Consider the following 121,896-nt stretch of genomic DNA (forward strand, 5'->3'; position numbering starts at 1 on the left):
TTTGAATCAAATCTTATTAAAGTGATGCAGAAATAAGAACTGCAGAGGATATTTAACAGACCTGACGAGTGAAGTTACAGTGTTGGAATTAATAACCAGATTCAAAGAAATATATAGTGCTTTATCAGGATCAAAAATTGCATTAGCCAGGACCAAACCATTTTCCTTTCCAGAACCCTTCTCAGATGGCAGTGTCATGCTGAGCTGATTTTCCTTGGCACATCAATTTCCATTTTGGTGAAAAGAAGTTTAGTGGCTGCACCTTAGATCCATCAGACCATTGAAAATGAATGCTATTTTGAAAAAATCCACCTGACTATGTCTGGTTTGTAACACATCAGGAAAGGAAAAATTAACAATAGCAAAATTACATTTCCATTAGCCTTGGTAACGGAAATGCAACACTATCTTGAACACTTCTAATGTATTAAATAGATAATAAATGAGCACTGAGCAGTGCTTGTCACCAGGAGAGCAAAGTGCTTGCAAGGAAACACCAGAAAAAGAGATTTTTCCTGATCTTTCCCCATCAGCCGACTTCTCAACAGTGCTCTGTGATTGTGATGGGGATGTGGTGCTTTTGTAAATGTTTATTTCAGATGACATATGTGAGTTCCTGACCAGCTGTATACAGGACTTGGCAAAGGAGTCAGAGGGGTGATTTCTTTACATTTAGAAGTACCTTCAGGAAATTAATTTGCTCTTCTTCACTTCCTGTTCTAAAATAACAAGCTGCTTTAAAAAATTGTTGGTGTGGAGCTGGATTGTGTTCCCCCAGAAAAAAAAAAAAACTTTCTAAGAACAGGTCCCTTGTATAAAGGCATCCTTTAATTTAATGTATTTCCCATTTGCCATTGAGTTTCCTACTCCTCTGGCAGGTAGGCTGTGGTGTGTCCAGGATCAATCAGCAATGTGCCTGCCCAGTCCTGGGCTTTTGCTTGGCCTAAAACAGCACTGTGCCTTGTCCCCCTGCATTTACACCCTCACTGAGCAAAGCTGACACTGAATGCAGGAATAAATACAGAAAATACACTCTATGAGGAAGGAAATGTCATATTAGATCCATATTATGCCTGGCTTTTGGTAGGAAGGAATCATGAAAAATGGCCTGAGAACTAAGGAAAGAATGACAGTGAAGGAGAGGGAAGTGAGTGGGAACTTGGGAGTGGGAAAAGGGTAAAAAAACCAGTGAAGTAATTGGAAGATGTGCGATGGAGGGCTTGCACTCAAGGCTAGGCAAAATTACACCATGTTTTTTGAATGGCCAATGATTTCCTTTCTGCTCTCTGTGGTGATTTTACAAGTACTGTTACTACCTTGTCCAACTGTAAAAAGCTCAAAATGAAACCCTTAAAAGGTTTTTTGAATGAAACCCTAAAAACCGTTTACAAGGTAGTATCTAAGACATTTTGGGAGCTTTTAAATTGAAGAACTCTACATTAAATCTAGGTTATTAGTAATAATTACATGTTAAAATCTTGCAAGCCTCTTGTTTCTTCATTCTCATTGCCAAAGCTTTTTATGTCACAAGGTTTTTATTAATTTAATTGTAGCCTTATGGCAAACTTGTTCTGCGTTTTATCTAGCTTTGGTTTCTGGAACAATAGCTTATCCTTTAACTATGTAGCTTTCACATCCCACTGTAGTGTGAGGGAAAGATGAAGATGCTGAGCTGATCTACAATAATTATATTGTTCCATTGTAAAGAATCACAAAGCACTCTCCTTGACTTCCTAAACAAAGACCTACATGTAATTAAGCATTATAAGACCTATTAAAACAGTCAACCTGAAATCTGGTATCTCCACAAAAATACCTATCTTTGACCTCCATAGATGCTTTCTATGCAAATTAATAAATTTTCTTTCTAAAATATTGTCCTCCTTTAAGCTTTCCATGACCAGCTAGAATGGTGACTTTCCAGTCAAATTCACTTTAGCCTTTTCCCTCTACAGCTCGCTGCAATTCAAAACTACCTCTTCCATTACCCACTTTCACCAGGCTCTGAAATTTGGTCTATATTCAATGTCCCCCCTTGGAGATATCTAATCATGGGCTTAACTGAGAAAAACCAAAACTCCTCTTCCCTGTCAAATCCTCAAACTCTCATTATCTACAACTGCTGCCACTGCCACTGTTCTTGTATTGCTTTGGACACTGCATACTTTATTTTCCTTGTTTCTCCAAACACGGAGACCACATTCAAATCTAGCAAGAACTCTTTCTAGAGCAATCACCGTTGGTGCTTTGCACATTGCCATTCAGACCCGCCTCACCTCCCATAACAGCCATGCCTACAGTAATACATTTGCTTCCCTTGTCTGTATTACTTTCAAACTACAAAAAAGTAAGACAAAAGCCTTGTGTTTCTGAGGCAGCAGCCCAGCTCTCCCACCCTGCTGGAAGTCTTCACAAGTTCCCCTTTCCTGCTACTGAGCTTGAGATGTTACACTGAGGCTTTGCACAGTTTTACCTTGTCCTACTTTACTGGTTTTATCTCAGAACCTGTCACCATTATGGCTTTCATTATCATGCTACCAGCACTGAAGGCTTCCTTCGCTGTTCCATTCACAAAAGACTGTAATCTTTGCACACCTCTCCTTGTACCTGCTGTGCTCAACCCAGAGCGATCCTGCTCAAAACCCTCCTCAAGACATCACTGCCTTCTGCAGCCTACATGTGTAGCCTTCAAGAAATTGGTCATCCATTGATAGCCAATACACACTGAAGCTGATATTCTTGGGGTCTTCTTATATTATACTTATAGATTCAGACTTAGTTGCCCTGGCAGCACACATATGCTTATGTGCTTTATGTAACCACAGCATTGTGATTATTCAGCTCACCACTGTGCTCATCTTTCATCTGGTTCTTTATCCTTACAACTTGTTTTGAATTCCATTTTAAAATTTTTGGACGCAGGCAATGTCTTCACATGTATCCATAGACTTTCCAATTCTGGGGGATCTTGTTTCCAGTTGAAGTAAGACTTTGGATGCCATCATGTCTCATATTATATTAAGAAACAATAGTAACAGTGATTATGTTCCAGAATAAGAAAATAAATAAAAGGATAAGTAGCAAACAGGACGGAAGTCTGAAGTGTGCTCCTGTATAAACAGAAATAAAGTCAAGTCCTAGTTTTCTTATTAATAGTTAGTAAAAATATTCCAGGATAAGTGATATCCCACAGCTGCTTTCTTAGTGGTGGTCAAAGTACCTAAAACAGAGAGACGGACATATAACTCTACAGTAGTCATAAGGCTAGGCATATTTTAGTAGTGAATTTTCAAGTGAATTTTTCCAGTCATGATCATCTTTTCATACTCTTCATGATAGTTCAGATAATGTTAGGAAGCTGAACCAAATAATACTGAAGCTATGCTATCTTATGCTTAAAGGTATAGCATTTTATGTGCTTTTATAAAACAAAACTGCTCTGACTAGGTTCTGTGTAGATTTGTTCATGGGAGAAGACAACTTCCATACAAAGAAATATGCAGCCCTGTGTGCTGCTTGAGAGGGCACATGTTGTGAGCCAGTGGGACATTCTGTGGCACTGAGGGACAGCCTCAAGCAAAGAGAATCTCTTGCAGTTTTGTCTGCTCCATGTCAAACAAGCTAAATGCTCTCAGTCTCTCCTCATGCAGCTTCCCCTCAAGGCCCTTCACCATCCTCATTGCCCTCCTTTGGACTGTCTCTAACAGATCAATGTCTTTTTCATGTTGTGATGCCCAAAACTGCACACAGGACTCAAGGTGAGGCCTCGCCTGTGCAGAGCAGGCTGCAGAGTATTCTTAAGACTAATCCTCATGCTTTTTCTCCCAATAAGTTTGCATGTAAATGGTGAAGTAAACAGGATTTCCAACCACAGACTGTGACTAAGCAAAGCACAGTTTATAGGGAAATGTCTCTTTCATTATGGAAACTGATATAGTTGAGAAAAATTAGCTGGACAAGCTTGCCAGTAAGTTCTTTTTCATGTGATGAAGGGTTAGAGGATTCGGGGAGACTTAAAAGGAGAACTAGCCCAGCAAACAGCTTTGGAGAGGGTTTAGTCAGGCGCGAAAACTCTAGCGATGTTATGAAAAGGAGCTTCTGTTCGTTCTTCCTGTCCACACAATGAACTCCTATACCTCCCCAATCTCTCTAGAATGGAGATGCTGTTTTGTGAACTTTCTAACTATAGCCCAGTGATAATTTCTGATGGTAGTTGCTCAGCTTGCTAAGGTTTGACCTTTTCTCGCAGATAAAAGCAGTAACCAATGTAATTTTAAAATCCTATGGTCATTGACTTTAATGATACAACATACATCAGAAAATAACATCCTAACTAACCAAATATCTAGAGAATGCAGTTATTTAGGACAACTAAAATTATATCTTGAAGGCAGTCCAGTGTAAGCATTCTTTATTTTTTAAAAAATTGTCTTAGTGGGCTTTGTTCTGAAATGTGTAATTCATTCAACCATGTCCTATCACTTGTTATTGTAGGCAAAATTATTAGCCTAGGGACAATAACCTTTTTACAAGACTGTGCATACTGAGTGGAAATTTATTGCTCAATAATAATGAGAGGTAAGCAACTATTTTATAATTTTACCTTTAAAAGCCCCTTACTTAGTATTTGCTGACATTGTATTATATCCCATAAATGTATTGCATATATTTGTAATAAAAGCAAAATTTAAGGAATATAGTGAATTGCTGGTATCCATGTTAAGAAGTAGCTTTCTTCAGCATCATCAGAAAAAGTAGTAGTCATGCCAGTATCCCCTTTTATACAGATGCGTGAGGTAGAATTCACTTAAGTGACAAGTGACAGCAACTCTGGCGACTCAGCTGGAATGCAGTAGTGGCATTCCTTTGGATGCAGTGAATGAAGAGAAGGACAGAGCCCAGTAAGCGAATCCAGCTCTAAGAGCTCCACCTGGGCCACCTCCTCCTGCTGTACCAGTGTGGGCAAAGGCACTTGTTTCCACACACAAGTCTTGCCTAGCAATTCACATCTGCCTCTGCTGAGGGATGCTCTTTCTTCCCAAAAAGTTCCTACAGTTCTAAACACAGGTAAGATCATGCTACTTATTCCTGGTTGTGATACGATACATACAGGAAGAGGTCCCAGCTGAAACCTGCCTCTATCGTGCAAAAATAGCAAATGTGGTTGCCTTTTCTAGACTGAGAATCTCACAGCCTAACTAGCAATATAGGATACATTTACATCTCCCCAAAGAAATCCCTTTGCTCCTTGTGTCAGAGCCTATTTCACTGCAGCTGTGAAGGATTACAGGCTCAGCTGATTAAAAAACTTTCCCACAAGTCCAAACTACTTGAAGAGCTCAATGTCCTTACTGCACAGCAGGACTAGTAACCAACCTCGAGAGGAGTGCAGGAGCTGCTGCATGTTTCCCAGGAGCTGTACAAAAGGAAACTCCATGTTTTACTCCTGTGCAGGTGTAGATATAATTCAGATAGGAAGATTTCTCTCCAGAGATACCCTTATTCAAACATAGATTATTTAGCTGCATGTTGACTAATCCTGCTGATGTTGCCTCAACAAAAGCACAGCAGAACCTGGAAGAAAGATGATGCTTTCTTTTTTCTGTTTCTGGTGGACAACACCAAATTACCCTGTCAAGTATTTAGTTCTGATGTTTGATTGGTTTTTGGATTTTGTAGCTGAATTGTGCAGATTAACCCTGCAAAATGCATGAGATTACTCTGAGATCCATAAACAAGGTGTCTGGCTTGGTTGAGATGTTTTATTTACCCCACACATCCCCCTTAGAGAAAGTAGCAGAAGCTAATGAAGAGATGTGTAGGTTTGGATCTCTTTGTGTGACTCATATATAATGGGAAGAAAAAGGGGAAAGAACAAGCCTGTGGAAGCTGCCAAGGTTGCTAAATTGGGCAGTGGCCAAGGCAACGTGAGGCAGCTGACTTGCAGAGCTGCTGTATGCACCCTGCTCAAATCTGTGTTGGGTGGAGGCAACAGGCATGTTGTTCTATTCTTCCTGCTTCCCAGCCGTGACAGTGGGTAAATCACTTAGCCATGTGCCTTCCAACCCATTTTTTATTATTTCTTTGGATCTGGCAATGTTTCTCACCCTGCCTTTGTGCAGTGCCTCTCTTTGTAAGGGGCTCTCTCCTTTTAGCTGTCCCTGGACATAGAATATTTTTAATACAAATCATAAGGACAGATTGGGGGGGGGGAGGGTTTACACATAATAGGAGAAAAAATGGCAGACAGTAAAAACTAAAAGTAAAGCAGAAGACTGCCCATCATTCTTTCTATGTATTTCATTTTAGACTAGGAATTGTAATTTATAATAAAGCAGTAAATTTGTCTGAATTCTGGTGGGTTTGTTTCACTACCTATCCACACTTTTGAAATGGGTTCAGTAAAAAGAGAAACAGAGAAGACAATAATCTATACAAGTCTTAGAAATAGGAGCACAGGGGAGCAGTTTGAAGCTCTACTTCCAGCTGTGCAAAAATGTGGTTTCTGCTACTGCTTTAAATTGGTCGTGGTTGCAGAGCTCAATTCACAGACTGGACCTGAATGCCAGTCCTAAGTCCTGATTTTCTAAACAATTTTAGTTTAACTCTGTTTCCTCTGCTCTTTTCACCTTTCTACCACCAGAAGTAAGCCTTACTGTCTTCTGTTGTCCTCCCTTCCCAACCATCTAGGGCCATCTTTCCTTCTGCCCAAAACTGTTTTGTCAGTGCTTTCCAAATTTCTTTGGAAGATCTCTTTCCCAATTTTGCCAAACACCTGTCTTAGCAACAGCTCTCATCCCTTGTGTCTCCTCCACTCTTATCTCATAATCAACATTACTCACTGGATTGTGCCAAATATGGATTTGAGCTCTTGGCAGGATCTCTCCTTACATGTTTGTTTGAGGAGTGTAATATGTACTTGACAGCTTGAAAAATAAAGCAGGTAGATAAAGCATAAAATAAAGCATATAAATGCTTTAGATAAAATATATAATATGGTTATATTAATCAATTAAGGCATTATTTTTAGAGAACAGAGGATTGGAAATTTCTCCAAAGCTCTGTGGATTTTACAGGCCACTCACCCATAAATCTCTTACAAAATCTCACAAGGATCTCACTCTGTGTCTGGGGCAGGGCTGAGGGGATAGCCCACAGGAAACCTGCAGTTAGCACAAGAGAGCTACGGCTCTGGGTGAGAGGAGGCAGTCTGTCCCATTTTAGTGAATTAATTTCAAAAGAAGAAACTCTTGAAAACTGCTTTTTGGACAGCCAAGGTCATGGGATTTCCTCCAGGTAGTGACCCAGCAAGGCACGGTGCCTCCAGTAAAGGGTCTCATTGCTGGAAGTCACTCGCAGGTATAATCAAAAAGCTTTAGCAAATCTAGAATAGGATCTATGTTGCTGACAGATCTACTCTGGCAGAAAAAAAAAAGCACTGACCTTGTAAAAGAAGTCTTGTTTTTTCCACAAGTATGAAGATGGACCTTTGCTGAACACAGGAGCAAAGAAAAGGATGACATGCTGGATGGCAGCAGGGAATGTACCCATTCTGATAAAGTAGCTAAAAAATGTTTTAAATCTTGGCAGCAAAGAGGTGTAGAGTTTAATTAACAAACCCCAACCTATTCTCTTGAGGCATGGTGAATTTGATATTAAAAAGGGAAAAGCTCTCTAGCTTCTGTTGCACTTTCTTGCCATACCAGAGAATGCTTTGCTATTTCAAGTCCCTGTTTTGGCTAAAAGGCTGAAAGCCTCAGTGGTATGTTCAAGGAAGCTGCAAGACTAAAAGATCAGTTGCAGCATCAACATTTTGGTCCAAAACCTAATCTTTACCCTTTTTCTCTGCAACATCTGTGTGCCAATTGCAGAGATATTCACTTATCTCTGCTAGCCTTGCTCAAACACTTTCAGATTTTATAAAGTTCTGGGTTTTAATTTCTGCCAATTTTTGGATAAACTCTGATAAATCCAAACTGATTTCAAATTACAAAAATGATTCAAACTTTGAAAGTACTCTAAAATGCACTGTAACAAATAATAAAATTTCCTCTACTGATGCCCTAAGCCCCCAGGGTCTGTGCAATAACCACCCCTTTTTTCAATCTGCTTCATCCTTCAATGAAGCAGAATAATTTAATATTCTTAATATAGAGAATTTTGTTTCTTACTAGTCCCTACAAGTTGGAGTTCTCAATACATAGACCCTAGACACTGACAAATTGAACATTCGTTCAAAAGCAGAGCAATGGAATGACCAAGGGAAATCATGACACTCATCAGTTCCTGTGGCAGCTCTGCTGCTCTCTGCACTCAGCAAAGCAGACAGGGGGTCAGATCTGAAGACATCATTCTGTGAGACAGACTGAAATGTGCAGGGAAGCTGAAGACATTGAAGCACCGTGAGCTCTTCCTTTGGACACCACACTGTAAAGGGAAAATAATTGAATTAGTCTGAGGCTTGGCTGATGTTGACATTTTCAGTGAGAGAAGCCAACTTACAAGTGTCTGCAACCTTCAGTCCTTGCTGACATAAAGTAATAGCTTGTCCCTTGCAGTATTTTAGTCACTTAACATTCCAGATACGCTGTTTGAAGTACCTTGAGATCAAAACCACTCCCTAGACAAGCACAGGCTCCTAGCATAGACAGATACTGTTTACTAGTGAAGTCCTTTCTTGCAGTCTCACTTTAAAATGAGATGTCTGTTGGTAAAAATCCACCAGACAGACAGCTTTATAGACTGCAGCTCTTAGCCATATGACAAAAATATTGCAGACTGCAGGACCCCAGTCATCCTCCTTTCCACAGTATCCAAACAAGTGCTTACCAGGAAGGAGCTACCTCACAGGAGAAAAGTTCACTCCTTGTAACCCTCATCCAATTTACAATTTATTTTTTAAAGGTGCTAATTAGAATTCTAAAGTAAGCAATAATTTACCTTGAGACTGGAATTGGAGGACAAAAATGTTGAAGAGAGCACCAATATAGTATTTAAGTATTTATCTTACCTAACTTGAAATATCCTCACCATAGAGATGAGTTACTTGGCCAGAAGCCCCACACAGAATAGGGACTAAGCAGAACTCCCTAGAAGGATTTGTGTCAGGTAAATTGGACCTTACATGCCTTGTTTACATGCAGATACTTACATTGCAAGAACCTGAATTTGAACTGATAAATCCCATTCCAAATGACACTTAGATAGATAGAATTTTTTTTTAGTTTTGCTGGTCTACATCAAATTCAAAGTTATGATTACAAAGGAATAAAATAAATAGTATACTGCAATTAAACTGTGCTTTTGAGAGATGCTATCCACTTGAAGTATTAAGCTGCCACTTCAAAATGGATAATAATAAAAAGCAAAAAGGAATATATTTTGCAGATTGAGTGCCCAGTGTTCAGAACCTTAAACTGATATTAATATTACTTATCATTCTAATTTTACCTGCAGAGCACAAGTAATGTTCCTGCAACTTCATAGACAAATAAAGGTGACAGGCCTTGACTTCAGACCTTAAAATATTAATGAGTCTAAACATGGAAAGTGATGATAACAAATGAAGGATAAAGTGGGGCATGGAAGAAATAGGTCACAACAGTGCAACAACACAAGAGAAGCACTTTGACTTTTCTTCCTATCACTGTCTTCACACATATAAAGTAGCTGGAGGAGGCAAAGCAGAAGTAAAGAGGTGTAGCCACCCCAAAGACCTTGTTCAGGAAGAAAGAATGTCAGAATTGTGACCATCAGTTTCAGGAGTTCACCAGTCTCACCTCAAACCACTGTACCAAATTACTTTCTGAAGAGCTCACAACAGCGAAACAAGTAAAACTCTGAAAGCATATTAAAGTAAACAGTTTACTGTTCCTCTTCTTATTGAAAGACGTTAGAGCAACTCAAATAGAATTTCAATCAATCATTCCCATCCTGATGGACAAATTTCAGTCCAGTGTAATTGGAAATGGCAGTTGAAAAGTCTTGATAAAAGGGATTTAGATGAGAATGCTAACTAAGAGCAGTCAAAACTGGCATGTCTAATGCAAGATTGGTTTTCCTTTTATCCCCGCAGTAATTTTCTAACTCAACTATTGAATTTCTCATAATATCCTGAGGGATGCTGTGAAACCTGCTATTCAGCTGCTCTAAAGGAATCCTTATTGTCTGAAACAAGGAGACACATTCAGTTCATGAACCCAAACCAAGTTTCTTTTTTTTGCTTCCAAGATTTTTTGGACAATGTCTTCCTCATATAATTTCAAATTACAGATCCATTTCACCTCAGGCTTACAACAATGGTTTCAGGATGTTCTGGGAGATGATGATTGATTAGGTGCCTGACAGAACACATGCTGAATTAAGCAGGACCATCTAACCCCTCCCCAGTTAATTACCGTGTCTTCTGGGATGATTTGTTGTTGACTCCCCTCACACAGCACAAGAATCCTCTCCTCAAGTCTTTAGGTTCACCAGCATTTGTGACCCTTCTATACTGACACCCCTTGAAATGACCTAGGGCCATTCTGAAGGAATCACACATATGACCTTCAGTGAGGGGTGACGGCACAGGATTACAGATACAGCTTCAATCAAAGGATGCACAGCAGCCTGTGTGATAAGCCAGAGTATTTTTCTACAGCTTTATTAGCCAGACAACCACAGGAAGCAGCAAAGAGGGCAATAGCTGTGTATGAATTGACCGTGTGCTGATCAACAGCAGCTGAACATGAGCCAGGGTGTGCCCAGGCAGCCAAGAAGGCCAATGGCATCCTGGCCTGTATCAGCAACAGTGTGGCCAGCAGGACCAGGGCAGCGATTGCACCCCTGTACTCAGCACTGGTGAGGCTGCACCTCAAATCCTGTATCCAGTTCTGGGCCCCTCACTGCAGGAAGGGCTTTGAGGTGCTGGAGCGAGTCCAGAGAAGAGCAGTGCAGCTGGTGAGGAGTCTGGAGCACCAGTCCTGTGAGGAGCAGCTGAGGGAGCTGGGGGTGTTTATGCTGGAGAAAAGGAAGCTCAAGGGAGACCTTTTAACTCTCTACAACAGCCTGGTTGTAGCCAGGTGGGGGTCAGTCTTTTCTCTCAGGCAGCCTGGGACAGGACAAGAGGACATGGCCCCAAGCTGCACCAGGGAAGGTTTAGTTTGGAAACCAGGAAGAATTTATTCATGGAAAGTGTTATTAAGCATTGCAGTGGACTTCCCAGGGAGGTGGTGGAGTCCCACCCCTGAAGATGTCCAAGAGATAACCAGATGTCGCACTCAGTGCCATGGTCTATTTTACACGGTGTTGTTCGGTCACAGGTTGGACTCAAGGATCTTTGAGATCTTTTCTGACCTAAATGATCTTGTGATTCTGTGATATGTGCGAACTGGGGATATAATGTAGTGAGAAGAGAGGTGACAGGAGAGATGGAACCCATGTGATTAAGGTATAAAGCATGTGTATATATTATGTTTCCATATATCATGTGGAAAACTGAAAAAAAACTGATTTCTGTGAGGTAGCAGAAACAATGTCTGCATTTTTAAGGAGCTAGTGAACAGCAACAATACATTACTCTATAGAATGAAACTTTACAGCATAAAATAGAAAGATGGTACAGTTAGGAATTCTATTTCTTTATATCGTATATGTTAAAATAAAAACTAATCAATGAAATCTGAAACCAAGCAGCCCACATTGCACTGTATTTCTTGTTGCTAGGCATTATTTGTTCATACTGTGATGTGAGGTGTTTTGCTTCTAGTGTCAAAAAAGGTGTTAAGATTCTCCCACCTTGTAAACGTTTAGTCAGGCAGTAGAACAGATAAGCAAGTGCTGAAAAGAAGACTGACTAGATTCATCTTCCTTTTAAATTCTAGGAGAATACTGTAATCCAATCCTGTGAAATGGACTGCTCCCTGTGATCCTGTTCATGCCTTTAATCTACTGTCTTTTTTCTCAAGCTATCAGGCTGAGAAAACTATTCACTTAACCTTGTTTTGAGCACAGTCGTTTGGATTTCACTGTAGTAGGTTGTTGTGGTTTAATCCCAGCCAGCAATAGCTGCTCGCTCATTCCCCCTTGGTGGGATGAGGAGAAAACGGGAAAGGTTAAAGTGAGAAAACTCATGGGCTGAGACAAAGACAGTTTAATAGGTAAAAGTAAAGCCACACGTGTAAGCAAAACAAATCAAGGAATTCATTCACCAATCCCGATGGGCAGGCAGGTGTTCAGACATCTCCAGGAAAGCAGGGCACCATCACATGTAATGTGACATGGGCAGACAACACCATCACTCCAAAGGTCCACCCCTTCCTTCTTCTTCTCCCACATTTATATGCTGAGCATGGCATCAGATAGTGTGGGATAACCTTCTGGTCAGTTGTGGGCAACTCTTCTGGCTGTGTCCCCTCCCAACTCCCTGTGCACCCCCTCCTTGCTGGTGGGGTGGCGTGAGGAGCAGAAAAGGCCTTGACTCTGTCCAAGAACTGCTCAGCAATAACTAAAACGTCCCTGTTATTAACACTGTTTCCAGCACAAATCCAAAACACAGCCCCATACCAGCTGAAGAAAATAACTCTATCCCAGTCAAACCCAGCAAGCATGTACTTCAGCAGGTCATTTAGTTCCAACCTGAATGTGCCAAGAAATGGAGTAGATACCCTTTCCCTGAAAGTTGTTCCCAAATTATTCATTCAGACTGCTTACAAAACTGAGCAGAGAGTGAGGGTGACTCACTCTAGGTTCCAGCTACCTGTTCCTTCTGCCTTCTCTTTCTCCTCAGTAGAAGATCTTTCAATACCTAATCTATCCCCTTATATAATTACACTGTAATCCTCTTAATTTGAGTGTCTTTTGGATAGGCTAAATTCATCAAGCTCTGTGTGAATAACATTAAAGGCTTTTCCAATAGTTGCAAAATAATTTTCATGTGATCTCCAGCCTGTCAATATCCTTTACAAAATGTGGACATTGCAAATAGAATTCAAATAATCTAAATTTAGTTGTCTAAAACACAGGTGTCTTGTCTAACGTAATAGTTCTGGGTCTCTATCCAGTCAACAAAGTGAAACAGACAGTGCCAGGAGACAATTATTCCCACGACTCTCAGGCATCTAGGAAGGCTGGATGCCTTCTGAAGGTGTCTAATTAGATGCACAGGTTGTCTGAACAGCTAGTTTCCACTATATTTCTTCCTGTTAAATCATGTGTGCTAGTTGAGATGTGTAGCAACACAGAACTGTACAAATTCTCATATCAAGCAGAGAAGATATCCCTGCCCACTCCTTCTACTACTAATGCACCCATCAACAGAAGTAGATTTTTCCACTTGGAATTTATACTCAATTTGTCCTTTGCTACAAGCACAAAATCCATTTTTAGAGTCAAGTTTACAGCACACGTTCAGACATTCTGTAAATAAGCTTATGTACTCCCAGCTTCTGGAAGTGGGTGTTGGTTTTCATTGCTGTGTATGAAAATTCATGCTGTGTAAAGAAGATCAGTTTCTCAGACAACTCCATCAAGACTCCCTTACCACTGTGTCCTTCTTATTGTCATACATGTTTGCTAGCTCTTCATGCTGAAATGCAATATATACAAGGATGCAGGGTGCTACCAGTAACATTCACACTGATGTCCCTGCTTTGGAAAGATTACAAAATAAAACAGTTCATCAATTCATCATTCATCATTCATGGTGTAATATCCCATACTGCTTCAGTTATGAGATGTTTAGAAAGAAAGAAAGAAACAACCTCACCTCACAACCTTGTGCTACACACATTCAGGTCTTTGAAAGGGATAATTTTTCCAAATCTATAAGAGAGGATTTAAATGAGAGGAGGATGCAGTAGTCTCAGATCAGTTGGAATGATGACCATGGTAGGATGGCTTTCCTTAATCCAAAGTTTCATACAGGAAGATCACACTTGTTATGGTCTTGTCCAGACAAAACCTCTGCTAAGATAACTCCAGCTTCTTTCACATAATCCCAGCAGTTTAAGCAGAAAATACCAGAAGCTGCTGCTGTTAAAAATATGCTCTGTACAAATAAAGTGGCTTGCAGAACTGTGGATCCTTTTAAATAATACAGAGGACTAATATTAATCTGGCTGCAACTCCTCACAGATAAACCTGGAAAAGCTCCCACATTACCACTCCAAAGTGAAGCTCATTTTGATATGGAAAAAATGTAACAAAAGTGTACATACATGCCACTTCTTAAGTCAGCATTCTCAGATACCTGTGTTGAACATCACCATGCTCAATGGTGACATTGTCAAAGCTCGAAAGAACACTACGGAAGTACTTTACATGATTTTTAAAAGCAGTCTCCTCCTCACTGATAGGATGAAAATTATTTAGTTGAACCATCTCTGCCAGAACAAGAGAAAGATTGCTATGTATCTTATTTTTATTTACTAGACAGAGGATAGTTTTGTAATGTAACTTCTTGATGGCAGCCCTTTTTCACATGTTATCGAATCACCTTTAAGAAAACAGCTTATCTTTCAAAATCAAATTTGCCACTGGGGGAATGTTTTGCTGTTGATTAGAAAATTATTTCTGGAGAATAGAATTGAAACTGAATGTAAGTGGAAAAAAATTCAATTCCTGTGTCTTTTTTAATGGGGCCAGAAATACTTTTGTTTACATTAACCGCCAAATTGAGAACAGGAATGCCTAGATGTCTGAGCTAAAAGGTTTAATCCACAGTTTAATATTGGGTTCAGTTGTACTTTTGTACTCGGGAGCAGAACTGACATTGCACTTCATGAAGATGTCTAATGTGACAAGCACAAAGTGACTCTGGAAATATGCAACATTATTTTAGACCCTAGTACCAGGAGCCTCTGCTCCCTGCAGCCACTCCCATGCCAGAGATGGCTGAAAGGATGTGTGCAGTCAACACCCATTCCCCTGCAAATTCTACATTTCTAATTGCACAGCAGATCAATCTGGTTTGGAATAAACTGGTGGATTTTGGTTTAAAGTGAATTTGGCTGAAAAAGAGCAATCTTTTTCTGTAGAAATTAAAGTATTTCTTACAGATTCTAAGTGGCTCTATGTGTCCTGCCCAAAGTATAATGGACAAATGAATTAATCACAGCTTTTGTTGTGGCATGTAAGTAAAATTACCACTAACTGCCAAATCTTTGAGTGCCATAAGTGGAAACAACCCTACTGGCTACCATTTAATCTACCCTGTGATTCTGCATCCCTGTCTGTGCATGGCAGTAGTTGCTCTTTTTGATGTTGGTCCTCATGACCATGGCAGAACTAACAAATAATATGGGGAAAGGGCCCTTTAAAGAATGCTTTTTTTGTCCCAAAGCAGGGTGATTTTACCCAGTGTGTTGGGTTGACCCCGGATGGGTACCAGTTGCTCACCAGGTGCTCTGGTGAGCACTTCTCTCCTGAGGTGGACAGGAGACAGAAAATATAACAAAAGATGGGTCATGATATGGGAAGGGAGAGATCACTCACCAGTTTCTGTCACAGGTAACACAGACTTAGGGAAATTAATTTAATTTATTGTAAGTCTTATCAGAGTAGGGTAATGAGAAATAAAACCAAATCTTAAAAAACACTTTCCATTCCCTACCTTCCCCCTCTTCTTCCCAGGCTCAATTTTGTTCCTGATTTCTCTTCCTCCTCTTTCCCAGTGGTGCAAGGGGACAGGGAATGGGGGCTCTGGTCAGTTTATCACTCCTCAAGGGGAAGACTCCTCACATTTCTTCCCCTGCTCCAGCATGGGGTCTCTCCCTTGGGAGACAATCCTCCATGAACTTTTCCAATGTGGCTGCTTCCTAGAGGCTGCAGTCCTTCATGAATTTCAGTGAGGGTCCCCCAGGGGGACCCTCACAAGTCCTGACAGCAAACCTGCTCCAGGATGTGCTCCTCTCTCCATGAACCACAGATCCTGCCAGGAGCCTGCTCCTAGGAAGGGCTCCCCATGGATCACAGCCTCTTTTGTGCATCCACCTGCTCCAGTGTGGGTCCCCTCCATGGGCTGCAGGGGAATCTCAGCTCTGGCATCAGTAGCACCTCTTCCTCCTCTTTCACTGACCTTGGGGTCTGCAGGGTTTTTGCCCTCAAGTATGCTCACTCCTATCTCTGGCTGCAATTCTGCAGAAGTTTTTTTTGACCCTTATCAAATACCTTATTCAAGAGGTGCTACCTCTTGATGGGCTTGGCCTTGGTCAGCAGTGGGTCCATATCAGAGCTGGCTGTTGTTGGCTCTGTTGGACAGGGGGAAAGGTTTCTAGCATCTTCTCACAGCAGACACCCCTGCAGCAGTACCACTACCAAAACCTTACCATGTAAACCAGATACACCCAGAGTGCCCACTGGGAGCCTTGTCTGGGAGTGCAGCTTGTATGAGCTGAAGCTGTTCCATGAAGCATGCTTACTAACTAAACAAGAGAGATGGCCCTCCCGAGGGTGCTCAGTTCCCTTGTGGCCGGCTGTGTCTGGCTCTGTAGGTGTAGCCTGGAGGACCTGAAAAGCAAAATTTCTCCCTGATGAGCAAAGCTGGATGAAAGAACAAGTACATAACCTGTAGCATGGGTTGACACTTGCTCTCTTAGAAATTTGGGTTCTAATTTTACTTCCATTAGAATCTGCTCAGACTTAACAGAGGACATGATTTTAATTAAGCCATTTATTAATGTTATTGATTTTGAAGTTCTTAGTTGTTTGAAAGTACTGTCTTAGTTGGTTCACAAATAATGGAGACATACAGTGTGAGCATTAACTTTTATTTTGAACTTTTATATTACGTACAGAGACCTTCAGGTTATGTAGATGTGTACCTATGGGGATGCTGAATAACGTTATCAGACAATAGCCTATCCCTCCTGTTCTGGTTTTAGTGGCTTTAGACTGGTTTTAGTGGCTTCAGCATGTATTTCTTAAAAATTAAATTATGTTTTTATTTTAAAGAGACAACAAAGAAATAGCAGTGTGTCCTGGTTTTAGTTAAGGTAGAGTTAATTTTCTTCAGAGTAGCTGGAATGGGGCTGTGTTTTGGATTTGTGCTGGAAATGCTGGTAATAACAGGGATGCTTTAGTCATTGCAGAGCAGTGCTTGGACAGAGTCAAGGCCTTTTCTGCTCCTCACGCCACCCCACCAGTGAGGAGGCTGGGAGTACACAAGGATTCAGGAGGGGACACAGCCAGGACAGGTGATGCCAGCTACCACAGAGACATCCCATACCATATGGCATCATGCCCAGCATGTAAAGCTGGGGGAAGAAGAAGGAAGGGAAGAGACCTTTGGAGTGATGGCAATTGTTTTTCTAAGTCACCATTACACATGATGGGGCCCTGCTCTCCTGGGGATGGCTGAACATCTGCCTGCCTACAGGAACTGATGGATGAATTATTTGGGTTGCTTTGCTTGCATGTGAGGCTTTTGCTTTACCTGTTGAACTGTCTCTATCTCAACCCACAAGTTTTCTCACTTTTAGCCTTCCAATTCTCCTCCCCATCCCACTGGGGAAAAGTAAGTGAGTGAGTGGATGTGGAGCTTTGTTGCCAGCTGGAGTTAAACCACAACACAGTGGCAAAGAAAATATCCCTAGGGAAGCATGTGCATGAAGTTCCAGATGGAATTGAGAAAGGCAAAATGCAGCTGTCACAGTCTCACACAAAGGGACCTGATACGGTGAAATATTTCTCATCTTGGTAGCTATTGCCAGACTTCATTTTGTTCCTCTACACAATTTGTTTCTCCTAGAAAGCCCTGGCATGCAGCAGAGCAGCTATTGTGCCAACACAGGACAGAAAGACAGTGTTCATCTCAAGAGGTAGAAGATGAGATCTAAAATATATGCATATATTTATTTAGGCAGGATGTAAAGAGGCAAACCACAAATTACTAATTTTCCTTGCAAACACTTCCTTAGGGACCCAAAGCTGGCTGAGGCACGCCTCTGACCTGTATTACATGCTTTTACAAACAGGCTGGTAAGTATCAGCCATAGACACTTCAGCTCTTCTTGCTAGAGCTCCACACCAAGACCTTGTTATTCATGCTATTCAACAGCTAATAAATGCCCTTCCTGCTCCCAAATTGTCTTTACTCAGTTAGTTACCTTCATTATGAAAAGCTAAGCATGGTATTTTTTTCATGTTAAATCTATGCATTCACTTGTCAGGTGAGTCAACAACAAAAGAAGGTTATGCATGTACAATAATTGGTTTTTGCAGGTGAGTCATACCCTTGATTTTCTTCTGAATGTAGATTTTACTTCAAATATTTTGCTCAGGTTCCTTTATGCTTTTTTTCTGCTACCTGCTGTAAGAGTTAAAAACTCAAATTTCCTTTGATTTCAGCTGTAAACAGACAGGTTAGAATAAAGGAAAGCATTGGAAGACACCAAATGAGCCAGCTTTCTGTCACTCTTTTCAGGCTGATTACAAGTCTCACACTGTGTTATGCGCCCTTGGAGTATTTTACAAAAGATTTAAAATCCATTGAAAAGGTAAATGAAATTCATCCTGAAAAAAAAAAATAAAAAGAAAGGAACATTTTTTTTTGACAGCCTTTGTTCTACCCAGATAAGGTACTGCTTTGGTAACATTTACAGTCTCCATGCACAGAGAAGCATGCTGGCATTCCAAATGGCTTTAATACAGTATCACTGTACTTGGGAGACATCCTAGCCCGCACCAGGCTTTGCCATGTTGGAGTCACACTCCCCTCCAAATGGTTGTTGCTGCTTAGTGATAAAAAAAAGCTGTTTTTTCAGTCTTCTCATAAAGCTTGTATATTACTGTATGAAAAGTCTCAAAATATAGGACTATAACCATCTTTCATTTACCAGAGTTTAAGACTAAAAAATAACAAGAATGCTACAAAATCTGTTAATACAATTTTAATCTCTGGTTTCTTTTAATCTTCTACACATCTGAGGTAGAATTGCTTCTCCTGAAGAATAAAGCATTCAAGTACATATTTTGTGTTTTCCCTGCTGTGTTAATGAAACCAGGCAGGTTCTAAGGAAATTGAATTAGTCTCATCTTTAAATATTCATTAATTTAAACAGGAGGACTGGAAAATTGGTCACTAGCTATTCAGTAAATAGCACTCTCAAATTGGCTGTCCCTATAATTGATATTTTTTTTTAATAACATTGATTTCTTTGTGCAGTGAAAGAACATATTGATACAAGCACATGCAGGACCATTAGCATGATTATTGTTCAGCTGTTTTCTGTAGGGCTCCTGCTTAAAAAAAGGATAGATTTAAATGACCTTGTACATATTTTGAGAAGATATTAAATAATATTCTCTATCGAACTAGTAGCAAACGTCAGGGAGCCCACAGCCATAAACACTGTAAATTTTAAAACACAAACAATGTAAGCACTGTGGGAAAACATACACTAAATCCTATTCTGATGAAGCAAACTCTAGAATGTATGATTCTTGACTATGTACCTTATGCTCTTAGTTAGATGCTTTTTAAAATATGACTTTTATTGAGTAGACCTGTATCACAGACCAGATGTATTTCTGTCCCAGAGTTCCTGAACAGAAGTTTATGAACATGCCCACAGAGTCTGCAATGGCCAGGGTGTAGCCAGGCTGCCACACATCTACTGCTCAAGTGACAAGCATTTGCAGAGTAGGTCTGAGGTCTCCTCCATGTGTTTGGCTTACTGAGGAAGCACTGACCATCTGTCCAAAAAATGAGCTGTATTCTCTGGCTCCTCACCTTTCAATCACCAGAGAGCTGAGCTGTGTATGCGTAAGGGACACCTATGAGAATTTGAGGGGGATTGGAGTGGTGCCTGTCCAATTTTTTACTTAGCTGGGTCTTTGTTGGTCACTGGCTGCTTTCATACAATGATGAATGGTACTGTCCAGTATGTTAAAGGGAAATTTCAGAAGACAAATGAGAAAGACAAATGTAAGTTACAAAAATAATCCTATTTCCTAACCCTTACACGAACACACTTCTTTACTAGTGAAAAGAAAGAAAATAGGAACATATACATTCCATTATTATGTTTTCTGTTCTATATATTGTACATATTATGGTCAGCTGCATCTAACCACAACAGCTTCTTCAAGTTCCTGCACTGGAATGTGAACCTTCTTTAATGGCAACTTTGGACAACTTGGGAATGGAGGGGTAAAGTTGAAGCTGAAAAGAAGGTGGGGATTTTGGATGGTTTAGGTTTTGTCTCTGCTTATCATCATCCAACTCTATTGTGGCTGGCAATAACTTAAAATAATTTTCCCCATGGTCAGTATATTTTGCCCATGATGGAAAACAGTGAGCAATTTCCCTGTCCTTATCTCAACCCATGAGCATTATTTTCCCTCCTATCTTGTTGAGGCCTGGGGAGTGAGAGAGAGGCTGGTTCGGTATCTAGCAGCTTGCCAAGGTCAACCCATCAGATAGGAGTGTGGAGAAAATACAGGATCTTCACTCAGCTAGATATTTTCTATAGGGGATAAAAACATACCCTAAAAACTCCACCTCTTTTTAACTAACTCTCCTAATCCCTTGCCTCTCCTCTCCTACGTGTTTGTTTATGTTTATGGAGGCAGTGGTGTCATGAATATTCATTTCCTTCTTGTGCTTAGGGTTCTCTTAATGAAGACATGTAGCCTGGTAATGCTTTGAGATGCCACCATCTGCCTCACTAAAGAATATTGCTGCAAAGCAATGTGGAACCTGAAGGTAAAACAAAGCTTCCCAGGTTTCTCCTGGAAACAGGCAAACCAAGGAGACAATTTGTTTCCACAAGCAAAAGGCAATTATCCAGGTCTGGAACTCAGGTAAATGTAGTGGGTTATGGTATTTTGTTCAGTGGGTGAAAACACTTAACAGAAACTCCGTCCTTGCTGCCAGGTGCTTTCCATGTGATAGGCTGCCCACATGGCAATAGGTAAAAGGCCAGTGCTTTACTAGTCTGTGAAGATTTAGAATGCTGCATTTTTGCAATATCTAGCACAAGTAGAGACTAAATGATTACTTTCCTCTTTGGAACTGTCCAAGTATCATTTGAAGCATTTGCAGACTCCTACAATGTTTTTTCATTCAATTTGTCTTCTTTCGGTTAACAGTGTGAGTCTGTTTAATATTTCTTTGCAAGTTATATTTTTAGCCATCTCAGCACTCTTGTTGCTCCCCATCATCCTCAAAGCTGAGTACAAAACCTTGGCTTGAGACCTCTAGGTTATCCTTTCAGCATTATTCAGTGTTATTAAGGTTCAGTTACTGTAGCTCTACAAATCTGTTGATATGACCTATCACTAAATTACCTGTGCTCACCGTTTCCTTCATGCTTATATGGAGGCAGAGCTGCGTATTTTTGCTTGTCCTCATATCATAGTTTCATGGAATAATTCCATTTAGAGGGGACCTGGGGGCTGTTCAGCCTCTGCAAAGAGCCTGTCGATCTCTTGCTCACTTGTCCTGACAATGTGCAGCTGCTCACCTCCTCTGCAACTCCTTTGCCTGCTAAAGCTCCCACTGCCTGTCCTGCCACAAGGACACCATCACTGTCCCCAGCCTGAGCCCCAGGGCAGTAACCAGGTACTGCCTGGTGCTGTGCCTGAGACTTGGCAGAGCATCCTTGGTTCTGTGGCATCCTCCCACACAACTCTACCTGCAATGAGGTCTCCAGTTGCTGAGGGCCAGGCTTCCTCCCATGTAGGAGACCATGTCCCATGGTGCCCCACCACTGTCTCAGGATTATGTATTAAAACCTTTCTGGTTTTGGCTATATATACACACCATTCATATGTTTTGGTTCTTCCAGTTGTCTGAAGAAGGCTTTTTCTACTTCTGCCTGACCAGGTGGTCTGTAGCAGACACCCATCACAATGTCACCCATGATGATCTGCTTTCTAACTCTGACCCATAAGCTTTCAGCTGGCTCATCACTCTCCCCAAGGCAGCTGCGCCCTATTTGCTCTCTTATGTAAAGGCAACTCCCAGTTGTTCTGATTTCCCAGAAAATGAATGAGGTCTTGCCCTACCATGCTGTCATGGAGACTGGCCTTATTTGTGTGCATGCCATTAGGATGACCCCATTTCTTCTTTCTGCCTTTTGTTGGATGTAAGATCTCTCATCTGTATCACCCCGCATTCTTTCCTTGCCAATCACTTCCTCACTTTATTGTAAATCGTCATCACCTCTCTCCTCCATCACTTCTACTGTACAACTTCTCTTCTCCATGTTGGTCAGCACATCAGCAAAGGCATTTTTCCCCTGTTTGGTCAGAGGAATCAAATCCCTTCCCAGAAGTTCTCAATCATCAGAAAGGCTTCCAAGGTCTTGAAGACAAATCTTTGTTGTTGCCACCAACTATGCAATCCCTTGTGGACGTATAGGATTTCTCCACTCTGCCTCAAGACCCTCCTCTCACTGATGGTACCATGGTGATGGTACTCACTGATTGTCCTCACATGGTGATGGTACTCACTGATGGTCCTCACATGGTGATGGTACTCACTGATGGTTCTCACATGGTGATGGTACTCACTGATGGTCCTCTCACTGATGCTTTGGCCTCTGTGCCTTTGGCTACCACCCTTGGATCCATGTAGTCAGGCTTGATATGCTTCATGTCTCCCCTGACCTCCCCTAGGGGAAAGTCCCAAAGCTGACAAGACTTGGGAGCCTCTCCACAACACCCCAGATCAAAAAGTCCTCAGCAAACCTCCTGTAATTAACTTGCAGCTTTATCTCCAGGGAGCTCCCAGGAGTCTTCCTAAGATGCCAGGATTTCACAGATCTCGAAGCTGAAGGCAGCACCTGCTGTTGGCTGTCTGTGTTACCTTTGCTCAGGTATCTCCTACTCTAGCTCCCTGGCAGTGTTGTGCACAAGGGTGAAAGCAGGAGATTTGCACATCTGAGGTCTTTGAGGCAGTAAGAGCACACTGGGTAGGAGGGTCTGCGTCCTCACAGCAAGGCTCAGGCTTGGCTCTGCAGCAGAGACCATCTTTGCCCCAGATGAGAGGAAGAGCCAGGCCCCATAAGAAAGGAGAAGAGTTGAGGGGTTTTGTGAGCCTTTTCTTTCATTTTTCATGACCTTTTTTGAATAAAAAGTTATGGGTTTTTTTTCCCAGTACCATTTTGTTTTGAATGGTTGACAATCTTTGTTGGTACTTGCCTAAAGGAAAAGGATACCCTGATGGGGAGGGGAAATGTTTCAACAATAAGCTCATGTGCCATCATGTCCAATATGCTTTTCATCTTGTACAAGTGTAGGTGAAAAACTCCTGCCTTTGAGGCCTGACTGAAATTAGAAAGGAAAACCATAAAACTGTGAACACTGTAACCTCCTTCCATGATAGAATTGAAAGAACAGAAGAAGAACAGATGCATAACACAGTTCAAAGTTTTGAAAAGAGGTAAACAAACTGGAAAAGTGTGGAGGAGATAATTCTGGAATTTACTGCATTTAAGTACAGGCTCTATTTGGGACGTATTGGTACACCACTGATCTCAGAAGCCCTGTTTAATGAAATGAAACACAGCCAGCCAAGTGCTCGGCTTAGCCTCTTCTCAAAACACCAGGAAACAAACAAACAAACAAAAAAGCAAGCAAAAGCATCTCAAGCAAACAAAAATTCAATCAGTGGCTTTCCTACAGCCCAGAAAAAAAGTTTTTAAAAGATAATGATTCTGAAAACCTGGATGCAGAAAGCCCTGGGCTGGCTGCTGGTCTGTGAGGTAGTTATGATAGTATTGCCTGATTTAGACATAAAGAATGGAAGAGATAACCTTATTTTTACATTGAAAAAATAATATCAGATGTGACTAACTGGAGACTAGAGGCAGGGAAGTGCTTAGAGGCACAGTAATTGTTCTTGTCTGATCAGAAGGATCAAAAAAGAATCCCTTAGAGAGAAAAATGAAAAAATTAGATTCTTGTGGCATATTGATTGTAAGACTGTTTTTTTCTGGACATGCCTGGACAATATGCTGAATATGTTTAAACACAATCTTGTTACCAAGGACCTGAAGGATTTGTTCTCTTAACTACACATCTTGTTCTATATAATGGTCACGTTTCCATTTGTCTGCTCAACAGCAGCACTTAAAAGATACAGCTTTTCTATTCTTTAGTGGATGTGCTATCTGCCTGTGGAATATCTGGATATTTATATCTGAATATCTGAATATATCTGAATATGTTTCACCTAGTGAAAGGTGATATATAAAATATTTGTAAAAGGTGAAAAATAAAATATATAAAATATAAAATAGTGAAATAGTTTTTCACCTACAATTTGTACTATATCTGAATAGGAATTACAGTGTTATGGATCTGAGTGAATGATTGCTAACAACGATTTTCACTTGAATAATTTTGTTTCAAGACCACATTGACTCTTTGTTTAATGGCTGAGGACACATAAAGACCCACTCACTCAGACACCGAGTCTCCTGTGGCATGAAGTACAGACTACTGAGGTGAAGGAGAGAGACACCTTTGGGAAGCCCAGCACAGCTGCCTGGGCTAGCACCAGCCTGGCCTCTTCATCCTCTGAAACCTGTCACAAATCAGGACTTTGTGCCTGGGAATGAGCTGCTGCTGGAAGCTGGGGCTCTGGGTGAGCTCGTCTCATGAGGAAAAAGAGAAGGTGCTGCTGTCCACTTCATCTTTCCCTCTGTCTGCACATGCCAGCATTTATGAAACAGGACTGTTTTTATCCCTCCTTCCATAAAATGCAATACAAAGTGAATAAACTTACAGTTTTGTGATGGAGCATTGTTCAAAATGCCCTTGGGAAATTCATCATAAAGGAACTTCTTTAGTATTATACAGCCTCATTCAGGAAAAGCCTTTGGGAGGGACAGTTCCTGGTGTACACACAGGAGACATTCAGAGCAGAAGGTGTCCTGTGCCCAGGAAGAATAGCTGGGATTCCCTTCTTTAATGTTTATCTCGAGATTTGCTATTTTTTCAGCTACAATGATATTTCACCAGAGGGGCATAAAAACTGGTAAAATGTCCCAGTAAAATGGATGAAGTCAATGTCAGGCTGAAAAATTCCCAGTCCTTCATCTTGAAGTGGAAGAGTGATATCACTCAGTAAGGGAAGAGAGATTTGAAAATGCTTTGTCTCTACGAGCACTCCTGCTCTGTCAGGGCTCTTCTATCACCTCGAGAAAGGCATGCCGAATATGTACCTACATGAAGCACTCATTTCAACAGAGCATTTCTCTCTCACAATGGTTTTCAAAACTTCTATTGTGCAGGCAGCTGCTTTGAGTGGCGGAACCTGTCTGAACCTTGCTCAGGATCCCCTCTTCTCCATTTGCCTTCACAGCTGCACAGATGTTTTCAGAGGCAAACCCTGATCCTGGAGAGTAGAACAGGGCACTCCAGAGTGGGACCATCCCAGGCACAGGTTGGTTTTGCTCTGGGCCTTTTTGGAGAAGAGTGAATGTTTCACATAGGCTGTGCCTTCTGACCCTCCTGCTGCTCCTCTAGCTGAACTCTCCCTTTTTAATGGATGCACAGCCAGCTCACCCCATGCTGAGAGAGCTGACAGAAACAGATGAGTTTCCTTCTTTGCTTCTTGATTTAACTTCACCATGGTGCCTGAGTTAGATACACAAACTTGGTCTTCTCCTCGGGGTCCTCTTAACATACTAGTTATTGTACTAGTTACTAGTTACTCAATGCTGAAGATATTTCTGTCCCCATTGCAGGCTTCTCTAGAGGCTATTTTGTTAATATAATATGGCCAGTGCCAGATCTTTTCACTCCTCTCTGCTGTTGCTTTTATTACCCATTTCTGCGAGCTAAGGACAGCAAAGCCAGTGCCACTCTCTGTCCTTTTGCTCTTCAGGCATTGCAGTCAGCCCAAGCAGGACATAAGATGTATTTTTGTCTGCTAGGCACTCCATCTTTTCTGGCATTCATATATCACTACACTATTCCTCAGCCTAACAGGTTTTGTAAGCTGATGTACTACAAATACTAGTGGATCCCAGAAAAGAGAACAGAGAAGGGAGGGAGGGAGGAAGGCAGGCAGGAAGGCAAGGAAGGAAGGCAAGGAGGGAAGGGAAGGGAAGGGAAGGGAAGGGAAGGGAAGGGAAGGGAAGGGAAGGGAAGGGAAGGGAAGGGAAGGGAAGGGAAGGGAAGGGAAGGGAAGGGAAGGGAAGGGAAGGGAAGGGAAGGGAAGGGAAGGGAAGGGAAGGGAAGGGAAGGGAAGGGAAGGGAAGGGAAGGGAAGGGAAGGGAAGGGAAGGGAAGGGAAGGGAAGGGAAGGGAAGGGAAGGGAAGGAAGGAAGGATTTGAAGTTTTAAGCTTTTCTAATGCCCCTCTAGAAGTAAAAACATTTGAAAGAAAAAGACCAGCTGAACTTTCATATAATTACAAGATTGTGGTATCAGAAGAAGAATAATTTATCCTTTGGCTGATCTGAATAAAGGAGAAAACCATGTTATCCCATTTCACAGATGAAGAACAGAAACATAAAAACCTAAACTCTTCCTGTCCCAGTTGGAGCTTCCAACTGGGGCAGCTGTGTTAGGAGTAGCAGTGTTCCCTTTGGCACTCATGGACCAAAACAGGCACCTCAGAGAAGAGTTTCCTAAAGCAGCAGTCACACTACTTACACAAATACGCTCAACACTGACAACTCACTGTTTTCACAGTCACACATAAGAATTCCAAAACCACAAACTGTCTCAAATCAGAAGACTTTAAAAAAAAATGCACTCAGGGGTTCTTCCATTTTCTGCAGGTGTTAGGTTGAGGTGGGCCACAGATTTTCTTAACCATAAGACTCAAAAAGAATTTTTTCAACTGTAATATTCTGGAGTAACCTGACATTTATTGATGTTAAGGTTTTTAGGAAAAAATTATACACCTCTCACAAGCTTCACATAAGAATAAAGATGGAGACCTGGCAACTTTATATCTCACCTCTCCAAATGATAGATTTGAAATGCCAGTTTTCCAGCAGGGCTTCCCTTGCCTGACTGACAGTGTTTCTGTTGTTGTTTCACGTAGCCAGCCTGACCAGTGAAGAGGTACTGCATGGCTGGCTGGCTGGTGTCAGATGCTCCCCCTGCCACGTGCTCCTGCCAAGGCTCCACACACAATCCGCTCTACTGAAAAGCCAGCTCATTTCCATTTGCAGCCAGCTCTATTCATATTCCTCTCAGAGTAAGTGACAATAAATATTATAAAATCACACAAATCCAGATGGTGTGGGTTGGAGTTGCCAGCTGTTCTACCACTTGTGAATTGCCTCTCTTGTCCTGAAGCTTGGCTTCCAGAGAAAGCATCTCATCACTTTCCTATGGTCTCAGTGCATTTCTTTACAAGCCATCGCCATCCTGAGATATTTTCATCTTTCACTGTAGATATATATAAAGGAGAGAGAGGCAAAGCAAATTTGAGACAGAAAATCAAAGAATCCTTTACCTCAGAAATTGAGGATTATTTTTCAAATAATGACCTTAACCTCTCAACAGCTTCCCAGTTTTCAGCCATCAAAAGAAATCACTTCAAGGGTTCAGTTGATTTTCACTAATTCTCTCTCACAGGAGACTTACATCTGAAAGAGAAGCAAAGGTTCTCTTATCTTGGCCATAGTTATCTTTGCAAAATCAGGAGGAAAACAGTGCCATATGAACACAGAAATCGAAATGCTGACAAGACCTGTGTGAACAGCACTGTGTAAATCCTAAACATTGTGACAACTACCTTGTTTTTCTGCTCTGAGTTTTCCCATGAGTTTTGACTCTTTGAGCCTGGGGTGGAACTGCAGGCCCAATTCAGTCTGCAGGTGAGCGAAGCCACCATCCAAATGATTGCCAGGGCTGAGAGAAAGGCCGTAACACAGCTATGGTTAACGGGACTGGCACTAACATAGATGGGAACATACACGACTGCCACTGGTTTCAACCTCATATTGGGCTGTCTTCTGAGAATTTTTGTTGAAAAGGAATGCAGACAAGAGTGAGTGGAAGGCAAGGGAAATGGGACAAACAAATGGGACAAAGTCAAGCAGCAAGGACAAGGAAAACTCAACTTTTCCCAGTAAGAATAGGGAAAGAGAAAGCCTGAGGCCAGAAGTGCAAGTAATTCCACTAGCCATGGGCCATGATGTAAGTCAGCAGGCTCTTGGGCTGTGGAGCCAGAAGAGAGCAAGTACCAGCAGTGACGCAGATGCTCACAGCCACTGCTCTGGCTGGTGCCATGGTCTGGGGCTGTGGCAGTGGGACAAGGGTGTTTGAGAAGGAAAAAATGTTCTCAGGGGCTCTCCAGGCTGGTGTCTGAGGCATCAGAGTGTTTTACAAGCAGGCTATCTCATTACATTTACAGCAAACACTATTCAATTGCTTTGTTTAATTTCCTCTTTCCCTTGTCTAGTCTCCAAATAACAAAAAAAATTAACAATAATGAAGAGGCAGGTCCAGACAAGACATGAGTGAGGAGCATGGCTGGGCACAGGCAAAGCCCAGGAATCTCTGCCTGAGCTCAATCCCAGCTCCAGTGGAGGTGCCCACTGAGGGGTCTCCTGGTTTTCTCGCACAGCTCTTTTTGCAATGGTGTGATCCCACGTTACAGCGCTGCAATGGGCCAGGGCTGCATTGAACACAGGCAACCAAACCCCACATGGAATACTGCAGAGACTGTTGGTGCATTCAGGACCAAAAAAATGAAGATTCGTAATGATAGTTGTTCCACTAGGGTTTACAAGTTTCCACCCTTGCAGAAATCCTGCTCAAGGTAGGCTCAGGATTTTTGAATAAAGCCTTTAGTTCAAGTTACAGGAAGGCCAAATTATATTTGTAGATCCATAAATGCATCAGATATTGAATGTAACATAAGCCTCTTTTGAAACACTCATCATTTCTACTTATCTCCATGCCAGTGACATCCAGTCAGTTCTGGATGAGAAAGAGAGTAGGAGAGAAGGGGAGTCTAGTCTATACAGACCCCATCTCACAATGGCATGAAAGCTCCTCTTCTCATTCTCGAGCCATTACTTAAAAAATATCCTTGGGTCAGAAACTCTCTATTTCAATACACTCCTTTCTGTGTCTGCTCTCTCATCCCTCTGTACAGAACCTTGTAATGTTTCATTAATTCCCAGCCGCCTCTTGATGCTGGAATTTTACCATCAGAGACTGCCCACAAGTGGGATTTCAGGGATGCTGGAAATATTTCACTTAATAGATAAGACAATTTAGGGTTAGGCAACCACCAAACTGGTGTTATCTGGTCACAAATTTCACATTTGATATTTTTAAAACTCTATATTTTAATTTTATACCAAAGGATTGTCAGCAAAATCCCATTTTACCTTTGCTCTCAGTCTGTTTATACCAAAACACTGGGATTTGTATAATTTCCCAAATTATTTCTGAAAAAAAGTGTATGATGCTCACTGGGATTTACTCAGGTGCCAATTGGAGAATAGTCTCTGACACAGCTTTCATCCTACATCTAATTTCAACAAACATATCCCAGAGGAGACAGATTCTCTCCAGCAAAGATCCTTGAACTACAGTGTGACTTTTACTATATAAATTTATCCTTCTTCTGAGTTTCTATTAAAAGATCTTTGCAAAGTTCTTTCCAAACTATGCCTTGAATTTACCTGGTAGGAGCCCTATTATCTCAGTAGCAGTGCAGCAAACGAGTCAGCAGAGAATGTGCCACTGGGTATGTTACTCAATCATCCACATCTGCCGTGTTTGGGGACACATCTGAAACAGGCAGCAGCCTTCCCAGCCGTGCCCCAGGGAGGCACTTAGGCTAACAGGGTGTGACTCAGCAACATTTCTTCATTACCTGATTGTTGCAGGAGACTTCAAGATTGAAATGTTGTCAGCAGCATTTTATCCAAAGTGGTGAAAAGCTTCTAAAAAGCACTTTTGGGATGTATTCTTGCCAGCTTTATAGCACTGGGCCTCTGTTACCATAAACAAACTCTGATACCTGAGTGTGGCCTTCTGGGAAATTTCATAAAAAGCCACAGGAAGGCTCATTTTTGCAACCTCCTGCGCCTCTGTCCTTAGAAGCAATGGTAGTCTCTGGTAGGCTGGGCCTGGGCTGGGCTCTCTGTTTCCCAAGGGACTGTGGCCTTCTCTTGCTGCTCCTCAGTGTTGGCAAGGCTGGCACAGGGGTCGTGGGTGAACGGAGCTTGGCACCAGCATGGTCTAAAGGTGGGATAACAGCAAGGGCCTTGAAAATATGGACAATGATTGAGCAAAGAGTCCCAAAACACGTAACAATGCACAGATAGGCTACTACCTATCGTTTAGACAGCTGGGAGAAGCTGCTTCTGCTTTGGAAAAGGGAGCAGGAGCTGAGCAAGGAAAGAACAGCAAGAAACTGCAATGTAGTTGTAGTGTCCTCTCCAGGACCAGGCAGTGTGTAGCCTTGGGAGGAGGTCAAGTGCTGGGAATTTCCTCAAAATTCAACTTTATAAAAGGGTCAAATTAGAGGAGGAGGAAGAAAAAACAGATGTTTACTGTAGATAGAGCTTTCCTCATTGCAGTGCCTGAGGCCATGCAGGACAATGCCCCCAGTGCCAGTTGCACAGGTCACCTCCATGGTGCTGGGCACTCACAGATCCGGGCAGGATCACTGACAAGGTATGGTGCTGACTGAGGAGGAGTAAGAAGCAGCCACCAGAGGTGTGTGTGGGGGTGCTGTTAATGTGTGCCAGCATAACAAAGGGGTTATTTTGACATTTTAAACTGGAAAAAAAAAAAAAAAAAAAGGTTCCATTATCACAATGTCCTTACCATAAAAGAGAAAAGGAGAAAAATAGAAACTTATTTTAAGTAGACTTAAAATACAGGGGTCCATAATAATCTTTTAAAATCTGACTGAAGAACTAGACTGCTTCTGAGCTTCCTCTTGATGCAGAAAAACCCTTCACTGACTTCCTAAGAGCACCTGTTATTAAGTATCAGCATTAGGTGCCTTATAGTTTTGAACAATTCTACCACATTTCTGCATTTTCAGTTAACTAAGTACTACAGATCTGCCTACAATGTACTGAGGGTCCCTTGTAGGACTGAAGATGCCAAGTCCTAGTTCTCAGAAGTAATTCAAGGCTCTAATTTCAGCTGCCAGTTTGGATGCTGAGAATTCAAGGCTTCCTTGTGTAAGCTTTCAGAGGAAATCGGAGAAATGAAAATGTGAGGTTTTTTTTTCCTAAAATTTGTAACAGCTGTCACAAAATGTTTATAACCATACATAGTGCTCAATAAATGTCTAAACCTGGAAGGAACTATGCATGAATTATGTCTGATTTATACATTAAATAAAAATAGAAAGAGCCAGTTGAATTTTAAACATTCCCCCCACATTCAGTAAGACTAGAAATTACAATGTCTATAGAATATTTCCTGCAAAAATGTCTAATGCATTGCATATACAATATAAAAAAAATATTTTAAAAGCATTCTGTGAGTTTATCAGAAGGTAAATACTTGGGCATAATTAAACCTTCTTAAACTGGCTTTTCATAGTGAAAAATAGTTTTATTTTTAACCTCACCCTGTAAAGTGCAGTCCAAGATTAAACATAAGGAAAGATCTGAGCTGCCATTAACTGTTGCAAGTTATTGCTCTTGGACAGGTCAATAAACTGACAGGGCACATAACAGCCTTCAGGAATCAGACCCCAGGGGTGAGGCAGGACAATCCCCACCCCAGCCCTGGATCCTGACCAGATCCCTCTGAGAAGGTCAAATCTTCAGCTCATCTCCTTTTGGGGCAATGAAGCGTGTTGGATTTCAGCATCTTTGCAGAGGCGGGAGCAGGGCCATGCCTCTGGCTCCAGGCTCGGCTGGAATGGCTGCCTGTGCCAGCCAGGAGTGACAGCCTTCCAAGGGGCAGACAAAGCAGGGCACACCAGCGTTTCTAAACATCCAATCTACCTGCCCCCACTGAAGACAGACATATTTTAAAGAACAGGTTTCATGGAGCTGAAGCTCCAGTTCCCTTATAGGTACAGATGAGTCAATAAAGTCATGCTAAAGTTTTGCCAACAATGTAATGCAACTCTGAAGATATGTGAATGTAACGTCTAAAAAGCAATACCATTATGTGTCTTTATTTAGTTGAAAAATACTTTGGTAGATACTTTTATTGCTTCTTTGGAGGATTATTTTTAAACTGCAGATACTCTCCAGTCATACTTATTTACTGATTTAACTTTGCAGGGATAATACTTGGCCTGATTAACCCCAGAGAATGAAGATATTTAATATATTTTCTTCCAGTTTATTACCCATCCCTGGCAAACAAAGCAAAATATATCAATTAAAATGTAATTTTAAGAAGAGTATTCCCAGGTTTGATTAGCTAAATCACATTTTTGCAATTAATGTGGCCTTTATAGATGTTTTAGACCTTTCTCAAGATCATCAAAATAAAAACATTCTCATCCCAGTTTTATGGCATAGCTCTGTTAGAAAAGTATTTCAGTGGAACAATTTCAAAACAAAACTTTGCGGTTTAGCTCCCTAAACCACAGAGGTAGTTGCCATTTTTTCTGGCTGTCTCCACCACCACTCTGTGCATAATAAAAATGCTTCCCAGCTCACCTTGCACAGACACAAGCGCTGCCACTTCGGTCCCTCCTTGTGTGCTCTCCCCTCCACTGCAGAACTGAGCCCTGTGTGTCACCATCACCCCAGCAGCTGGAAATTCTTCGTCCCCCCAAATAAAGCAAAGGATGTGAATGGATGCCCTGAGAGATACAGGTGGGAGGGACAGCTGAAGGCCCTGACAGGCTGTGTGGCTGAGCTCCATGCCAGCTGCCTGCCCTTGGGCCGGGGGAGGCAGTGGGTAAGGCACAGGGTGCTGAGCTCATCAACCCTTGTTGCACCTTCTCCAGAAGCTGCTCAGGCTTAATTTAACTAAGGGCCAGCTAAATTTGGGGTATCAGTTTAGACCCTTACTCTTGGAATGAGCACCAACAAAACTTCACAAGTGCCTCTGGCAGTCAGGAGGGTCTGTACTCACACAAGAGCAGCATTTTTATAGCAGACATGCTCAAAGTCTGGAGTTGCAGGTGCTTCAGCCAGCAACATCAGTAAGTGTTTCCACAGAGGTCCTGGCCCTTTTTAGTGCAGTTTACGCTCCCAGGGCACAGGAGGGTGAAAGCCAGTCTTTGCCAAGGGGCAGATGAGCCACAGCAGTTGCCTCAGAGAGCTATAACTGGGTTTTCTGGGGAGACCAACACACTGACAACCAATGATATTGGCTACAAGTTGAGTGCCATCCCTGGGTGACCTGACAACATGGAAGTAGGTTAACAGAGCCATCTTAACACCAAGCTTGATTTGAGACATGCGCCACATGGGAAGTCCTCCTTCAGTCTGAGGAGAGCCTGTTTCTTCTCTTTAAGAAGAAACATGTGAGATTAGGAAACCTTTTCCAAATCTGAAGAACTTTATACATCTGCAGTCACACCATGTCACACCACAGCTTACTACAAAACCAGAACTGAAGCCATCCAATGCTACAGCTTCAGCACAGGATAAATAAAACCAGCAAGTTAAATGTTTCCCTGCTACATAAGCAGCAATAGCCTGGTTTTGACACTGCTCCAGATAGTTTATGCCTGCATGATTATAGTGGATATTTTACTCTTTAATGTTAACCGTGATTTGATAGTATACATTTTTCTTAATTTGCAAAAACTAACCATGGACTTTTAGAAAAGCTGACTCTGGGTCTTCCCTCATTCCTCTATTATCCATGGTCATTTTGTCACTGACTACAAAAAAAGGAGGACCAGAACCTTTAATTCCCTACTTTTAAGTGTTACTATATTTACACAAGACTTTACAAATAAGCACCAAACAGCAATTGCACACTATTAGAGCTACATAATATCTGTATATGTTGCTAAAACAATGCTTGCTGCTAAATGAAGAAGCTTTATTAGTTCAGAGTTTTTGGATGCTGTTATTAAAAATATATTTACCTGAAAGGAAATCCAAGTATTTCATTTTACAAATTATTTAAAATATAGCAGTAAGCAAATTAAACTATTGCTTTTTATGTTTATACAATTGTTTTTGGCATAACACTGCCATACAGACACAGAATTATAAAATATCTCTTTATAGTGCATTACAAATCCAGAAACTGGTTACCACTCCTACCACATACACATGGTATTGGTACTACCAAACATGCATGGCATTCTGTAATTAAACACTGCAAAGGAATACAAAGAAGAGAGCAGGAACATCCATAAAAAACTGACATAGAGCTGTTCCATTTTGCAAGTAAAAATTGTTGGGCTTTGGGGCTTTTTCTTTTTACTGCACTTTTTTCTTAGAATACATTTCAACAATGAAGTCTATGATATTTTCAAATTTTATCAGTGCAAAACTACACTTAATCACCTGTTGCCAAAATCAAACTGTGTAAAAGGCAAACAACCGTGGAATACCTTAAAACACAGAAAAAAAAAAGAGCAACTAATAATTAGCAAACATGCTTCAGCAGGTCCCAAAAATATAAGTGCCATAACCTTTTTCACTGCAAAACAATAATTTTCACATGGCTAGCCACAGTAGTAAGTACATTCAGTATATTTCACAATAAATTTTAGTTGATGAATACACCACTGAACTTGTAAGCATTGTAGAATTAAAGAGCCACATTTCTAAGAAGAAACGAGGTCTCTATTGAATTGATCTCTATAGCTTTTGAACTACATTTTAGGAGTGCTTTACATACAGCATGTAATAAACCTATTCTTTAAAGTAAATTCTTGCTTTCACCAAAGGTCTTAACTAAGTGTACTTAAGAACAAAGGCTGAAAAGGGAACACAGCTTTCAAGAAAAGAAATAGCTCATAGCCAATACTGAGCACAAAGATACTACAGAGACACTCCCCTTGGAGAACTGCATCTAAACATATGTAAATAGTGAAACTATGGTGTTGACCATAATGTGAATTGGGGTGGGGTTGTATATGCTTAGGCCTTTTTTGACCCATTTTCAGACTCTGACAGCCATAAAAAATACTTTTTGACCAGTTACTCCAATTACAATTGGAACCGTGAACACGTATCAAAACAAATTACCAAAATGTGGAATGATTTCCATCTTCTACATGATCACAATGTTAGACTCATTGATGCTGGTTGCTCCAAATCCAGAGGTAGCTCACTCATACGTGGGCTAAGAATAGGTTTTCCATTGACTGATTTTGCTTTTACACAGGTAAGAAAAAATAAATCAACCCTGTTCTGCAGTTGGAATCTGACTTTTAACACTTAATCTACACTTTTAGCACTAGTCTACAAAAGGGTTTATGTACAAATATGTATTCAGAATGAGTAAGTAAGGTAGCATTGTCATCAATTTAGGACAAGTTTCTGCCTAAGCAGACATCTTCTGCCTAAAAACAAGAAACATGGGATATTTTCTGCCTAAACAGGTATTTTGTCAGTAGAATATCCCATGGCATTTAAAAACTGATTTGAAGTGGATTACTCTTCATCTTACAGTTCTTTTAGTACTGTGTTCACATGCAGTAGCAATTCTTTAATAAACAGATCTGAGACATAAAAGATCACCTTCTCCACACAAAACATTATTAAAACATGGAACTCACAGCCACAAGGGATTGAAGAGGCTGAAAGAAACCACAAGTTCAAAACCAAAAAATTCCTGGAGATAAATGGGGTCACTGTATAATTTGTTTCGCAGCATCTTTTTGGTGGCCACCACTGGAGGCAGGACACAAGGCTAGAAACATCTTTGGTTCTGATCCCCACTGGCAATTCTGAGGACAACATACATCATCAGCATGATATTGTCACACTTTTATTAATGGCAAAACTTGCTTCACATACTTGCATCTTATTCATAAATACAGCTTTTGTCAAGGAAATTCAGTATGATATGTTTCCTGCAAAAGTGTGGTGTAAAAAATTACATTTTCACCTAAACATATATAACTATAAATTGTGATCAGTACCATCACAACAGTCAGAAGAAGAAAGGGGTAAAATAACCTCTCAGTTAAACAGATAGACATAAATTTTATTCAAAAACAAACAAGAGCTGTTTTCTGTTTAAATACAGTAAATGTCACTTGTCTTACCTCACTGATCATCCATCAATATTGTACAAAGCTTTTAAGGTCTGTAAACCTTCTGTTTATAGTACAAATATATGCAACTGCAGATTATTAGAATTATCCTGGAATAGTTCAGGAAGGCTTACACTAGGTTACATGAAATGTTAACAATGATTATATAAATACCTAATATATTTGAGTGCTGCAGTCTTAGAGCGGGAAACTGAGGAGCTGACCTAAGCCAGGGAACAGCTCTCAAAGGATTATTGCACTTATTTTTAGCATCCTTCAAGATTTTATTTGAGCAACATGAACACAAAGACCTCACACCTGCTCCTAGATATGTGGACACATGAAACTGCTCTTCTACTCTGAATGGTCTGTGCTGCCTCCAAGGACACATGAAACTGCTCTTCTACTCTGAATGGTCTGCCCAAGCCTCCAGTCTCTACACCAACACAGTATCAGGTACCGAGGCACACTTGCGTCTGGCATAGCAGGGCACAGAGCTGTAACTAACCTTAAAGTGCTGCATTTTTGCATGATTTGTATGATCACCTCGTGTGTACTCATCTGTGTGCTCAGTAACATTGTTCCAAGTTGCACATTCATATCCCCTCGCCATAAGATCCTTAAAATCAAATTCACAGGCGTGTCCACACTACTCCCACTTAACAGTACCAGAGGCTACTCAGATGTACTTACTGGGGAAGAACCTTCTTATGGAAGGCTCTGTTCAATTAACATATGAACAGCTCAGATTCTAGTCTAACACTGGGCCAAAATACACTATTGTAATAAGTACACAGAAATCCCTGAATACTTTAGCATATAGCAAAACAAAAAGAAATTTAACAGTAAGCAAATTACTTTCTTTGCATACCCTCAGTTACTGAAGCAATGGTTAACCAACTATGTACTGGCATCTATGAGAATACAATCATTTCAACACACATATATACTGTATGTATACTGTAAACCTGAAAACCAATACTTAGAAACTTCCAAGCACAGGGTGCTTCTGGTTGCTAAGGCCATGATTCTGTAACAAAAATGCATACAGTGGACCCACTTGATCCTCACAAATCACAATGGGATGTTACACTGTATGATTGCCCTGCAATAAATCCTTCTTTTAGGTACTTGCAAAATCAGAAAAAACAATTCCCTAAGAAAAGAATGATAAATTGTCACATTTTACATAGAGCAGAATTTGTTAGTTAAAGCTGAAGTGTCCCATGGGAGGAATTCTATTGATAAAGTTGTAAAAAAAGGATTAGAGAGTGCAGGAGCCCACCTGACACAAAAATCCTCATTTACACAGTCCCCATAGGTCTTTGTAGGCAACTGATATGCCACTACTCTTCTATGAAAACTGAGAGAAATATATTGAGTGGCAGATTAAAAAAAAAATTGCAAAGTTAATACATGTATAAGTACCAAAGTTCTTGATAATATTTTCAGATACCTTAGCCCCTTAATGCAGACAGCCCAGTAAGAATGTTTAAATGAGAGATATGTCATGATAATGGAATACTGCAGAGTAATCTTCTGGATGCACATCCCAAGAACTTTGTTTAACATCATGGTAAGATTACTCTTTTTTTTATTCAGTAGACAAAAGATTTCCTGAGGTCACTGATATTCAAATTACACTATAAATATCATAACACCTCTGTCATTCCTTATTTCACTTCAATACTCCGCATTTTCTGTAAAGTGTTTAAAATTTATACTAAAGTACATAAATTGAAGGTTTTGTATAGCTTCTTATGCTGTACTTATGTTCCTTATACACAAGGTAACAATTTTCCCTGTGGTACTCAAAAAATAACTATGTAAGAACAACTCTATGAAGTTTGCACAGTCAGGCACTCAAGACTGAAAAAGTCATAGGCAGAAAATGAAGTGTCCTCCCTTTGCATACGTGGAGGGGCAGAGTCCTTAACTGTATAGACCAGTTTTATCACAGCACTTCCTCCCCCTTCTGTTCTGAAGGTCAGAGGCAAACACGAACAAGGGGATCCCAGTTCATGTCCAGGGAATTGTGAAAAGCTTCTCAGGATCTTTCCGGCCTTAAAAAGGTGGTGGCTGGAATTCTTAGGGGCATTTCTGCTCAGACAGACTTAATGCCTATTTGAATGATCCGGGTTACCCTAAAGAAAAATCCATGTATATGAGTTCCTTCCCTCACAAGTCAGCACAGAAGAAATACATCTTCCTTTTTCTCTGCTTCTTTAGGATGGAAAGAGCCTCATCTTTTTCCATAGGTACCAAGATCCCTAACTGCCACTTTATTTGATCCCAAGAACCAGTGCTACCTGGACAAAAAAATGGATGATGCATTGCCATGATGGGCATTAGCAAAACAAAATACAAGACATTTTGTCTATGCTCTGAAACCCCTGAAAACTTCATCTTTTAGAGTTATAAGACTTGAACAAAGTCCTGTAGCATTTTGACGCTCAAACTGTAGTCAGCCTCTTGCCTTGTAATCAGCAATACATTAAAGGCAGTGGATAATATGTACACCTTTAAACAGAAAATACATACAGAAGTTTTAAAGTATTTTAGAACTGTAGGAATCGTGAATTGTACCTGCATTGTTTTTTAATTCATATTCTGCACGACTAACTTGCCGGGTACTACCATTTGACTTGAACACCAGAAAATCAGAAGCAGCTACTCAGGGAGAGCAGACAGTTCTTTGGTAGAAGCTGGAAACATCTTAATAGTGAAAATTCCTACTTGTTGGGCTCCAGCCCGGCCAACAGACTGGCCTGCCTTAAGTTTATGTTGCTTATCAAAGAAACATAAAACTGTGAGAGACTTATGACAGAGAGCAAAGAGAGGAAACAGGTATTTGGAAAGAAGCATCAGGACTGCCTTTGTCTCTGAGACCAGCAAGAGGTGACTGCATTGTGCAAATTCTACCCAAAACTGGCCAGGAAACATCAAAGTTCAAGTAAGACCCAACTTGCCATGCCTGGTGACCTTTTCTCTGATGGCTTTGCTGATAAAGCAGTGCTTTGTGGTAAAGACACTGTTTTTCAGCTGTCCAGCGGCTTTTCAGGTGCTGAACCCAGCTGGGGGAGTCGTCTTACTAGAGCTGAGTAATAGAGAGCTTTCAAACTGAGACCGAATTTGAGAGATTAAAGAGATCCCTCCCCCCAGATTAGTTGTAACAAATGAGTCAAGAGAAGGAAGAATTTAACAGGGACTAAAAGAAGTCTAAAGTGCAGCTTCCCTTGTATCCAAAAGGTGTGGCTACAGTTCTTTTTAAGTTAAAATTTTTATTCAATGTACAGTGATTCCCAGCTGTATAGAACATGATATATGCTATCCATTGTTAAGTGCCTCCAACAAAGATGCTAATCTAAGCTAAAAGATACTGTGCAAATAACACTATTAATCATGACCATAGTTCCTAAAAAAATAACCACTAGGGTAAAAAACTGTGGTTTTGAAATAATTTCTAGTAATTTCCTAAATGGAAAACAAAGCAAACTTAAAGGAAACTTAAAAATTCTGATGTTCCAAGGCTTTTTAGTTGTTACAGTTTATTTACTTTTTCAATACTGGATGAATTTTAAAAAAGTAGATAAGCTTTACTGTGCAATCTGTCTGGAAAAGATAAGGAATTTCTTAGCTTTCAATATGCACAATTGTTTTAAAGAGACACACCTGGCTGACTGCTGATAAACTGAGGTTGAAAAAAAATCATTAACCTAAAAGAAGCCTAATCTGATGCATTTGCAACAAGCATAGTCTTGTTAACTAACATTAGATGGAAATTTCAACAAAAATTAAGAAGCAATGAATAATTTGCTTCATTCAAAATGAAACAAAGATTTTTTAAATCTCAAGACTCATGGTTTGAGGTCATCCTTAGTTTTTGTGGTGGTCCCCCCTGAAAGTGTATCCTTATCAAGGTTATCTTGTAGATCTGCTGATGGGTCATTTGAAGAATTCTCAGTGTTACATAAATCTTCCTCTATAACGCCTGGGTGATTTCCACAGTCATTGTTCAGATTTTCATCATCTTTTTTGGAATAAGAAGCATCCTCCTTTCTGTCTGGATTATCATGAAGTTCTTCTGATTTTGAAAGCTGACTGGTATCAGTGTCACTGTTCTTTTCGCTGTTGTTCTGCCTAACAGCATCACAGTTCACTTCTTGTTCATCCTGTTCAATTTCTTCCCCATTTTTTGTGAATTCTACCTTTCTTTCTTCAGTTATTTTACCAAATGAGCTTCCACTTGCCGATGTATTCTTAGGCTCTTTCAGTTTCTTATGCTTAGAAATATGACTATTGGGAATAGAAACTGGAGATGCTGGCTTTTTATTTGCTTTGCTTCCCTCTGACTTCTGTTTTCTTGGGGGTCCCCAGATAAAATGCTCTGAGGGTGTATAATGTTGCTGGGCAAATCTCAGCAGTTTCCTCCTTTCCCTTCGGTCTCTGATAGTATACACAAAATATTCTAGAGCACTTTGCTTAATGTTGGGAATGGTATCTTCCACAAGAGCTTCATGCAGAATAAATTTTACCAGAGGAGATTTGAAACTCTCATATCCAAGTTCACCAAGACTTTTCAGAATTCGAGTGATTCTCAAGTAGTTATGTTGAGACCTTTGAAAGAAATGGGTAAAAAAAATTCTATTGAATCAGAAAAAAAACCCACTTTACAAATACAGAACTGGAATTGCAATTCCTCAGTCCTTTTTATCACTTCAGGTATGTACTTCAGACCTCCTATATTTTCTCAAAGCTGCTGAAGCTTACTAGCACCTTCTTTGCTAGGATGTTGTGAGTGAAAATTAGTGTTTGTAAAAAGCACTGGGGGAGAGAGCTGAGAGAAAATAAAATCAAACATACTGATTTTGATTCCTTCTGCTGTATGAGAAGGGCAACAAAGCTGGTGAAGGGTCTGGAACCCCTAAATCCTATGAGGAGCAACTAAAGGTAATGGGGTTGTTTATTCTGGAGCAACAAAGGCTCAGGGAGACCTTATTGCTCTCTACAACTGCCTGAAGGGAGTCAGTGGCAAGGGGGGGTTGGTTTCTTGTCTAAGGCAACAAGTGACAGGACAAGGGAAAATAGCCTCATGTTGCACCAAGTGGAGGTTCAGGTTGGATACTAGGAAAAATTTCTTCCCTGAAAGAGTGGTTATACATTGGAACAGGCTGCCCAGGAAGCCATCACCATCCCTGGAAGTGTTCAAAAGATGACTAGATGTGGCACTTAGTGCTATGGTTTAGTTGATATGGTGGTGCTTGGTCAAAGATTGGACTCAATTATCTCAGAGTTTTTTTTCCAACCTTAACGTTGTATGCTGTTCTCCTTCTGGGGAGAAAACCCAGTCACTTTGTAAACGAAAGGGTTTGTAGTGTATTTATAGTGTAGCTACAGAAGAGGGTTCATTGCACTTCACTCAAGTTACATAAAAGCTGGGTCTCCAGTCTAGACTAGCACCTGCACTACTGATACAGGCAGTGCTGGGGAAAAACAGGCACCTCTGGAGACTAAGTCCCACTGTTGTAGGAAATATCAAAGAGAAAATGAACTAATTGTCTTCTGCAAGTGCTTGTGAAAAGGTCTTTCCCTTGTGAAGCACACCTTACTATGCAGAAAAACTTTTAAGTTTGAATTTTAGATGGATAAAATTAGGTAAATAGAGTCCCAAATCCTGATTTAAAACTGTAGCTCCTCACTGGAAAGAACAGGAGAAGCATGCAGTAACGTTTGGGCTTCCTGAAAACCTGTTTTATCTGTGGCCTGAGTCTGAGCCCACACCCATACTGGCTCATATAACGTTTATGTAAAATTATTAACAAATTATTCCCACTATTCACCTGGAATCCATCAGCAATTGTACCTACAAGCTTTTACCATGACGGGAGAACAAAATGCTGCAAGAAAACATCCTGCAGCTCTAAGGTCAGAGATATTAGGAAAGTAAACAAAATTTGAAAAGAGGTTTTGGTACAATTAATCTATACGAGACAAAATTCAGTGCAAACTTAGAATCCACACAATACCAGTGTAAAGCAACTGATATAATTTGCTGAACATTGGGCCAAGGCTTGACATAACATGCTTAAACCTTTCCAGATCAGCATTTCAATTAAAAATATTTAAATACAAAGTATTTCATGTTTTGAGGAGTGAGGGAATTCTTGTTACTTAACTTTCATACAGGTGTGGAGAATTTAAACTTTCTCAAAAAGAAATGTAAATACAAAGATAAGCCACTTGGTTTTTCTTGAGTGAGAAGCAGCACTTTTGGATTGGGTGAAAACAAATTCAGTAGCATGACAAATTAGTTTGGAGCTGGGATCTTCTTCAGCACCATCTAAAGTTGTACTTTCAAGGAATTCAATGATGTCAGTCCAACTGGCAATGGGTGAGAAGAATAATCAAAAAAAAGGGGAAGGCAGAACATACAGATAGAAGCACAAACCAGGCATCAACTATTTATTTTTCCCTTTTTTTTCCTGGCAGTCTTTGGAAAAAATATCTTTGCTTTCTCTAGAAAACAAAAGGATAAAGAGATTCTATGGTAATTCTAGCAAGTGACGTGCATGTCATTACTTACTCATTCAAATGCTGAAATCTTTCTTGCCAGTTAGCAGCTCGTGCTACATTTCCAGTTTTATCAATTAGTTTTATTCCAAAAAACTCCAACATCATTTTGTAAGCCAAAAGGAATCTTCTAATTGCTTCTTTTGTTTTCTTGAATTCCTAATGGACAAAGAATATGTCCGAAATTCTTAATGGCACTAAAACAAGTGCTTCTGCATCATGTAAGACAACTCTTCATAACAAAAAGCAGTTATGTATTAAAATTACTGTGATGGCTTTTATGGAGCTCAATTTGTATTACCTCAATCTCATACGTAGTTAATTCTTTAGCATAGAAGTTCAGACCTTGTTCCCTTAGTGGAAAAAGCCTGTTAAAAGAAGAAGTGCATTATGGCTCAGTATAAGAAAGATGAATCAAATTAATGCTTTAAAACAGAAATAAGTAATAATTGACCAACCACTGTATGTAAGTGTGGTTATGTTCCAGTTTTTCATAGTCTCCTTTCCATTTATTTAGGACTTCTTCAATATAAACCCCTGAATAAAAATAATTTGAAAAACTGTTAGGTAGTCACCAAAACCAGCACTCGGCTACATATAGAACATGCATGTTAAAATAATGATAGAACACATATTTTAATTGTCTTTCATATACTATGTGAAATAAGGTCTATTGCAGCCATAAATAAATTAATGTTAATTCAAAACTAATTTAGTTACTAAAACTTAATTAAAAAATAAGGTACTTATAAAATGTCAATATAAACAAAACCAACTGATTTATACTGGGTTACCAACAAGTGAAGGTATGCGACAGCAACCTATGTAAAATATATCCAAGAGTTCTCATGTCATGGATCCCTTTATCACACTGGGAATTAACAAACTTCTCCCATAAAACACTACACTGTGAATCATCTCTCATTGATTTTATACGATAAAACTCTGCATCTATCTATCTATCTATCTATCTATCTATCTATCTTTCATAGAACAAAGCCTCAGCTCTTTAGGAAATCTCCCATACCAGGAATCTCTCCAGCTGCAAATACCATTATGATTGGGAAAGCTTTCTCAATTAATAGTGGCCAAGCACAACACTGAGACTGTGCTCATGAAATTCAGTCACGGGCCAGGGCACTTTTCCAGGTACTGCACAGATATACAAAGTACATAAAAGGATGATCCTTGTTCCCAAAGATGTACAATATCTTTCCATGAATGAGCACTGTGTTCATCTGTTTCTTTTCTGAAACCAACAACAGTTTCAGTACTGCTGCACAGCATCTCCCAAAGCCAAATAGCATAGGAGCAACCTAAAAACCCAAAGCCCCATGTATATAGTCTCCTACAAAACACTTAAGATGCCTCTTTGCCCAGTAAAAATTTCCATTTGGGTCTCAATGACAAAAGAGGACACATTTCATACTTTTATTTAAGAAGTGAAGAAAGCAGCTAGTCTAAGTGGCTGGTAAGTACATGGGGTTTCTAGTGTAGGAAAAGCTGGAAAAGGACCTTGGAAAGAGGACCTTCACCATCACTGCATTGTATCCAACCTATATTTCAAGTATTGGAAAACTTGCTGCTCAGAACCAGGGCAGAGAGACAAACAGGCCAGCTCTGATCCAGAACCACAAGCTAAATCTGTAGGTCATGGGACTAAACTTCAAATCTAGTATTGCACTAGAAATGTCTTGGGCTTTTCTAAACAACATTCTCCAGTATTTCAGTTCTTAACCTGGTAGCTAAGACTCCCTCCAAACACTCTCACAGGCCCACAAACTTGGGTCAAGGTGGTGTTACTCTTTTCTATTCTCAATACAAACTTCTGCATAGCCAGAGTTCACAGCCAACAACGCGTCAGCCTCCACGGCTTATCAGCTACCTTTGACATTACTGTGCTTTTCTCCTAGAACACTAAGAGAAATGTTATTCTTTACAAATTTTGGGAGGGAAGCCCTCCTGTAGCTTTCATGACTATCACTTCTTTTAACTAATCCTCTCGAACTGCTTCTTCATTTTGGACTTCAAAGGAGTTCTTCCCCACAACCTTTTCTGTCTTTTAGTTTCAGAGCCATATGGTCCCCAGGTTCACACAGACCTCACTGCCCTTTACCTTTCTTTCTCTATCTGCTCTCTGTGTAACGTCTCCCAAATCTACTACTTCTTTACTGGCAATTCCCAGACCCACCTCTTCTTGCAGTCAAGCTAAAACTGACTGAAAGCATCTATCTGCCTATGGGTATCTAGATAAAGCGCAAGCTGGTTAAAGCAGAAGTCTTATCTTTCTTTCACAACCTGAGTTATCTTCTCACTTGCTAAGGGTATTACCACTATCTTGTCTATAAACAGTTCTCATCTTCAACTTTCCTGTGTGTTCATTTTTACAACCTTCCCAGCTTCCTATCTGAACTCTCACACTTTGCATCTCAACTTTTTTTTTTTCCTGACCTTGAAAAGTGCTTTCTTGTCATGCTTACACCTACCCTGAATGCTGCTGAATGCAGCTACCCTGAATGCTGGGGAGATAATCTTTCTAGACTGTTACTTTTTTATACTGACCCTTTTTTTTTTTTTTGCTTTGCATTCTTCCATCGTGAAACCTTGCTCTGTAACATCAAACAAAAACTATACACCTTCACTTCCAAAGCCTTTGTGACGTGTCCCTCACTACCTTATCAGAACCCATTTGCTGCTATGAGACTGATCCTGCTTCCAACAGGATCCTGCCTCAGAGGCAGCCTACACATCTCACTCCTTCCGCACTCCAACGTGCACTTCACTATTTCCTACCAAGCTGCTCTCATACTGAGAGGAACCTATGGCAAATACCTTCAAAGCAACCTTGCCATCCTTCTTTTAAAACTCAGAAAATCTCATTTTTTGCCTTCAGTTTGCCTTTTTTGCTAATGGCTAAGCTCTCATGTGCTGAGATTCCTGTCTATCACCCTAACCAAGACTGCTTTATTGCCACCTCCTGCTTCCTCATCTGTCTGCTATCCTATTGTCACTCATACGTCAACTGCAAACTCTCTAGAGTAGGGCTTGTCATCTTTCAGCTTCTCCTGTGTTTGTGCAGAATGCTGCATATGAGGTTCCTGCTCCACTACCAGAACCACTAGGGACATTGAGAAATGGCTTTATTATTGGTATAACAATAATCTCACACAAGATTAAAGCACATTTTTTTCCCCTTACACAGTTCTGGGGATATCACTCATAGATCGCTGCCACTCCTATTCAAACAGCACGTTGGTGCAATATAGTGGAAGCCCACCACTTTAATAAAAGTACTTTAATAAAAGTATCCCAAAGTGGTACTAACAACACCTTGTACTACTTCATGCTGATAATGTCTAAGAAGCACCACCTTCCTAGAGTGAAAGCTAACTCTGTTTTAAGCACAAACTGCTCTCATGTTATCAGTGTACTTACTCCAACATGGGAAGTTCACGTTCTACAATATATTACTATACAACTTTAATTTGCCTCAATTGTCACCACTGTTTCAATTTGATACTATCATTAGTGAGCATTCTTCTGTTATCACCATTATTGTTGCAGATAACTCACCATCAGGTTTAAATGGGATTTTATTTTTGTAAAACCGGAGATTGCACAAGTCATTTTGATAACGGAGATCTTTAAAGTTCTGCTAAAAGAAAGGAAATAGGACATTATCAGCCTACAAAAACCTACAAAGACTATTCAGAAAGTGATACTGGGCTCTTTGAATAATTTAAGGACAAAAAAATTTCAGAGTTTTAGGAACCACGGTGCTCTACTCATGCACTTAAAGATTCAGTTTAAGGATCTGAAAATTCTTTCTGGCTGGTACCTTCTCCTACTGAGGCAGCAGCAAGCATAGCAGCACCCTCCCCCTTCAGTCTCAAGGAACTTGAGAGACAAATAATCAGTCAGGCAAACTCTATGATCTACCATCTTTGATATCCAAGGCACAAGCCTTTTCCGGGGCTCCTACCACAGCTCCCAGGCTTACACATATCATGTGCTTGCATGCTTGCCCGGGATGAAAAGACATTACTTCTCTTCCACTCGCATATGTTGTGCCTCAGCTTTTTGGTTTGTGCATCAGCTTTTTGGTTCTCATTTCTTGTACTTACTGGACAACACAAAGGTTTAAGAATTTTTTTTACTGAAAAGGCAATTTTGAATCACAAAACATTCTTACTGGATACTGGTGTCGGTACTTGTATAAATCTCTTGCTGCGTAGAAGCTTCTCTTTGGCTTGGCTGTCAGCTCAGTTCCATCACCACTCTGAAACAGTTAGAAAGAAGATAATCATCATACACAAACCCCCTAAATAGCATACTTGTATAATATTAAAATAATTACTTTTCATTATGAATTTCAGCAATGTAAACAAATGTAAGTGCATGTATTTGTCTACTGTTTGGTCAAACACTGAAAATTTCCCTGCTCAATGCTTACACAACACACTTTAAACCTAAGTTAAAAAAATACTCTAAAATACAAAAGCAAGACTATGATTTGTCCTTCCAACTAGGCTGAATTTGAACTAAACAGTCTGATTGTCATTTCCAAATGCAAGACACCACCAATATAGAGGAGGAAATCATATTATTGGCCAAAAAAAAAAAAAAAAAAAGAAAAAAAAGAGTTGTGTACATAGACTTAATTGCTACTATTGCACCCTGTGGAAAATAGTTTCTAAAAAAATTCATTCTATTCCTTGCAATACATGTGTAATAGGTTAAAGTCAAGCTTAAAAGAGGAAGTTCTCTGGGACTGCGCTGGGCATTTGCCGTTCTTATTGCCCATCCCATGGCTTATCAACTGTACACTAATGACAAACAAGCAGCTATGTTTCTTCCTCCAGCTTTGACCATACCTGCAGGCAAAACACACTTGGCTTGAACAAGACACACCCCTTGACACTTGGTTTGCCGGCACTAGTATCACCATGTAACAAGCAGAAAAGGGAAAGACACTTAGGCTTCCTTAATTTTGTTTGATCTCAGAACCAAAACACGATATATCTAGCAACCTAAAAAAAGACCCAGCTGCTCCACCCTACATGGTATTCTAACTCAAATAAAATTATTGTCAAAAGAACACTTTATTTCTTTAAGCTCGGCATTTACAAAGCTTCCTGAAGAAGAGAAACTCGCTCTGAAAATTCGTCACACCCACCGAGGAGTCACAATTCCATTGCCACATAGGATCAAATATTCAGATTTTTATCCTCTTTAATGAAGAGGCCCCGCTAAATGCTCCATTTAATTTAAAACACAGCCTTCCCTGGAAACAGCAGCAGCGGGAATGTCAACGACACCAAGGCCTCGATTTTCTCCCGATAATGACAGGGGAGAGATAAAAACCTAAGGCGGGGAGAGATAAAAACCTAAGGTGGGCTCGTCCTTAGTGGACACGCAGTGCTGGGTTATCCAGCTCCGGGCGCTGGCAGGTGCCGCCGGCAGCAGCCCGGGCCCGCGAGTGCCGCAGAGCAGCGGGAGCGGGGCTGCCCGGACCGCGGCTCAGCCCGGCTCGGCTCAGCCCGGCTCGGTTCAGCCCGGCTCGGCTCCGCCCGTCCCCGCTCGGCCGCCGGGCCCGCGGGCAGGGCAGGGCAGGGCAGGGCAGGGCGAGGCGGGGCCGCGTCCGGCGCTGCCGGTACCTGCTCGGGGCTGGCGGCGTCCGCCTCTGCCCGCTCTGCGTCCTCCTGCGCTGGCGGGGCCGGCGGCGGCTCCCCGGGCCGGCAGTCGGCGGCGGGCGGCTCTTCCCCGCCTCCCGCGGCGGCGCACACCCCCTCCTGCCGCCGCGGCTCCGCCGCCTCGGGCTCCGAGTCGGTCTCCCAGGTGGAGTCGCAGTCCTCCACCGTGGTGGGCTCCTTGAAGCTGACCCCGCTCAGCAGGCTGCCCATCGGCCCGGAGGCCGCGGAGGCCGAGGGCTGCGAGCGGCCGCGGGCTGCCTACGGCTGCGGCATGGCGAGGCGGGGCGGCGGCGGCCGGGGCTGCTCCCCCGCCCGGCCCCAGCCCACGGACACGCGCGGGGCGGAGCTGCAGGCTCCGGGATTTCCACAAGATACGCGCGCCCAGCCCTGGCAGCGGGCATCGGGCATCGGGCAACACCCGGCCGCCGGCACCGCGGGGTCGGGCGGGGCGACTCAGGGCCTGCCCGCCGCCGCCCCGGCAGCGGGCAGGCCGTGCTCGAGGGGAGAGTGGGAGTTTCCCCTCCGAGGAGGTGCGCCCCGCGGGCATTTCGCTTCCCGGAGAGACCGCGCTGTCCCCTGAAGGCTCATGAGAAGAGCAAGTGGGTGCGGGTCTTCCTCGAGATGAGTGGGGATGGCGGCTGCCCAGAGCAGTGGTTTGGGGAGGAGATGCTTTGAGTGACAGACGTGGTCGTGGCACCTGCAGTGTGCAAGCTCCGGCTGCCCATTAGACATGGGAGCGGTTGCGGTGAGCTAGACCCCAAAGAGTGTACAGGTACTAGAGAAGACAGGAACGGAGGGGGCAATACTGTGGTAACCAGCCAGTTTTGGCTGCTTCCGGAATTCCTGCGAGTTTGGGGATGAAACTGACATGATGTTCAAGGACCAGTTTGAAGGGGCAGTGACAGTGAATATTGTATTTGGCTAGTACATGCCCTTTGGACAGAGTTTGAAGCCACGAGTGAAGACCTGAGGAGTTTACAGCTTAGCACATTGTTCCAGTGCCTGCTCTCACTCTCATGTCGGAAAACATGTCCTAATTTCTAACCAGGGTTGGTAGGCTTTAGTTCACACTCAGGGATTTCTGCCTTAAAGACAATTTTGTGATGTCTGGGAACCACTCCTAAAGATCTGGATTATCATCCAGTCATCTCAGTCCTCTTCTCGGTAAACCAAAGAGGTTGAGCTTCAGCCTCTCACCATAAATTCCCTTTCACATTCCCTCACTCAAAGTTGTACCTTTTTTCATCTACTGTGTGTTGAATATTTTAGCATCTGTTTCAAGTGCAGGAACCAACATTTTAACTGGATGTCAGGGTCATCAGTATAGAGGTGATTTCATCTATATATTCTTGTTTTCCTATCCACTCTCTATAAACTGAAGGATCATTTTAAGTCAAGTTGCCACAGTGTCATGCTTAGATGCACTCATGTCACTCCTGTACATAACCCTCCTTCAGGTTCATTTGAAGCATGTTAGCTGCACCCACTGACACCAAACACAAGAAATTACTGGGAATGCCCTGGCTTGTCAGACCTTGTACCTTGCAAGTGTATTTGCAGTAGCAGCTCACCTAGATACAGTCACAGCTGCATGGCTGACCCATGAGCCTGCAATACAGCTCAGTCTACCCCTGCTGCCTCCCACCATCACCTGCCTTGACCAAGACATTTCTCCCCTTCCTGTGCTCTTCATGAAGATCAGTGAAGCCCACTCAACCTTTCCAATACCCCTTAGTCACCATCATGCCAGCTGCTTCCCTCCTTGGGATCCAGCTACGCCCACTCCCAAGATCAAAGCTAGTGGCCCAAGCCAAGACATCCCCTCCGCCCCAACCCTGTAGGTTTTCAAGGTCTACTGGAACTTTTTTGATATGTGATATTAAGGAATATCACAACTGAAGATATTCAGATATTTCCTGAAGCATACAGGAGGATATTTCTGAAGATATACTGAAGATATTTTCTGTAGCATACAGGAAAGTTCAGTCTCATTTTTGCCAGTGGTCATCACTTTAATAAAGAATAAAAAATCCCCATGAAGCAGGAAGAAGAAAGGTTATAAGAGGGCAAGCAGTAAGACTAGATGCTAGGGCTGCAGTTGAGGGAACAGAGTCTTGTATAGCACTGATGCTTATGTATCACATTTTTTTAAGAACTCCCTCTTCTTTGACCTCATTTGGGGGAAAGAATTTCTTTCATGCTTCCACAGTATCTCGTCCCATGTTGTTAGCATAGTTTGAAGGAACTGACTTATGAAATTCTGACCTCTGGAACACATTTTTCTTGACTACCTGCTGACCAGCTACTTCCACTGGACAACATCTACTGGCCCAGTACAGACGAGATCTCCGCTTCCTCTCCCCTGCTACAGCATTTATCAGTGTTCCCTCACTGGCATTGTGTTTATGCTATGGACTGTGGAGCTTCAAAAGCATGCCTTGCATGTGCATCAAAAATCAGGGGAAGGTTTTGATGTCATCTCAGTTTGCATGGCAGTTAATCCCACAAACTAAAGATCTTCCTGCAAGAAAGCTCAATTTCTTGTGCAAATAACTGCACCTTATTATAGAAAGCTCAGTTTTATTTGAAGAGCAAGGCTGTCAGCCAAGTCTCAAAGCTGTCGACCAAATCTCTTAACAGAATTTTAGGTGAATTTTTAAAAGATCTGGATCTCAGAGCACTGAAAAGAACTAGGAGTCAAATGAGCTGGTGGGAGAGCTCACCAAGCCACTCCCCATCATTTACCATCAGTCCTGGTTAACTGGGAAGGTCCAAGATGACTGGAGGTTAATCAGTATGACACCCACCTACAAGATGGGTATCTTGGGGTGATTTTATGATGAGTAGTCTATTCTCTTATCATCTTCTGTATGCCCAGAAATAGTTGCTGTAGCTTTAAGGTGGGGAGGGGGGCAGGCGGGAGCCTCGAGACTCTTCCACAGGCATCCCTGGTGCCATGCAGACTGCATCCTCTTTTTTTTTACTTAGCTAGCTTGGTTTTTGTTAGCTTAGGCAAGAAGGATTTTTAACTTTCCCTGGCCCTGGAGAGGGTGCTGCAGCAATCCTTGGGTGGCTTTTTTTTCCAAAGTGAACTGTACAGTTTGGTTTTGGTCTGAGATCTGAGAGAACAACCAGCGGGAGAAGAATTGGCTGGGCCTGCTCCATCTCAGTCCCAGACCTCGGAAAAGCCGAGCCAGTGAGAAAAAGGACGCCAAATCCACCTCCTTCACCTGCTGTGAAGAGGAGACCAACATCAGAGATTCACCAGGTTCCCATCTGTTTTGCTGGAGCTGCTGTGTGAACCTTTTGTTTTGTTTTGTTTTTTTACTTGAGACAGGAACTGGTGCCATTTTTTCTCCCCACCAGGTTGCCAGTCACAGTGGGTTTTTTTTTTTTTTGTTTGTTTGTTTGTTTGTTTGTTTGTTTCCCTGGCATTTTGGGTTTTTTGTTCTGGTGGTGCTTCTGGTTGTGAACTAGAGGCAGTTGGGATTAATGAAAAGGCTCTAGCACCTTAAATAGCTTTGTAGGGTGGTATTTCAGAGCTGGAACAGATTCCCACAAGACATATATTTAGAAAAAAATAAATTCCATTACCTCACAGTCAGAACTGGTAGTCATTTTTGCAAAGGTAGTGAATTTATGGCACTTGAGCTCACTAAAGTATTCCTGTATAATGGAAGATGACTAAGTGCTAAGGCCAGGAGGACCTGTTTCAATCAAGTAGTTTGACTGTCACATAACACAGGTGAAAAATAACAGAAGATCTAGGGGACTGCAAACCACTGTGCATCAAATACAGACTTTCATAATGCTTATAAAAATAAGCACATCTGATTATATACATTTATATACATCTTAAACAGCATAGATTAGTCAAAGTTGTGGTTTTTTTTCTTTGATGAGGACATGGTTTTATGAGGACTTCAAAGTAGAAACCACATTGCTTTCTCAAAGCTAATGCTGTGTGTGATAACTGTTAAAAATTATTTTAAGTGCGGTAATTGTAATACTTTATCATAATCTTGGGAGGATGCTTGGAATAGGATACCAGAGAGCTCAATTAACAACTGTGGAGAGACTTACCAACCTAATATTAAAGTGATATAAAGCTGGGAGGGATTATGCATCCGTAGAGGATATAGTAGACTACAAAACTGTTTTGATAAATGACAGAGGAGGGTAGAATAAATAACATTGGTAAAATGAAATTTAGTTGAGCTAATGTAAAATGATTCACAGTGGATATTTAAACATACAAAGGTAGGTTTAGGAAATGCAGAAAGGCATTGATATGACAGAAATGTCAGAGAGCTACAGTATTATTTGCATACATCCAGACAAGGGTCTAAATATATTTGGACACCAACACGGGGAAAGTGTTCAAAGTCATACAGGTATGACAATGTTTTGTATGAAGTAGCTGTAGCTCACTGGTATTTTAATGGCGTTTGTTACCTCATTTGCTTATTTTTTGACTATGGTGAATGTTAATTATCTTCTTTAGTCCAGTAATGCCCCAGACTGCTAAATGCCAAGCTTGATGTAGTAGCTATAGAAGGTGAATCTAATTTATAAAGTTCTCCATAATATCCCTCTAGTGAGTGTCATTGGAAATGATTAACTAACTGTAAACTCAGAAGTCAGGTTGCATATTTGCCTAAATTTGTTTCTGTTAAAATCTGAAATTAATTTACAGCGAAGAAAAGACTTCACATAAATCATGCTAGACATGACAGATCAGTGTATTAAGCTCAGTAAAGCCAGTGGAAGTTCTCTCATTTTTGCTGGGTTATGGCTACAAACCTGAAGACCTTAACTGAAGCCCTGTTTACTGGAGTGTCTTGCACTACAAGTCTGTAAAAGGTCACTTCAGAACAAATTAACAGAAGAGTGTTTTACTTTAAGATGATCTGTCTAGGTGTCAGAGAGGCAGTCTCAATGTAGTACTTAAACCTCTAAGATTCTGCTTGTCTTTCAGATAGAGTTTGAACAGCCAGTTTCTTGAGAGGAAACTGATCCAATTCTAGGATGCAACATGGTCTAAATAAATTGCTGTGCAGAGACCCTTGATTTATAGCTGGAATCCTACATCTCCCTTGTGATGGACTGGAACCAGCTATCCAGGTTGGCATCACCAGCTCTTCTGTAGTGGGCTTGTCTACGGTGCATCAGCAGGTCAGCTGCCTGACATCACTGATAAGAAATGACACTCATTTGCCAGAAGTTCACACAGGATTAGGTGATGCCATTAAGTTTTGCTGAAGGGCTCCTGGACTGCACCATGCAAGGTAGTAATTTTGGCAGTGGAAGCCAGTAAGAAATTCTTCTCCCTGAAAGACAAACTGAGAGTGTGATGCAGAAGCCCAAATGCAGGTGTCCAAGTGCATTTGGAGATCCCTTGGTGTATCCATCTTCTGCTGCAGAAGGGTGCTGGTGCTCCATAGGCTCAGGAGGTCCTGTGGTGTAGCTGCCAACCCCATAAAGACATTTTGGCTACTCTAGGTTGTCTCCAAGGAAATGATGCACCTACTACGCGTATGCTTATCATATATAGGCATAGGCCAGCTATATCTGTATGTGACTGGCTGGTTGGCTGAATCACTTTGAAAGCTGCTGGCCTGTATCGACCAGAGCTGCATTTATCTATTGGACTATTACACTCCTTGTTACCTTTTGGCATCTCTGTGTAAACACATACATTTAGGTGTTTACAGACTTGATCCTGCCCCTAATGTCCCTGAGCATCCATATTTCTGTTGGGAAGGTGTGCTACAGACTCCTTCTGACAACTGATGTGTAAACGGACATTTCTGACCTGACAGCACAAAGTATCTCCTGTTTTGAACATCCAGAATTGCTAAATAAGGCACCTGTGCCAGATGTAGGACATGACTTACTGTACTCAGAGCAGGCACAACCCCCCAGAGCTGTGTGATTTTCTCCTCTGGGTCATTAAACAGAGACAGAGACATTATTCTGACATTCTTCTGAAGCCTGAGAAGGCTTCTCATTTGGGGAATTTATGTCCTGAGGTGTCTAACCTGGAGATGCTGAGCCTGAGCTAATCACACAATGCTCCTTGTGTACTCCAGTAGGGAAAAATAGGAAACTCCAGAGGATAAACCCTGTTGTCCTAAAACAGACATTTTAAATATGTAACCTAAATCACAATATTGTTTGTTTCTACTGATTATAAAGGAAGCCAAAATCTAGCCAAACTCAGCTTTAGACATCAGACATTCAAGCTGTAAATATTGCATGACATGATCCAGTCCCACACTCTTGAGGTTTTCTGAAGATATTGAATTTTGAGTACCCAGCTCCCATAGGAAAAGAGAGAGCATCCAACTGAGCTGGTAGTGAGCATCCCTTTCCCTGGCATGAAGAATATCTGTAATCAGGTCATATGTAATAAACTTCCAGTGAGAGACTGAGAGGACTCTTGTTTGAGAGTTTCTGTTGCTAGGTATGCAGAACTCAAGAGTACAAATCTCTTTAGAAAGAGACAGAGCTTTAACCTTCCTGTCACATCCTATTGAATTTCTTATGCATAAGATCAAAGTGATGAGGAGATGAACAAGAAAACTGCCTCCTCCTTGGTCTCTGAATGAACAGCCAGCCTTTGGCTCTCTGATGAACAGAGAAGTATGAAAGGCTATAAGGAGATCAGAGCATCACAGTACCCTGGTATGTCATTTGCTGTGCTTTATTTACTCACCTAAACACAGCAGAAGTTGTGCAGAGCCCCTTCTCCATCCATAATGAATCCCATTCTGCTCTGCTTGGGTTAAAGGGCCTGACTTTAGGGTGACATAAAGTCAGAGCATCCCCTGGGAGTGCAGCCAAGCAGTACCAACACAGCCATCACAAGTTTGACCCACCTCTGTCAGATGAATCACAGAATCACAGAATAATGAGGTTGGAAGAGACCTCTAAGATCATCAAGTCCAACCTATGCCCTAACACCTCAACTAGACTATAGCACCAAGTGCCATGTCCAGTCTTTTTTTATACACATCCAGAGATGGTGATTCTACCACCTCCCTGGGAAGACAATTCCAGTACTTTATTATTCTTTAAGTGAATTTTTTTCCTAATATCCAACCTATACCTTCCCTGACGTAGCTTGAGACTGTGTCCTCTTCTTCTGTCAGTGGCTGCCCGGTGGAAGAGACTGACCCCCACCTGTCTACAACCTCCATTCAGGAAGTTGTAGAGAGCAAGTGGAGCATGCACAAGCAGTAACACTTCAGTTTGACTGGACTAGGAGCTTATGCTCTCTCTGGTAAAAATATAGCCAATAAACCACTCTTTCAAGACCACAGACTCCACTCATTCTTTCTTAGTTGAGTTTTTATATGACTGTGAATTTATGTAGTCGTGATGGTGCAGCATAGCTATTTCAAAGATCTAATTGACGTCAAGATTGATGTGATTCATGGGAGTCATAGGATCCCTACCACTGAAAAAAGTCCAGATTAGATGATATGCATTTGTGCAGTTCTACAGTTTGCTTCTCGGCAGATGATTGTGGATTTCATACACTTCATCAAGGATAATTTGAAAGTGCCCAAAGTCATTGATCTTTGACAAACTCCTCAGCAGTTAGTTCCAGGCAGAGGCTGGCACAAGACCAAATTACACAAGTGGGACAACTGCAGGCCCTGACTCTGCCACCACCTTTTCATCCTTTTTCATATCATACTTGTTATATCATCTGTAGAAAATCTGTATAAATACATAAACTAGGGAAGAAGTTAATCAGGAAAGCCATTTTTAATTAGGTCACTGATGCTCCACTGCTGCTCCGTTTTTAGCTTGTGATTAAGGCAAAGACGCATAGAGTGAGATACAAAAGCAAGTAAACACAACCAGAAACTGAAACCACTAACAACACTGGCTTTCATGTGATTTTTATAACCATTTGGGTTAGTTCACTTAGTTAAACTATTCTGCACAGCTTTAAAGCACAGGTCCACAGTCCTGCCTATTAGTCGTTTATGGCAACTTAAAGCAACCCTTCCCCATGCCTGCCAATCTCTCTCTGACTTCAGGGTGGCCAGGTTGGAGGGAGAGGACAGCAGAGTTGAGGAATTCAACTGCTTTGGAATGATAAGGAGCAAGACATGGCACACAATCTGTGATTTGAGATGGAACGGAAGCATGTTATACTTTACACAATGTGATCCTCATAGGAAACCCTGTCAGCAGTTTATATGAATATGCACAGAATATGCACACATATTCTGGAATGAAAGGAGTGATTTTTTCCCCTATCTTGTTACCCCTTTAATATTCTCTATGACAGATTTCCTTAGATCACCACAGGACAGCCTCATCATAATGCTATTGTGTTCCTTTATTCTGAAAAAGACATGTTAGTAGAGTCTGTAAAAGCCTTTCCCTGTTTATCTCTGTGGCACCATCAGTACATTAAGTGTACTTGCCATCCCAACAAAGCATACAAGGTGGTAAGTTTAAAGGGATGAAATTCTGCTTCTAGTGACACAGGAGAACTAAGAAGGGATAAGGGATGATCTTTTCCTGATATGACAAATCTGAGTTATGTGTCAACAAATAACATAACAAATGTCCACTTTAGGAATCTGATGCAGTGAACAAAATTATCAGAGTACAGTGAGCACATGCACTATTGCAGAATTAGCCCGTTTCATTCTGTGACATGCACTGTTACAGCGTGAAGCCATCTGGCAGCTGGAATACAAGCAGCCTTTGATGGGCTCAGGAAAGACATTGCCACACTTTCACACTGTTGTTTGACCAGGCTGAATGAACCATCCAAACAGGCTCACTTCTGTGAGTAAATAAGCACAACAATGTCCTTTTGCATGTAGCAAAGTGGGTCAGCAAAATATTACTGTTAATGTGCTAAGATACAGTGAATGCTTTGTACTTTTTGATTTATTGCTCTGTATGAACTCTGTATGCTTCCTTATATCATAATTAGAGGGTTGCTTGTGGCTGTGTTTCAGAGGAGTAATTTTTTCAAAAGAAAAAGTCTCACCTAGGTGAGCTGGCAATTCCAAGATTTGGGGAGGAACAAAGGAACATAAATTACATGTTGATCAATAGCATTGTTAAAAAATAATAAAAGCAAAACTAAAAAAGCCCATAATATCACCATAATTACAGATTAATCAGAACAGTGGATAAAACTGTTAAGATACTTTGTCAAACATTACATTTATTACATTAGAGGTCATTACAAAGCAAAACACAAACCAGGACATGGACAAAAGAGCACAGCCAAATTCAGACTCAGCAAGCAGAGCTGAGGACAGGCAAAAAAAGAAAAGGACTGATCCAGGCTAGGGACTGGAAGCATGGAACAGTTTCCTTTGCAGGGTAAATGCAGCTTGGTCAGGGGACAGGAGGATCCTTACCAAGAGGCTAAGAATGACTAAACAATATATACTTGTGTCACTAATGTCATAGGAAAAAAAAAAAAAAAAAAAAAAAAAAAACCACAAAAATCCCCAAACTACAACAAATGTATGGCTAACAAGAAAAGGGGCAATTTTTCTTCTTGATGTCGATGTTGAAAAGGACAAAGCCCCATTGTTTTTCCTTAACACCATTAAACCAATGGCTTTGGTGGCTTGTGAAGTTTGTGGTGGTACTTCCTTGTGGCAGGAGGCTACAAGTTAAGAACAGGAGGTACTGTTAACATGGTATGGAACATAGGAGAAAGAAATATATGATGCATGTTTGTGTTCATTAAATGAATTCTTCAAAGGAAACAAGATAAAAAATAATGATTGCCAGCCTTGCATGAGTAACAATATTGGGTACTGTGGATGGGTTTTTTGGTTCAATCTCTGACACAAGCAATTCACTCTCCTGCAGATGCTTGCTGTTTCTAGAATGCAATGATCATCTCTCGGTTCTGCTTCAGATGAAAACAATGATTCATTTCTGTATTACATTTCTATGAAATTTGTCATCCTCTAACACCACTTACAGCTATCCTTAAGCAGGGAAATACTTGACAGGTCTGAGTGTGTGCCAGAGTGAAAAAATAAAGCATCGAAATAATGTAAACATCATGTTAGGCCTAAAAAGATAGAATAGGAACAGCCCTTTTCAGCACCATGTGTTTGAGCAGACACAGCGGTGGGATATGTATCTAACTGTTGTGCAGTGTTCTTTCATTTACATTACAAAGGGATGTTTTTGGCAGAAAGTCAGTGTAAGCAGCATCCATTATTCCTTTAAGGGGCTTGATAATTCAGTATGGTAATATGCTGAAGGCTGTCAATGCTGTCAACCATCCACCAAGAAATAAATTGAACTTTGTTCCAGCATCAGTATTTCTGTATGCAGTCCTGAGATTAAATGAGATTGGAGATCTGACCATGGGGTGAAAACTAGTGATAGTTGATATGTTTGACAGTTGATATGTGAGACATTTTGGGTGAGGCAAAAACCACCAGGAACTGAATAAAACATGTGAAAGTAGTCATTATTAGCTATGGGGGTATGAAAATCACAGAAAATGAGAAAAGTGATTCAAGCTGACAAAAAAACCTCCAAAACAACACAACAAAAAGAACCAAACACAAATCAACCCTCAAGTATATCTTTGAAGTCTGGCTCAAATATGGAAAGGAGAAGTGGGTTTCTCATGCAGCTTTGGGTATATCTAAATGGTTGCTCAGAGTACCCTTACAGTCAGGGGCAAAAAAGTGAAACTTTTAGGTACCAAAGCATTTAATCCTTAAGTAGCCATTTAAACTAGGTCTGATGAAGTACCTCTTTCTTTGTCTACTTTATAAGGGAGCATAACTGACTTATCTGCATGAAGACACAAACACTGAAGATATCTAAAATCACCCAAGAAATGATTCATCTTCAGCACCTAGAAACATTTTAATTTACATGAGCTTATTCAGCTTGGCCATGTGATGATGACTGACAAATTGGCTGCTTTAAAAGACTCTTGAAAAGCTTGCTCCTGCCAGGAGGGAAGGTCCACGCTGCAGTGGTGGCACATGGAAGTCACAGTATAACTCTCAGCACCCAACTTTTCTGCAATGAAGTAGCTGCTGAGTCTCCACAGATTTGCTCTATGGGGAATGAAGGAAGAGCGAGACTGCTACAGCAAGAAATCCAGAACTGTAACCTGACATCAGTGCTTTGAGGCTGCATCTATATTAGTGTTTTAGCCTGGATCAGAAGAGAGCAGAGCTTTTAAAGATAAGTTCCCAATTCTTTCCCCCTTCTGGGCTTTGGTTCATATTACTCATTCACACAGTCTCAGGGAACATAAACTTTATTTGGTTTAGATCAAATAAACTGGAAGATGGAGATCAGGAGTATACCCAATACACTCCAAATGCAATGGGCATTCAGCCCATGGGACCAGATTAGGACTATTCTGAAGAAAAAAAATCACTAAATTTAGTAGTGTGGGTGTCAGATTCTCAGCACTGATTATTTTGTTCTTTAGGCCTGCCACTGGCTTGCACTACTTGCTAATGTATCTCAAAGTGAAGAGGATCCTGGAAGAGTCATTTGCTCAATTAACCACTGGAGGAGTTTGGAAAGATGAGATAGCTGATTTAGTGTACTCAAAAGTGAATGAAACAACCACCAAATGGACAGTGGACTAGTTTTCCAAAATTCAGTATTTTAACAGAGGAAACATCCATTAATCAAAGGGAGAAACAAGTCTGGCACAAGGCATAAGATAGTGAATTAACTGAGGATGTAAAATACCTGTTGATTACCTCTATCTATCAGATATGATCAGTAAATTCAAAATACAAATTGGGCTTTTGTTTACAGCAGTAGCTTCAGGGCTTCATCCAAGCATAAACTGTAGTAAAATAACCATGATTTTATTTCTACCAGTTAACTTTTAATGGCTGCAAAAGAACAGGGCAAACTGCAAAAGAAAGCACCAAGACCGTTTCCAGCACTACTGACCTAGCTGCCTTATCCACAAACGGCAGGTTGCACCTGCTCCAAATGGAGCCTTATCCATAAGCTACAGTCTCTTCAGGGTTATACTTACTGTGGCAAAGCCTTACCCATGGTCACTGTCCTTTAGAAGAAACCTTCTCCAACACAGCCTTACCCGTGGCTGCACTCCCTCCAGGAGTGTAACTGCTCTGTTGTGGACTTATCCATGGACACATTTCAGGTGCTCCAGCATGACCTCTTGCACTGCTACTGATGTTCAAGGTGTACCTGCTGTGGCCACCCAGGGACTGGCTGCCTCAGGGCAGACCTGTGTCACATCCCTGACCATCTGGCTGCCCGTACAACAAAACAAAATCAGGCTCACAGCTCACATCTGGTTGAGTAGGGATGTTCCAGGAACTGAGTGGTCATTGCAGTAAGGCTGGAAATATCTACCATGTAGAAGGGAAAGGTGCTTCACTCTCCCCAAAAAGCAGCTGAGGAGAGCAAGAACTGCTGCTAGTTCATAACAGGGTTCTCCAGAGACTGGGAGGCAGTGATGCAAGGGCAAATACCAGGCTTGGCCTCAGGACAGTGCTTTTATCATAGGTTTCCCAGGCAAGGAAAAATAAAGTGACAACACAGAAAGCAGCAAAAGCAGAAAGGAGCCATTGACTTTCCCTGGAATTCAGTGTACAGCAAGAAAGGGAGAAAGTAATGGAGCAGGTAAGGCAGCAAATCAGAGCTAGGAAGAGCAAGTACTAGCCTGCCAAGTAACAGCTAAATATCTGTAACAGCTGTAAGCTCAGTCTAGCACACTCTGATCAAATCTGTTATCTTAAACCCCTGAAGCTCCACATCAGGTGCCAAAAAAGACTGTGGTGGGCTGACCCTGGCCAGCAGCCAAGCACCAAGCACCCACATAGCTGCTTGCTCACTCTGCCACTGCAGAAGGGCAGAGTGAGAAAACAGGAAGAACAAAACTGAGACAACTCATGGGTGGAGATAAAGATTGTTTAAAAAGTAAAGAGAAAAAAAACAAAAAAACCCACATCAACCAAAGGAAATTAGTCTGTCACAACCAGCCATAGGTAGACTGATGCCCATCCAGTCTCTTAAGACTGGCCACCTAGGAAGCCACCCCCTGTCCTTTCTTCTTCCTCTGCCCCACTTTTTATTACTAAGCAAGATGCTATATAGTGTGGAACATCCCTTTGGCCAATTTGTGTCAGATGTCCTGACTGTATCCCCCACCTCCTCACTGGTGGACAAAGAAAACCTTCAGGCTGGGCGAGCACTGCTAATTAATGACCCACTGAAGTGTCACCAACACAGCCTTAGCCACAAATCTGAAACATGGTGCCATGTGAAGTGCTAAGAGTTAAGTTAGCACTTGGAGCTACTGCTCCAAGTGATCATTACAAGAATTGCTTTACATGACATCTATGAGTGCCTTCATTGCTTCACCACCTTTAAGGTCTTTCTCATGCAATCTATTTGTGTGCTTTTGGGGAAGTTACAAAACCTGTTATCCTTCCTGTTAACAAATAGACACTTTTTTTCTCGGGAGGAAAAATTCATATTTAGCATACCTAGTTCTTTTAGCATATTTGTTTAGGCACTGAAACAGGCTGGCCAAGGAAGTGGCTGAGTCATCATCCCTAGAGGTGTTTAAAAGATGTGCAGTTGTGGCATTGAGGGACACGGTTTAGTGGTGGACTTGGCAGTGCTGGGTTAATGGTTGGATTAAATAATCTTAGAGGTATTTTCCAACTGAAATGATTGTAATAATTCTGATTTTTAAAAATTTATTTAGCATGTTTCCATAGTTACATTGGTGTGGGTTTTTTTTAAGGTAAGTAAACTCTTTCAATCCTTCATAATTTAATCCAAGTATGTGTTAAAATTGAGTTTTCCTGAGTAGGCTACTCTGAGTTAAATTCTAGCAAAGCTGCTACTAAAGGATCAAAATAACTTTTACTTAAAAAAAACCCCACCAAAACCCAAAAAAACCAAAAAAAAAAAAAACCCAAACCCAAAAAAAACAAACAAACAAAAAAAAAACCCACAAAAACCAAAGCAAAACCAAAAAAAAAGCCAAAAAAAACCCCAAATCCCAAACAACAACACAACCTTTCGGAAATATATTTTAAAGTCTATTTCATTAGTGGTTTGCTCTGTAAAGCAGGCATGTCAGGGAAAAAATTGTAGAACAACTCCAACTTTATAACTATAAAATTGAAACTTTGCTGCACTGATTTTGTGACATAGCATACAAACCCCAGAAAGGCTAAATGTAACATTCTACATAAAACCACAAAAATTTGATTTTTGGATACTCTGTACAAGACTAAAGGGACACAATGCAATACATTTCTTAATAACCAATGTTCTTTAAAACCTAAAATTTAAAATCAAACTTTGTGATTTTTGTTCCAAAGTATTCCTACTTTTCTCAAATATAATCAGACATTAATACTCTTGTATTCTCTCTGCATGGTAATAGAGACAGCTCTGGTCCTCCGTGGTAATCTCTGCTTATAATATGGCTTCACACACTAAAGTAATACTGCTTCTTCATTCTCCAACCCTTCTATTCATTTGCAAAGGCAGTATACATTTAAATAACCAAGATTTTTTTTTTTTACTGAAAGCATTTATTTTACCCAAGAGTGGAAACAGATTAAAAAATTAATTGATGCAACAATTTAGAAAAATCATACAGGTTCAGCTGTGAACAAAAGTTACATCCTTCTTTATGTCTAATTTTCATAACAGCAGCATCACTCCCATTCTCCTTGTAAATTAACCAGTCATTGCTTGCATTAAACTAACATCCAGAGGTTTCAATCAAGGACTTATTGTTCCATGTCCCTGTACAAAGCCATGGCAAGCACTTTCCCTTACTTTGAGTGATACACTTGGGATCTCAGCTCATGTAGGCACTGCTGCCAGTCACATAGCATATGGAAGTACAACAGCACTGTTCACCTGCAAAACTGCTCAAAACTAAGACAAAATGCAACTAAGTGATGTGAAAATTGGCCAAAAAGAGCATGGGAGGGTGGATGAGATGGGTAATGCTGAGAAAGCAATGTGCCTTCACTTTGGTGGGCTGCAAGCAGATGATGCAGGACTTGGGGATGGATCACATGGGTTTCCTAGCCCCAAGGTTTACCTTGGGCTTTGATCAGGCAGAGGTCTGTGCCATACCATCACCCATCCTGTGCAAGACTATTCCCCTGCAGCACATGCAGTGCACATCAGTACCAGAGCCCTGCCCTGAGGGAACAGAGTCTGGCAGTAGAGCTGACCTCTACTTCTCCAGATGCAGGTGGGTTTGCCTGCTGCTGAGGCACAAGGTTTGCTGACACCAGCATAGGCCACAGAAATGCCAACAGCACTGCTCCATGAGGAGTAGCTCCTTCTGTACCTATTTCCTGCAAAGCTGAGTCACTGGGTACAAAGTGCAAAGACAGTGTTCAGTTTGATGTGACACACCTGACGAGGTATTCCAAACAAGAATACCACACTGACAAGCTGTTCAGGTAAATGGTAACCTAAAGAATTTAACTGAGAACCTGCTGTGTAGGATCTCTGCCCACTCAGCCCAGCTAGTGAAAATCAGCTTTCTTCCACTCCCATACTGAGTTCTTTGTCCCCAGTGTGATCTAGCTCTGCATGTATCTAGGCTGAGCATCCCTCCAACACTAAGCCATTTTTTCAGCTGTTACTCTTACACCAACACATGAAGTTACCCAAATGAAGATTGTACACCGTGTTTGCAAGCTCTGATCAGACATCTTCAGTGTTAGCAGGGAAGGGGGCTGTGATTCAGTTGCCTGAGCTCAGGTGTCTGGTGACATTCACACAAGAACCACACTGCAAAACAGGTATCGCTAAAAGAATAAAGGAAATCTAAACTTTCCTTACATATTAGAAATGCTACAAAACAATCTTTCTTATGACAGCACAATGCAGTGTTTGCATAGTATCTCCATATTGAAATGTTCCAAAGTCATAAAACCTCAAAAATGTAACTGAAGTTAGACAGTTGCTAAACTAAAGTTGGCATTATTCTGACCCAGGCAGACTGTATTCCCTGATGCATCTATAACCACCTGCTATTTTCCTTCTGTTGTGCCAAGATTATCCATCATTTGGGGCAGGGGAATACCTTTTATTTGGTGCCTGTTCAGGACTAAGGAATAGGTGCTACAAGAATACAAATCATCAGTACCACTGTGCCTGTGATGATTTATTCTCCCCCCTGGCTTGCCTTGTCTGCAGGAGACCTGAAATCCTTGCATGCTTTTTATGAAGGGGCTTGTACTTTTTTAACACTTGCGTCTCCAATAGCTGGTGAAAACAATTCAAGATAATCAATCTATTAGGATTTATGGCTAAACATCAACATACTCAGCAGAAGCAGAACTACTGGTTATTTTCTTTAGAGCAGGGACAGGTGGTGTCACCTGCTCCTGTTAACCAAAACCAGTTAAAGGGGAGACGGGTATGCAATTGAGCAAACCGGGGGCAGGTTTTGCCCATGGCTTGAGCAGGTATGCCAGGAAACAGGCTGGAGCAGTAGATGAAACTGGACTTCCATTGCAGAAGCTTTCTGCAGATATTTGTAATTACATCAGTAATTCTGCAAGAAGGAATCTCTCACAAGTCTGTTCTTGCTAAGGAAAGTGCAGTAGCTATGGTTACCCAGCAAACAGGGAGAGGAGGCAAAGCTGAACCACTGCTCTGGGCACTGTACACCATTTTTAACATCAAAAGCCTAGTTTTAGCTTTCAAAATAGAACTATGAGAGCAGCCACCCACGTTCCCCATAACAGTGTGTTTGCATATATAACTGTGTGGCTATGCATTTGTGGGTATATATATAGATCTATAGTAGGATGACAGGATGACAAAGAGAACAGAAAAGGAGTAAGCTTTTAGATCATCATACAACTATGAAATTAGAAACGTACTCATAGACAACAATCTTGCACACTTGGTTAGTCAGCCTAGGATCAGCACCACAGGACTTTCCCTGGCAAACTTCTGCCTGCTACAGGGAGGAAATGTCTTCAAGTGTCTTCATTTGGCTCTGATGATTGCGAGGTTTGCTCAAGACCTACAGGAAATTCCCTGGAAAGGAACTATGTCTACATTGTAGCCTTAATACAATCATTTTAGAAAAGTTTCCTTATTTAGGTTAATGTGCATAAATACTATGTAGTGCAGAAGCAGCAATGTGGAACTCAGTATATGACATAGTCCGCCCTAAGAAACTGGGTAAATACTTAAGCAACTAGTCCACATTGAATTTCACTTAAAATGGCTTCACATAGTCATCAAGCTCATAAATGGGTGCTTGAGAGAGGGTGGGGATAGTTTAGTGGGCTGTAGCCCTACTCATATAGTGGATTCCCCAGGCATGGACTCAGACTTGGCTAGCTACCTTCATATCTTCAATGGAAATCATCTCACTTGGCTCAGGCATGTCCTTATCCCAAAAACCCTTTTATATACCAAGCTAGTTGTGTAGAGTCCTTCTGTAGCCTAGCTCAGTGTTTGATTTGTAAAGTTAGGTGAAATTAATCCCATCCCTTACTACATGCAATTTCCTGAAGGTGGAACAGGCTGCTACTAGTTCATCTCTATGAGGCTCTTCAAAAGGACAGCTGTGGTTGTTTGGTAACATAGCAGAGCCCTCTGCTTTGACACCAGCTTCTAGATGAAACAGTGTCTAATGCTTCTGAGACACTCAGACACTTCTGAGTCCAGACAGGGCTTGTAGATGAGATGAGACTTCTGTGAGACCAGTGTCTTCTTGGAAAATTAACTAGGAACCAGGAGGACAGCACAAGGGAATCTTGGCTAGCACGGGACACCTAATCACATCTTCCTGAGAGCTGGGGGTGTGAACTACCTGTGAAGTCAAGGCAGACACAGTCAATAGACCCTGGAGAGTGATTCAGCTTGATCCACAACAGACACCATTGTAACCAGAACACCCATACAAGGCTGGTAGGCAGGACACAGGCTTTAACAGAATCTCCTGGAGCAGCAGCTGGAGGCTAGGCAGGATTTGTAGTAAAAAACTGTGAGTGAGGATCTGAACTGAACCCAGCCAGAGATTCTTGTTGCTTCTGTAGGCTACAAAGTCACAGTAATTTAGAAGAAATTAAGCCAGTCTGTATCAACGTTCACCCATCCATCCATTTCCAAGAAAGAGTAAGATCTGGTCTTCTAATTTTTTCTTCTATAAGGTCTTTCCAGACATTAGAGGCAGTCTTTAGTGTAGTTACATCTACACGGGCTGATCAGTGAGACACAGGAGTCATGAGATACCAGTGCCCTTTTGAACTAGAAGCGAAAAGACAGACAAGGGGCTGTATTTGCTTGAGCTGGACAAGCAAGACACATCTTTGTCATGGGTAGGATGAACACAGTTTTAATACTTAAAGACATGACACTTAAATCACTTGTATTTGAAAATTTAGATAAAACAATATACATTTAGTTTTAGGGCAGAAAGTTTTCCCAGAAGAATTAGTTTCTAGCTTCTTTCAGCATGATCACAGGCTGAGCTTAGTTGAAATACAAACAAAATTACGGGAATTCAAACCCTGTTTCTTTCCACCTATGAAAAGAATAAGGCTTCCTATATCCATGCCAATACAGAGACCTCCTGCAGTCATATAGAAAAGAAACTTTTTCTATGCTATAAATAGATTTAAATCACACTGAAGATTTAAGAGAAGAATTCAGAGTAAAAAACAACACTACAGACACTGATAAGGAGTTTTATCTCAACTAACAGAGCCCAAGCAAAATGAATCACAGAAACTCTCTCATCCTGAGAAATTTATGCATTTTATAATTCCCAAAGGAAACAATCGCATCAGATAAAAATCTTTAGACCAAAATTAAAAAGAATAAAGCTGACAGAACTGCCTGAACTCTCTATTTTAGCAGAGAGTTATTAGAAACTCAGCATAAATTGCCTCTTAATAATACTCATCATGCATCTATTGTCAGTAAATCCAAGTAATCCTGGTTTTATATACCTCTGTAGACTTTATTTTATCGCTTACTTGCTTAGTAAATTTAAACTAGGTATATTGGAAATGTGTTTAGACTGTCACCTGAAAAAGGTAAACTTCCATCACTCATTATGAGCTTGCTTTAAAATATCCAGTGCTTGGGGCTAAAGGCATGAGTTTGCAAAGCTCGAATTACTGGTCAAAACATTCAAGAGATCCATCTTCAGGATATTTTTTTGTCACATCACAGGCATCTCAGTATCTGTGCCTTAAAGTGCACTTAAAAGTTTTAACCAGGGGTAGTCAAGATCTTAGTGAGGAAGCACTGATAAATCTTCAATCCTCATCACTTCCACTTTTAATTTCAAGAGAGTATCTACAAATCTGAGCTGAACAGAAGATCTATATACACTACCAGGTAATGATTTAGCAACATTTTAAGTAAAAGTTATAGTGAACAAATCAAACAGGCAGCAATGTATTATTGAGCTAAGAGATAATTTTTGTCAAATTCCAGTTGTTATACTTTTGTTAATTTCTATATAACCTTTTCAGGAGAGACTGTCCACTGAAAAGCTGCAGGATACAATTTCAGAGTGGTAGAATATCCTGAGCTGGAAGGGACCCACAAGGATCATCAAGTCACAAGGATCACCCTGCACAGATCCATCCCCAAGAGTCACACCTTCTGTCTGAGAGCATTGTTCAAATACTTCTTGAACCCTGTTAGGCTTGGTGCTGTGACAGCTTATCTGGGGACCCTGTTCCAGTGCCCAACCACCCTCTGGGAGAAGAATATTTTTCTAATATCCAACCTAAACCTCCCCTGACAGAACTTCAGGACATCCTTGGGTCCGGTCACTGTCACCACAGAGAAGAGATCAGTGCCTGCCCCTCCTCTTCCCCTCACGAGGAAGTTCTCACTGCAGTGAGGTCTCCCCTCAGTCTCCTCCAGGCTGAACAGACCCAGTGCCCTCAGCTGCTCCTCACACAGCTTCCCCTCAGGGCCCTTCACCATCTTTGTTGCCCTCCTTTCATCACTCTCTAATAGTTTAATGTCTTCTTACATTGTGGTGCCCAAAACTGCCCCCAGCAGTCGAGGTGAGGCTGCCCCAGTGCAGAGCAGAGCAGGACGATGCCCTCCCTTGCCCGGCTGGTGATGCTGAGCCTGATGGCCCCCAGGACAGGGTTGGCTCTCCTGGATCCAGGGCACTGCTGACTCATGTTCAACTTGCCACTGACCAGGACTCCTAGGTCCCTTTCACTGGTCTCCAGCAGCTTGTTCCTCAGCACAAAGGCACATCCAAGGTTGCCCAGCCCAAGAGCAAATGGTGCAACTTCACACGGTTGTTGACTGCCCATTTTTCTAATTTGTCAAGGTGTCCCTGCAGGGCGTCTCTGCCTCCAAGTCAACAGTTCCCCCCAGTTCTGTATTGTCAGCAAACTTCCTTAGTATTCCTTCAAGTCCTGCATCCATTTGGTATACAAGTTGTATGTAAGAGGCTTTGCAAATATATTTAGAATGTTAAACTTTTCAGTTACTAGCAATTCGAACAAATGCTTTAGAGGTTAAGAATCTTTGAATCCCATAATCCCCTGGATCCTTCAGTTCCCTCAGGAATAGATGGATAAGCCTGGACTTCTTCCCAGCCCCATTCTTGCTAAAGAATGAATAGCATTAATATTGCCAGAGCAGGATGTGAGGAAACATGCAATACCTTCCATCAGGCATTATGAAATCCAATATCAAATGTCACAAAAATTTCCAAGCTATTTCACAGTGTTTTAACAAGCAAAAGAAAAAATAATTCAGTGTTTAAAAAATGAAACACTCAAGTAGTCATTGTAATTAGTATTAAAATAGGATAGAGAATTCATGTAAAGTCTGACAATAGGCTTTTATATGCCAGTAACGCACAGTAAATTGCTTTTAAAAGACAGTTATTATTTCAAGTGTTCAAAAATTTCTGACAAGGGACTAATTAATAACATTGTATTGGTCTTAGTGAAATGGACACTATTGTCTTCTAAAGCCTAATTTTGAAATTATTGTGAAATCCCAGATGCATTATGTTGTCTGATTTCAACTATATTTAACACTGCTTTGTTATTTAAAAATACAATTTGAAAGTAAGATAACAAGAACTAAATTTATTTGGCCTAAAGGGAAAATAATTAAAGGAAAGAACTAAATAACTATATAAATATTCACAGATAAAAAAAGAGACTGAAAGGAAGAGAAATATTTTCACTGGAATTATTTGCACTAGTGTCAAGGGCTGAAGCTGAAAAAAAAAAGAATTTAAGCTCTGTATTAGGAAAAAATACTTTTGAAGACAATCAGGTTGGCTGGACAGAGAGGAAACTGACTGATTTTCAAGTGAATCAGCTTGATTCCCTTCCTTTTCTCTCTCCTAGGCAGTTAGAGAAACAGTTGGTGTCTCTTATCTTTTCATGAGTCACTAAATTTATTTGAATTGTCGATTACAAGATTAAAAATTCTCAAGAGCTTTTCTCCTCTAATTTCACCCATTTCAGGGGTACCATTAACCAATGGAGAGAGAACATCCTAGCTTCTAGATAGCCTGCAGGAAAGTGTTCAGTCAGATGAGGAACGAAATGGAAACACTGTGTGGTACCTACAAACGTTCTTGGCCAGTGCCAGCTCTGAACCTACATGACAGAAGGCAGGTGGTATCCTGCACATCAGAGCCATTAAGGTACCACTGCAGAGGAGGTTTTGAGAAAACAAATTATCACTGGACATCACTGTCAATTCAGTCCCCAAGTGGTGGGGAGATACTCAGGATGGCACAGTATTGGAATTATTCTTTAGCTTATACAGAAACACCTACAGTTAGTCCTCAGGGTATTTGCTTTCATTTTCTGAGATTGTGCCTGCATATATGGCTACAAATTAATTGGGTCAATCTCTTATAAACACAATACAGTAAAATCTGTTGTATTAACTTATTTGTTTTGACTGAATACCATATTACTAGAAGGTCCATGGAGGAAACATCAAATACTGCATACTTAATGACTTGATTTTTTCTCTCTTTTCTGAGGGTCTCATGATTTCAGAGAGGCTTTTCAGGAGAAAAGAGAAAGGAAAAGAGAAAGGAAAAGAGAAAGGAAAAAAGAGAAAGGAAAAAAGAGAAAGGAAAAGAGAAAGAGAAAGGAAAAGAGAAAGGAAAAGAGAAAGAAAAAGAGAAAGGAAAAGAGAAAGGAAAAGAGAAAGGAAAAGAGAAAGGAAAAGAGAAAGGAAAAGAGAAAGGAAAAGAGAAAGGAAAAGAGAAAGGAAAAGAGAAAGGAAAAGAGAAAGGAAAAGAGAAAGGAAAAGAGAAAGGAAAAGAGAAAGGAAAAGAGAAAGGAAAAGAGAAAGGAAAAGAGAAAGGAAAAGAGAAAGGAAAAGAGAAAGGAAAAGAGAAAGGAAAAGAGAAAGGAAAAGAGAAAGGAAAAGAGAAAGGAAAAGAGAAAGGAAAAGAGAAAGGAAAAGAGAAAGGAAAAGAGAAAGGAAAAGAAAAAGGAAAAGAGAGAGAAAGGAAAAGAGAAAGGAAAAGAGAAAGGAAAAGAGAAAGGAAAAGAGAAAGGAAAAGAGAAAGGAAAAGAGAAAGGAAAAGAGAAAGGAAAAGAGAAAGGAAAAGAGAAAGGAAAAGAGAAAGGAAAAGAGAAAGGAAAAGAGAAAGGAAAAGAGAAAGGAAAAGAGAAAGGAAAAGAGAAAGGAAAAGAGAAAGGAAAAGAGAAAGGAAAAGAGAAAGGAAAGAAAGAGAAAGGAAAAAAAGAGAAAGGAAAAGAGAAAGGAAAAGAGAAAGGAAAAGAGAAAGGAAAAGAGAAAGGAAAAGAGAAAGGAAAAGAGAAAGGAAAAGAGAAAGGAAAAGAGAAAGGAAAAGAGAAAGGAAAAGATAAAGGAAAAGATAAGAGAAAGGAAAAGAGAAAGGAAAAGAGAAAGGAAAAGAGAAAGGAAAAGAGAAAGGAAAAGAGAAAGGAAAAGAGAAAGGAAAAGAGAAAGGAAAAGAAAAAGGAAAAGAAAAAGGAAAAGAGAGAGAAAGGAAAAGAGAAAGGAAAAGAGAAAGGAAAAGAGAAAGGAAAAGAGAAAGGAAAAGAGAAAGGAAAAGAGAAAGGAAAAGAGAAAGGAAAAGAGAAAGGAAAAGAGAAACTGCAACTCCATGAAAATGTTTCTTCTGTCTTGCATCCTTTATTATTGTTTTGTAAAAATTTATGCTAGGTCATACATACACAGAGTCTCCTTTTAAGTCTAGCTTCAGCTGTGGTCAGATAACTTGGCAACAGACATTGCTGCTCCTGTTGACAGTGGGCTTTTTTTTGGTGGGCTTTGTTTGTTTTGTTTCATTTTGGTGTTTGTCATTTTGTTTCTTATTTTCAAAGTTCTTATAGTGACACACACACCCCCTCCTGGCTGGATATTATCACCTGGGACCAGTGGCCTGGTTGCAAACTTCTGACCATACCTAATCCTTGCATTCCTTTCATTGCCTTGCACAAGTATCCAGATCTATCATAAATAATCTCAAAGGCTACTTAAAAGAAATGGTGTCTCATAAAATCTGCTGTGCTGGCTGAGGGGTTAGCAGCAGTTGGCTCCAGCAGCAGACTGGAGGTAACAGCCAACAAGTATGCAAGGCAGATCTCAGCATCAGAGCGATTTCCACACTGATTTGGATCACCAGAGTTCCCATGTCCAAAGTGGTTTGTATTATCAGAAATCAGACTTGGACACTCATGCAATTAATTAGTCAAGCTCCTGTATATGGATAGATACCAAGTCCTCAGTGAGTGTCTGTGGATTTTTATACTTCTTTTCTCCTACTTCCTTAACTACTTTAAGTATGATGTTTTGCTTGGGTTTCTTTGGTTTGTTTCTTATAGAACTTGCATTTATCATAAGCAGAGATGAGGACTGTGCAGCAAGTTTTTGCCTATTCATAGGAGAGAAAAGCAGGGCTCATTCAATAAAAAGTGAAATTAAAACCCAATTCTGTTCCTCCACCAAAGTTCTGAACGGTGAAATAAATAAATGTTCTGAACTGTGGTTTTTGGCAAAATAGGAATTAAAACATCTTTCTCAATGGAAACAACCAAAACCAGTTAAATGGTGGTTGAGCTAGAGCAATAAACATATATTAAAGCAGTAAATCAATTTTTATTCAAAGTTCACCCTAGTTCTCTTTTCTGCTCTACACCAGCTAGACTGAACTGCATACCAAAATCACTGTGTGTTTTATGTATTCTCTGAAGACTCTGGAGGCCAAAAATCTAAACATAATTTAGCTTCCTTTACAATGAATATGCTTTTGGGGAGCATGCTTGAACACGCTTTTTAGAATTATAAGCAATTCACTACTTTCCCTGAATTTTGGATCAGGCCAAGATGTAACTACCTTGGCCAAGATGTTACACCAAATGACTTGGCTCTCAACACAATCTCACAGAAAGGATTTACATCTAAACCCACAGAGACTCTGTGGCACGTGACATGATTGCTCCCAAAGGGAGATGCTACTTCCAAGTTGTGCTATCAAGAAATACTCCCTGCCTTTGGCATAATTGTTCAGTAATATGCATTTTGTGTATGGAATAAAACAGAAATGCTGATGGGCCAGCTTTTATGGTTGCTGACACAAACTTTTTGAGCATAGCTGTATAAGATCTGCTGACACAAACCTTCTCCTTGAGAACAGCTGTGATTGCGTGCTGCTTTGGGGAGGGGATGGGGAGCTCTTTTCTCCCTTCTTCTGCCTCTTGTGGTGAACTCCAAAATGCTAGCTGTGCTGATAGGGATGAAGTATCTACCAATATCTGGTTATGATATAGATGCAAACATATAAAAGACAAAGTCAGTTCTCCTCCTGGCTTCATCCTCCACTTGTCTTTCAGGTTATTTAATGACCCCATGCTCAGCAGTATTTGAATAAATGGACAGTTATCAAAAGTGCTCCAGTTAAAGCTGAATACAGCATGATGCCTATTCCTCTAAACTGATATGCACTTGGGATAGGCAAAATTCCACAAATAATCAGATTCAAGGCAAGTTACTTGAAGGTTAGCAAGCATATTCACAGAGGACAAGTGCAGCTTGAGAGAGGGTAAGGCAGCAGCATCCCAGGCTCTGCATTTCAGGGCACAGCTAGCATTTAAGTGTTTTAAAAGATACTCAAGCAGCCTCCCATCTCCCTGGTTGAGCACAAATAATTAAGAGCTTATGTCTCCCCTCATCAAAAACAAAGTGCTTAAAGATATGCTTAAAAGTATTTTGCTGCTTTAGGGCCTCAGTGGCTTGTTTGTGAGGATCTCAATGCTGACAAGTTCCCCTTGAATGTAAAAGTGCATTTGGGTCTTGGAGGAGCTGATCTACATTGCAAAGTCTTTCATAGCAGTTGCCACCACAGAAGCCTCATTGCTTAATTTAGATATCCTACAGCAATTACTGCCAAGCTGTGTCTGGGTTGATAAAGCAAGCATTTTGCAATTCCAGATTTTCTTGACTTGGGAATGCTCATTTTATTGGTCCTAGAGTTGCCTTAACATAGCACAAGGTCAATCTTCTGATTTCTAACCACCCTCTTACTTACTTGTGTTTCAAGCTCACAGCTCAAGCAGAGCTGGTCACTCCCTCAGCAAGTCCATACTCAGCTGTCAAGGCCTAAAGTGCAGCACTCACCAGAAAAGTTTGATCCTGAGCAAAAGCATGAAGCTTCCTGTTAAAGAAATTAAATTTAAAAAACCCCAAAAACCCGCCACTTGCCCCTAAAAACCCAAATAAACAAACAAAAACCTCACCACAATGATGAGTTACAATTAAAAAAAAAAAAAAATCAGTACTTGTGTTGTAAGACACGCTAAGACCAGGGCCCTCAGCCTGAGACAAATGTGCTTTCCCAATGGCTGACAAGAAGTTGTGTGCCAGCAGACATGAGACACACACACAAAGCGTTGCATTTCTGCATTCCCCGCTCTGTTCCCATTCAAACAATAGATTATTAGACTTTAAATAGCATAGTCCAGTGAAACCCTCTGTGTTGCAGGCAGAAATCCACACAACCACACTGCTCAACTCAGCTGGCTGCAGACAGAAAGCCTAAGCAGATGGATGAAGCACTGACTGCACTAACAGACAAGTCAGCATGTCACACCTTCTTCTAACATCTATTAACAATGCTGACCTTTTCTGATAAGAAGTATAAAAAGTGAAGCCATCCACAGACCCTCAGTACTCTGTCTTTATTGCCCAATTTTTCTATCAAATTTCTATAGAAATTTTTCTATCAAAATTTCTATATATATCTTGAATTCCAGCAAGGTGAAAATAGGAAAGAAACTGTCACTGAAAGCTCCAGGCTTAAGAGTTGTCCTCTACTTTTCCTCAAATAAAACATTTCTCTTTCCTGCACCAAAGGAATTATTTGGAGTCTCATACCATTCTTTGAAAGCCATCTCGGATGGTATAAAGCTATCATCTTGTCCTTTGTTGTCTTTCCTCAAAGAATTCTTCCAGAGTGTAGTGGGACAGAGAAGGTAGTACTTGACAAAAATAAACTGAAAAAAGCTAGCAAGATGTATGGTGTGACCACTGCTAGCCTCTCTTGGCTGTGCAGCTGGAGCTTCACGTGAAAATAATCAAGTTTTGTGCTTTCACCAGGCTGGAAGGTCTTACCCCTTCCTACCTCCAGAAATGGGGAGACAACTGGCAAAAAAGAAGTTCCTGAAACCTACGGACCAAATAACAGCAACACTGAGTTACACAGATGCTGCCACACCAAGGAGAATTTTGAAAAAGCAAGTCTTGTCCTTTCTGCAAGCTGTTGTAAGCATCTCTGCCTCTAAACACTCCAAAAATAGGCCAAATCTGCTAGAATTCACAGACTAGCTAGCTGAAAAAAAAAAAAATCAGACTACCTTAACTATCTATTGCCTACATCCTAAATGAGCAAGGAGACAAAGCAGAGTACAGCATTCACCTTGAAGCAAATAACTTTTCTTGTCCTGAACCAGAAAACAGGAGTTATTAAGATCATGTCCCGCTCATTAACATTTGACCTTTATTACTAGATCATTACTTCCAAGTATTGCCTGTTTCTCATCAAGGCAGTGTAAGGCAGTTACCTCGTGTATTTGAGCCAAAGGATGAGACCCTTGGCTGATGAAGGCTGTGTGGTAGCTGGGCAATGGCAGAGGAGGCTGGCTGGCTGTACCTGACTGTGCCTTGAGACAACAGGTCCCATGGATGACTGAGGAAACAATTTCTTTCAATTCCAAGGAAAAAGATGATTTTCAGCTGAATGGAGAACAGTGCTGAGGGAGAGTAGCAAATTTGCATGCTACCAGACCAGTAGCAGCACCGAAGACTGGTTTATTATTATTATTATTATTATTATTATTATTATTATTATTTAACATTCCAGAGACAGCAGGGGCAGGTACTGCCTCTGTCAGTCCTGCAGCCTCCAGTGAAAAAAAAATCCCCAAACATAGATCCATGTTATTAAACTTATTTTCTGCTGTTCTCACAGCCCTGCCTCTGGTCCCTTTGCATCAGCCACCCTGGGGAACAGCAGGGATGTGGACAGCTCCTGTCCTCTACCACAGCACTGGATGAACCTTACAGAGCTACCTCCAAAATACTACTCTGGAGGAGGACGAATTTTAAAGGCACAATATCAGAAGAGCATAGCCCCATTCATCTGCTGAATGCTGATCTCCACAGCTCTGTCAGCACCAGCAAGGATCAAATTGTACCTTTTTGCCCTTCTGAAAAATTCCTCTCTACTTTGTGCATGACCAGCCCTTGACTGACCCTTTCCTCAGCCTTCCTTTCCCACATGAAATTTGTATCCCAAATGTATCTGGATGCTTCTAAAATTAAAGAAATGAGAAATTAGGATGACTTAATTTGAAAAATATACTCTGAAGCAGGCTGAATGTCAAGGACTTCATTTGATTTCAAGTACAAGAACTGTATTTGATTTCAAGACTTGCTTTCATTTTTTGAATCAAGTATGAGACATGTGGATTTCAGTCTCTGACATTCCACTTGAGTCCCAGTGCCTGTGCTGCAGGTCTGCCCTCTCTGTTCACACACAAACCATTCTGGACCCAAACACATTTCTCAAAAATTCTTTCAAAGCAGAAAATATTTCCACAAAAAGACTTTGTTTTCAACAGACTGTCAAGAACTTGTCTCTGCCTAAAGTCTGTTAGTATTAAAGCAGAGTGCATTTCAAATGCAGTGGGTGATACAAATATGAAACTGTATTTCAAAGCCCTTGTTCTACTCACAGACACATCCTGGAGAGCTGTTCAGAATAAGCCCATGTACAGACAAGTCCCCAGAGCTAGGCCACAAAGGTCTCAGTTCAAATCCTCTTTAGAAGAACACACAACTAAAAAGCCCTAGATTGCTAAGCCGTGTGAACTATCCTATCACCTACTGGTGGCAGACATATGCATTTTTCTATATTTCTGGTTAATCTGAAGAGAAATCAATTTGGACAGGCCTGTGAAGTTTCTTTTAAGTTTAGCAAGGGTATCAGAGGGGAAGGCTTTGAGGAAGCAGAGCCCAGTCTACTGCTGCTGCCTGGCTGGGTCTTGCTCTGTACAAGCCTCAGAGCACACAGTCTGTGACTCACTCTCTCACATACTGCAGAACTAATTGCTGGTTTAGTACCCACCCACAAAAGCCTGCAAAGGCCTCACCAAAAATCTCTGCAAAGCACAGAAATCTTCACTCAAATGGACAGAATCAAAATCCTTACTCCTCCTGCTTCCCTAGGCACAAATACAGACTAGAGAGAGAGAGACAGGAAGGGAGTAAAACCAGCCTAATGCTGTTTTAAATGATTCCAGCAATATCAAACAGATCAGCAGAACACTATGATCTACTAAAAAGGGAAAAAACATAAAACATCCAAATACCCAAACACAAAACCAAAACATAAAAAACCCACCCAACAAACTAAAACCCAGAACTACTTCCCACAGCAATCAAGAAATCATTGTGCACTTTTGTGCACCTAAAATCCACATTTATTTTTCAGATTGCTCAAACTGGGAGATGATGATAGCATCATCTACCTTTCCTGTCATTTCAGATTGAAGTGCGAAATAGAAATGGCATTTTGTTACAATACTCAAAATAAGTCTTGTTTTTAAGTTGCATACTGCAATTGGAAATGGGAATATATTATATTCCTTTAAAGGTAATTACCTTGCTTACTGTAAACAGTGCATTTGGCATACATTTGAGCATGCAGAAATACTCAAACCAAATCCATGTATATGTATTTTCAAGTACGAAGCAACATTTTTCATTTCCCACAAATTTGTTCTATTGTATGTATAAAAACCTTACACTTGCCCCTGAAAGACTTTAACTCAGTTCAAGTCTCTGTGCAAGACCTCTTTCTGCCAAGAACCTGGAGTTTCCTTTCTGGCTGCAAATAATTATTCTGTTCCTGTAGAGAAGGATGTAAATCCATGCTGTTCTCCATTTAGATTTATCTTTAGAAATTTCATGGGGACCTTAGGGGAAAACTTTCCATTCAGTTTATCTCTGGAGTTTCCTGAACTGACAGTTCAGGCATCAATTTGTCTTTAATACTCCTAATTTCTGATCTTTTTTTTCTCCCCCTCTCGGAAAAGCTCAGCAATTAATAAAAAAATCTTACCACTTATTTTCAATCCAACTACTTTTGTTTTCTGAGTTTCAGTCCTGCTCCTCTCCTGTTCTAAGCCATGTGACATGGCAAGTTCACATAGCTCTAACCAAATCCCCAAAATAAAGGACAGCAAAGTCTCACTGAAGAGCATTTGGCCTAAGACACTCCCCACCTCTGCAGGAGAGGAAAAACCTTTAAGTATAGGTGAAAAGGCAGTGTTGAAGTAAGGCTGGCCACTGGAAGTATCAGAAAATGGATCTGTCTTAGCAGTGCAGCTTGTCTCTCGAGGCACAGAGTCACCAAGTTCCCCTCTGGTTACCTGCTAAGACTTTTTAGAGCATGCAAACTTCAGCAAGGCTAATCACAAAAGGCAGCTGATAGTCTCACTTTCAACAGGGAAGGTAGGTAATAGATACCCTCTGAAGAGCCCCTTCCTGGGATCCAAAGGGCCAGGGTCCCCAGGAATCAACATGATAGGCTTCTAAACATGGACACGAGTAGCTGTGGGACTTTTCATGAATGTCAGGACTTCAGTAAAGAATAGACAAGTTTGGTCACTCCTGCTTTTGCAGATCTATACAATGTGACACACACCTGCTCTGAGTGGCAAAGGAGACTACTAGGTTTGTCACTTCTAATTTAAAAGCTTTATGCTACACACAATTACCCCAAGGCAGTAAAACATGATCTATCTCAATTTAGATTTGATTTGCTCTTTCATGCAGGCACAAAGCATATTGTATCTTTTAATCAATTAGAGTCCTAGGATCATTGAATTATTTAGGTTAGAAAGGCCTTTAATGTCATCAAGTCCAACCATAAACCTAACACTGCCAATTCCACTACTAAACCATGTCTCCAAGTGCCACATATACACATCTTTTAAATACTTCACATTAAACTCAGCACAGTCAAGCAGCAAGATCTTAATTAGCAGCTCCATTAATATCTATGCTGTGAGTGTGGTCACATACAAGAAAAAAAATACCACTGTGCATATTTCATCTGTACTTTGTGAACTAAGCATAATATCTGGTGGCATCCCAATGTCCTTCAACAACTTTGCAAGTCAGGCAAGTTGCACAAAGTTCAACTATTTACAAAGCTCATAGCTATACAGAGCCATCTATTTCTAGCCAAGCTACAGAACATAAATTTCACAGATCCTGAAGTTATTTCATTTGTCAACATTAACCTATTCTTTGCCCATCAGAGCTGAGTTATTTTAGCAGCACTTTTTCAAAACACCTGAGCCAGCAGATGCTCTAGGCTATACAGAAACAACTGGAGAAATGCAGCCTTCAAATGATGGAAAGCCCAGAAATCCTTGGTTGGTGACAATACCCAATGTATTTCTCATAAAATGAGTAATGAAACAAGGTCAGCTGGACACTCCCATAGCTAAAAATATACCCAGGGTCTCAAAAAGGGGTGAGGATGGCTTGGAGCCAATTTCCATGGTGCCAAAACTGGGCAGATCTTACTCCCTCAGCTGGCCAGGTACACCTGTACAAACTGTGGCTGCCCTACAAGCACATACTCTAAACCACCAGAAGTTCTATATGTCCTCTTCTTATCCCCAGGAGGACACAGCATCACAACAGAAGCACAAGGAGGAGCTCTCAGCAGCCTTTACAATAACCCTGCATTAGGTCTGTAACATCCTTTCTGCTCCCCCAGCAAAACAAGCAGGTAATGCAATCTAAATCACAGGAAAAGCTGGAACACAATGAGACAAACCAGCTTGAGATGGCATCATTTTAGAAAACATGCTTTATTGCAATTGATGAACAACGTCGGGTTCTGCCTTCACAGAGGAAGGGTCATCTTTTTCATGGAGAAAGCAGGGAGTCTGTCTAAAACCAGGATTAGAGCCCAGCTCTCTGCAGTATTATTTTAACAGCTTAATAATAGCGCCAAGGCAGCAAACAAAAATCCCCTATTAACTTAAGCAGGAATAAAACTGGATCTTGTTTTAAAGTAGAGTCAGCATTGCAAACATATGACTTATGCAACATAGCCTCACTCTTTTCTCCTTTATGAAGAGTTACATAAGGTATAATTTAGCTATCATATTACACTATTTAAAATAAGTAAGACCTCAGTTTTGTAGTTATAGACTGCACTGCTCAGCTGAAGTTTGTTTATTCTATAAAGTGTTTGCTAGAAAAGCATATTTTCATTTAATTCATGCTAACATCCTTAAAATCCAAAGGTCAAAAACAAGGAAACAACAGCTTAACTACAGCTAAGTAGGTCTTGGATGGAACCCAGAGCTGACAAGAACCATAATCTTCACAAGAGTAACAGAAACTTCAGCTTTTGCATTCTATTTAATTAAACATGATTTTTATGAGAATCAGTTTACATAGAAAGTTTTTTTTAAAACTGAACCTGATTTTGAATAAAACCTGAATCTAACAAAGGGTTTGATCAGATTTTCAGCTAATGTATTTTTAAGCTGTAAAAACATTTGTTTGCATATGAATGAATATTTGTACTGCAGATGTTCCACACCTGTTTGCATTTTGCAGAAGGACAGTCGCTTTTACATGCTTTTGTCTCAATCACAGCACAGAGAAAACTCAGATCTAGAACTCCATCTCTCATTTCAGGGCAATTATGATTGAAGTCCACATAATGTGGTTTTCTTCTTCTTCATTCAAAGCAAACACTTTTTTCTTTTTCAATTTTGGTATAGGTCTTCAAAGTAGAATAGCTTGTCATAGACTTTTAAATTCTCCTGTACTGAATTAGAATTAGTGACAGTGAGATTTACTGCATAAAACAGAACTTGACTTCTGTATAAGCATTAAGGGAAATTACAGCTTTCTTTCACTGCATAATCAAGGAAGTGTTTACTCTTAAAATCAACATTACTTTTCATCCTTTGGATGACAAGTCAATTACCTCTTGTCCTCTTTCACCTCTCATTTCACTCACCCGCAGCTCTTTGAAACTTTTAGTACAATATTTTTCTAATATTTCACTTGTAAATCTCAAGTTCAGGTTGCAATCTCAGTACAAGCAACAGCTCTGCCTGAGTACTCCCATACATTTTTTCTTCCTTCCCACGGTCACTCCCTATATTACGAAATGTAATGGATGTTTGACAGTTACCTTGAAGGACCACATAATGAAAAATATAGCTTAAAAATCCAAACAAACCACAACCAAACAAAGTTTAGAAATAAAGAAACACGACAACAAGAACTGTCCTTTTCCACGTAACAAGAAAAAACCCAAATAATGGAAACACAATCAACGTAGCACGTTGACCATAACAGGCAGGATTAATATTGTCCGGGGTGGTGCCAAGAATCACTTGGAACAAGCCATTTTTCCATCTTGGCAGAACCACCCTTCAAAAAAAAAGGCCATGCCTACAACCAGCAACTTCCCAGAGATGACTTGTGGTAGTAGCTATCCAGATTACCTCTCCATGGACCCAATCCAAAACTCATCACTGGCAACAGGCTTTTGAAACAGCCCTGTTACATTTTTTTCCACAATGGAAAAACTCTGTATTTAATTGATAGACTGGAAAGAACCTTCAACTCTTTGAAGTATGGGATTAACAAGAGAAAAAGACATAATGTTTGCCTTTGGCTTGGCAAGCAATACCTCGGAGGGAAAAAACCTCTGTGATCTAGAAATGATGCAATTTATACAGTGCTCAGTATGGTGCAGGTACATCAGAAGATACTGTAACAACTAAAGTTCTGGAGATAGCAAAATTACCAGTTGCTCCCTTTCAGCAACACAATTTAGTTAGACTTTATCAACCAATCTTTTAAGGAGAAGCATAAATGATGTTCAAAGAATGAAACATTTTCATTAAAACAATTTAATCTGAATTTATTTTAGCACCATGCTTGCAATTGTGTTCAGACAGCATCAACAGAATAATTTAATATAAAATAAAGTAATCAAAATCCTGTAATTTCACTATTCTACTGTTTTAGGACTACATAATCTATTCAAAATAAATGCTGTTTTTCTTCTTCAGGAAAGTGACCATATTTGAAGGAACTAGGACTTCCAGTAGCATTTCAGGCCACAGGACAGTGGGGGAGTAAGCAGCTGATCTACATGAAAGATGTTTTGCTTATTTAGTTTTCAGTAGGGTCAAGTCAGTGAATTAGTTTGCAGTTTAAACAAATCATGTCAGTACAAAGCCAGAAAAAATGTACGACAAAGCTGGGAGTATTGGAGACTTATACTGATGAAACTGAAGATGGAATTTCACTATTCATTGCACAAGTAAGTAGTATTAAATACAGAGAAGTATTTTCAATTGACACAAAATAATGGCTCCAAACCCAAATTACGTCTAAATAAAAATAATATACAAACCCACATCTCAGAAATTCAGGAAGTTATCTCCTTCAGGAGGTTGTCTTTCCCAGACAGCATAGTCTACAATCAGTATTGTCATGCAGTGGAGGAAGTAACAGTGCTCCATCATCCCCAGAAATCTCTCTCTGCCAAGGGAACCATGTGTATTTTAGGAAATGCTACCCCCTATCGTCTGACTAGTCAGAACAGCTAAATCTCCTTAAAACAAGCATTTTCAGGGGTTAACTCTGCTTTTCTTGGAAATTACTACACAAATCATAAGTCTTCTTTTTACTCATCAACTTAGTCCTTCACTACAACACTATGACCCTGGCTTTCCCTCTTACTGCTCTTCCAATAGGAAAGCAAGCCAGAGCCTGAAAAACAATTATCTTCAAATAACTAACTTTTTAAAGTTCTTCATAAAAGTTTGAATTCTTTTTTTGTCCATTTTGTGTAAGTACTACTTTAAATCCTTACACATTCTTTTACCTGTTGTCTTTCCACTCCCATCCCTTTCCAAACCCTGAAAATTAAACTCTTCTAAAAGCCTTTTTTTCAAAGATTTTATATTTAAATGTCTTTTCTAAAAAGCTGAAGCAGCAGGATCTGAAAACATAAGAATGCTATTGCAAAAGAAACTAGACAGTGATCTTTGAGCACACAAAAGGTGTCCCTTCCCCATAAACAAGGAAAAAGAAAAGAGGGAAACAATATTCTTTCTGCCAGAGTTCCTGCTTAAGAAAAGCTGCGAGACTCACTTTAAGAGTATTTAGGATCATGCCAGCAGGATATGAGATTTACAGCATGTAGAATGAAAGAAACACAAGGAGGAAGAGAAAGATTGCCAGGACAAAGCACAAAGTATAATACAGTCTGGGGAGCAAGTGGTAGGGAACACCAAGTGGAAAACATAAGGTATAAGACCTTTGTATCCTAATTTAATTTAGAATTGGAGTTGATGTTGACATCTCTGATTTTCTTTGAAAAGGAACTGAAATTTGAATTCCTCTACAATCTTTTTGTCTTCTAACCTCTGTTTCTAGCTCTTTTAGGTAGAAAACGAGAATTGAGTAGATCTTAGAAAACAACACTATTTAAGGGTGATTTTGATTAAATACAATACTGATGTGTCAATTTGAGGATGTCCACACTGCAACTTTTATGTATCACTACCTATAAACAAAGTGTGACAAGTCTTTTTTCGTCACTGCTTAGGGATGGAAGTATTGCAGTATTGCTACTATTCAAGTTTCCCTCAAGCCACCAGTACAGCTGAAGCATATCCTAAGGCCCTTCTGACCTTGGTCTGAACACAAGACGTTGATGATGTGATGTAATGACATAATTTGTTTACTGACACCATAATGTAAAGTATGAAATACAGACTGTCAGAAATATAATCAACAATACAATACAATTCCATCCTTGCCCTCCAGACGATTTCCAAGGCAGAGAGAGTAAACAGCCTTCTCCCAGCTTTCTTAGTTTCCACAGCTGAGAGTGTAGGATGTTTACAATACCTGTCACTCAGAGCTCCCAAGAACACACCAAATGTCAGCAGACCTAGTACTGACTTCATCACTGACTGCTGGAAACATGCAGATGTCAAGTAATGGGAGGAAAAAATCCATACCCATGACCATATGACTCCAAATCAGTGTTAAGTCCTTTATGAACAAGTTGGAGGGTCAAAGAAAGAAGTTCAAAATAAGGCTGAGCTTCAGCATCTCCAGAGGACAGCCAGTATTATTGCCACCATGGTACTGCAAGGCTTACTGCCAGTTCACTCCAAAGTATTCTTCCATGTCCTGAAGTTGTGCCTGCAGAAAACAAGAGAATTCACCATTTTAATGGGTGCACACAGCAGAAAAATGGTCTTTGCATTCTATAAGTAAGAGCTGTCATTTTATTTCCTGAGGATTGGAAGCTTTTAACACTATTTAAAAGTGATATTTAGAGTGCTGGCTCATAGAATACCTACACTAATCTATCTTATTTTTAATTAAGAGAAGAATGATGGTTCAGGGACACTTTTGAATGCTGTGAGGAAAAGAATACTTTTAAATACCTTTAGAATAGTAGCTTGATAAATTGAAGAGTTTGGTTAAATAACAACATGTGGCTGTTAACAGCTGTCTAGGTACATTGGAGACTGTACTTTCCACTCAGAAACATTTTAAGTAATCAGTTTCCTTGAAGGTATCACCTCTAAGAGGAAAATCACCTAAACAAATTAAAAAAAAAAAAAAAAAAAGAGAATCCAACCAGAAAAAAGAAAAAATTTTCTCATGTAGAACAAAAGTCAAAATCCTCAGATGAGAAAAAGATTCCACTTAAACAGGTTTAAGTACAGGTTTAAGTACAACATAAGAAAAATTTTGGGACAATATTATTAACAGCTTCTGCTTTAGAAAACAATGCATGTGCAAAAAAAAAAAAAACATATTCAAGTAACCAGGGACCTGAATTGTGTTACAGAAGCACAACAATGTACTCAAAAAAAAGTGAATCTGCTATTGAAAAGGTAGAGGAGCTTTAGCTGAGTGCACAACCCATAGAAGGGTTGCCCCAATACTAGTACAGTACTCATCATCATATGAATACCATTTATGGCACAGCATATTGGCCAGCTTTCTGAGGAAACAGCTGCTCTGTGGGCATGAAGTATGTTTCATTTGGACCAAAGTAACTATATTGTTTTCTCCTCAACCATTATCTACATATCATTCCAGTACTTCCAACAATCAGGGTAGATACCTAAAAGCCAGTGCCTGGAGGGGATCGATTTGGTCAGGAAACACAACAGCAGCAGGAGGGGAAAGAAGGGGACTGTGTAATTGTCCATTGCTTGACCATTCATAAGGAGGCCTAGAGATGTACAGGAGGCTCAAAAGCTGAAATAGATCTGAAGGCACAGATCATCTTTACCTTCTAGTCTGCTATAAAAGAATACAGACTGTAAGGGCAAAGGCAGCACAAATTTTAAGTACTAAAAGTTTTCCTTCTTGAGCTGCGTGTCCTCAATAAATCATCTCTCTGGTCAGCAGTTAAACAACCTATGCTAGTTCTGCACTAAGAAGATGCATTTTTCCTAACTTCACCAATTTTACATGTCAGTGGGGTCCGTGGGGTCTCTCTAGGGCATACAATAGAAGAGGAAAATCCCTGTCTTCAATCAAGTAGCCACACCAATCAGATTGCCAGATAGCCCTGCAAGAAACAGCCTGGCATTGGCTCAACAATGAATCCAGCAGTAGAAACAAAAGCATAAAGTGCAGAAATAAAATCATGGAGCTACTGTCTCAGAACAAGGAAAATGAGTAAATCACAGAATAACCCAGGTGTAAACACCTCAGTAGGTAATCTAGTCCCAGGTCTTCCTGGAGGCAGAGCCAGTTTTGGAATCCCACATGAACTGCTGCAAGACACCTTACATTTCTCATTCAGGGTTTTGCAGATTAAGTATGATTTGCAGTAGGCACTTCAGCTCTTTACAAAAGAAAGCTGAAAAACAATATTGTGATAGTCTCTGATGGAATTTTCCACACTACACTCAATCTTTAGTTGACAGATGTCTGATATTTCTTCTGCTAACAGATCCTATTTTGATCCTGTAAGGGCTATGATGATTTTTAAGGAACAAAAAAATGACCCCTTTCCTAATAATCTACTATGTCTCCAATACAAAAAACCCCACATAACTATGTAAATTTAGAAAAAAAATTGGTATTTTATTTGCTAAAAAGTAAGCAGAAGGAAAAAAACACCCAAACTGTCTATAGCTGAAAAAAATTCTGCTTTCAAAATAAGCCTATGAACTACTGGAGCTGTAGGCCTCATATCTAAGAAAATTGTGAGAGCCAGTGCTGTAACAGGCAACATACTGCCAGCTCACAGAGAAGAAAACTTGTCAAGGCAAATGATGCAGTGATAAGGAAATACTCAAAACACGCGAAGTAAAATAATCTGGAGTTTCAGAACAAGAAAAATCAGAATAAAAACTAAGTAACATATTATGGTCTCATGGAATCCCAAACACTTTTGAGACTTATTATATATTCTTCAGCTTTAGCATTTAAATGAATGAGACAAGTGACTTAGGACTTTAAAAGTCAGTTTTGCATATATATTTCAGATGTTCCTCTGAAAGGTGCAGCAGATAACTTCAAAAAATTTAAGGAAATCTTCTGGCAAGAACTTCATTTATACTCAACACAGTAATTCCTATTCTAAAGGGCCTACAGTTAAAACAAATGACAGAAGAATATGACAGCAATTAAATGATGACTTTAAGCATAGGTCCACTGTATTCCTACTGCTTTTCTATTGACTGCCTTTGATTTCCAAATTGTTTCAGATGGCTCCCTTTTTACTAATATTTATGTAGTCAAAGATGCATCTAAGGTGATGTACTTGGGGAGGATAAGAAGCTACATATATCATACCCTCCTGCCAAGAGAGATGCCTACCACTTGCCAGGCACAGTTCCTCATCTGTGTCTAGGTACCCAGATACAGCAACCTGCCTGCCCCAGCTTCCATTGCAAAGCATGTCCTTCTGTAGGTGTCTAAGAAATACAGCTGCTGATTTGCCAGCAAGCCTTGCACAAAGCTAGGCTAAAATCCTTCCCCTGAAGGATCCAAGTGAAGGCAGTACCTGACCCGATAGCCACACAAATGATCACGGTCTCAGCAAAGCTATCACAAAAGGAAGGATTAAGTACTGCAAAAAAAGCTTTCTCCCCCAGACCTCTAAGAGGCAAGGTGTTAATGAAAGAGTTATTTACCTGATCCTAAAACCTGCTCTCCCTCCCTTGGCTTCACTCTCCTATACCTGAGGGACAGGTGATTGTAAAACGTAATACAGACAGTTACTTTAGAAGCAGATGCTAAAAGAATGCAGTGCAACAACAAACTAACAACACAAAACTAAAGCACTGCCCTGCCATCACCTGGAAAGAAAAGACTATGAGTTGCCCAGTAAATGCCACACTATAAAGAAACTGTAGTCATTAATAAGCTTTCATTTTACAACTAAGCACAAAAGGGAAGGAGTGAAAAGAAAACATATTCTCTTCCCTTTGTAGCAAGTTAGATATTTAATTTCTGGTAATGACAATAAGTTGGCTGCCAACATAGACAAATTACTCACTGCTCACTTTAGAGAATATTTGTTATAGCCAGAACCAGTCAATTATATCACCCACAGCAGAGGACCATACAATAAAGAAAAATTATTTCTGTCTGCAAACTGGTAGAAAATTATATATAGTGTAAGGTTTAACTCCCTTAAAGGCTTGTAAGATGAGCTGACTTTATGCCACCTTCTGTGTATTCGTGGCCCTCTAAAAAAACTAATCATTCTTCTCTGCATGAAGCACACCATTAAAATGGGGGCAAATATCACTGAACATTATAAATATTATGCCATTAGCAAAACTAATGACACACTATTAATATAGGAAGGCCTCTTACATTGCCTTTTACAAAAATTCAAAACTGTCTCAAAACCTTCCTCAAAATCCATAATGCACACAGGGAAGGCTAACCTGCCTATATAGAGGCTAACCTGACCCACCTGCAGTGACCCACTTGAGGGGCAAGATACTTGTGCTGAATCCCCCTACTGAATACAGACAACTTAAAAAGGAGCAGGCTCTGGGAAGATTGCAAGCTATTCAAAACTCTTCCTTCTTTGCATGGTGGAATTCTGGAGACTTTGTGGTCTTTATATTTGGAGATATTCCCAACTTACCTCCTTCACTGATCAGCCACCCCTCAAGAAGCAGCTAGTATACAGTGTAATAGCTATGTCAGTTTGAAGTAAGAATTTAGATTTGGACTTGGGAAGGAACAGTCACAGTGTCAGGCATCCTTAGAGCTTAGCTAGAATCTGCTGGAATTCCCTTCCTGTGTCTCCACCTCTGTGTGGTAACCACAAAAACTACAAACCTCTAACTACTGCGGTTCTCCTACATGAAGAACAGTTTCTCTCAAAATTGCCAAGATTTCTTTCTCACCTGCCTGTTCCTGGAAGGCCACACAGTTTCAGTGAATACCTTTTAATCCTGGTAACAATGATTTGCTATCAACTTTCTCAAAAAAAAAAAAAAAAAAAAAAAAAAAAAAAAAAAAAAAAAGCTTGGCATGTTTCTAAGATTACTTCAAGTCCATGACAGTGAATTCTGTTTTTTCCCCATCTTAAACATTCTGTGTTCCACTTCAGAAACATGTATTTATATATATATGAGTATGTAAAGAGGAGCCCTGGAGACTCTGTCTGATGGGGAAGACCTAAAAATGGAGGTAGATCTCAGGGCTCTCCTTCAGCTTCAAAGAAAGAAAACTATCCCATTCATTTTCTTCATGAGCCCTGCAACTATTTGAAGGGAAAGGAAAAAAAAAGTTTCCTTTTCCATATAACTGCTACAAGATTCACAAAACAATCTGAAAACTAAGTCAATACGTTTTTAAACTAAGTCAATACGTTTTTAAACTTTTAGTTTTTTAAACTAAAATCCTGAAAGAAGGATTAGTTTCAACAATTTTAAACTTTTTGCCTGAGAGTCAGAAGCAAGACAGTGGGAAAAGAACAGCCACCACACACAAGCTACAAAATAAGGTGGAACAACCCAAAATACATAAGCAGGCATATTCTAGACAGGGAATTAATTGGCCCACCTTTGAATGAAATTTCAAATACTTTATAAATATATAAACTGCCACCAGATGTCAGTACAGCCTAGAGAATTGCTAGTACAACCCCCTGTTCCAGGCTGATAAGGATATTTATTTAACATTCCCCCCAACTGTCCAGGTACACAAATCCAGCCTTTCCACAAATCCTGACTGGAAAAAATCACACACAAGAGATCTCATTTGCACGTTATCAACATGAACAAAACCCAAGAAAGCTATAAGAATAGGCCTAAACTTCTACTGCCTCAGGACAACAAGAACCAGATTGATACTAAATCATCTATTATTAAGATTCAATGCCATCCTCTCTCATGCTCATCAGATTCTCTAGCAATGAGTCTTGGCCCCACACATTCACATTCCCTCTGTTCCTAAATAGCTTTAGTCTCCTTCGATTATGCTGCAAAGTGACAGGGAATATTTAGCAATGAGGTTGCTAAGCTAAATAAAGCTTTTCTGCAAAACAAGCATTAGCATGTCTGTCCTTGTGCTACAGCACAAGCTCTCCCCACATTCTCCCCATCTCTGAATTTTTACAAGAGTTGCAAAGGAAGGAGTTTCTGGAGCATCGTCTGGCTGAGGTGATTTTGCTTTGAAACTTCTAACAGCAGATTTTATCGAACTTCTTCATGCAAATAAATATATAAATCTGTGATTTCATGATGGTAGAAATTAGTTTCAGCAAGACGTGGCATATAAACATTTTTTCTGCTCCATGTCCAAATTCAGTTACAAACTTCGCTACTAAAGCTATTAACTAGAGAGGTTTCACAGGCTACTTAAAGAGCAGGCTTTACTTCAGACCATTAGTGCACGGGTTAAAAAACAATCAAAAAAGGAAAGAAACCACCCTCCCACACCAAACATAATCTATATTATTTAGTATCAGCAAGAATTTTCAGCTTTGCGAGTTTATAGATTGAGCTTCTTGTCCTACCACAATCAACAAGTCTTACTTTGAAGTAAAAATATGTATTAAGAGAACACCAGAAACTGCAGAAATCAAGAGGAGAATTGTTAAGTGACAAGAAACCTAACTTGAAATTTTTGCTTGGCAGAGACCTACTAAATGTTAGTGATATAGTGATTTCTATTTTGCAAGAAATATTTAGGTAAGCAAAGCAGCATACATTGACCTGTGGAAATTTACATCAGGAAAACTTGCTTCCATAAGAGTACTATAACAAATGTTTATAATTTAATACTGGCTTATTGCACAGTCTTACAAAATCTCTTATTTTCTTACTAAATGCAATCAACTCAGTGCATGCATCTTCTTAAGTCCAATGCAAAAAACTTTAAAAATTATGTAATTAAAAGAAACTTGGTGAGTTAAAAACCATAAACAAAAAATTAACTTTTTAGGCCAATAGTTTGGAAAAGAACTTACTGAAATATCTTTCTTGCCTTATAGGGCCATTTCAGCACAGCTCTGAGGCTTTAGCTTCAGTTTTAACCATACCATACTCTTGGATTTCCTTTGTACAGTTTCATATCTCAGGTTAAATGAAATTGAGAGAGCAATAGAAATATAGATAGAGCGTTTACGTTTTCTTAACATAGATAGCTTGATAACTTGGGATATTAATATGAAAAAGATAAATAAAAAGCAGAGAGGCAGGATTCTGAAAGTCATGTAATTTTGAAGTGGAGAAGGAGTACAAACTGCCTGTAAGTATGGAAGTTGAGCAGCAGCAAATGCAAAAAACAAAAAGAATGTGAAGTAAATCTCTTCACAAGAAACCCTCAAACCACTTAAAGTGGAGCACCTCTTTATTTCATACCTAAACTAAGCCTTGGAACCTCCCTTCAATTCAGGTGAGCTTTGTAGTCTCAGAAGTTTCTCCTGGAGGAGCCTAATCACTGACTCAAGAGGAAAGGCAAGGGTTGCTGCAGACCTGACTAAGTGCTTAATTAAATAGAAAAACTATAAGCATGTTTCACCTTGCATTTGAGTTTCATTAGGAAACCTTTCACAATTCCTATTTTGTTCCATACAACTGCACGTCTTTGTCAGGTTAAAACAAGAGGTAATTTATGTGCACTCTCTAAAATGGAATTTTTAATTCCTGAGTCTTGGCTCTAATTGTAACAAGGACCCTTGAGGCTCATCATTTCTCTCTGCTAACTACCCTCCCTCAAATTCCCTACACGTAAACACTTGTTTCTACAACAGTTCTTCTGCAAGTCATTTTCCCCCCACTTTTTGCACATTCAAAACATGCAAAAAACTAAACCCAAGTGTCTCAGTTTTACACGTGCCACATGCTCAGACCAAGTTTGCTATGTCCAGATGATAAGTACTATTCCAGTTACTGTCTATTCAGGAAATCTCAAGAACGTTACCCGCATCGAGAGTACATGACTCAACAGCCAGCTTGCACACTATGCCAGAATAATAGAATAGCTGGCTCCTTTCACCCAAGAAACATAACTCTTTCAAAATCCAAGTTTTAAGAACACAAAGAATTTCAGATCTTGCAGAAGCAAAACTGCAAAGATGCACTTAAAAGCTACTGAAAGTTCACAGCAGCAGCAAAACTTGAGTGGAAAGAAGCTCACAGTCAGTTACTATTTAGCACAACTAAATTTCCTAAAATCTTTCAAGTTCACCCTTGAGTACCAAAGGGGTTTTTGGATTCTTCTCTGCATTACCTAAATGATGTGCAGCTATCTTCTAGCATTTCCTCTACACCCACCAAGCAGTTAGCTCTGCTGCTGAATGCACTACGGCAAATGGCATTCAAGCTGTGAGGCTTTGAAAGAGGCTGGCATTTCAATAGTTACATGGCAGTATGGGCATGCCTCTGCAGACGGAGAATGGTGGACACATTTTTTTCCTCAATGAAAAAAGTTCCAGTTAAAGATGCTTTTAAAAAGGGGAAATTGCCAGCCTGAAATGTCATTTCTACATGGACAAGTAGGAATAATATTTGGCACTATGCTTGAAATACTTGTACATTTAGTTTTTCTTGCCAATGCTGGCTTAATAGTTCTAATACATTCACAAGTAAGAATTAAGCAATGCAGGAAGCATTTTCTATTGCTAGTGTCTTATGGTTACTATAACCAAATTAAAATATTAATGTTGGTTCATTTGTTTTTAAAGACATCCCCTTTTCAAGGACTTAAAATAAGTTTAATGGCAAAGTATACCTTATTAGGGAATTTTCATCATTTAATTATTTTGCCTGTCTTAGATGATTCAATTCTTCTTTAAATACCCAGATCTCCATTTCTTCTCTAAGCACAGTAGTTGCCTTAAGTTTCACTTTCCTATTTCCATCCCAGATTTTCTTCAGGTTAACTTAGCTAACAGTGCTCTTTCCAAAGTCCAAAGATATTTGCACTATTCCATCCCTGTGTATTTTGAGTTGCCAATCTTTTCTGTGACAGTCTAGAACCAGGTCTCTGTTCTGCTACCCCCCTCCTTCATTCCTTACCAGAAGATATTAAATTTGTTTTTAGAGTGGAGATCCTTAAAAGCTCTTCTGCACATTCAGTGTGGGTGTTTTACTTCACAATTAAAAAAAACCCCATCCCCCTTGTGAACATGGTCCAAAAAACTGCCATTGGACACAGTCCAATGGCACACATGAAATCTTTCTTCATCTCTCCAACACTTCAAGAAAAATATTTCTGCTAACTCTAATACATAATTAATATTTGCAATGCCACAGACCTAGCCAAACACCCAGGCTTGCAGATTATTTATGTATAAAATCTAAACTGAAGTCCTTTCAACTGATCCTTACATTTCCAGCCCATCCAGGCAACTCCTTGTCTTACAGGTTCACTTTAACATGACACTCTCCAGTGAAGAAAGGCAAAAATCTTGCTGTGACCAGAATAGATTTAGAAAATTACTCCCAGAAAGAATACTCTAAGAATCTTTATATCCTCTTAGGGCCACCTGCCCCTTCTCAGTTGAATCAAACAGCAGCTATTGTCATGGTCTAGGCCTATCAAGATCTGCAACCTTCCTTGCCCTTAGTAAGCCTTCTTCTCTAGCTCCAGTATCACATGAGGACAGACTTGGCACTCCACATTACAGCTTCTATTATAGCTCATTCATGCTTTCTTCTTCATTGTGTCTTACAGAAATGACATTTCCATCCTCACAGCCTCCCTCAGAGTCCTCCTCTTCACAATGTCTACATGTACCAGTCCCACCAGCACTGCCTCACCCCATGATCCACCCATGCAGGGGTAGGTTCATGTACACACTGTGATCCAGAACTGTGCCAGGGACTACACAGAAATCACAGTGCTCAGCACCACCACATGCTGCAGTCACACTGAACATCTCACTGACAACTTATGCAGTCATTTAACCCATTTTTGGCTAACGCTGACTAATTAGCAACATCAAAGTAAAATTTGAGAGAAAAGAATAGGCATTACTTGAAGCAGCTATGCTGAAATTGAACAAATCTTTTTTTTAAGCAATAAAATCACCACTTGACCCTGAAGACTGTAGAAAAATTCTCACCTGAGCATACTTTCTTTTCTCCTAAACAGGCAGTAAACTTAAAACTTCTTTTGTAGTATTTCAGTAAGGCTCATCACTATGGTATGTAAGCAACCCAAAGAAGATCAAGTTGCTCATCTGTATTAAACAACAGTTGCTGCAGGTTGAAAACAAGCAGGGCTTCAGTTGTACAGAAACTCAGCTGAGGTTTCTGTTTGGCAAAGATGATGTATTTGAAACAAGGCATAGACCCAGATTCCATTTGATATGGTTCTTCCTGATGCATAGATTTCAGGTAAATTCAATAGCTCCTCTCCTTCCCCTCCATGGAACAAAAAACTTTTCCCTCTGTCTGCTAACAGGATTAAGTGTCGCATTTAAATTTCATCAAACTCCACTTTGTTCTCTAACCCCTTCTCTGAATTAGCAGATTGCTGCTGAAGCAGGCACAGCTTCTCCTACTCGTTACCCTGACATGCTGTGGCAAGGATCCAAGCTCTGTTTTCCTGCAGAGGATATAGCTTCTGTGGAAGTGAACAATCTCCAGCGAAAGCTTAACACATCGTCCCATTTCCTCTGTTGGAAGGGAGTCTCCCAACTCAAGCTCTGAACAAACAGAGTCCTGGAGCCAGCCTACAGACAGTGTTTACAGACACAGACGTCACCGATAGGACAGATTCGGACGCAGCAGTACTTTATTTCCATGAAAAACTAGTAAATTAAGCATTAGTCAAATGCTGATACCTTTTTTTAGCTGTTTCATATGGAGGCTTCCTGAAAAAACACATCTATTTTACTGTGGTTAAAGGAAATCTTATGCTGAACAAAGGAACTGAGAGGTACCAATTTAGCAGCAGATCTTTATTTCCATCCCCACTTGTCCTCTTGCTGATTAACTTCCACATGTGCACATAAGGGGACTAAGTCATATCAGCATAAAATAAAGGAATACTTTTTTTCTTGTGGGATTTTTTTTAAATGCACTCAAAAACTTTAGACTACTCAAACTTTGTGAAACTAGAAAGGCAGAGTACCTAAACTATTTACAGAAGTTATGGACCATCTGTAATTCTTCCTACATGGACTTTGACAACCTTATTTAATTAGTAGCAACCTTTCACCACTTAGCATGCTGCTAAGTATTAGTCTATTTTTATTTTATTTATTTTAAGGAAGTGGAACAATACAGCAATCATCAAAAATAGTACATCAGATAGTACATGCTGTACCCTGTACTTAAACAAATAAATACAGAAAACTATAATCCAAGGGTAGAATATATAAATATAAACTTTAATTTTCACAGAGTTCATGAGAATTATAACCTTTGGAAAACCCAGTCCATCTGGTAATTGAAGTGGTTTCAATCTCACAGTTACTAACAAAGGAAAGGAGCAAAAAGCTGCTCTCAGCATGCATTTTGCCAGCAAATCAAACTTGTAACATCATATGGTCAGTGTATAATACAAGGCAAACAGGCACAAGAGAAAAAGGCACCACATTTTTTTCTTGTTTCTACCTCACTTCCAGTCCTACAACCTGCCTGGTGACTATGAGAGACACAGCTGATATGAAGTAAGAGGCAAAGAAGTGTCAGAGAAAATATGAAAATTCAGGCTCCATCCAAGAAGCAGGAAGGAAGAAACTAGAGGGTCAGCTGCATAAGATAAGGGCAGAGACAGGCTCCAGCACAAGAATGTTTTAAGCAAATGGCTTGGCAGCAGAAATAACATCTTAGAAAGTTTCTGTGCCCAATGCCTCCCACATTGAAGCTGCAAAATCTCATCCTGCTCCCCACTTCAGGGCTGTGAATCGTGCTAACATGGAATGGTGCTACTCATGTCCAGACCTTCTCTCTGTACTAAAATGAGCAGGCTACTTCTCAGAAAACGTAATTTGCAAGAAACTTCTTCTAGACGCAAACAGTGGACAGAGGCTTTTCTTTCACAAGTCTTAAACCACCAGGAAATCTAAACTGTTGCATAGGAAAATAATAAGGTAAAATACAATTTATTTAAATAAAGTAATTGCATACAGTTCTGCCTGGGCCCTTTCTGACAAAAGATGAGGGCAGGCAGCTGGTTGTTTCAGACAGACCCCATACTACTTCCTGACCAAGCCAAGAGAAAGCCTGCCAAGTATTAAAGGGAGAAGAAGGGGATGTAAGCAGCTCTGGTACTTCCTTTCTAGAAATATTTTTTACCAGCGCTGCAATTCTACGATTCCTACTGAGGGAACTGATGGGTTCGGCAGAGCTCAGCAACATCCTGATTTTACCTTCTGTGCCAAACACAAACCCAGAGAGGGCTGATGGCAAGTGGTACACAGGCTTTAGGTTTGTTAGGAGGCTATGTAAGATAGTGAGAACACCTCGTGATGGTGATTAAAAAACCATGACCCTCCTAGCCTGACTTATGTTTCTAGCTAGACATACTCTACTTTCTCTTCGAGGCTGCAGCAACTGACCTTTGCCTGCTCACAGCCCCAGCAGGCTGCACAAACTGCACTGAGGTTACCATGGGACAGTATTAGAAATGATTCTGTCATCACCATTAGACACTTCAGTAGAGGTCAAAACCCAAATTTTAGAAGCATAGTAATATATGCACCCTCTCAATAACAAAAAATCTGTCCTGATGCTGCTCATGGCAGTGCAAGGAAACTTTGTTCCCTAGAGCTCAGCAAAGTGACACCTCCTGCCAACGCAAGAGCAGTGCCAAGACATGCTAAAACAGGAACCAAAGAGGAAACTGAAAGTTAAGTCGGGTTCAGATTTTAATTTTTTAAACAAAAAAGTCCTTCATTCTGAAGTGGTAAATGTGGAAGTGAAGATTAAATGATGTTCAATTTTACATCACGTGTCTTTGAATTCTTTGGAAAGGTAAAAAATTGACACAAATCTTCTGCATTAGAATTTATTGTAACAGTCATTTCTGTGAGAAGGTCTGAAAGCACACACCTTATTTTCTAAAATGCAAATATTTCGCTCCTTGTTTAAAGTGTTGGGAGGCTTAAAATAAGAGCAGATATAAACCACAGTTAAAACCTGTAATATATACTAGCCTCAAAGCCTAACTGCATTCAAGATACATTAGTTACATTTTTGGTCAGCTCAAAGAAATGTTTGTCCCACCATCTGATATTTCTCTGCTAAAAGGAGAAAATTTGTTCCACAAATCCATTCCAGCAAATTAAAGACTATTAGTAACATAAGCCAAAATGCAATCAAAGTGATGATTTAATGCTTATAATTGAAAACTAGAGGATATATATCTTCAGATGTTCTTTTCAGTAGAAAAACTGATATTCTGCAAGATATTCCATAAGAGAGTTCAATAAATTCAGTGCAAACTATTTCTCAATATATGATGGATGTCACAACTTTGATTATGAATTAGTTCATAATGCAATTTTAGCACATCCTGTTTCTACTCATATACTTCACACAACATAACAGGTTTGCTGCAATCACAGAAACATCTTAAAAAAGTTAAAAACTACTCACTTCTAAGGCAAAAGTGCTTTATCTGTACACGTTCTACTAGGAACTGCTGAATCTCTAGGAAGAAAGATACCTCACCAGAATCCAAAACAGACAGCAGACATTCTACAGATGCAATTAGGAGCATTTTCTGGTTCTATAGCTTTCATGGAGGAGAATGCATAGAAAAGTACCTTTAAGTCAATACACCCAGCAAGTGTAATCTGCCATCAATTCAGAAAACTTCTCTGCAAGAGAAGCACTGACAATGATATGACCAAGTCTAATCACCCGTGTCCCACGACCTCAGAGAGTAAGTGCCAGAAGTCTGAAGGACTTAAAGCACCGATACCCTTTCTAGAAATATTTTAAATCTGTTTTAGCCTGGAGTAAATAAGTACACTTACATAGACAAGAGAAGCTGTAGACAATAAGCAATTGTGAACACGAGGCAAACTGTGAATCTCAAGGAGAGTGCCCACGCTTCAGCCCCGCTGTGCAACCACCTTCACCAACATCAAACATTCAGTTGGCAGTGGAGAAAACTGACATACATAACCACAGAAAAGTGGTAGACAGGCTTAGACCTGGGTCCAGCCAACACTAGTGCAAGGAAGATGATTTTCATACCTTTATTACTTGCTTGCAGCTTTTTGCCTGCATCTTAAGAGAAGCACTTACACCTTCTTCCCCTCAATGTATGTCCACTTGGCAGTGTAAGGGCTGAACCAGTCTTACAGCAGTGATACTGACAGAAAATTTGAAACATTTCAAAAAATCACTGCTCTCATAAGCAGCAACTGCAAAATGCCAGAGGCAAAAATTTTTAATTATTCAAACCCTGTACTGAAACACTCGCTTTCTCCTTTTCCTAAAGCTACCACTTTAATCCCATTTTATCAATGTGAAAAACCTGCAGATCTTCCTCATGAGGAGGAGAATGCTCAGATTAGGAAACTTGCATGCTTTTTTCACTATGGGTTTGCATCTCTTTTACAATCGGATTTTCAGGTCAGCACACTGACATGGAAGGAAATGTAACCAAAAAAAATATATCTTTTAACAAAGCTGCTATCTGCAATCAGTTCTTTCCAGGAATGAAACACTCAACCTTCCAGGACAGCACCAGATATATTTGTATAAAATATATTTGTGATAGAAATGAACAAAAGAACAACAAGGCTTCTTTACAGATTTCCTCATACAAGACACGAAATCCTTCTGTATAGATAGTTGCTATGGTGCAGACTTAAGGGGAAAAAGAGGGGAGATCAGACTTCTTGTTTACAGGTTTCCAATATGCTCCACTTGATCCATCTTGAAATTGAAACCCTTTAGCTTCCTGTCTTAAGGCTGTCAGATAGAGAACAAACACAGTGTTAGCAATTTTACAAAACCCCCACATGTTCTGCACAGAGCTACAGAAAAACATCCACGTGGATTAGGCAACAGACAGGAAGGACAATATAGTTTCAAAGAGAAAAGAACCCATACTAAATCCTGAAAGACTTATTCAAGGGCAAAGAGACTTACTCTAGGAATGAAATGCCAGATTATCTCAGAACATTGTCAACACTTCACCACAATGTAACATGGACCTATTAAAAAATACACCATTTTGACATTCTCAGGCAAAATCCTGATTCTTCTGAGAACTTCTTAGACACAGGTTTTATCCCAACAGGTATGCCTGTCTATTTACAGGTTCAAGAAGAGTAAGACAAGGACACTTAAGGTAGGATTAAACTTGCAGTAAGACACCTAAACCATGCAGTCCTCTACAGTCAAAAAGCCTACAGAGAGATTCGGCTTACTCTACAGCAGACATTTGGGGTCTAATTCAAGTACCTAGACATAAGTAATTGCTGTCAGTTTAAATGTTCTGGCAGTTTCACCTCACTTCCAGTTGCCTCTCCTGTAAACCTTGTATCCATCAGCATTATGCAATTTTTACCAATGCTTCAGAGATCCTAGCTGGCAACTAGTTCAGGCACATGACCAGAGGGCTACTATCCAAGCCCCAATGACTCTACCAAGGACATTTTCACCATCTATGAACAGAATATGAATAGATAGCATAGAATCTTGATGCAAAAGTATAAAACTTAAATGTCCTTCATCAATCATGAACAGAATGCATCCTTTATTCTTTTGACAACTGATCAGAATATAGCTATCACTTGTTGAATACTCCAGCTGTTCTTTACCATGGTTTGGGGGTTATACAAGAGATTTGGCCTTTGCAATTACTTCTTTAGGGTCCTATGTTTTAAAGAAGCTGCCAAATGTAATTTCTTCCCTAGATCCCTTAGTCACTTGCCAGAAGATTAGACCAGAACCTTTTTGCCAAAACCTTCTGTTTAATCTGTCTGCATGAACTGCCTTAACCGATTTTTTTTTCAGTATGGTGTAAAAAACCCACTTATACAGGACAGGTTAGTTCTCCCATTCAGTCAGTGACCAGTCTGGTTCTGTCATACACTGTGCTTCCACTAAACATCCAAGGTGAGGCAGAAGCAACTGCCTGATCCAGGGTAATTCCAAGGAAATAAATGATGCAGTGTTTCTAAAAAAAGTACAAAATTCCCTTCATGGACAGAGATGCCTTTAAAGACCTCCAGAGGGAGATCCTGTCTAATTTTTAGCATTTAAATTGCTTTGAACATCCATCTTGGGCATTATAAGTGACATCATCAGCATCTTGCTACAGCCTGAACATTCAGCTCAGTCAGGTTAGGAATTCAAAACTCAATAATAAATAGAAAAGGAAACAAGGTCTGTGACTATTTTCAAATTCTATAGCAGTTTTCTTGCTCTCTTCAGACTGCCATTTATTTATCCCCTGCCCCCAGTGTTGCTGTTTGCCTTAATCTCTTTCTCTTTCTTTACCTGCTTACTGTTTGCCCAAAGTGTAAAAATATTATTTTCCATATTGTCATATATGCCTGGAAAATTTAACTAATGCCCCAAACCATTTACTCCCCACTGTCAGCAAACAGCCTAAACTGAAACAGAAGCATCTAATCTGTATTTGTGCTACCACAAGCACTACTAGAAATTTGAAGAAATAAAAAATAATACACTAGAGGTTACCGGCCTAGACTTCTTTCCTTTTTTTTTTTTTTTGTTCTTCCATCTTCTGGGATTTGTTTCCATGGAAAGATATTAATCTGCTGGCTGTTAACCCAGAAGCCTTCCTGACTATGTTCTGCTGACAGAAATCAGACCTTCACTAAGGGCAGACTGGGACAGAACAACTACTAAGTTTTAAACACTGGAGAAAGCATTGCCCCTTCATATTTACAGGCACACTTTCCCATTTATTTAACAAGCATCAGAATGATTCTGCTAATGTAGATATATTCCATTTCTCACATCTTAGAGATAAGGGATACTGTGCAAGAAAGGCATCCAAGTGCTTCTTTAGCTACACTCCTTACACACAATCCACCCAATAGTAAGAATATTTAGGAGAGTCACGTAGTTCCCATGGAGAGAGAGCTGAGATCTTGTCAGATTCTATTCCAAATCTACTGAAAACAGAAGAGCTTTTGCCAAGTCAATTTTGGCAAGTGTTTCCAGCATTATCCTGTCTTGCCAAATAGCATTTAGATTTTACTGGACTTATTTACTTATTCAGTATTCTCAGAGAAGTGGAACTATTTGTTGCTGTAGAGAATTTGGCTTACTTTGAAGACCTGGAACACATTTAAAAGATGAATCAGAGACTGACTAACTTAGGAATTTGATCTGTTAACCTCAGCTCATAGCAATAGAGCATGCTCAGTGTTAGAAGTAACCCATAGTGCAGCTACTTCAGGTCTGAGACCAGCCAACTCTCTGAACTCTAAAATGACACTTTTAACATGCTGTTTTTATATAACCAAGCTCTATCCCTCTCAAAAATACCATCCAACACAAGCTGTAAGATGATGCTGACAATTCTCTTTAGGGGTCAAAACAGCACAACCATGTTTTATGGGAAAAAACCCAAACCATTAGCATTTTTTGCTGACTGCATGGAGATGAATCCTCTAAAGGCTTGATTTTCAGAAGACACCAAGCATCCAGTCTCTCTCTCTTTTTCTCTCAGACACAAAGGTACATCTTTTTAAGACACCCTAAGTTAAAGGCTGATCCCTCTCATGCTGTTGTCCACACACTCACATCCCACAGAGCCGGTCAGTGCTCTACTTCCACCCTGTCAGCGAGGCACGCAGGAATGCTTTTGATCAGATGCATCAGAGGTACACTGGTGACATATTTTGCCTAACAGAGTCATGCTCCACTGCTCAACACAGAAAACCGACTGAAAATATTTAAGTATTTCAAAAATGTTATCTGCAGCACTTGTTTTCAAGCTTTTGGTACTGTTTCTCCCATGCTTGTCCATTCCACATTTTCAGCTTTACTAGCTTGTTTTTTCCTCTTTTTTAAAATTTATTTGCTAAGACAGACATTTATTCTTCATGCCTCCCTCTATTCTCCCATCTCCTGACACTGCCCACTGCCTTGCAATAGAGAGCAACCTTGCCTTCCTTTTTCCAACACAGAAGCTATGTACTAGGTCATTGCCATGGTTCACCTATCCTCAAAGCACATACTGCCTTGAAAAAAGTACAAAATACCACATAGGCTTACATAGTGTCATTTTTCTAACCCCTCACTGTTATAATTCAGCCTGGAGGATATGTAAACATACCCTACACTTCTGGTTTCTAAACGTGTATGTGTATGTATTTTGGTTGCATTCAAGGTAAAGGGTACCACCTTGCTCCCTAAGAGATACAAGCAACCTACCATATGACCTGTTCCCATCTTCATTGTACCTTTCCAATATTTAATTTGCTTGCAAATCCTCAGGAATACCTGAGCATTTCTCTAGAGAAAAAAAAAACAAAAACAAAAACAAAAACAAAAACAAAAAAAAAAAAAAAAAAAAAAAAAAAAAAAAAACAAAAAAAAAAAACAAAAAAAAACAAAAAAAACCAAAAAAAAACCCAAAAAACCGAGAGAAAATAAATAATCAAAGCCTACCACTCTCCACCCCAGGGAAACACACTACTCAGTGACTTTTCTTCATGGATAGTTTTAAATCTGTTCACCAGATACATCATATCTAGACTTTTTACTATTTCAACTTTTTCTATCAGGATGTTTGGGCTGCCAAACCCAATATCACGTAATATATCATAAAGGCTAGTGTTTGTATGAGGCTATCAATGTGCCTGATTTAACATTAAATAAAATAAACAGACAATGTAACAAGTGTGTTCCATTTCCTGGTAGGATCTACTCAACTTACCTACTTTGGTCCAAGTTCTATTTCAGTATTTCTGTCCAAAACCATGTCAAGCTGACACTCTACAGGCAGTCGTAAACTCTACTCACCCAGTTAAGCCCTGGTACAATTTAGTTTCCATCTGTAACCTGGAGTGCACTAATTTTAGATTATCAATCCACCAAGTTTTTTCTATTACTGCTCTCCAATTCCTTGCTACAAGTTATTGGCATCTTCTAAGCTATGTCCTATTTTAATAGCAGTTGTTAAACATCATCCTGGATTGCTAAAGTTGAAAGAATGCCATCAACATTTGTATCTGACTACACCCCAGCTTTTTAATCACAAGCCTGACAAGTCTATAGAGTATTGTCTTTAAGCACTACTATGTAATTGACTTCTACCTGATCATGAGCACCATCATTAAAATCCTTTTGTGTCTAATAAAAGTCTTTCTTTCTTTTTCTGACTGTCCAGCTGTCCTGCCTCCAATCCATGACATTTTCATACTAATTTTATACATTGCTTCATTATCTGCTAATTTATATTCATGGAATAAAGGCTGACAGATATCTATTTAGGGATTTCTTGTGGCAGGAGGAAGGGAAAGAATATTTTAAAGCACCACTTCCACCTCTATTCTCAGACATTTTATCTTTGCTATCTCCCTTGATTATGGATTTTTCCACAACTAGTAAGATTTTTGTAAGCCATTCAAAAGAGCTACACTTTTTCAGTTCATATTTTATCTTTCCCTTTGTGTTGTTCAAAAGCTTTCTACCTTTTGAATTTCTTCCTTTGAGGAAAAAATACTGAATTCATCTGACTACAAACGGGCTTCTATGAGCACAGATATGTACACCTGAGGTAGTTATCCCAGACTGACTTTGAAGCAGAAGGAGAGAAACAAGCAGAGCAACTGGGGACAAGTCATCCCATTCCTAAATGTGTATCTAAAATAAAACATATAAAATTGTCATGTAAAAGGGCCTCCCCTTATTCATTAATGTAAGGCTAGAACAGTGCAGCTCAGATATATTTAACTGCAGCACAGCTGTAATAAGTTCAACAATATGAATGCTTATCATAGGTATTTCCTACCAATTTTTATGAACAATTAGAATCCCACAAAGTATTCAAAGATAATTATAACCACACTAACCCACTGTGGAACAGAGAAATTACATTTCCAGTAGACTTCCACCTTAAGACATGACCATATTTATTTTCAGAATGCTAATAATTCCTATTAGTTTCTTTGTGAAAAAGCTTATGTATTCATAGAATAAGCATTGTTGAAGTACTTCACTGATTCTCAGATACCTGTATCATTGACCTGTCAATGGCTGCCACCTTTGCTAAAAACCGTACATCTCCAGGGTCATACCCCTGGGCCTCATCTAACAAGCTCTGCAGAATACATACAGCCATTTCAAGTAAGCCTGACCTGTGTCTTTCAAGTATTGCTGAAGATGCTTCTGTACATTCAAGTTTCTCTAAGAGCTTTAGAAGGTTTAGCAGAGAGGACATTACACCAACTCTGCAGAGCCATGCTGCTTCATATGCTTTTCCCTCTGCGCCTTGTTGGGTCTTGCCCTTGCCCTGTAAATCTAGGACCTAAGCCAGTTTCCTTGCTTTCACTGCTTTCCATGCATTACATAGAAGCTCCAATTACTGCCTGGAGTGTCTTAAGGGACATCACTACTCAAACAAAAGACCAAAATCCCTCATAGCAGGTATGATTTCAAGGAGATAGCAAGTAAATTTGTTTCATATAGGCTTTCTGCCATTTCATCACTGTTTAGGTTAAGCTGTGAAAAACCCCTCTGTATGTTTTGAAAACATTTCGGGATGTTGATGAGGAACATTTATAGTTAGAGAATTAATCACTGCTATGAATCCCAGAATCACATCAGATATCTAGAAAGGCTTTAAGGTTACATAGCTTTTAACAATCAAAATAGAGGAACTTCAAAGATCATTCTAGCCTCCATAAATTAAATTGCTGGCACAGTAATAAGATGCTTGCTCTAAAGGAACAGCAGCATTTGTACCCAAGTATTCAGCTGCTTTATTTTTTTAAACCCCTAATTTCTGATAAAGAGCTTCAGATAAGCATATATTCCACTGAATAATGTCATCATCTACAGGCAGAATGTTAGCAACTAATTGTATTAGAAATTCTAGAACACAAGGCTGGTTTACTCTGCACAGCATGCACATCTAGGCAATGGGTAGGAAAAAACCTAAGCCATTTGCACAGCTTCCTTTGCCTCTTTCTTCTCCTTGTTCTGTGATACAGGTGTGTGTATACACATATATACACACACACAAATAAAAATACAAGGCAGAGTATATCAGCCTCATATCATGGAACTTCTTAATACAGTTAGTTTCAAGCATGCATCTATAAAAACATATATAAAGGAACATTAAGGGTACACAAGTTGTTATGCAGAATGGTGAAAATCTTTCTGGAGGAATTAAAATGTTTTCACTGTTCTGCATAGAACACAGCAGCTTCCCCAGAAATAGAAGCACACATCAGAAATGCAGCTATCAACACTGCAAAGTCAACACTGCAATATGAAAATACTAATCCTATTATCTAAGTATACAGAAAGTGAGGAGGGCAAAGGGAAAAAGAGTACTATAAACATTACTGTAAGAACATCTGTTAGCAGCCTATGGCCTTCAGCAGAGTGCGCAAACTCTACCCAAATCCTTTACTAAAACAGAGTAGTTAAAAAGGTTGTTGACTGATTAACCTTTTATTTCTGAAACCAAGGAAAAAGGTTTGAAAAGGATTGAAAAAGTTCAGGTCCATAACAGAGAATAACAGCATTACAGAACAACTGGATGTGGGAGTTATTTCATGTGCAGGCTGTGATGAAGACAAAAGCAAGCAGTTTAAGTTGCATCTAATGAATAAAGGTGAGTCAAGGAAAGGCGGAGACAAGTGATATGGTGAAAGCAAAGCGACAAGAGATCTCTGCACAGCATCCCAGAGAGCCAAGTCCTCTGTCCTTACCCAAGAAGGGTTACAAAAGGAGTGCAATGAAGAAGACAGAATGCCTCAGAGCTCCTCCAGGTCAATGCTCAAAGACCTACTACTGACTGAAATACACCCGGATGCTCAAAGGAGATTGCAAAAAAATTGCTCTAAGCAACATCCCTCTCTTCCACTGCTAGTCTGGCCTTGCTACAGGCAGTAGTTCTTGGATTAAATTTCTACGCTGTGCACTATGAAAGGAAGTATCTATTTAATCAAAGGATGTACAAGGAAGGGGGAAGAAAAAATACTTTAGCAACACAAGACAAAGTTACAGAAAGTATTTCCAATTTATTCACAAGAAAAATCCAAGTGCCAATAACAGGAAGCCTGAATTGGAGGGAAATGCTGGCTATCCATATTAAATTAAGAGATGTATTGTTAAATAAAAGCAGCTATGTTGACATCCACAGCTAAAAAGATGCCTCAAGCTATCATCTGGAAAAACACTATGTCACTGCATGGCACGTGGCTTCCTTTCCCATATCCTTTGTTCATTTATTTGTTTCATAATAACTATCTGAAGCTTTAGGAAAAAACCAGAGGAGCCTGTATATGACCATAGGAAAGAAAATGGTGTTCATGGATCTTGGTCTGTAAATTACTGCTTAAAGGGAAAAAGTTATATGCCAAATTCAACTCAATTCACTTCAACTCAAAAGGATCATCCTTTCTAATTCAGATATTTTCAGTGATACAGGATTAGTTCATCTTCTTTTATTCTGTTTCTAAACCACACAAGCACATTGTTAAATGCCTATTTCACATGTAATTACCAGAAAGAACTTCTCAAGAAACAGGGTGATTAAACACTCACTTTTAAAGGAAAGAGTTAAAGCACATATCTGAACAATATAGGGTTTTGAGTGCAGCTTGAGTAGGAACAGCAGCTCAGTACTGAAAGCTTTCCATTCACATAATCACCTGTATTTTCTTCATAACAAGTGCATATGTAGGCAGATGGATTGGGCTGTTTCCAACAGCTGCCCTGTCATTTTAAAGATGATTTCCATAAACAGCATGCAGATGTAAATAGCACTGGTCAACTTTCCTCTTTTGATTCCCTCCTTCCTGGTTGGCAGACACAACTTCTGCAGAGTCAAAACCAAGACCCCTCAGACAAGACCTGTTTTTTCTTTTCAAAGAGGGCTGGGGAGTGAAGAAGCTTTTTAAGAATACCTTGTTAATTCCATAGATGTGTGAAGAAGGCTCGACTAGACCTATATCTGAAAGCCAGAGCCTGAAAAAAAGACCCTGCCTCCTCAGGGAGACTGTGAACTCAACAAGTACCAGGTAAGACAACATACACCAATATTTAAGGTAAGACAAAGCTAGCAGCCAGCTGCTATTTAAGACAGAAAATAAGGGCCACTGCTCTAACACTCTTGTATTGGGTTTGCATGGCCAGGTTTCAGGAGCAGTGGAGACTAAAAGGGTGGCTTCTGTGAAAAGCTCCCAGATGCTTTCCCCATGTCTGGCAAAGCCAATGACAGCCAGACCTGCTGTTGGCTAAGACCGAGCCAGTCTGAGAAGGTAGTAGTGCCCCATGATAACATATTTAAGAAGGAAAATAAGTTATTGTGCAAAAATAATTTGGCTCAAAGAAGAGAGGAGTGAGAATATGTGAGAGGAACATTATGCAAACACCAAGGTCAGTGGAGAAGGAGAGGGAAGAGGTGTTCTAGGCACTGGAGCAGAGATTCCCCTGCACTCTGTGGGAATGCAGAGATTCACCTGCAGCCCATGGAAGAGACCCACAACTGAGTAGGTGGAAGCCCAAAAGATGGTGTGACCCTGCTGGAAGTCTGTGCTGGAGCAGGCTCCTGGTAAGGACCCACAGAACCATAGAGAGAGGAGCCCATGCTGGAACAGGTTTCCTGGTAGGACTTGTGACTCTGTGGGGGATCCACACTGGATCAGGCTGTGCCTGAAGGACTGAACCCTATGGAAGAGTGACCCATGCTGGAGCAGTTCACTAAGAACTTAAGTCCGTGGGAAGGATTAACACTGGAGAAGTTCCTGGAGAACTGTCTCCCATGGGAGGGATCCCACGCCTGAGCAGGGGAAGGACTCTCCCTGAGCACTATCAGGAACAATCTGGGATGAACTGATTGTAGCCACCATTCTCCATCTCCCTTTGCCACTGTGGGGGAGGAGATAGACCCTGGGAAGGATGGAGGAATGGGGAAAAGGTGCCTTTAAGCTTTGTTTTACTTCTCATTATTCTGCTCTAATTTTAAATGGTAATAAATTCAATTAATATCCCCAAATCAACTCTGTTTTGCCCGTGACAATATTTGGCAAGTGATCTCCTTCTATCCTTATTTCAACTCATGATCCTTTTGTTTTGCTTTGTTTTCTTTCCCTGTCCAGTGGTGGAAGGCAGTGATAAGAGTGGCTTTCATGGGTGCCTGGCATCCAGACAGGGTCACACCACCATAAATTCTTCTGAAGTTTAGCCCTAGCAGTTTTTAAGCGGTAGTTGGCACAAGAGCAGGTTACGTGTCTGAAGCTGCTTTTTACAAAGAAAACTCATGTGCATGTAGTGTGATTAGAGAGGCTGAAGAAAACAGTCCCAACATATTACTACATTTTCCAAGAGGAAACATGCTGAACTTTGAGACAGTACGTAATTCAGGAAGAAGAGTAATAGAATGGGTATTGAAAGAATTTCCTGCCAAAGCACAAATATTATCAATATGTAAATCTTCACAGGAGGTACTTAATGCTTTTGATATTAAATACTCTGTCTATGCAAGTCTTTTCCTATTGCTCAATCCTCTTCAAAACTACTGTGAAGCTTTCCAGACAAGGCGATTATGTCAAGAATCCTCTGCCTAGATGGCATTTCTCAAGTGCATCCAAGTCTCATAAATTTCATTATAAGTTCACTTAAAAAGTTCTCATGATTTTCAATAAAGCCAGCTTTAGGCCCAGAAAGACTCCTCTAAGCACTTGTTATTTGTTAAACCACAACTCTGTTCATTACTATTCTATTTTGGCAGCAGTAACACTCACCTCTGTAATTCACAAATGTAACCTGACTGTTGCTCATAATTCCCATTTTTTTTCCACCATAAGCACCAAAAATTCAGCTACTTCTACAACCCATCTAAGCCATACACTGAGCAACTACCTTGGCCCTGAATTAAATTTGCAATTATTTTAAATCAAATGCTGTATTTGTTGAATTTTCTTTTTCTGAGTTCACTACAAGCTTTTCAGAGTCACTTACATCTGCAATAAAAGGCTTTTGGAAGTCTCAGCCCATTTCACCTGCTCCATCTGCAGAGAAAAAAAAATCATCAACCTAAAATCACAGCTTCATCAGCATCTGTCCTAATTTCAAATCCATATACTATCCAACTAAACTATCATCTTTCAAGATATTTACAGCCAAATAAATAACTGGCTAAGAAGATATGTCTTCTATCTTCCTACATTTTAATTAGCAGGCAACTCAAAGCCACTAAAAATGCCCATCCCTCTTCCCTCCTCCTCTCAGTCTTCCCATGTGACCCCTGCTCACATCATCTAAATTCCACTTTGATAACACTGGTCTTGAATCAGACTGTAAATCCTTTTTGGGAGACCTCATACCTTACTATGAACAAGAAGTGTGCAAGATGATGTACAGTGCTAATCCTAAGAGGATTTTCAAGCATTACTGAAATACAATATAATTTGAACCTGCCAAGTATACAAATCTTCACTGAATGCTATTTGCAAAACACAGATCAGTGAAGTTTCTCAAACATAAAATATGGGGATATTGCAGATACTGTTTTACCTACCTACATGACTATAATGCTTTGTAAGAACTCTGGCCAGGACAGTAACTCCTTTACAAAAAAAGTCACAAAGTCTGGAAAGTCTTAGGGTACCTGTATCTTATGTGAAATGTAAAGGGACAGAGTAATGTTTAGATTATGTCCTCTCATACGTTTATACAAACATGCACACAAACATATTTGAGAAAGAAGGATACTGACAACAAGAAAAAAAGCAATTAACAACACAACTCGCTTTACCAAAAGCATAGATATTTAAGCACACGTACCAAGCAGAGACATATCTTCTATATGTTCTCTCAAGAAGGAATTCACTAGTGCTTTTATTATCAACTTTAGTCAGTTATGTGCTACAACCTCACTGCTCTTTTCCTGGTATGATAGCAACCACCCTTAAGTAGTGTCCCAGTCACATAAATTGTTCTCTATCTCATGGTCATTATTTTAGCAACAGGGTACACCCACACATATAATTAACTGGCAGGACTGGAATCTCGAAATTGCCTCAATTGACTTAGAGAAAAGTATGAATCAACTTTTAGCATTTCCTCCTTTTTTTTTTTTTTTTTTTCTTGCAAGGGAGAGTGAAGGGGAAGATCACTGAACCTCAAACAGCTGAGATGCTATGATACATCAGAGGTTAACCTGGACACATGAAATCTCCCTGACCTCCCCATCGCTATGATACATCAGAGGTTAACCTGGACACATGAAATCTCCCTGACCTCCCCATCATTTTTCAGATTTGGGCCTCCTCCAGGAAAAATAAATTTTTAATACTTCCCCTCCCCCCCCCCATTTTTGCTTACTGGTGAATTTCTAGTTTCCAGAAGTCCTTTAAGTGATTATTTCCTACAAGGCTTAGCATTTCAAATTCTAAATGAACTGATAAAAATGTGAAATAATCTTGTGAAAACTTTCTAGTGGAGTCTAAAATCAAAGCCAAGCAATCTGTACAAACAAGCAACTCTGAAAACTTAGAACCAAGTTTGCAGTTAAAAATAAAACCTCATTCCATTTTTGATTCTTCCTAACAGAGATTGGATGATTTATAGATATTAAGACACAGACATCCCAAGAAAGATTAAGCAGTATCTAGAGAAGCTTGGCCTAATTCATATGCCTGTGATAAATGAAATAAAAGTTTTAAACAGACATCTATGTTTTAGGTGTCAAACATTCTTGACGTCTGTGGCAGTTGGCAGCTGCAAACATCCGACTGAAAGCCCCATCTGCTGCTTCACAGCTTCCAGTCGAGGATGTTTACAGTCGCTCACTGTCAACAGCAATACACATTCCTTGGCTGTTTATTTTATATTATTAACATGCAGAAGCCTCCAAGCAGGTTAGTTAAGATCTACTACAACTTCTGTTGCTGTGTTGCTGCCCACAGATGTAGACCGGACTCTTTTTATAGCATTTACTAATGAAATAAAGTATAACTTCCAGAGGAACATTTACAAACAGCCAGGCATATTTTCTACTCAAGCATTACACTTCTAGTACTATGTTGCCTGTTTTACACCCAGTAAGAATTAAATAAAGATGTACAAAAAGAGTAACTTGCTGCCACTGTTGTATTTTTGTTCTCCAAGAGACTTGACCAATCCTGTCACATTCATATAAAAACCACACTACTCTACAACAAAGTTCACTTATCAGCACAGCAACTAAAGATAGTAACTGGCACCAAAATAGAACCAAACCAAACCCTTCCTAAGGGTATTTCACTTAAGTGTCTCGGATGGCTTCCTTCCCCTCAGAAAAGTGGGTGCAAGGAAATTATATGATATTGGAAGTTAGCTTATACAATATTTGCTTCTAAATAAAACCATGGAAAAAAACGCACCACCCAGCCCACAGGGGACTGTGGGGAAGAAAGAAGAAGTGGTATAGCAAGCTCTGCAAAGACTTCAATGAAGTTAAAGATTTCTACGAATTATCTGAGCTAACCAGTTGCTGCTACACTTCACATGGAATTGGCAGAACGGCATTTTTCACCAAATGAAAAAGCCAAAAAGATTTGGCATTACAGCATCTCAGTTGTACAGTTCTGCTGTTTGTTTTTTGTTCTATCTCCCATTTCCTTATTAAGTTAATGATGGGGAAAATTAAAGAGTAATCACTCAAGTATTTTACTGAAGTCATATGAAACCACAGCAGGCAAGCAGAGTGATTATATCACTCTAATTAGAAGGTGTTTTTCCTTGAAACTTTCTTACCCACAAATGAAATTACCACACTGCAAACCGAGTAGGTTATGAAAAGACTGTAGCTGGAACGCAGAAGCCTGTGGTGTATTTACTCAAACTGATAAGTGTGAAGGATCTCTATAAATCACTTTCAAAACTCAGGGTTATATTTTCTATACTAAAGTTAAGAAAATTAACCTTTCAGGCAGCAGGTGAAAACAAGCAGAATTATGCTAGGGCCTTTCCCTTTATTCAGTATAAACTTCGAGCTACTAAAGCTTCCTAGGGAATCATATTTTCTCAATGGGCCAAGTCACTAAGGAAACAAAGCAAACTTTATCAGTGCTGCACAACTCTACATTCCAGGAATTCCTAGCACTTGGCATCTATATACCACACCAGAGCCACAGGATCCACTCACCCTCTCCTTAGGAGAGCAATCATAACAAGCTATGAAACTCTCAGTAAGGTCCCCAACTTTACACAAAGTTGGCAACATGAGGAGGCAATGGCCTCTCCTGTGTGAGATCTACTGAAGAACAGGATGTAAGAAAATATATTTACTAAAACAATACTTTGGGAAAAAAGGAAAAGTGTTCCTCTCTTGGCAAGTCTCAATTATCACAAGCCAGCTAAGAAATACACTTAAATCACCTCGTAAAACAATATGCATAGATAGTAACAAAAACCAAAACAAACAAACAACCACAAAAAAACCCAAACCAAACCCAAAAAACTCTCAAATGCACAATATTGATTGCAGAATGGAAGTATTTCAACCTAATTACACCTACTCATGACACTAAAATTACCAATTAATTTGTAAATATACCGGCCTAATATCCACACCTTAAAGGGGGAACATGTAGGAAGGCTATAAAATGGAATTAATTAGATGAAGGACATTGTATCAGCAATCATATGCAATTCCACTCCATATATGGCTACCTTTCCATTTTAAAAACACAGATTTTATCTGTATGAAAGTCAAAAGATGGTCAATCTAAAACTGTGAGGCACTTTGTCACACAGTATGGACTGTTTTGCAGGAGAAGGCAATGAGTTGTCTTTACCACTCTGATGTTTAATTTGTAAAATATTCTTACAGAGATGTTTAGCTGAAAGTGCCCAAAACTCAAATAGTAAAAAACAGGACTTGATACATGCTGATTTGGATAAGGTGAAACATACCTGAACAGGTAAAATACAGGTAAGACAAAAGGAACAACATTCAAACATTTCAATGTCTTCATGAATTTATAGCTCATGTCCCAGAAGGAGAAAGAGGCAAACTGGTAGCATTTAAGGCCTGTTTCTGTGAATAAAAAAGCCTTCCACTGCTTTTCTCTCATTCCCCAGAAATTTCTAAGGCAGATGAATGGATTATTGGTGCAAAGAACTACAAAAACAAACAAACAAAGCAGCTAAACCAAAACTTGCTAAGTGCTCCTAGAATTCAAAAACAGGGCCTCTACCTTTTCTGTTACCTTCCATATAGACAAGGTGATAGGGTAACTCAAACAGGTAAATTAGTTTTTAATCATACCAGATTAACACCAGAATATCAACAAATGAAAAAGCAAATTAAAAGCTACATAGAATTTGCAAAAACTTAACTCATGGCAATTATTTCCTAAGTTGATTTATAGTTTACATTTTCAAATTTGCTTGGCAAAAACTTTAAGATCATCATTAAATATGGGAAAATATAATTCCTCCTCTTCCTGTCACTGACAGCACAGGAAGATTAAGCACACATAACTTATATGAACTCAAGTTCACAGCTGTTATGATACAGCATGAGTATCTCCAACTGTTGCAGATGAATCCAATTCTCCCAACTGCATTTGAGCTCTGAAATGCCTGAAGCAGCAGGCTCCCCCTGCACTAAGAAGGCAGTTGCAGACAAGCAGTTGAAATTACGCACCAAATGAGACACAAAACATCCAAACACTTGGGAACGAGATGTCAAAACTCTTGGTAAAATCATGAGCAACATGTAGCACCTAGTTTTCTTAAGCCTCTTCCCAAAATTCTCTCCTCAATGTCTAATCATTAAAGACTTTAATCAGCTTCTAATCCACTCAAGTGAATGAATACTACAGCGTACTTCAGTAGCATTATATCTGACAAAAAAAAAAAAAAACCAAACCAAAAACTTACTTCTTGGATATCAGCTGATCCTACTTCAGTCCCCTTCATAAGAGATATCCACACCTCTGGGGAGAATTACATTCTTCGTCCACCAAAGTCTGCTCCTCAGATTTCCAGGAATCTGTACCACATACATGAACAGAAGTTATTGTAATTCCAGAAGTTCAGCAGTTCAGATCGCATAGTTCTCATTATTAGGACTGTCTGCAAGAAGTCAGATAGCTTCTAACAACCATTATTACAACTGTGTCCTTTTCTGGTATTGTCATTTAAAACTTAGAAAGTGTTTAAGTGACACATTACTGCTGAATGCAGCTGTCTCTCAATTTGTGTAGATAAAGGTTAACTGCTAAGGCAGTGTAAGTATTCAGAAACAACCCTGAAGAATTTAAATTTCCCACCAGAAATGGCATAATGACTTCTCATTTATTATATTAAGAAATGTACAGATTACACAACCAAAACCAACCACATACTCAATCTCAGATTTAACATGATTTCAAAAAAGCAAAATCCCCAGAGCCTTTAAGATGGAGAAGAATTTATTCACACAATCATTCTAGAGGAAGAAGGACACAGAGAACTTCAGTGAAGATGGATGAGCAAACAGATACACAAAACAGAACTATAGTATTAAGCAAAACCCAAAGAAACAGAGACTGAGTAAAGCATAGAAAAAACAAAATAAGGAGAACCAAAGTAAACCAACCTAAAGTAGAGGGAGAATACACACATGACAGTTCTGAAACCTAAGTTATGAGCAGACAACAAAAGCAAAAGAAGTGCAGGACATAGCACTTATTAACTGAAATGTATATACTGAAAGCATATTATTTATCAATTTGCACTCCTGATACCTGCACTTGAGCCCATTCTGGATGTGCCACATAAATCAAAGAGTGAGGTTGTGCAATGCATTGATTACTCTCATCCCAAAGGTACTTGAACATTACCAGAAATTAGTTCTAGATGAAAGAGAACTACTGGGTACTTCATGAAGCAAAACATCCACTAAAAGTGTGCAGAAAGCAACTGTATTAAGAACACCATGACAAACATAACAGCAACATTTAAAGAACAAAACTAGAGTTCATGTGCAGCAAATGCACTAAACTTTGCACACATACTGACTGGGGCAATACACCTACTCAAGTCCCATTCTTCATTTATATCCAATACCTTCCCCTTTTCTTGGGTGTGACCAGGCTTATGAAATGAGGGAACAGAATGGGGCTGAACATCAGTAGTTAAACGCTTGCTTGTTCCCACAGTTTGAAATTAAACATTCTGACCTATCAGATAAAATGCTGACATCATACTGACAAGGCCATGAACCTGAATCTTGTTAATGTTAACCTGTATCCTCATCACCATGAAAAGGTCTTTCCACCCAGCTTTTCAGAAGCAGAAGTTACAAGAGACTAATAAGCACATGACAAAAAACCGCCCACCACGTTAAAAGACAGGCACAATTCAGTCCTACAAAGCAAGGAGAAAGCATTAGACTGACCACTGAAGCAGGAGAAGAGAGGGCTTACCAGCATAAGTGTCCTAGCTAAGACACTGGGGAAACTCCAAAGTGCTCAAAAAGCTACTACACAGCCATCAACACTGACATGCCAAAGAATGCACACACCACAAAGTTCTGCAAGAGAAGAAGGTAGTGAGCCCTTCTGGAACAGCTAAAATAGCTGTAAGAAATGACAGGTGGAAAGAGGGCACAAAGAAAGAAAAAACCCCTACTGATTAACTTCAGGCATTGGGAACTTAGAATTATACTTCTTCCTCACTTTCACCCCAAAGTCTTCAGTAAAAGTCACAGTTACTCTAAATGCTGTCCCCACACAGTTTTCCACAGATACAAACAGTACATATAGCTGCATTTTACTCCTGATAGCAGAAATAACTGCCCAGAGATTACAGAAAAGGAACAGAAAAAGAAACAGGACATATATGAAACCTTTTTCTATTAAAAAAAAAAAAAAACAAAATAAAAAACCAAAAAACTTTTCTGATGGTAAATAGTGAGGAAAATCCCTGATGGGTAAACATATATTTAGCAGTCAGCTAAAAATCAGAGCTATACATATCTTGACAGCTCCAAGAACACCTCTCAGTTGCTTAGACTCAGAGAAAGTTTATGATGAAATTGCTGCAAAAGCTTTAATTTAGAACATGTGTCACTAAGGAAAAACACTGAAGCAAGACCTGACTTTATTTTTCAAATGTCTTAACAACTAATCCCTTTGGGATTATGTCAGGCATGTCACATTAGGATGGCTTGGGCTCACCTTGACCAGTATGTTAAAATGCAACTGAACCCGTCTATGTATGCACTCTAACACATGGTTCTAAAATTTCAAATGGTTACAGACGAAATGCATCTGTGGATCTAATACTGATCAAGAACATATCATGTGTTTTATTCAATATGAAGTGTCATAGACAGAAGCAGTCTTACAGAATAATGTAAAACTTACTTTCTACACACCTGAATATAAAAGAGAAGGGGGAACTTTCCTGCATAAAAATCTATTTGCTGTGGCAGGCGGCTATTGTAAAAGATATATTTATACAGTACAAGTTTTTGGTACAAAGGATTACATATGCAAATGGCTGAGTTAATAAACCAGAGTTGAGAATGAGCTTTTTCTGTTCCTGTTAATTTATGGCCCAGTGCTACATTCCTTTCACGAAATGCCATAATCTTCAGAGAATGACTTCACATTATCCTCCTCAGAGTAATCTAGGAATGCAGATAGAAAGATTAACCATCACCTTCATAACATCCTCCCTCTTAACCCTCAAGGGTTTAGGTGCCTGATGAAGTTTTAGATATCATTCAAACTTTAAACATCCGTTCTTGGCTGCTACTGCCCTCCAACCACACAGCCTCCTGCCAGTGGGTACTTGTACCAACACTAATTGAACTAATACTGCACGTCCAAACCACCACGTGGTTCTCAAATCCCCTGCTCACCCTGTTGCTTCTCAACTGCTGAAGTGCAAGAATGTGCAACTTCCAGATCCGTCCTTTATCCCAACAACAATATAAGGAGTTTGGGAATACACCAGCTGCACCAGAAACCTTTTTATACAATACAAACATTAGGACAAGAAGAGTTCATGTTTAAATCCCCCTTTAGGCCTGCCTCAGCCACAATTCAAAACTTGGCTTTCACCCCCCGCCTTGAATGCCTGTGCCCATGTGGTGATGCCATCCATGCTTTGACAACTGCTTTCAACAGGAGAAGCTCAGTCCAGGAGCTTCTGCCACCACGTTCAAATCACTCCCGCAAATCAGTAAGATGACCCCTTTACAAAAGGGGACCCTGCTCAGGCATCTCATTCCAGGGCAGTGTTTGCAACTGCAAATAACAAATGGACTGACACCTCCACCTAGCTAGACCCAAGACTTAAGTCTCTATAAAAGCTAAGCTGCAGAGCAGATCTCTCTCTACATGTCCTGCTGGTCCCTGAGGCTCTGATCATTGCCCTCTGAGGTGACAGAGGACACCTTGCAGGGCCTTTTCCTGCAAGTACCACAGACGAAGTGGGTGCCAACTCTGCACTATGGCCATCAGGGCAGCTGCAGGTCAGGCATCTGCACACTCCAGCCCTTAAGCTACCCTAGATATTTTTCCTCCTCCTTTTGTCAACTGCACAGAAAGTACAGACATGCTCTTGGCACATTTATCTTCACTCAGCTTTCTAAAGAATCAGTGAAATGAATCACGTGTGGTACTTGTATTTATTCTACTAAAATAAACAGAACTCAACCACAGGATCACTTTTTAGTATTCAAAGCATTTGTGCGCTGGTGGACACAGCCCTGACAAAAATACTTGCTCGGATGACAACCCCTCCCTCTGTGGCTTTAACAGCTCCTAACAACACAATGTCAGGGCAGTTACGCGACTGCAAATGCACCTTGAACATCACATCTGTCTTCACAGTTCGGGGAAGGAGATTCTAGTACAAAAGCAGCATTGACAAAATAGCTCAGAAAACTACAACAGCAATACCAGGTCTCTAACTTTTTAAGCAGATTTATGACTAAGAGCTATTAATTAGTTTTCAATGGTAACAGCAAAGAGCTAATGATGTATTAGGAATCGCTGACACTGCATTTAACATTTAGTATTTCCCTCATTTCTCACTAGGTGACAGACTTACAAATTCATGATATGACACAAGAGGTCTCAACACATAAAAACTATAACCAACTATATTAGCCTCATTGGGAAATCTATCCAGAAAGTGAACCCAGTAAAAATTAATATTCACCCAGATCTTTTGACAGTGAGCGCATAAGTAATGCTTCCATTCCCTGTATGAGTTTGAGTTACAACAAAGCTATGGACAACAGCCATAAAAAGGTAGCATGCATATTAACATGGGTATATTAGGTTTGACTTTAAGAGCCAAGTTTTTGAGGGGGAGAGAGGAGTTATCTTCTGCAATCAACCTTTTTAAACTCAGCCTTCTCCATTCAAACAGCTGGCACATAGAAGAGCTTAAAACATAAAAAGCAAAGTGACCTAGTATGTTTTGACTCAAAGTAGATACAGAAGTAACCTTCAAGGTTACCTTGCCCTATGTGCGGCCTCAGGAAGGAAAAAACCACAGTTTCAGCAAAGGAATTTCTTGCCTGGCTGGAGGCCACACCCGCCACAACAACTGATGGCAGGAAAGCATTTGGATTCACAACTCTACCCGTAGCACCCAGCCGGAGGCGAAGCAAAACTTTCTCATTTTCAGAGGAGAAAAGAAACTCTTGCTCAATAAGTAGCAATTATGCTGCAGAATTTATATGCTGATCACGGCTGAATGTACGAGCACCAGATCAGTCAACCATAGCTTTAGTGCTTTGAGTATGATTAACAGAATGAACTTTCAAAGGTCAATTAAATGTCAACACATTTTAAAGAGATATTCTTCTTAAGCTGGGGCAATGTGTAACAGTACCTTCCAGAGCTGCTGTGCACTTTCATCTTAAAATTTTATCCATCTTATACTTACATGTACAGATATAAAGATGATAACTAATTAACCTTTGACAGAAAATAATGGCTATTTACGGTCCTGGCTTTTCTACCGCTAAGCTGTCTTTATTACTTGTGTCTAAGCAAGTATACAGCGATACTTGCCTCAAAATTTCATTTCAATTGTTGAGGGTGTGAGCAAAGTGAGACGAAAAGGAGCAAGCACAGTTTGAAAGTCTAATAACTTACTAAATGAAAATGAGAAGAGGCTTTTGATATGCAACTGAGCTGCCTCGATGTGAATCTGGGGGAGGATGGGAGGGACGAGACCGTAACTGAATTAATTATGAACGCATTAATCATGACTTTAGGCAGCCCAGCGATTTATCTCTTCATGTCTAAACATTTCTGAAAATTCAAACTTCAGCTAACTAGCTCAAGACATCTTAAAACAAACGCCGAAAAGCTGAACGCTTAGCATGATTCATTTAAGCTACCCCTCAAACCGGATGCTCAAATCATTAGTTAGTTTAAAAGTTAAAAAAAAAAAAAAGAAAAAACAAAAAACAACAAAGTCTCCATCTCAGTACAAACTAAAAGGATCAAAATCCCAACCAAGGCCTCTCAACAGTACCATAATCATTCTGACATGAGCAATATTTATTCAAGACCAGAGCTAAAGAATAATTTGAGAGTTGAGAAAAACCAGCAGAGAGCCGTACACTGTGCAGACGCCAGAAGAAAATGGGCCGGAGAGTTTTCTTTTCACAAGGGCAGCGGTCCCGGTACCTCTCCACAGGTAAGATTGTAACTCCACACAATTTTAGGAAGAGTTTTTTCGGAGGTTCCCGCTCTGGCCCTGACAGTCCCGCGAGGTTTTGGGCCAGGTGCCGCTTGTTAGCGCACGGGACGGCTCTCTCCAGACAGGGAGACAACCAGGACGGACAACTTTCCAAGTTCCTAAAAAGTTGCCAGACGCGGGGGCCGCCTGACCCCCACCGGCTCCGTGGGGCCGCCGGGCACGGCCGCCCCGTCCTGCCGCACCTGCGGCCCCGGCCGCAGCCCCGGGAGATGCGGGCGGAGCGGGAGCGCGGCCCGGCCCGCAGGTGTCCCAGGACCCCCGCCCGCTCCTTACCTGGACGGATCCCGCCCAACTTTCCCACTCTGGGCGAAACTTGGGGCAGACAGCGGACCCACTCCCGACGGCCACCTCCAGTCCAGTCCAGTCCAGTCCAGTTCAGTTCAGCCCAGCCCGTCCCGTTCCGCCCCAGCCCCCCGCCAGCCCGGCCACAAGGGCGGGGAAAGGGGGCGGAGGGAAGCGAACCCGCCCCGCGGCGGGCATTGTACGCCCCCGGAGCGCCCTTCCCAGCGGCTGAGGCGGCGTAAGCTCCTCCTCCCCTCGCCATGTTCTTTGTTTCTCCGGCTTTTCCCGGCCGTTCCCGGTGACGCCGCGGCCGCCCCGGCGGGGCCAGCGGAGCGGAGCGGGGCCGCCCCGGCCGCAGGTGACCGAGCGGCCGCCCCCGCCCGAGCGCCGCCCCCCCACCGGAGGGGATCCCGGCCCGCTCTGCCAATCGGCTCGGGGCAGGGGGCGTCTCGGCCAATGGGGCGCCGGGGAGCGCGGAGAGTCCCGCGCGGAGCCAATGGGGCGGGGCGGCGCGGCGGACGGGCCCGCCTCCCCCGCGGCGCGCGGCGCGGGGCGGCCGGCGGGGGCAGCGCGCGGGGCCGCCCGGGGCGCGCAGGGCTCGGGCCGGGCCGGGCCGGGCCGGGCCGGGCCGGGCCGGGCTGGGCTGCGCGTCCGTGAGGGTCCCGGCGACACGGCCCGGCCCGGCCCGGCCTCGCCTGCCCGCCCGCAGGCTTGTTCGGAGAAGCGGCAGGGGTGGAAGGGAAAAAGGACTTGCGAAGAAGCTGAGTGACGTTCCCAGCTGGGGGTCCGGAGAGAGGAGTTGGTGGCGACCAAAAGCCGCTCTCGAGTCGTCCTTACTTCAGTTTTGGATTGTTGGGACCACCGAGTCCTTTATATAGCCAAGAAGTGAGCAGAAGAAATAGTAATGATAGCTCAGAGGTGAAAACCGCCACCTTGGGTCTCACTGTCTCGTCAAGGCTATCACGGAACTGCCGCGATTTGAGATCACCCAGTCCGACCGTCCACCTGGTACTGCCACTGTAACCCTAAACCACATCAGCCAGCGGCACAAGCGGACGCTTCTCGAGGGATGGTGACTCCACTGCCTCCCTGGGCAGCCATGCAGTGCCTGACCATCCTAATAGTGAAAAATCTTTTTCTGTTCTCTAATCTGAATCTCCCCTGTCTCAAGGTCACTTCCTCCAGTCTTCTCACTATGTTAGGCTCATTTGGTGACCCACAAGTATGCACCACTCGGTCCTACCCTGTAAGTTACAACTATGCACCTCAAAACTGGATATGCTTATTGTTTATTCTAAAAATACATATTCTTGTTGCTTAATGCTTGAACTTCTGTCATTATTCCAGTCCTCAAGGTCGGGCAAACCCTTTTTCAGGCTATCCTGATCTTTCTCCTGGCCGTTCCTCCCAGCCACACCATCAAATGTCACTGGCGCAGTCCATAATTTAGGGCATGGATGGACCTGTTACACTTTAGATAGGTATGATGCCTGATCCTTCTGGAGCTTCTTTCTGTGAGAGAGCATCTCCTCTGTGGCATCTCTTTTTAGCCAACTTCTTACCCATGCTGCAGCATCTCACCAACCCCTGTAACAGCTTTCTGTGAAATCCTGTACCAAATGCTGACTGAGGTCTAGTCATGCCGAATCTCCTGCCTTCTCCTTATTCAGGAACCTTCCTCTGCTCACAGAGGGTTCTGGGTTTGCTTCACAAAATGTACCTTTGGTAAAGTCCTGTTGCGTTTTATCCCACTTTCCACTTGCACCTATTTAATTGTATTCTCCTGACATACTTGCTCTCAATCCTTAGTGACTAATGGCCGCAGACAAGGAGTCTGCAGTTGTTGGTGCTGATTATAAATGCTGGCAGTAAAAGCTCACTGGTGAATACCCCATGTGGGCTTCCTCCTGGGAAGCACACCTCTTGCCCTTTTATGGCCATGGTAGGAGTCCCACACCATAGATATGACAGTAATAGAGACTAATTCCTGCTTGTATGCCATACACCGTGTCTTGTGGCCATTGAAGACTCATCAATATTATGATTAACAAAAATAGATATGGCTAACTTGGATTTTTCTCCTGCACAGTGCATGAAGGTCCTTCTTTCTCAGCCTTTAGTCTTGAGAGATGAATATCAGTGTGCAAGCACCCCTCCTGTGCATCTCAAAACAGAGCCTGGGCTTGGATTTTTTTTTTCTGTATTTCTGTTTCTCAGTTAAAATCTGACCTACTGATCTGATTTGGTACTTTTCTGGTGTCTGCAGATTTTAGCCCAGAGGTTCAGGCATTATTATTGTTTACAAGGCTTGCATTTCCATCACGGCCAGGG

The 121,896-nt window shown here is 40.4% G+C and overlaps 1 protein-coding gene and 1 long non-coding RNA gene across 6 annotated transcripts; one reads left to right on the plus strand and one right to left on the minus strand.

The window, feature by feature from the left end:
- Positions 1–39,624: 39,624 nt before the first annotated feature.
- On the minus strand, positions 39,625–119,973 carry OGFRL1 (opioid growth factor receptor like 1). 5 transcript variants are annotated; one of them, XM_068183768.1, is made up of 8 exons: positions 119,557–119,973; positions 113,446–113,557; positions 46,831–46,917; positions 46,212–46,290; positions 43,097–43,175; positions 42,940–43,006; positions 42,652–42,797; positions 39,625–40,685 (listed from the first exon to the last, which is right to left on the minus strand). In XM_068183768.1, the coding sequence occupies exons 2-8, from the start codon at positions 113,482–113,484 to the stop codon at positions 39,926–39,928; spliced, it is 1,257 nt and encodes a 418-aa protein (XP_068039869.1). In that variant the 5' UTR covers positions 113,485–113,557; positions 119,557–119,973; the 3' UTR covers positions 39,625–39,925. The 5 variants fall into 5 exon arrangements, with proteins under 5 accessions (XP_068039869.1, XP_068039868.1, XP_068039867.1 ...); XM_068183767.1 differs by having other exon boundaries at positions 46,212–46,293; XM_068183766.1 differs by lacking the exons at positions 113,446–113,557; positions 119,557–119,973 and adding an exon at positions 48,296–48,651.
- On the plus strand, positions 66,056–76,248 carry LOC137470440 (uncharacterized). The gene is made up of 3 exons (XR_010997064.1): positions 66,056–66,280; positions 67,671–67,717; positions 75,831–76,248. It is a non-coding gene; the product is annotated as an uncharacterized lncRNA (long non-coding RNA).
- Positions 119,974–121,896: the final 1,923 nt, after the last annotated feature.

The sequence above is a fragment of the Anomalospiza imberbis genome, chromosome 3 (genome assembly GCF_031753505.1).
Source record: "Anomalospiza imberbis isolate Cuckoo-Finch-1a 21T00152 chromosome 3, ASM3175350v1, whole genome shotgun sequence".
In the NCBI taxonomy this organism is placed as follows: domain Eukaryota; kingdom Metazoa; phylum Chordata; class Aves; order Passeriformes; family Viduidae; genus Anomalospiza; species Anomalospiza imberbis.

Coding starts and splice junctions, on each gene's coding strand:
- OGFRL1 (XM_068183765.1), bottom strand. CDS start 48,541: ATGGGCAGCCTGCTGAGCGGGGTCAGCTTCAAGGAGCCCACCACGGTG. Junction 43,176..46,211: donor AATCCCATTTAAACCTGATG/GTGAGTTATCTG, acceptor ATTTTTATTCAG/GGGTTTATATTGAAGAAGTC. Junction 40,686..42,651: donor AGATTTCAGCATTTGAATGA/GTAAGTAATGAC, acceptor TTTCTTTCAAAG/GTCTCAACATAACTACTTGA.